Source organism: Salminus brasiliensis, chromosome 15, assembly GCF_030463535.1.
Source record: "Salminus brasiliensis chromosome 15, fSalBra1.hap2, whole genome shotgun sequence".
Lineage (NCBI taxonomy): Eukaryota > Metazoa > Chordata > Actinopteri > Characiformes > Bryconidae > Salminus > Salminus brasiliensis.
The window spans coordinates 9,187,494-9,329,782 of record NC_132892.1 but is presented as its reverse complement, the minus strand read 5'-3'; the positions used below and the strand labels follow the sequence as shown (position 1 = coordinate 9,329,782).

Genomic DNA, 142,289 nt, shown 5'->3' with positions numbered 1-142,289 from the left:
GATAGAGACGCTATTCTCCTTATTACAGGTCAATGGGGCATTACCATGATTCTGAATCTGTTATTCTTAGCTAAAAATGTTACATAATGTTGCTTTAAATACTGAAGCTATTTATAATATGCTCATAAAACCATATTCTCATCATAAAAAAGCAATATTTCAGTATAATGCATCCTTAAAAATATGATTTTGTCTAAAAATATTCCAGATTATTTAACAACACCATGCAGTTTGAGGCTTGCAGTTTTCACAATGCTAAATGGTGGAGTTTAAACATTTTGCTGGCTACATTAGCCTCGCAAGTCCAGCGCAAACCTAAAGACTGAAGTCTTGTGTCGATTGATACACTATATTAGGTACGGTATACATACAGGAAAGCAGCATACACCTAAAGCTGCTGTGTCGAGTGAGGAGAAACAGCTCTGAGCTCCGAGAGCGGATCAGGGTAACGGTGACATCAGGCCATCAGAGGACCTAGAACCCTCTCTATCATTTCCTGTCCGCCCTCCCCACAGACACATATAATCACACAGATCCTGATTGGATTATACCTTTCAGGCCGGCCTGGGGACCGTGGCATCATGGGATTACCAGAGTGTAGGTTGTGTGTGTGTGTGTGTGTGTGTGTGTGTGTGTGTGTGTGTGTGTAAGAAATCTGCAGTACACTCACCAGTGATGACACACACTATGATCCATTCAGTCACAAAGCATGTGGTTGCATGCCCACTCACACAAACACACACACACACACACACACACACACACATACACACATACATACACACACATACACACAGACATACACACACTATTCTGAGCAAACTCAGAGGCCAGACGCTTTAAGTCATCACGCCACAGGAAAACACCACAACAGGAAGCGGAACCCTCTGTGCCCTCCTATCTGTTTCCCTTCTCTTTCCAAACAGAGAGGGTAGGGTGGGTGGGGTGGGGGGGTTGTGCAGAGCAGTCTGAAAGTGCGTCCTGTTTGCAGGTCATATTGTGTCGGGGTGTGTGTGTGTGTGATCCTACTGTGCGTGTTTTTGTAAGGTTGCTTTCTCAGTGGGAATTCAGTCACTATCAACACTGCCTTTCAGTGTTTGGCCCCCTATAATCTACACCATAATAAAAGCTTACCGAGGCCTTTAGATTCAGCTAGTGTAAAAACTAGCCCTGCTGAACGGAGGCTCCACTGCAGCCTGGTGTTCGAGTTTCTCCATGTTAGACTGAGCCCTATTTCCATCTAAAGGATATCCACATTTTAATCACGTTAATTCAATAGATCACCTTTCTATGCATGTATGGAGAGCTTTGTGGGCACCAAACAGCAATAGCATCATGGACAACGAACAGTTCTCAAGAACTTGAGGGTGTTCGGCCACGCCCCTTCAGGACAAATTAGACAAAATATGTGTTTTTAAGTTACTGAGGAGAAGTTAAAGGAGTAGTTTGGTGAAAAATCAATTTACCATGATTTATCAGGCACCCAGAATGCAATCAATCAGTCGAAACATGGTTGGTATCTGACGCTTGCTTCTTTAGTTTAGATCAGGTGATGCTAGGCTAACATGCTAACAAACACTGAACTTAGACTGTCACCAATCTCATCTTTGTAAACACATGTCCAAATCTTAATTTATTTAGTTCATAAACTATCTAGAATCTATTAAAAAGCTAAATGAAAAGTAAAAAACAATGGATATGCCTTGTTTAAACATTTTAGCTCAAACAGGCTTAAGCATCGATCGACTACATCGATCAACTCAGTATTAGTAAAACTTCAGCTTAAATATACGTTGTGTTCGGAGATACCCCTTCTAATGACACACAGCTTGTCTAGTCCTTGTAAAGCTGTGGGGCAGTGGGATTGTGTTCTCAGGAATGATGGACGGTGCTCCATCCAAAAACATTTGGGATGAGGTGGGGTGGTGGGGATGAGGTGGGGATGAGTTGGGGAGGTGGGGATGAGGTGGGGTGGTGGTCATCCAACATCCTGACCTCACTAACACTCTTGTCACTGAATGCCATTAATCAAATCCTCACAGCAATGCTCCAAAATCTAGTAGACGGTCTTCTTCCTCAGACAGCAGAGACAGTTACTCCAAGAAAAGCAGGATGGACACCTTTTATCATAATACTCTTGATCTTGGGGGAAAAGTATGAATGAGCAGGTGTCCCATTACTTTTGTCCATATAGTGTATGTGAGCTGTTCTCTCACTGCCATGGCGAAACACACACTTCAGTGGCCAAAATGAGAGCGTGTGTGTGTGTGTGTGTGTGTGTGTGTGTGTGTGTGTGTGTGTGTGTGTGTTCACTACACGAAAAAAATGCTTCCTCTGCAATCTGTCATCTGTCCTTATAAAACCAACTTCTAATCTCTTTCATCCTCTTTCATTCCCTCTCTCACCCTCACATCACTTCACATCTGACTCAATTCCTGCACCCCTCTCTCTCTCTCTCTCTCTCTCTCTCTCTACCATAGGTCTTTCACTTTTTTTTCCAACCTCTGCAGCTGTTGTCTGTCTTTCACTCTTTCAATTGCACTCTTTCTGTCCTTTCCCCCTGAGGACCGGTCTGACTCATTCAAACCTCCCTTCATCAAATCAGGAGAGAAAAAAAAAGTATAAAAAGAGCTTTCATCATGATTAAGTCCCTTTTCAGGAAATTACATGTTGCGGTTAGTGAGGTTGTGTAAAACAAGAGTCTGCTACACGTAACAGTTGGTATAGAGTACTGGCTTACACTACTGCCCTGTATGTAGCAGACAGGGGGCTCGATTCCTCACACAGGCCCGGCTACCATCGTGAATGGTTGGTGTGGCGCAACAGATAACACCACTACCTGCCACTGAGTTACAACACCATGTGGAAGTTTTTTCAATATTGATCAATAATGGCACTCGGGCCGAAGCTCTTCAAGTGCTGACCATTATCAGACACACACACACACACACACGTATGCTCTCAGTTTGGCCAATAAAGCTGTACTTGCAGTGTGTGTTTTGCCATGGCAGTGAGAGAACAGCTCACATACACTAAATGGACAAAAGTAATGGGACACCTGCTCATTCATACTTTTCCCCCAAGATCAAGAGTATTATGATAAAAGGTGTCCATCCTGCTTTTCTTGGAGTAACTGTCTCTGCTGTCTGAGGAAGAAGACCGTCTACTAGATTTTGGAGCATTGCTGTGAGGATTTGATTAATGGCATTCAGTGACAAGAGCGTTAGTGAGGTCAGGATGTTGGATGACCACCACCCCACCTCATCCCCACCTCATCCCCACCTCCCCAACTCATCCCAAACATTTTTCTTAAAGTGCTGACCATTATCACACCACTTCTGCGTTCATTAATAGCAGTTAAGCGGCTTCCGGTCGAGTTGTAATCAGTGGCTGAGGACGCCGCTCCTTCATAAATACACCAAACACACAGTTTATACTCCATCAAGGCAGTCAGGTACAAATTCTTGCATAATGCTGCTTTAAAAGATTTCTACCAAAGGATTGGTAGCAACCCTTTTTTTAAAACAGCGTTTAAGTAGACAAAACAGGGCAGCCAATCAGAGCAGAGTTTAAACGTCACTGTGGAACGAATATCAGAATCATACTCTTGTTTTCAGTCACACACTGTCTGCCATACTGTTATCTGCCCGACTGATGTTAGATAACGTGTGTCATACAGTGTCAGAAACCACACATGCAAGCCTGCCTGAGATCACTTAACTACTGGCTCTCGTTCGCAGCCTGCGTGGTGATACTCTGTGTAGCCTTCAAGCTAACTGCAGCCTGATTTTCTGCAGGTGGTGCCATAACATTAGCACCACCTGCCTAATATTAAAGTAGACCCCCTTGTGCCACCTCAACAGATCTGGCCATTCAGTGCATGCGCTCAACTCCACAAGACCCGTCAGAGGTGCTAATGTTATGGCTGATTGGTGTACCTGTAAAACATCATATCACACGGATTTCCTATGACCATGCAAGCGCATTACGGTATGAAAACTAGCTGGAAAATAGCAACGATTTGCATGGCGGCACACGCAGTCGCACGTGAGCGTAAACACACAGTCACAGCCACTGTACACACATATATGAGCACACACACACACACACACACGTGCCTGCGTAGGTGGTAAAAAGTAATTACAGTCGGAGGAAATTGGGGCAAGAGGACTCTAGAGAGACAGAGAGAGAGAGAGAGAGAGAAAAGAGAGAGAGTGAAAGTGAGATGCTGTGTGGAAATGTCAGTGACAGACAAAAAAGGAAGTGTCAACAAGATGCAAGGGAAAGGTGTAGCGAGAGAGAGAGAGAGAGAGAGAGAGAGAGAGACGTGAAAAGCTCTAGACAATCGAAGGCAAAAAGCAATCCTAAGGGGGGGGGAGGTGGATTTTGGTGGGCGGGTGTACAGGTATGCAATACCGTATGAATCAAACATCACAATCAGAAATGTCATGATACCACTTTTCCATGTTTCTCGAGTATCATCCTGTATCATCTTTAAAATAAGCCCTTTCTAATTAAAGCTTTAGGCCAGGGGTGGCCCATCTTCTCTGCAAAGGGCCGGCGTGGCTGCAGGTTTTCCTTCCAGCCAAGCAGGAGCACATGTGATCAGCTGTTAGAAGACTCACCATATTGATTAAACAAGGGGAATCAGGTGTGCTGCAGCTTGTTTAGAATGAGCGCACCCGCAGCCACACGCCGGCCCTTTGCGGGTCAGATTAGACACCCCTGCTTTAGGCTGTAGGACAGTTAGCAACATGCCATGCTGAGCTTAGCTAAAGCTGACTGGTGTCTGGCTATGGCGAGTGCAAAAGACAGTTTCGTTCAAATCAGCAAGAGTGTTTTCCTGCCTTTTCTGTGGAAGGATTGAACTTAAGCTCTGATGTTTCATTTTTCAATGTTTCAATAAGGCCTTCCGTTTGGTAGCCAGTTGTGACCTACTGCCTCATCAGCCCATTTACATAAATGTGAAAAAGTGTGTGCGTTCACTGTTAACATTTTACTGCTTAACACAAAATGCTAGACCCCTGAGGAAAGGTGGTCTCGGCCTGGTCCCAAATAAACTCAGAAGTGGTTCGTTTGTGGTAGGAATGTGATCTGACCTCGATCTGACCCAAATATCAGCGGCCCTCCACACGTTTGAGCTAAACAGCTTCCATAGCCAGGTCTTAGCCAGGTATACTGTCCAGATCATTACTAATGCCAACTCTGCCGTTACTCCATGATAAACTGCACAGCAATCAGAACACAGGACCTTCTTCCTGTGTTTACTTTCCTGCTCCCGCCCTAGACAGGTCTGACCAATAATGGTTTGTTGTGATGCATTTTGGTGCGAGTAGATTTTCCCCTATGTGTAGCGAAACCGAACCAGGGGGAAACACTCCATTCCCCTTCATTAATTTTGAACAGACAGTAGTGCGAGTTGGTTTGCTCGGGTCCGAATCGAAGCGAAGCCTAGCCTCTGGGGTCTTTGTTGCCATTTTGTGAACCAAACCATGACCCCTTCAGCGATAAAATGATGGTACTGCCCACCTCTACACACAAGATGGACAGCACAGCAGCGCTAGCAAGCGGATAAGTGAGAGAAAAAAGGGAAGACGATGTTCTCATGCTAAATAAAGAAATGAATGGGTAAAAAACCAGGGAGTCTTGTTTCCCTGCAGAGTTATGGCTTGGCCTGGAGTGTGTGTGTTACATTACTTGGGGGGGTTTGTGCACACACAGAACTCGCTGCCCTAATTTTACTAACAAAAACACTGACGTGGATATGGAAGCATATACTTCCCTAATGGCCCTCATGCTCTCGAGCTAACTGTATCTATAAACACACAAGGAAATGCATGGGTACCGTGCACCACATGTTTCCTTTTTGTAGTTTTCCTTTAATAGTTTCTGGACCACCACGCTTTTCAGTCAAGTAGTACCACCCACCCACCCCCCCCTACCCCTTCAACCCTACACTAAAGCTGGGAAATCCCAAAGCCAACTGCAACCACCTCAGAAGAAGAAGGGCGGAGAAGGGAGGGGGGGGGAGATTGGGTTGGGATGGGATGGTTGGGCAGAAAGACAGTTGAGGGGTGGAGGAATGATAGAGAAGGAGGGGGGACATGAGAGCAGGCCCAAGAAAACTGCAAAGAGAGAGAGAGGGAGCGAGAGAGAGAGAGAGAGAGAGAGCTGTAGCAGGAAATGAGATAGTACAAAAGGAATTTCGGGCAGCATCCAAGATGTAGTTTAAAAGGCACTGAACAGCAAAGTTACTGGACTGAAGAGGAGGAGGGCTTTCACATGGAAAAGCCAAAGCAGCCCAAAGCCAACTGCGCCAAGTCGTCCCAGCAGCAACTCAGGTCAAATAGCAGAGGTCATACATAGCTAACGTGAAGGGAACAGCGCCTCAAGACACCTAATGTACACCTAACGTCCCTTTAATCCCCAGTAAAGCGAAGAAGCGAAGCACTTAAGCTACAAGGCTAATAAGTGTGTTGCACCATTAAGCATTGTGCAAACGGCATGGCTAAATCTTGCTCCTGCCTCAAACCGCAGAGTGGTAATAATAGCTGCGCTCCTGTGGTTTCTGTATGACGCTGTTACGTAAAAATGCACAACAACAAACAAAACTGAGCGCTCCAGATGGCCGCTCTATTATTCTTACGCGACTTTTGTCTGAACCAGGGTTCTCCTAGAAAGTTCAGCGCACTCCACAATAGCAACGTTAAGTGCAGCCTGATTAACCATTAAAATTCGGACTAATTGGAATCTTAATCTGAATAGAATGCATCCGTGTATACACTTTAGTCGGAACTGACTAGTCTGATTGAGGCCATTTCAAGTCCAATTTTCATCTGACTGAACGAGGTGGGTAATGCTTTATATAATGCATTTAAAAAAAGAATACATAACAGTGTATCCAGTGTAAACGGCTGTATCCGATTCCATCCCCAGTCGGTTCGTGTCCACTGCACATTTCGCAGTGGACACTGGAAGTGGAGAGTGGACACGTACCGTTACAGTCTGTTCTAATCTTTCATCAAGATGCATTAATCGTGATTCGTGAATCATGAATCATGACCCTGATTCTTTTCCACCAGTCTTTTCTGCGTACTGCTTGAATGGTTCGGGGATTCGTATCAACTGCGGTGGGACTGGCATCCAGCTCATTCTCCTCGAGATGCTGCAGGGCATGACAACTTCCTCTCGCCCCTTCTGTAATAAGTGAAGTACATTTCTGTGAGCCCACCATCATTGTGAAGCAATAGAAAATAAATACATAAACACACCAACTGAAAACATGGTTACATGTACACTAAATGGTACACGTGCCACACATGAGCACTATTTTGAATCAGATTCCTTGTAATGTGCATGTAAACAGAGGTTTATCAGATCGTTGAGTAGAGAGTACATATAAACACCTCAGTCCGAATCTAAAATCAGAATGAATTCAATCAGATTGGAGGAAATATCTGCCCGTAAACACGGCAGCTGATTTCCCTGCTTAAATATGGCGACAAACTGGATAAGAAATTAAGCGTCCTGGTCTGAGCAATGACTTTTAAGGTGTGCTCAGACTTGGCAGGCTTGGTCTGCTGACAGCGAACCATGGTGCACCTATTGCGTTAGCATGGCTTGTTAGAGCAAGTGCCAACCTTGCTGTGCAAGTACTGGTGCGCACCCAATAAGCGAACCGAGACCACCTGAGTAGGTTGGTCTTGGTCTGTTTCCAAGTACACTGTGACACAGTACGATGTTTATTGTCTGCAGGCCTGCTTTAGTATGTTCCGAAGACGAGTCTACTGGTTTAGGACCCTGTATGAGGCCTGAATCGCTATATATACAGCGAAAACCAGGGCCGGAGCAAATCCATTAGTCAAATAGGCAGCATATACGTATATATGACCACATTTATCAATTATACTGTGATACTGTGTATTAAAGCACCAAGTTTCAACCATTATATAACAGTAAGACACTTGAGGCAGTGTTTTGCCAATGATTTCAACCTGTTCAGCACCGTGGGAAATAGTAAATAAACTTCTCCTCTGAGCTAAATGGTGGGATTTAGGATCATTTTGAGTAGCTTGTAGCTACAAATAAATAAAGATCAAGGCATAAATTTACTATACATAAATGTGACTGATCGACTGCATCTGGGGTCAGTACGTGAGTAAGTGAAATCCTCTATAACACATTAATAACACCGTAAAATTCCCATTGCACAAGATTCAGCTGTTTGCAAAAGCTAACCAATATACTTGTGTTTTAAGTTAGTAAGGAGGGAGCATGTGGAATCTCAATCAGGAGCCTGTTCAGACACTGAGAGAGCTTGGTCACCAGGAAACTCTCGGAAGGAGCTGGTCAGCAGAGCCTGAGGCTATTTCTTGAATGTGTAAGTAACTGAGAAAGTTCAGCTATATAAGCAGGAGGCAGCCCATTTAGTGCTTTAAACCCCCACAATAAACCTTTACACTGAATTCTGGAGTGAACTGGTGTGATGTGATCGTACCTTTTCGGACCAGTGACTGGTCGAGCTGCTGCACTGGTCAGTGATCACTGGAAATGATGTTTTATTGCATTAGATCTAAACGAGTAGAGTGCAAACCCTTAAGGTTTCATTCAGCTACTTCTCTAACATGACGTAGTACGTAAGCAGCTCGGGACCGTAAATACCATGCATGTAAATCTCCCAGGTTATGAATGACAGCACCTATGATGACCATGACCATGTTTGCCAACTGTCCCTTTACTGTTACCTCTATAACCAACTGCTGTGAGTGCCACAGACCACAAGACTATTAGGGAAGGACACTCGACACACATGGGTGCTTTGTTCTACTCTGTTGCCCGGGGGGGCGGTTGTTGGGGAGGAGGAGCATCCATCATTGCGACAGCTCGGTTCATGGGCACTGTCCCCTGGTGCTCTTTAATCTGCTTGATAATAACCACTCTCATCTCTGGCTAAAGACCTCATGGACCACGGAGATGACTTGTGGCTATGTGTCCTCAGCTCCGAAGGGAGTTGCGGCAGCTGGTCAGCAGAGACTCGCTCGTTCCGACTTATCCGTTCTCTTCACTGACTTGTGAGACAGCAAGGACAGGAAAATGTGTAAGACATCCTGTCAGGCTGATTATATGACTCCATGCAGAAGAGCTAAGAGCAGGGACACGATGCCCAAATATAGCCAGAGTAACACGTTTCAGCTACTGCAGCTCGATCGAGCTCACAGGCACCACTGATAGCCAAACAAATACTGCAGTGAACTTCGGTTGTGCTTGTATGGCTGCTACAACAAATCTTCAGCCAGAAGCATCTGCTCTTCAAGGAGGGGATTGCACCTTTTTTTATGTCTGCATTATTAGTTAGAAAAAATCACAGTGTGGGGTGATGGGACGAACCAGATGCCCAAAAAGTAAATATATATATTGTTATAGAATAAGTTTTGGCCTAAAACCTCAGTAAAAATCAGTATTTTGTAGATGTGGCCTAATAACTTTTTATTTTGGACAATATATTATCCCAGAGATGACTGTAATAAACAATATTACTGAGATTTTAAGACAATTTTATGCCACTGATATTATGATACTATAATAGCATTGGAGTACAATTACAACAGAAATGTCAAAATATCATACTTTGGTAGTCTGTACAAATAACCTTTTTTCTGTTATTTGACTTTTAGGACCCTTGGGCAATTATGCTGGATGTTTTGAATTTTTGGACATACCTTTAATAATATAAAAATTACTAAAGTAAACTACTTGTTTACTTGTTTGTGTAAAGACATAAAGAAGTCACCAATGCCAGATGTTGTTTTCAAGAAATCCTAGGCTCTTTAAATATGTCCATATTAACAGAATTGAGATCTCTGCATGAATTGGACCATGTTTTGATCAAAGGTTTTTAGTTTTATTCACGTCTCTTGTTGGAATTTGATAAACTAGAGTAGTTCTGAGCAGAAAATGCAGTCATTTTAATTAAAAGGTTATTTGTAATGAGTGAACTGACAAGGATATTGAAATATAAACAATATTTAAAAATACTGAATAAATAAAACATAAATAAAATAAAACCACTGCTTTTGAACAAAGCCAATATACCAGCTCATTAACGGTAATGGGCTCCCCTCGCTATGTAAAAACGAAGGGCAAAATGATTGAGGTCATGTCCACACATTGTATGATACGCCGATAATGTTATTTTTGGATTTACCACTATTTTATCACTGTCCCTTACCGTTACATATGATAACTGTCACGCAAAACCCTTGTACCTCAAAAATGGCAGCTTTACAAAACTGAAGTCAATGTAAAAAGATTGTATTCCAAGTCATTTTGGAGCATTTTTTTTGGTCCAGTCTTTATGAGATTCTGACACAATATTAAGAACAATTGTCAGATTCACAGATTCATTTAGGTTCAATTGATTCATTTTGGATGGTAAATACAAAAGTTAATTCGTTTTATACACATCACACCCCTGCTTTCTACCACCACTACAAGGGAATCCACATCTCGGTTTCTCAACAAATCCCCATTTCTCACCACACCACTCTAAATGACTTTGCATACGTCTGAACGATTACACTAACAACAGTGCTTTTTACAGTGCTCTGAGCTTTAGGATGCATGGCTGATCTCTCAGGGTCAGCGGGGCCAGCTAATGCTATGTTTCTGCTATCCACAAAGTTCATGAGTCACTGTATCTGTACACAGCAATCCGATGCTGGCTCAACCTCCGAGGGTCAACCTCCTGGCTTTAACAGGGAGGAAGGCCATGTGTTAAAAAGACCCAAGGAAGCTTTCATGCCAGCCCAGTCCGCCACCAACAACTCGGAGGATCAAAACAGGAAGTGGGTCTCATGTGTCAGATAGCATTTCTTTACAGAGCTGAGATGGTGAAACCTAATGACGGGGTGCTGGGGAGATGGGGGAGGTAATATGCTCTGCTAGCAGAGCTGTATGTCTGAAATGGATACAGAGGCAGAGAGGGAGAGAGGAAGGGAGACCGAGAGAGAGACTCTGTCCAGATGCCCTCTTCATTCATAAAGTTCCTTGCACTGGTAGAACCATCAAGGAAAGGAGGTACTTCACAGAGAAGGTGCGAAGGTAGTTTCAGTTTCATCAGGGCTGAAGACTGAAACTAGGGCAATTTCACTGCAGCTTAGAGCGGAGTGGTGATTGTTTCCAGTCTCGAGAGCATTCGGAAACATGTGCAGGTCTTTAAAGCGTTTACTTCTCCGGTGCCATTTATACCCTACACCAGGAACTTGAAGTTCTGAACCACTTAACAACACAAATCAAATGTCAGTTCATAGCAAAGGTCTAGAATTTTGTTCTGTGCTGGTTCTCAAGACTAAAAGGAATCCTGCTTGAGTCTAGAAGAGCCATTCAGTAGAGCTAATATTCAAAGCTACACTTTAAATACCTGCATTCACATTCTCACTTTCACCATTACATTAAAACCACTTACTGATGAAGAGAATAACATCATCTCTTTATCCACTGCGGCATCTGTCAAAGGGTCAGAGCATGTCCAACACATCTCCAGGCCTTGTGGGGTGTTTCCGGTATGTAATGGTCAGTAATTACCAAAAGTGCTCTGAGGAAGAACAAATAGTAAACTGGGCACCCAATGCTCATTGCCACAATCCATGGTGGGCTCCACCTTGCAGTGTACAGGACTTAAGGGACTGTCTTGGTGCTAGATACCACAGGACACCTTCAGAGGTCTTGCAGAGGGGGCCCTACACAATCTTAGGCAGGAGGTTTTAGTGTTATAGCTGTATTGTCTTATTTGCAATAGCTGTGTTTATGTTCTACAGTCAGGTTATGATTCAGAACTGAAGCATATTTGAAATCTGGGGACTGCACACTGCAAAAGTTTCTGCTTGGCCTGTGAGGGCAGAAATAGCTCACCAAACCACAGCCTGTGTGCGCACTGGTGCTGGCCCTCCTCTTATCTGACTTTCCCTTTCAGTTAGCTGCATGCCCTACAGTCATTTCACACTTCTGGATGTCGTCTTGCTAAATGCTGAGCAACACCTATAACCTGTTGTGCAATGCCGCTGTCCACTGCACATGAGCATTAAGCTCAGGGTGTCAGCATTACGGGACATCCGCTTGGCCTCTGCCTGGCTCCGGCTCGCTTACTGCAGTCTTAGCACCCTAACCCATGTCAGTATGACGCCGCTTTAATGAGCCTGCGAAGCTATATCCGAAAGGCTCAACAGACTTTGCGAGGATGAAAGGTCTGTTTGCTACTAAGGCCCTTATTCGTCCCTATTTATAGAGGGTGTTTCATTGAGAACCCATTATTCTTGCTCGAGTGAAGGTTCAAGGTGGGACATGGAGTGCAGACTGATAGGAGTGCAAGGCCTGATAAGAACTAGGCGATTCCACCTGGACCAGGTCATTAATTGGTGGACAGGACTGACTACACTCTTCTTTCAAGGTGAGTGAGTACCACTGAGTGAGTCCCTGGATGGACATTTTTACTGGATGGACATGTTTGTAAACTGTTTGCAGTAAGCAATTTCAGTACCGCATGAACCGAAATGTAAAAGCAGACACACTGTATATCCAAATGTTTGTGGACACCCCTTTTAACGAATGCATTCAGTTACTTTAGGCTGCACCCATTCCTGACACAGATATGCTACTGCACACACACAGCTTTTCTATTCCTGGTAGGATAGTACTCCCAATAGAGTAGGACTCTCTGGAGGAGATAACTATGAATCTATTGGCCAGGCATGGCCTAGAGGGGTATAAAGCCCCCCAGCATTGAGCTGTGGAACAGTGGAAGAACTGTGTTGTCTGGAATGATAGACGATGCTCCACTGAATACTTTTGGGATCATCCAACATCCTGACCTCACTAACGCTCTTGTCGCTGAATGCAATCAATTCCTCACAGCAATGCTCCTAAACTTAGTGGGAAGCCTACCCTGGACAGTAGAGACAGTTACTCCAAACAAAAGCAGGATAAAGTCTTTCTTAGAAATCTTGATTGCGGAAGAAACAATGAGTAGGTGTCCCAATACTTTTGTCCATGTAGTGTATCTTCTGCACATATTCAATTTGTGTGTTTATTTGAAACTTGTGTTGTACTGAGCTTTGTTTTTCATGGAGACACGGAGAAAGCACGGACTTCTGGGAATAAAACCAGCTTTTCTGACGACGTCTGATGAGCAACACTACAGTTATGAACTTTTCCAAAAGGGGGGCATTGTTGTCATTTCCCCAGTGAGATGGCATCAGCATTACCAATCTTATGGGAAACGACACTTCTCTTTGAGGGTCGGGTCACGCCCCTCCTCCTCGCCCCCCCCTCAACAACAGCCACTGGAGGTTTTGGGGAAACTCTGTTGGCCAGCTGCCAGGGGAGGCCTTGTGGAAGCTGAGAACACTTCCGCCACTTGAAATGCCTCGCTTCTCCTCCTGAAGTGGTGGGGTGAGTGACTTCATTCTGGCACCCTGCAGTTCGAGCCTCCCCCTTGTCTCTTCTGCCCGGCTCCTCATGTTCCTAACACTTCCTGTGCTCCTCCACAAACCTCGTGCCCCACTGCTTGGTTCCTCTCTGCTGTCTGCAGAGATATTTAGGACTTTTAGGATCTTGGGAGCCGAGTGAAACGTGGAAACAGTGGCAGAGCGTCTGGACTGTGTTTGAAAGGCAAGCTGCACTTCCATCTGGTTTGCGTTAGTCCAGTACTTCCCAGGAACACAGAAAACAAGGAGCACCGAGCGGCTTTGTAGTCCATTCAGCCAATCAGGAAGTGATCTGAAGCACTTTCCTGTTTCCTCCCCGCCAGAAGCTCCTGAACCCGAGGAGCTTCCTCCAGACATGGGCGCCCTCAGGAAACAAGGCAGAGAACTCCGTATACGTAGCAAAACAATCCACCACCCTCCTCTTCCTGGTGGAAGAGTAAGCAGACAGCGTGAGCCGGCCCTGAGATTTTCTTGTGTGCGGCCAGAACCGGATGGAAACACACCGTAGGCCTACATGTACTGTATTTCGCTGTTTTCGCTTAACAGGGTGGTGTGCAGACATAGGCAGGAATAATAAATTTGTAATTACTGTTATGATAAAAACACCAATATTAGAATCAATCCAAATTACATACATTTCAATGTGTTTCAATGTTTGTTTAGCCAAACTTAGCACAAGAAGTAAGGAAATTCGTGTTGGGTAGATCATTTCTTCATGGGTAGATCATGTTGTAACAATGCTTCTTGGCAATAAATCTTATACCGTAGGAAAGCCTTTTAATTTCCCCTTTAAAAGGTGCCACATTTGTAAGGAACATGCATTTGCGGGATGAGCAGCAGAGCTGAGTATGTGGGTTGCACCCATGAACAATATGCCAAATCTTCTCTGCCAGGTGCTGCCAGTAAGGTGCCTGATTGAAGGACAAGGTCACATATAATAGGGATGTCAAAGACAGGCCGTGAAGTGGGCGAAGATACACACCCCAAGACGTTTCCTCAGCCTGTCAGCACCTGGGTACCATAGGCTATCTTCTACAGATGTGCAGTCAAAGTTTGCAGGACGATATGGCCGACGCCTCTCTGCCCAGGCTGTCCGGAACAGGCTGCACGCAGCCCATCTCCGGTCTCATCGGGCTGCCAGGAGGCCCGTTTGCTCTGGTGGCAACCAATGGCAATCCCATATCTCCACAGTCTGGGACCGGACTCTATCCTCCAAGATGACGACGCTCGCCCCCACAGAGTGTGGTTTATCAGGGACTACCTCCAGAATTTGGGAGTGGAAAGGATGGAATGGCCTGCCAGCAGTCCTGACCTCAACCCCAGTGAACAGCTGTAAGATCAGCTTGTGCATGCTGTTCGTGCCAGAGTGACCAACACAACCACGTTGTCTGACTTGCAACAAATGCTGGCTGAAGAATGGGATGCAATCCCACAGCAGTGTGTGACCAGGCTGGTGACCAGCTTGAGAAGAAGCTCCTGTTTGTTACTTGTTAAATTGCCAATATGTCACCATGTCCACCAAACACCAAACGGGTCAATGGCAGAATAAGCTGTTTTGCATTGGCAGAGAGGATTTGTGATGCCTGGCTGTGAGAAAATGAATCATGGAGGACGACAGCGTGTAAAATCATGCACGACGGCATGGAAAACAGCCCATTTCAAGACAGTAACCATCTTTAGCTCAGCCCAGGAAGAGGCTGATCGGATAAACATCTGGTTGCTGCATAAAGAGAGGATTTGCATATTCCTTCCCACTCAGCAATCAGATTTCAGTCTAACTGAAGTGTGAATGCATGTGGATACAATCTCATAAAGATACAATCCAGACACTATGTTCACATGAAGTGGCCGGGTGTAGACGAGGCAAAAGAGAAATCTGGAGCAAAGCCTGTGTTTTGTTCCTATCAAACTACTTATTTGATTATTCTGACTGTATTTATGTTTATTCATATTTATTCTAATGTCATATAATGCCAAGATAGCTCATTTAAAACAACTGACTGAGGTGCCTATGGCTTTAGAGGTGACACAGTGCCCCACCTACAAAGTTTCCTTAGCAAACACTGCACTTGTCATGTCCTGGGACTCCATGTGCTGCAAATAATCACCCTACAGTCTAGTTATCTGGTCTAAGCAAGCAAATACACAAATATCAGTTACTTCATGCAAATCACGATCAGGCGATCCTTAAAGCCAGCCGGCTGCAGACTGGCATGGGCATGGGAACAGACGTGCACATCAAGTTCTGTAAGTGAAGAGTTTCCCCTGAAAAGGGTGTGCCTCACAAATGTGCAATAACATTAACCACAAGCAACGAGATTTCAGCCGCACATGCTGTTTACTTCCTGTCTTGGTCAGCATGCTAATGCAAATGATGCTGTTTAACATGACATCTATGATTCTGCAACACCTGGGGAAGCCAGAACAAATGAGACACAAGTGATCTAGTAATACACCTGAGAGATCATTCGCATCTCATCATAACACTGGTATTACCATCTTGCACCATCAATGTCATATTCTGCACACTGTATACTTGGGGGGGGGGGGTTAATTGTTTCGATACTCAATAGATCAATATATTTCAATCAGAATGTGAAGAAAGAAGTTGAAGGCTGTGTCCAGTTGTTGCATAATATACCAATAAAACCCTGAGGGGGGAGTCGGGGGGAGTGCTGCAGACCGCATGAACGCTGCTGGAGTGGTTCAGGTTGTATGTAACTGGTGCTGGTTGTTTAAAACCTTTGATGTTTAAACGATGCGCTGATTTAGATCAATTACTACGATGCTAATTCTCTGGGGTTCCATTGTGACATCACAATGGTGTGAAGATTGTCACACCCCTACCACAAGCAATGTCTCACATTTGTAATTTCACAGCATCTCTCCAATACAATAAGACTAGTAGGCATCTCGATGCTAAATACACCACAGTATATAATGGATCGGGTTTAGGTATTGTCTAAGTACGTACTGAAAGTCCCCTTTTCTACCACAGGACAGAGCGTTTCTTCCAAGCATCGTTCAGTTCGGCACGGAGCGCTTACAAACCAGGCCGAGCATTTTTTGTAAGAAGCTAACCAGACTTGGGGGCTACAGAACCGTTTGGTGGGAGGGCTTAATAACTAAGGGATCCGCCGACTGGCTCCACATTTAAGTCACCTTTGTGCCGCAAGATCTGGGGTTTAGTTAGTATGCTTGCATGTTGGCATGTTAGCAAACTCTGGTAATCTAACTCTAGTAGCTATCTAAGCTTTGGCCCTGACATCAAGAGGTTGCGAGATCAATCCCCGGCAAAGCCATACATCCATTCATGGAGAGGGTGGCCCCCCCTGTGCCACATCACTCAGCGCAATGCTAGCCAGAGCAGATGTCTGTTAGAAATGGAGGGAGCACATTATCAAGACAGTCCACAACTTCTCAACACAGATAGCTTCGCGAGATAGCAACAGACCACAGTATTGAGTGCTAGATGATTATATTTGACATATTTATAATTTAATGGCCAACTTGGACCATGGCAGTCTTTTGCCTATAGTGAAATTAGGTTGAAACTAGAAGTATTTTTAGATATTTAATCAGAAAATCACTGAAAGCATTCTGTTTCCAAATACGCTGGATTAGTAACTTGGAGAAACCTGCAGTATTGATGCATCGCTGCTGGTGTTATCCACCTGGAAGTCCGTTTTCTTTGTTATTGGAATGTAACAACGATTTGTCTTACGACTCCATGATAACTCAACCCTGCCAGTATGCACTGTTCCAACATCATTACTGACTAATAACCCATAGGTCATGATAACTGTCAGAGCTTAAGAGGCTAAAGCTAAGACACCATTTACCGCCGAATACAAATCACAGTCCAAGTGTCCATGGGACGTTCCCTGCCAGTGACACTTCCACCTACTTGAAGATCTCCTGCATCTAGAAGCCGCCAGAGCGAAGAAAGACACGCAGTGTTTTGACGCCTCGTGTCATGCACAGGACGAAACACGTGGCTTTGCAATGTGTGGTCTTGCGGTACACTCATCCAGCACAAGCCTGTACTGGAGCATTCACCACAACAGTGTACCCCACCTGCACAGCAAGATTAGATAGACCCTGTGGGTGGCTTGTGCAGTGTGCTGTCGCCTTTGCACGCCTGCAATGTGAGGACACTTTGGGAATGGAACCGAGGAATTTTTCTATAAAATTCAAGCATGCCTACGTGTCAGCGGTCTGAGTGGGTGGCACAGCTGGGTCTCAGGCTGATGAAGCAAAAGGAGCCCCTCCGATCATCTGGAATCCAGATTGGGGTGGACATCATCCTGACCTTTCAGCTCAGGAGTCTGGGTGCCAAAGCAGGAACTGCTGCATTGGTGCCCTTTTCTGTTATGATCCCAGAGCATAATCCACTCCTCTGATGTACTGGTGTGTGGCAAACTAAGCAAGTCTATCGAGGCTGCAGTCCATGTGGGCAAGAACCAGGAGAAAGAGCATTAGGAGGAGTATGAACGAGCACGGTTCACAGGCAACACGGGACTGGAGGAACATACAGAGGAAAGTGGTGCCAACATCTGGACGCGCAGCACCCAACAGACCCATGCTGTTAGCCATCAACCCCCCATGTAAGGATTTAGCCGCTTTACATAGTCCAGCCTGCGAGACCACGTTCAGGCTTTCTGTGCCGTAAACATAATCCACATGTGGAAACACAATGGTGCTGAACGCGCCCGGGACGGAACAGCATCAATTCGAATGCGAAACGGGCTTCACATGAAAGCATTTGGACCTTAATTCGAATCAGAATGTGGAAAAATACGCTTGCGCGCCAACGCTCGAGACGAGCCATTGGAGGCATATTCACCCCTCGAGCGCTTACCTATTTTTATTTTGACGCTCTGGAAAACTCGAAGACCTTCCTCTTCGACCGCCATGCTTGCAGCCACCGAAGGTCTTGTTCCCTTTTAGGCTCCTTCGCCGTCTCTCGGACTCTGCGCGGCGTAACGTCCCCGTCTGTTCCAGGCAGTCTTCTCCGCTCGCTACTCCCGAAGCCACAGCGAAAAAGCCCACTGCTTACACTCGAGCAGCGGCGCTGTCCGACTCGCGAACGAATCGAATCTTTTACAGCGGTTCCTCTCAGTTAATCATTCGAGCCGAGTCACAAACGGCTGCCCTCCCAAGTGAATCTATTGTTGTGGAACTTCTGCGCAACGTTTATAAGCTTGTTAGAAACGCTTTCAACAACAATAAAAAAAAAACGACCATCTTTAACATAAATAATTATAATAATACATATGTTAATGACTTGGTGGTTGTTTTAATAAGACGTGGTCATAATAACATGTATTTAATAATTACGTTAGCTAGCTAATTCTAGTGGACACAAAATATGACAATATCTGATTAGGTCCCAGTACCCAGTAGAGGTAAAATCATCCAACTTACAGCCTGCACCGAATTTCATTGTACATTGGTACATTAATAAAGTGATGTGCGAAAAGCTTAACCTGACTCGGGAATCGGAGAATCGTTTGATTGAATTTTCCATTCAAAGAAGACGCTTTTAAAAGAATCGATACTCTGAACTGGATCCAAACGAACATTCACTAGGCTGGAGGGGCGGGGCTCCCAAAGCTTTCCTCGCGCTTTTGGTGATTGAACGGCAACGAGCCGACGTCACGCAGTAGGCAGTCGCCCATTGGCGTTGCTGAGACGCTGGTTCGTCTGTATGCAAATTACGCACTTGTGATTGGACAAAGTCGATTCCAAGCCGTTTTTATTGGTTCCTTAAATGAACCGTTTCCAGTGTTCATAAAAAAAACTAAACAAACAGCCGCTCACGTTTCATTGCTGTAAGCCTGTGATCTCGTGTAGTGATGAGCAGATATGCTGACCTGTTAACATCCCTGTAATTTACCTACTTATTCTTATGTTCTATAAACATAAATGAAAGAAAACGTGTGTGTGTGTGTTTGAAGGTCATGATTTAAGAAAGAAAGCAGGGACAGATTGTAATTTTGAGAGACACCTCGGTAATATTGCAAAATAAGAAATAAAGGCCCTGAAAAGTGAGATTAAACCATATTTAGACACAGTGAAGTTGACCACACATGCCTGGGAAGCAAGGAGGGTGAAGAGCCTTGCTCAAGGGCCCAACAGTGGCAGCTTGCCCAGCCCAGGTAGTGAACCCACAATCTTGTGATCAATAGCCCAGTTCTCTAACAGCAGAGCCAGCACTGCCCGTGGTGTTTATATGTGGTTTAGGGAAATGTGCTCATTTTTGGTTGTGAAAATAAAACAATTTAAAGAATGAAACTAAAATCATGTCAAGTCACACCTAAACCATAATGCAAAACCTGCAATGAATCTGCAGTGGACTGCCCCGGGTTTTTGAGCCCCCCTGGGCTCTCAGTGGTCCCAGGTAGTCGAAGGCCCCTGGGCATCAGCCCCACAGGCCAGTCAGTAATCCAGCCCTGCCCAACAGGACAAGGAAATACAGAGTAGCATAGGATGGGACAGCATACGTCAGGACAAGATAATGTACTACAGAGAGGGGCCTATTAATGTCTTGTAGCATTTTGCTATGTGACTTATGTATGTGTATGGTGACTCCAAGAGCTACTCTTAAAGGGCCCATACCATAAAAAACTGAATCTGGAGGAGGATCATAAAAGTCCTATGAACTATGTTTCAAACCACACCGTTCCCTCCTCAGTATATCCAGTCCACATTGTGGAAACCAAGCAAGCGCAAAGCATTTTGAGTTCTTTTATGTTATGATGCCACAAATGCATTTCCATATAGAAGTTGTGCTTTAGCGCAGAATTATTTTTAAAGAGGCTTGATTTAAAAAGTTTATATTCATCTTGTCTTGTATTGTTGTATTACCTGAGGTCTACTTAGAACTTAAACAGATGCAGGTAACCATTCTTTAGCTCTTACAAGCAATCAGGCTGCTTTTGCTACTGTGCCTTTAAGAGGAATACATGTAAATGGTCTCTTTTCTGATTGGCAGCTCTTCAAAAAGCAGTCTGGGCTGAAACACTCCTTATATCGTCAGTAGAAGTGGGCGGGGCTACACTGCTATAGGCTGAATAGGCGGCTCTAAGTAAATGTGTTGGTTTTTGTGACATCACATGATGTCAAAACAGGCTGTTTATGTAGCGTAGTGTGCATAAATGGGCTGTATGGAATGGAAGATGAATGGCTTTAGCATATTGTTGATCTCCAATATGATGACTTTGCAGGAGAAGGCAAAAATTTCAATAAGTTTCAATGGAAGTCAATGTAGAATAACAGTTTATTAAGTCATTTAGAGCATTTTGATTGGTCAATTCATCTAGAACTATTTTCATGATTTGCATAATATGGGCCTTTTAACTCTAATCATAAATAGAGGTTGGAAAATGGTAATGCAATAAAGAATTGGTATAGAAAGGGTATATATATCACACCAAATATTGAATAAAGAAACATTAGGAATATGGGCCACTTTTTAAATGTGCCACTTTGTTTTACTTGTTAATTGTTTAGATGGATGAGCTCTATTGCAGAAAGGGAAGTGAGTAAATACTAGGTTCTGTTGTTCCTTAACCTGAGCTCATTCTGGCCTTTGACACTGTGTGAGTATCGCATGACAGAACAGGCCTTTGAGAACTTGATTGTTCCACTTTAAGCTTGCTTTAAGCTCCTCAATTTGCCCCGGCACCCAACCTGTCGGTGCCAGCGGGCGGCAAAAGGAAGTGCTGATGGTTGACCGTGGCACTCGAGCTGCTCCTATTATCCACAGCAGCGGGGATTAGCACTTGACTCCTTTAAAATAGTGCCCAAGCTAATTATATAGCTCCAGCCTTGCGCGTCAGCACACTGCTCTCTAACCATGGCTGCCTTCGAAAAGACTTCCAAAAAGCCTCCTCAGGTACAAGGCCCTCATTCATGTGATTTATAACTTCCTAGTTGGGGTCATCTGCTGTACATAGTCAAAGTTCTGATGACGTCAACGCTTTGATGAGCTCAGAGGTGCTAGAAGCAGTGGCCACATGCAAATGTAGAGGAAAGCTTTCAAGCTGAGGTAGATGGTACTGAATTTTACAGGATTATGCAGGCCCCACTTATAACGGGGCCAAGGCAGTCATGTCTTTCATGCTGTTATTTTAGTCAAAGCGGTGGAGGATACGCCCTGTGGTACACCACCACGGGTGTGTATCTGCTGAAGCGTGTGTTCGTTTTCCTACTCACTGCAGAAAGTCTTTAATGTGCTACCAAGTAAGTGTGGGCTTCAAACTACCCTACTATATGTCCAGACGAATCCAGACAGCCCTTCTAATTAGTGAATTCAGTGCACCATTGCTAACACAGCTTGTATAATATCCATAGAAAAAACAGTGCCAGTAGATGAGGGTGCTCTTGAGCAGAAGCATATGAGCCTAAGCTCCCCACGCCCAATGTCAAACGTGGACTAAGTCGTGATTGTGATCCAGCATTCAGCAATCATCCAGCATCAGTACCTCACTTACGGTCATTCGGATGAATGCAGTCAGTCAAATACTGTGAGTAGAGGCTGTTACTGCAGCCTTGATTTCAAATGACACATTGGATAAGCATGTGTCTACAGACATTTGGACATAGTATAGATCAGGGGTGCCAAGGACCCCTTTTACACCTGGTTATTTTATGTGACTAATATCTGCATTGTATCCCAAAAAGATTTTAGCCGCATGCATTTACACTTGGTAGTTAAATGCATCTCTAGTTAATCCGACTGAAATCTGATTGCTGTGTGGGACGGAATATGCAAATTTGCTCAATGCACAGCAATTATTACTGGGAGGGGTTTTGGCAGTAAAATGCGTCTTGGAGAGACGGATGTGTTTACACTGCTTTGATATGTGGCTTTGATATGCATCTCTGATCACATGGTGAAGTGGTCTGAGTGATGGGATTTGTATCTATTTTAGATGCATCTTGGGTGTATTTACACTTGTCTGCTTTTGTGTCGTGGCCTTGGCCTCCAGATATTATTCTAATACTCAAGATGCATGAAGTGACCAGCTGTTAACAGGGTAAAACATAAAGCCCATAGACTGCCAGGAAAGTTAGAATTCAGCCCATCAAATTAATTCACCAACACTGATGATCACGCACTTCCATTATGGCCCGGGAGTTGAAAGTTTGAATCCTGAGCCATGCTCCGTGCCGCTTAGCCATCAGTTGCCAGAGTCCGAGAGAGCACAACTGGCCGTGCTCTCCCACCTCTCCCCTTATTACTCTTACAGCGATGTTGGCTAGCAAAGGCGTCTGTTAGCTGTTGTGGCGGAGCTGGGGAGTCTGAGTGTAGGAGGAGTTATAAACAGGGTGAGTTAACTGGCAGTACCAAGTTGGGACAGAAAAAAGGGAAAGAAAAATAATGATTAAAAACACTACTAACCAGACGGTCAACGGCAGAACGGATCTCAAATCTCAATTTCTGCTGAGAAGCAGGACAACTGACTTTCAAATTCAGCAGCAGAACCAATCAGAATGTAGGCCTTTTCCTTTTATTATTATTCTGTGACTCTGACACATGTTTTACTGTGATGCACAAAAAAGTAATACAGCACTTGGTCACTGTTTTTGTTCCCACACTATATGAAATTTAATAAACCTCAGTTGCAGCATTTTTGCTGCTGCACTTATTAAAATAGGACTTGACATCCCCCAGAGATGTGAGCTAGAAGAGACAGCTATCTAAACTAACCAGGGTCAAAACAACAACACGGACACTGTTCATGAAATCCCTAGGGATATTTTATGAAATTAAGGAAGGAGGCTGGATGTGGCTAGTTTCAGTCGGTGGTGGCCAAGTTTTCTTTCATCACAGAAAGAAAATTGTTATTTGTCAGGCAGCCCTGCTCTCGCAGCACGCTTTCATGAAAATTTGCTGATAGCTAATGCTTTATTAGAATGTGAAAAACAAAATCTTTGAAAATAGAAAAGCTCCAGACATTAGACGGCATGGAACGTGGCCTGTTATCTCAATGGGCTTGACACCCCTGATGTGGATCATGTATTGTGCTCTGCTTGCTGCTTAAGACTGGCCTCATTGTGTGTTTTTGTGTGTGTCTGTCATAGGGCACTCTATTGGAAGAGAGCGGGGGGCAGATGTTCACCCTCAAAGCTGATTAATGGTGGGATGCTCCTACTGTTTTAAGTCAAAGAGCGAGAGAAGCAGGGAGGCGGGGGATGAGGGCTTAAAAATAGCCTCCCATCAATGAAAAATCCCTCGTTTTCAAAAAGCCCTCGTTTTCATACCCTCACTCACCCACCCACGTACCTACACAACAGCACTGTCAATAGCACGGACAGTTTACAAATATTGGGATTCATGATGATCAGATAGGTCTGAATAAATTCAATGAATAAAGGGAGCATGTGAAACAGCTGATCTTTCTATTTTAAGCGAGATGTCAGCAGGAAAGCCCCAGTAACGTCTATATTCATTATTAATAAGGATTTCCTTGTATCGTGTTGAGAGCATTTCATTGAAACTGGTTAAAAACATGAGATGTCGCTAAAACATCACAGAGCCAACGTACATGCAATCAGAGCGTCATGCATGCAATAGGTCAAATAAATGGCATCTCCGACCTCTCTACTACCTCTCTGAAATAAATACCAACTATTAAAGAAAAGAAAAGGTTGATGTTTGAGGTCAGAAACCACTAGGCCTTCTTACAGCTGCATGCGCTGGCCAGCAAGCTAATCAGTTCCTCAGATGAAGTCTGTGTGGGCTTCTGTACCAATACGTACTGCAGAATTCATCTTTATATGACTTGTATTAGTTCAAATTGTACAATGAAATGAATAGATTGGCAAAAAGAGAAGCGAATTAGCATGATTTATCACTTTCCCCAGATGCAGTCGACCAACCAGGCCATGTTTGCGAAGTTTGCTCCTTTAGTTTACAACAGAAGATGCTAGCTAGCTAAATGCTAGATGCTAAATTCTCATATCTGTAAACACGCAACATACCTAAAGCACATCCAGGATTTTTTTTAATCTATAAAAATCTTCGCAACTGAACATTTTTTGGATTTTCACCAGCAAAAAAAGAAAGTCCAGCGTTTATTAGCAACATTAGCCTAGCATCTTCCATTTGAACTAAAGAAGCAAACTTCAGATAACAAGCATTTTTCAGTTTGGTTTTAGTTACTGATATGATTGACTGATATATGTAAATATCCTCTGCTGTGATTGGCTGTTCTAAACGGTGCCTCTTTCAGAAAGCAGTCAGGGCTGAAACACAGGGCTGTTTATTAGCTTAGCAATGAATGGACGGGGCTAATCTGCTGTAGCCTGGTTGTAAACGTGTTGGTCTTTTGCATTTGGTTTTAGTGATGCTGCTCGACCAGCTTGGTCATGTTGGGCATGCCGGTCGACCAGCATCACCCAAACCAAATGCATACACTATGCTGTTCCAGAGCTGGTTAACGGTATGTTTTGCCCTGGATGACCAGCTTTTCCACCATCTAGACCATCAAAGACCAGCTCAGATCATCCGAAACCAGCTACCAGCTAAATCTGGTCCTGATCTGGATTTTTCAGCAGGTTGTGACATTACAAAAACAACGATGAGCCATTCTTTCAGCTTAGTTCCCACATCTGCTCTGTACAGACTCGAGAGCGACTGCTCAGCTTTGAAACTTTACCAATGTCCATACAGCTGTTGTTTAAAAAAGGGTTAGGATATGGGCCCTTTGAGCAGATTCAAGCCCATATAGGTTTCTAGTCAGATTTGCTCACCAATAAATCCAACTCCACAGTACACAACACTACCATTCAAGACTCAAGACTGTTATTAAGACTGTTAATTCTTATAAAGAGATCTTTATAATAATGTGGATAAAAGGCTGCAAATTAACCCGGGTTTAGTGTTTGCTACAGTCAGTCAGCTACAAATCACCTTTCAGAATGTATCACAATAAATATATATATATATATATATATACATATATACATACATATTGTGTATCACAATAACAACATTTATCATGATACTATAAAATAAAAAAATATCTAAAACAATATTGTCATATATCGTCATGGTGTCCACCTTTCAATACGTCTTTATTCTGCACAAGTCTATTGAAGACTTAAAGAACTGAAGAAGTCACATCTGGATGCTTTTCCAAAAGCATTCCTTCTCTACAGCAGCTCCATGTCATGTAAATATACAAGTACCCTCAAGTTTGAGTTCCTCTCAAACATCAGGAGCCAGTGTATTTTAAAGATTCTATTTATCTATTTATTTTCTCTGAGGCCTACTTGTGACCCATATGTGTATCTACTAATAACAGTGATAGTAAATGACTATTTACTAAATTTAACTTCAACGTTTTCACCCATCTACAATAAAAGAGGCTATTTTTGTTATTGTGCTTTTGATACTGACATATGTACATTATCACTATTCTGATTGGCTACCCTGCATTGTGCCTCCTTCAAAAAGGTTTATTTGCATACAAAAAAAACATCAGATAACTACAGAAAATCAGATTTGGACAACAATTCATTCAACACATCTACAAATACTGTAGTGATTTGATTATAGGTAAACTTAGAGTCTACATGAGTACCTCAGTAATCAGATTTCTTTCTGAATATACACTGGGCACATTTACTGTTCCTTAACAGTTCACCAGTGAACTAGGCAATATGCTGCACAAAAAACATCTGTATGTAAAAATATGGAAATTTCACTATATGGTCCTTTAAACTCAGACCCCTAATTAGTGGCCATTTGCACAGATGCTTTCTAATCCTGGACCTAGAGAGAAATAATGGATGCATGAATAGGACATCATATACTCCAATATGTGATGACCATTAAAAACAAAAACAAAACAAAAATCCAATCTTTGCTAAAAATCTACAGACATTTGAATCTCTTGAATACTCAGATTTTCCTCCTCACTGCGATTCATCTTTTCACCCTGCCAGAGCAGCACTTTCTCATAGCTGGTGTTATTGCGCCCTCTGCCGGTCCCTAATATCGGTCCAACAACACTGCCAAGTCGACTGTAACAGTGGTTTTCTGCGCTCAATCACTGTTGATTGAACACATCGTTTTATTTGTCAGGTTACAGAACATAAACGTCGAGAATGCAATTTAGGACCGCAAAATTGACTCGGTTCTTCGAGTGACTCACAAGGTCAACTGAATCAATAAATTAAGTTATTATTATTATTATTATTATTATTATTATCAATATAATAACAACAATAATAACACAATTCAAATTTTAGGAATAACATGATATTTTATCTGACTATTGCCGGCTCTCTCTTTCTGCTGCGTTTTGCCTTTGCAAACAACATACAAGAAGTAGCAGTGATATCATTCTCGCTCACTCGCCTTTTTTTATGTAAGCAGGTAATAAACAAAAGGGCAATTAAATAAAAATATATGTTTAAAAATGTGATCGGATGAATCGACGAATCAGATGTGAAGGAATCAGTTTACTACATGAGAATCAAACGCTCCTGATTCTAGCGATGGGCGAATTAAAGCTTTATTCAACACTTACTTAGTTACTGTAATACTCATTATCTTAAAGCCATACAAATGAGTTTGAAAATGACACATTTGTGATTTTGCTGCCCGGCTATTAGTTTTCATCGAACTGACTTTTTCAATTTAAAAAAAAGCTATGATCGATGACCAATGTTATTTAGTATCGGAGCCCAGCACGCTGTCCTACCCACGGTTATAATATATATATATATATATATATATATATATATATATATATATATATATATTATATATATATATATATAATTATTATATATATATAGAGATTATTATTATTTATTTTATTATTATTTTTTTTTTTTGCAAAATCGGAATGTCCCACCTACAGTTTCAATTAAGCTGCTGTACGATATGACAGGGCTCTATGAGAAGGAAGCACTCATCGATAGAAGCCCTGTTGACATTATCAAGAGGCAGTTCTCCTCACTGGGAACCATCAGTGAAGCACGACTGAACTTTGAGACACCTGCATTTGAATCTCGACACAGAATCGACACGTCAGTATCGAGCGATTCATCAGTACCCGACACTGAAATGAATCGGCGCATTTTCTTTAGGCAAACACACGGCTTCAAAAGTGTCAGATGACTGTTATCCTACCATTGTTGTTTGTACATAAAACATTAAAATCCCGACGCGAGCTCAAGCCGGCTGCTGCTCCTTTAAGACTCCAGCTCGATTCCGGGGTGTCCGCGCCGGTCTTTCCGCAGCTCCACCCTGCCGCCGCCGCCGCCGCTGCCGCCGCTTATTGTTTTCATCCTTCACCCCGGTTCGGGTCATGGCTACTCATTCCGCTGACGAGTCCTTCCCTCTGCACGGGCTGCTCCCTAAGAAAGAGACTGGCGCCGCTTCTTTCCTGACCCGCTTTCCAGAATACGATGGACGGGGTGTTCTCATCGCCGTCCTGGACACGGGAGTGGACCCGGGGGCGCCCGGCATGCAGGTTAATCCGAGAGCGCTGCTGGGGGAGCGAGCAGGCCGCGTGATTGATTTCAGTAGCCCCGCTTTTTAGCACACACACACACACACACACACACACACACAGCGCCGTTTAGGCTTAAATGGCCCAAAACGACTCTAGCTCGCCATGTGCTCACTCTCCTCAACAGCGTTTCCCATACAGCCGCCTGAACGGCATGACAACAAGCTGTGTCATCCTTAACGGACAAGTGATGCTAACCGGCTAGCTGGTTAGCTTCGGCGCTGCTGACTGAGGAGTGTAGGGTTAGCTGTGAGACTATCAGCAGTGATTTTAAGCGGTGTTAGAGTCACGTAGAGACATAGCAGCCTCTCCCTCTTGTTATTTGGTTATATCTAATGTGTGTATTTGTGTGTTTGGGGGTGTATTTGTTTTACGGCTAGTCGCCAACTGTCTTGTGGCACAAAGCGGTATAGCTACAACCTCAGTGAAGCTAGCTAGCTACGTTAGCCGGCAGTTGGCTGTTTTTCCTTTGTAGATATCTCCCTGAGAAGAGACCCGGTTAGACCTGAATAGTAACACATTTCCTAACCTCTCTAACATGGCACCACAAATATAGCATAGCTAGCTAACACTAAACCGATCTGGTGCCGTTAAGAGAGGAGAGTATTGTGGCGAGGGCCCTGAAAGCGGCCGGGCTTTGGCACACACCGCAGAAAGAGGATCAAGCACCTGTTGCCAGATTCTCACCCCAACTGTCAGGAGTTCTGCTCACGCTTTTCTTCTTCAGTAAAATGGCCAGACTTCCCTAAAGCTTCCACAGTATCTCTAAACACTACTGTAGACGTGGGCATCCGAGACTTTGAGCCCTTGAAACACTGGTGTGGTTGTTTAGTTAGGAGTGTAACTTAACTTATCACAGAGATCATATATCGATTCAATATGGATCCGGTGGTGTTTTTATTTTATTCAATGCAGCTAAAATCAGGAGTGTCTGTAGATTATGTTTATATCTCAGTTTTCATGTTCTTTGAATGTTCAACCTTGTAAAGTACATATTTCATACTTTAATAGTGTCTCAATTGAATGCTTCAGAAGCAGCTTGCTAGTTATGTTACACTAGTACAGTACGGCCGGCTGTGTGAATAACATGTCGAGCCAAAGGCTCAAATATGGGCCGTTGTTGATCTCCCTGCATTGGTTTTTAACCCCCCCAGCCATCATGCATGTGTGTGTATACTGTATGTGGAGTCATGTGGAGTCCTAGATCACTGACTGACTTGAACTGTCCTGCCTAGACCACAACAGAGGGGAAGCCCAAGATTGTGGACATCATCGATACAACCGGCAGTGGAGATGTCAACATGTCCACGGTGGTGGAGCCCAAGGAGGGAACGGTGGCTGGACTCTCTGGACGCACACTCAAGGTTGGGGGATGAGCATAAGGACTTTTTATAAGTCTGCACGTCCACACACCACATTGTTTCACCGCTCAGCTTCTCACATTGCATCACTCAATGCTGTAACCCAATCACTATCGTATCCTGCCCGTCATGTTTGCACAAGGGCTAACATTGGCTTTGGTTTCATTCATCAAAGCACTGGGTTAGTTTGCTTAGCTTTCAAACATTCCTTCTTTTTTTTTGCAGATCCCTCCAGCCTGGGTGAATCCGTCTGGGAAGTATCACATCGGAGTTAAGAACGGTTATGAGTTTTTCCCTAAAGCTCTTAAAGAGAGAATACAGGTAAGGTGAAATATATTTTCAGTGACTCTGTATGTGGATATTGGAATGAACTGCACAAATGAATGTCATTATGGGATGCTTACATAGTTTTACATAGTGTAGGGGCTTACTTAAAGCTGCTCTGAGAACATCTTGTAAATTGTGCAGACCAAATCAGTGTCATATACAGGGGTGTCGTATGGTGAGGAAGGGAAAGTTAAGATTATTCTTGGGGCCTGTGACTCACAGAACCCCTACAAACTATATTTATAGAGTATATTGGGAGAATTGTTAGTTATGGGGCTCAAAATTCCTGACCACGCCCCTGACAATAACTGCAGAGTAACACCAGTAGCACTGCCTTGTTGTTTGAGTGATTTTTATTATTATTATTATTTTAATAATATTTCCTGAGTTAGAATGTGTCATTAAATATTCATATTCTGCCCAAATAGATGCTTCTCACATCTGTGTTTTTAAAATTCACCTACCTGGTGCATCACTGTCCCTTACTAGGTTCAGCACTATAGCAGCTTGTTTGATTGTAGGAGCTAGAAAACGAAATTCAAGTATATTTGAAGTATGAGGTGCGTTCCTGAAAGTAGTAGTGTCTCCTATTGGTTCTGACAGGTGTATAAACATTTTAGTTTACTCTGTATTTGTTTATATTTATCACTACTTAAAATATGCTGCCCTCCTGCTGGTTGAATGAGGTACCGCCAACCTGTGCGTTTACAGTCATTCTGATTTGGTTTATTGAAAACTGTATTATGTGCTCATACAGCTCTTACGATTTGCCACAGACTTAAATTGCCTTTTTTATTTGTGCCATGTTTGGGGGGGAAAACAAATCTATGATGCCTGATGTTTTCTTTCTAAAAACTACCAACCTTTAAAATCTAGTATTTTAAATTCAGCAAACTACTACAAAAATACAAAATACTTCATATTTCTGCATCACACAGACTAGGCATTCTTTTGGTTATAAAATGTTATGCAGTTGCATTGTTTGGACACCAGAGTCTGCAAACAACTAGCACTCTAGATCATGTAGCAACATGGCTGCAGTTATGCTTTTTCCTAATTCACATTTGTTTTCAAAATATCATAATATTAACTTGCCAAGTGTTGTATCAAATCATAGGTTGATTGTATTGCTCCACCCCACGCTGTACTCTCAGTCCACAGTGTAGTACAATCAAAGGGAGCTGAACAAATAAACAACATATTTTCTACAGGAAATGTTCAATAGATAGGATAGATTCACAGCACTTATACCTTTTGTGTCCTTGTTTTTAAACTAGAAAGAGCGCAAGGAGAAGACGTGGGATCCAGCACACAGAGCTGCGTTGGCAGAGGCCAGCCGCAGGACCGAGGAGTTTGATCTGGCTCACCCCAACCCCTCACAGGTCAGTTTAATCTCACTGAAGCACAGTAAGCACTTCTAACATTGTCTATATAGTCATCACAGACTGGTCGTTTAGCATTATATCGGACATGGCCAGATGCTGCTTGTTCCTTTCTTTGTTGATGCTGTCATGCCAAAATGATCTAATTATGTTTTACAAAGCAGATGTATATCTTGTATGGATGTATAAGGCCCTGTGCCTAGTTGTTCAGCAGCATAATGTGGTGCATGTTGTGGTTGAGATTAGGGTGAAATCTCAATCTTTTGGTATCTGTTTGATGCCAAATAGTTTGAAGCAGTGTGATGTAAACATAAATGGAAGCCTAAATTGCTACCTTTTGTTTTTGCTAGTTCTATGACCAAACCAATTTTACAGCTGAATGAACGTGCCTGGCTCGGATGACGGCGAGAGGCAGAGATTTGACAGGCAGCTACATACACTATATGTTCAAAAGTATCCAGACACATTTTTAATAAGAATTTCCAATAGAACAGGATGCTCTGGAGCTTCCATTCATGCTGTCTGTAAATTCACTATGCCAAATGCCATCCAGTAGATAGAGGGGTATAAAGCCCCACAGGACTGGGCTGTGGAGCAGTGGAACTGGTAATGCTCATGGGATAAGTTTAAGTGACTATCTATAATGAATCATTCATTATCAGTACCTGACCCCACTAATGCTCTTACGGCTGAAGCCATCAAATCCTCCCAGTAATGTTCCAAAATCTAATGTTAGGCCTTTTGCAGAAGAGTGAAGGCTGTTCCTGCAGCAAAGTGTAAACAAAGTCTCTAATATAACACTTGATTTTAAATGCAACTCTGGAGGAGCAGGTGTCTACATACTTTTTGGACATAGTGTAGTTCTTATTCTTGCACTCTACAAATACAGCTCTGTATGGACTGTAATAATGTGATGCTAAAATGCTGTTGCATACATGTTTTGGCTTGTGGTTTGGATGTTAGATGGAGAAACTACAGAAGGAGGAGTTGCAGTGCCACACAGAGCTGCTTGGTGCTATGGAGAAGAAGTACAGCGACCCTGGTCCAGTGTATGACTGCTTAGCCTGGCATGACGGCATCACCTGGAGGTCAGAAACATTTTTGTTGTTGTTGTTGTTGTTTAGGGGGGAGGGCTGCTTGGTTTATGTGGTTAGAATAATAAAAAAAATCTAGGGTTACATTTTCTTCAGTTATTTAATTCTGGTGACTTGCCGATCAGATCTGTAATCATCTCTTGGTACAAACGGCCAATCGCCGGTATTAAACGAGGGCATGGCAGGATGCTACATTAACCCTTAAAGGCAGATTTGGTATTGCATCATCTGGTAGGGCTTCTGTAATGTCCCCTACACTCGAGATGAAATGTACTTTTTGGAATCAACCACATTTAAAATGCTGTCGAACTCTGAGAGTGTGAATTCCCATACAGAACTGCACTGTGGAGCTCAAAGTGGAATCACAACCAAAAAGACCTGCTTATGTAGCGCTATAAACGGCATCGCTTTGGACATTTGAGCAGAACAAATTATATAATGCGGTTCCATGTAAACCAGGAGGTATTTATTAATGTTTTATTCATCACTCTTGGGGTATATGTGTATCTGCAGGGCAGTGGTGGATACGTCCGAGAAAGGAGACCTGGCATCATGTACTGTGTTAAGCTCGTACAGAGAGAGACAGGAGTATGCCACGCTGGGAGACGCTGAGATGCTTAACTACTCCATAAACATCTACGACGAGGGAAATACACTCTGCATTGTTACAAGTGGAGGTGAGAAATCACAAGCAGGGCTGTGTGGCTGAATAAGTGTGAAAAGTCAGAAGCAAATCAGTTCCTGTTTTCAAAAGAGCTTCAACAAACATTAATGATAACTTTTATTTGATTTCTGCCAATAAATTGCTTTCTAAATTGTCTGTAGCATAAATATGATACAGTGCCTATTTTACCAAGTGTTCTTTTATCTTTTTTATTAAAAGCTGTATATTCTGCATGCTGTTTCATTGATTGCTGGTGTGTGTCAAAGGTGCTCATGGGACACACGTTGCTAGCATTGCGGCAGGCTACTTCCCCGAGGAGCCAGAAAGGAACGGCATAGCCCCTGGTGCTCAGATCCTGGCCTTGAAGATAGGAGACACTCGCCTGAGCACCATGGAAACAGGCACTGGTCTCATACGAGCGGTAGGAGCTCACAGATTGAACAGAAAACTGTTTCTGTTTTGCTTTTTGGTTTAGTTTTCTGTGTGTTCGTAAGTTTTGTAGTGCCACGTTCATTCCTGTTACTCCTTTCAGATGATTGAGGTCATCAACTACAAGTGTGACCTTGTGAACTACAGCTACGGGGAGGCAACACATTGGCCAAACTCAGGGTGAGCCATAGAGCAATTGCTTCTACTGCTTTTGAGGACAGCTAATGACTATTTAAAGCTATTACTCTCTTAATCTACCATTCTTAGCTAATTATACCTTCATTATTTCATCCTTTGCATTATCCAAATTGTAGCCATTAAAAAAATCCAACTGAATCACCCACAACGCTTCCTATCTTGTATCTTGTAAAGCATTGACAGTAAAACAGTACATCAGTATACTTTAGACACTTTAGATACTTTAGATACTCTTTAGACAAAAAGCTTTGGGGCACCTACAGAGGCTGTTGGAAATATCATTCCATTCATAATCCATAGGCATTAATATGGAGTTTGCAGCTCTAACAGCAGGTTTGGATCTCTTTTATGCACCTTAGCACTCAGCGTCTCCACTCTGAAACTTTACATTGTCTGCCACATCGTCACTGAGTTGCTGTGGTTCCTAAACTCTTCAATTTCTTAATAAAAGCACTTACAGTTGTTTGTGTAATATGTAGAAGTATAGAAGGAAGAAGGAAGTTTCACAAACTGACTTATTTTATATATATATATATATACTTTTGTGAGCCTCCTCTCACCCTGTTCTTTAATGACCCCACAAAACCACCACAGAGCAAGTATTATTTGGATGGTGGGTCATTCTCCGCATTGCAGTGGTACTGACATGGTTGTGTATGGGTCTGTGTCGGGCTGGTACGAGTGGATCATACACAGCGGTGCTGCTGGAGACTCTAAACACTTCAGCATCACTGCTAAACTGAGAATAGTCAACCAACCAGAAATATCCAGCCAACTGCGTCCCGTGGGCAGCGTCCTGTGAGGATGATGCACAATGCTGCTTTTAAGTATCCAAATTATGATTGTTGTGGCATTTTAAAATGACATCACTTGCTCTGTTGAACTGTGGGTGGAGCCTTTGAGGATGTGACTATGGCTATATGTGAATATGTGTCCAGAACCACATGTTATAATGCTAAGCAATATGTCAAAATAATCTTAGTATATATAACTTATAATAACTTAGTATAGTGGGATGTGGCTTTGGATGCAGCCTTTGGGTTCCTGGCACATAGAATGTTTAATTGTGAAATGACTCTGAAATCATACAGGTGATTGAGAATATTGGTTAAATATGTGTAATTTCCTGAAGGAACTGTGAATGATGTGATATGTTTTTGCTGTTTTGAATGTGTGATCTGTAACTGAAGAAGTCCTTGTATGTTTGTGTGTATGTGTACACCTTCAGGAGGATCTGTGAAGTGATCAGTGAGGCAGTGCAGAAACATAATGTCCTTTTTGTGTCAAGTGCTGGGAACAACGGGCCATGCCTGTCCACTGTGGGCTGCCCTGGAGGAACCACCAGCAGCGTCATAGGTCAGTTATCTTGGTAAATGGGAAGGCAGCCAATTAAATATTTACAAAGCAGTGTGCAGTAGTGACTGCTACTGTATGCTAAGCCCTGAGCTTCCAGTTCAGATGTCTATAGTGCAGCAAAGAAAATGGGTCAGCCAAGGCATCTATAATTTGTCTTATTTTATTTTGTTTATTTATTTTTTGGTACTTTTGGAAGTAATGGAAGCTTGCCACGAACCACACTAAAGTATGTCAGCCAGCTAAACATAATAGCAGTGGCCACCTTTGATGCCTGATTTCTTATCAAACAGTTTTTTTGTGTTTTTTTTTTTTTTGTTGTGTATATATATAAAATTCACCACCTCTTGATCTGTCTTCAGGTGTTGGAGCATATGTCACCCCTGACATGATGATAGCTGAGTATTCGCTGAGGGAGAAGCTGCCCCCAAATCAGTACACCTGGTCCTCGAGAGGCCCTAGTACAGACGGCGCTCTGGGGGTCAGCATCAGTGCCCCAGGTGGTGCTATCGCCTCTGTGCCCAACTGGACGCTTCGCGGTACTCAGTTGATGAACGGCACATCAATGTCCTCTCCTAACGCCTGCGGAGGCATCGCTCTCATACTCTCAGGTACAGAGATGGAACTTGGACTTGTGTTGACTTATTCCTAATCCAAAATGTTTCCTCCTGTGAATGTCCTCTGTGCACGGCTATGATGTGTGATGCACTGTTTTGTGTGTTGTTTCTGTATTTTAGAATTGACTAAGTGGTATTAGTAACATGTGGGCACACACAAGCTCTTGTTTGTTTGCCCCAAATGTTTGAATGATTGAGAACTGATTGCTGTTCCTCCAAAAAATTGTGATCTGGACTCCTTTTAAAGTGGGCCATGGTGCATCCCAGAGCATATGTCGAAGCTGGGTTCAGATTATAGATTTGTTTTTGTGCTTGCTGTTTTAGACTTGAATAGCTCTCGTAAACGTCTTGGATTCTTAGATTGACTGAACTGGTGGTGATGTGTGAATGTTTGTTTATCAGGTCTGAAGCAGAATGAGGTGCGGCCCACAGTTGCAGCTGTGAGACGTGCTTTGGAAAATACGGCCCTGAAAGTGGACGACATTGAAGTATTTGCGCAGGGTCATGGCATTATTCAGGTACTTCAGCACAAGGGCTGTTATAAATAAATCAAAATGAATGATTGAATTAATAGATATATCGATAAACATTATTATTGTGTTATGATTCAATACTGTATTAATTCTCAAACACAGCTTTTTTTTTCTTCTTCTTTAAATGAAAAGTTCACATGCAAAGATTGGTTGCAGTCTTTGGTTAATTTTGTGATGGTGTTTTTATGACAGTTTTCCTTAAATTGTAAATATCTTCTTACAGTATTGCAATAAATCATCATATATTGAATCGTATCCACTGTAGCGTGATTCGTATTGTATCGTCATGTTCTTGTCAATACACAGCCCTACTCAGCATTGTGCATTTGTGCGTACCCTTACTTTTCTGTCTCTTGTAGGTGGACAGGGCATTTGACTACCTCATGCAGCATGCCTCTTCCCCCACTGGTAGCCTGGGCTTTGCGGTTACTGTCGGAAATCATCGAGGCATCTACCTCAGGGACCCCATCCAAGTGTCCGGCCCCAGTGATCACGGAGTGGGCGTTGAGCCGTTTTTTCCTGAAAACACTGGTTAGATTTGCTACTACTGTGTCTTAACTGGAGGATTTAAATATATAATATTAAACATGGTAGCAGCTAGAGAAACATAGAACTAAGCAAAAATCCTCTATTTTCTAAATCTTATCTGGGTTTGTGGAGTTGGCGTTGTACATTGCTGTGTGTGATGAGCTTCTGCTATAGAGCCTAGAGCTATGCAAGAGCACATTCTATTGACCTGCTGTTTAGTTGCATCTCGTTTCCCTTGCGTTCAAGTTTCCACCAATACCTTGTTCATGGGATTACCATAGTGTAGTGCATTTAAAGCAAATTTGAGGACAACTGTCATAGTATAAAAACAATCATATGCATAAAAGCTGAAACTTTATCCAACCAGAACAGTGAAGAGTTCAACAACTTTGCATTATTTATTTATTTGTAAGCAATGTTTATTTACTGATTATACCCCACTCACCTTTTCATTATTTAAAAAAATCTTTATGGTACCAGACACAGTTATCTATATCCCAAGGTCCTATTAAAGCTGTTGTCATGTCATTAGTCTGTCTTAAGGTAAAAGGTTAAGTCATTGTTCTTGATTTCTCCTGCTTGTCTCACCATGTTTCACATCAGTTCTTGCCTATCTGTGGCTGACTGCTCTTGTCTGCTCATGTTTTGTAGAAAACTCCTTGCGGATCTCTCTGCAGCTGCACCTGGCACTCACCTGCGCCGCTCCCTGGGTGCAGTGTCCCTCACATCTGGAGCTCATGAACCAATGTCGTCACGTTAACGTCCGCATTGACCCACAGGGTCTTCGAGAGGGTCTGCATTACACTGAGGTTAAACTACTATATACTACTGTACACATTTATTTGAAATATTGGACAGATCCCAGATGTCCAAGGGTAGTGTTGTGTGGTGGTCATCTGGGATAACGTGATCTTTGTCATGCCGACCTAAACATTGTGTTTGCTCATCAGGTGTGTGCATATGATACATCAGCTTCCACTGCTGGTCCTCTGTTCAGAGTGCCCATAACAGTTATAATCCCGACAAAGTACGTATAAACAGGCCTGTGTTCTCCCCTCTTTGTTTGTCTGTCCTGTCTTTTGGTGACGTTTCTTTTTAAACTGTGTGTGACTGGTGTGTGTTTCTTGTGTAGGGTTACAGAGAGTCGAAATCAGGAGATCTCCTTCACAGACGTACATTTTAAACCAGGCCAGATACGACGCCACTTCATCAGTGTCCCTCAAGGGGCCTCCTGGGCAGGTAGGCAAGTGTGTGCTTGAGTTTGTGTTTGTGTACATGGGACAGAAAGATGGAAGGAGAGAAGATATATCTAATGCTGAAATCGAGTAGACAAAGGTTCATATGCATTTTTCATCATTTCATTCTGTCCTGTCCATCTCTCTGTCTTTCGTTCTCAGAGATCACGTTAACCTCTCACTCCAGTGATGTGTCCTCCAAGTTCGTCCTCCATGCGGTGCACCTGGTGAAGCAAAGGGCTTACAGAGCGAATGAGTTCTACAAGTTCTCTTCCCTGTTGGAGAAGGGCTCTCTCACAGAGGCTTTCCCTGTTCTGGTACAGAATACTGCTGATTTGTTCATTTTGAGAATTGATTGATTTAATTAAATGATTATTGTTTAACAGTATATCTTATAGTGTCAGAAACTACATAAACAGAACAAAGGTTTTAGGCAAGTGTGTGCTAGGCTTATATATGCTTGGACCATGCTAATTGCAGGTTTCCATTGTGTATTTACATTAATATGTATTAACCCAATGCAAAATTGGGCAAGCCAACTTTGGACACCATTGCACCAGGTACATGTGGCGCAAAAAAAAAGGGGCAATATTTTAAATTTAGCTTGACTGACTGTTGCTTTAATAACATATTAAAGGGCCAAATTTATTTTCTCAAGACAAAATTGTATGTTGTCAGTGTATGTAAACACTGTTCAAGTTTTAAAATGCACTGTTTACTTTAAAGTCCATACAATCCATGTATGGAAACTAAGGTGCAAAAAAAGAAGCTTGGTTTGAATTCACCGTTTCTGTAATGTCACAAGGATCAACTTGTTTACATATTGTGCAGTTACACATTTTTTAAAAAAATGTGAAAAATGGTCACGTAAAATGTTATAACATTATAATTGGAGCGCTAATAACCCTATAACATGCAAGAAAAATGAAGAATATGGGCTCTTTAAGCCAGCCCTTTATTGAATGTTGTGTATGCCTTTTGTATCTCTCTCTTAGCCTGGTCGGACAGTAGAGATGTGTGTCGCTCGCTGGTGGGCTAGTCTTGGTGACGTCACTATAGACTATACCATTTCTTTCCATGGGCTGCAAACGTCTCCCTGTCCCCTCCATATCGTAAGTATCAGCAGTTCAAATTGCAGCAGAGCTTATAACCAAGTTCTGCATATTGTGTTGTTGATCAGCTGGTAGTGTTATGTACAGTAGCTTGCCTATAGATTTTGACCTAGTAATTTTTGGTATAAATATAAAAATAATAATACATTAAAAATATCTTTAATTGGGTTGTTTTGTTTTTTCTTTTTTCCCCCTGCCAGCATGCTTCCGAGGGCATATCCAGTTTTGAAGTGTCATCTCCAGTTAGGTATGAGGAAGTCTCCCCCACAATCACCCTGAAAAACTGGGTGCAACCGCTCAGGTGACTTCACCTTATATTTGATTGTGAAACCTGGTGTGACGTAAGTTTATTTGAACACACAAAGAACACTTTAGAGAAGCAGTGGCTGAAAATACCACCGTGTGAAGGATTCAGATGTTAAACACTTGCAGATGAAGTGCTCTCTCACTAGACACGTTTGAAAATAACAGTCTCTCAGTAAGAAAAGAAAAAGGCTCTCTCTAGAGAGAGAGAGCACTTAATGGCTGTTCTCAACTGCTTGATCTGTCTTCATTAAATATTTATTGGTCATTTCCTGTGTGTGGCCTTATTTTCCCCCCCTCCACAGGCCAGTAAGTTCTAAAGTGAAAGCCCTAGGCCTCAGAGACGTCCTGCCCAATAGCCGTCAGCTTTATGAAGTGGTCCTTACGTATAACTTTCATCAGGTATGCAGACAGCACTCCATGTTTATACACTACGAATGCATGTTTCAGTGTATAAGATAATTATTCCTTGTTTTGCAGCCTAAAAGTGGAGAAGTGACCCCTAGCTGTCCACTATTGTGTGAACTGCTGTATGAGTCGGAGTTTGACAGTCAGCTCTGGCTTCTCTTCGACCAGAATAAGAGACTCATGGGCTCTGGAGATGCGTATCCTCACCAGGTATATTGGCGTTTATTGGCGCTCTGCATTTAACCCAACATTCTCCTCTGCGCTCTGCATTTAACCCAACATTATCTGTTGCGCCACACCAACCACATAGAATGAACTTCTACATAGAATGTAGATTCTATGTAGAAGTTCATTCTATGTGGTTGGTGTGGCGCAACAGATAACACCACTACCTGCCACTGAGCTACCACACCATGTGGGAGACTGGGGTTCGATTCCCGGTCTGGGTGACTATGCTGTGCTACACCAATAAGAGTCCTTGGGCAAGACTCCTAACACTATGTTGGCCCGCCTCTGTAATACAAGTAACCTTGTAAGTCGCTCTGGATAAGAGCGTCTGCTAAATGCCATAAATGTAAATGCAAATGTTGAGTTGACATACATGGCATATTCTGCCATCTCTGCAGTTTGTTTCAGTGAGCTATGCATGAAATGTAGGGATGTGCAAATCCAATACTAGGATCGGATATCGCTTCAGATTCTCAAAATTTGCTGAATAGAGATTACATGCTTTTTCACTAAATATCAGTAAACTCCAGATTTACATCCGCCATCACCATTTTTAAAAGGCCTTTTCAGTGTTGGAGAGACAGAGACGAGACCTGAACTGTTTGATTGGAGGCTTGCGCCTGTAATGGAGGACAGCCGAGAGGGGCAGGGTAATGATGTCACTGCCACAGCTGGTCTTGTATAAGGAGAACCTTATATAAGGTCGTAATAAAATTCCTGAGCCTAGACAACACTGTGCCAAGATCCAGCATCATTAATAGGTTTTGTGACAAACAGCAATTTAGCTCATTTATATCTGTGTCCATTAGATTTGTAAAGTAAAGTAATGTGTAAGTCAATCCTGATGCCTTTAAGTCTCTCCCACATGGTGCGGTATATGGTTTATTAATTCAACAATGATATAAGATTGGTATCAGGTATATAAGCTTGTACATCGGTATTGGAAGAGAAAAAGTCGGATTGGTGCATCCCTAGTGAAAATTTCATATTTAATTCCGTTGTGGTTCGAGGATGTATCTGCCAGTGCATAAACTATATTTTCTGTTTTGCTTATTATGCTTACTTTATCTTCATCCCCCAACAGTACTCTCTGAAGCTGGAGAAAGGGGACTACACCATCCGCCTGCAGGTTCGCCATGAGCAGCAGAGTGAGCTGGAGCGGCTGAAGGACCTGCCTTTCGTGGTGTCCCACCGTCTCTCCAACACACTGAGCTTGGACATCTACGAGACGCACAGAGCCGCTATGCTGGCTAAGAAGAAGGCTAACTCTCTCACCCTTGCCCCAGGAACCTCCCAACCATTCTATGTTACCTCCTTACCGGATGACAAGTGAGTTTTTTTTTTTGTTTTTGTTTTTTTTTATATATATATTTTTTTTTTATTTTTTTTTTTACCTTTTTTTAAATGTATTTATTTTCGGGGGGGTTGTTTACGTTTTTAATTTTTAAATTTAAGCACTTCATGTCTGGTGAAATAACATAAAATGGTCCAAAGCCCAGGGTCCTCACATGGTACAAAAGTAAACAGTAAACTGCCAGAGCCAAAACTGAAATATGCAAAAAAAGGCCTTTTTAGAGAACACTTCTTAGGTTAACTACGTACAGCTAGTCTGCAGAAATGGAGGCAAATATAAAACTTCAATACTTGTCTTTTCTGCGCTGTGTGGGGAACTAGCTGAAGAGATTATATCTTAGCACAGTAACTCTCTCACTTTCAAAGACTTGGCTTCCTTGCATGGTGCTTTTGAGTTAAAGCTGAAAGGTTAATCGAAATCTCAATTTTAATTGACCCAATTTTCCAGCCCCAGGATCTGCAGTTTCAATTAGCAATAACCTGCAGGTTTTACAAGAGGATGATTGAAAAATGATTGTGTGATCTTCCTGTTGATGACCAACCAAAAGCCTCCAATAATGCAAATGCAGAGTGGGACAAGGAAGCACAACTGTTAATTAACAAGCAGCTTTGACATTAAATGTCAAGGAAAAAAGATTGCTTAAAAAAAGACTGCAATAAAAACAGCATGTTTGGGAGTATTTTGGTTTTTGCATACTGTACAAAACTTCAAGCATTGGAGCTAACCTTACAGGACAACGCCACAAACCTCTAACATTTAAAGAAGCATCGCAGATGTCTATATGATGGGTGCCTGTCTGAGAGGTCTAGCCACAAACCCCCACCTTCCTCGAAGTTTCCTGGCCAGGCATACCTCGGTGACACAGACCTTTGAAAGCATCACTCTATTATTTGTTTTTCTTGTTATTAATTGCTGGCTTTTAATGTTGAATTTACACTGAATTTCATCAGTGAACCTTGAGATTTGTAGAAAGTTTGTGTTTTGATAGTTTTGATATATTTTGAGCTCTCCTTTTAATGTTTGCGTTAGTCTGAAGCTTGTTGAAAATTTAAATTACTCCAGAATGAGGAATCCATACTGAACTGCCCAGAAAGTAACAAGTTATGCAGTATGTTTTATTCACTAGTTCAATGTATGTCCTTTCATAAAATCTTATTATTTAGAACAACATGATGTAGGATTTTTACCTTACCTTAAGTTGTAACCGCTTTTTAATGCTCCATTGGCTTGTAATGGGGGAAAAATGGTGTCTGTGACAATGCCACTCTCAGATTCTGTAATATTACTGTGCCATGTCAGTCCATATGCTCCTGTCCTTAAAGGTGCTTTTGCTGTGGCGTAAAAGTGAATTACATTTTTCACCTGTTGGGGGAGCCCAACTGCAAAAAATACGATTTCTCGCGTAATGCTGTTTTAAAGGGTTAAAACTGCAGAGATTTCTTTAAGCCTTTTGGTGAACTAAAAAGATCGCCAATCAAGCCTGATGTTTCAATTTGGTGATGATGCTTCTCCCCTTATGTCCTCTTTTATCTTTCAGGGTTCCTAAAGGTACAGGTCCTGGGTGCTACATGACCGGTTCCCTGGTCGTGCCCAAGAACGAATACGGGAAAAAAGCAGTGAGTGGCTCTATTTGCCATCAACTTCTTCTACTCCAGTGGCTTTCACCACTGAGCTTCACCCATCACATATGTGGAGCAATCCGAAGCTTTGACCCTGTCCTTGTTTTGCATGTTGCTTTAAAACTCACTTTGTCCTGGTAGAGATGATGTTCACATGTCTTCAGGGTTTCTGATTGGGGAATATGCTGTGCTGCTTGGGCTTTTGCTTGTCCTTTTTGGTTCTAAGCGTGGATGTGCAATTTTCAGATCTGACGAAGCCATATGAAATTGGGTAGCATCAGTCCATCAATCAGTTTAGAAATGGGATTGTTAATGGGAACAACATAAAGCGCAATGTCTGATCTAGAAATTCTACATCTGTTCAGTGCAATTCACACACCTGCCAGATTTAACCCATTGTTCTCAGGGTTATCTGTTTTGAGATTGTGTCCGCTGTCTGTCCGTCCTGTCTTCTATTATTGCTGTTGCTTCATTGCTGATAGTTGAAAGAGGCTCTGCCGCCAGTGAATGATTTTAGTATGAAAGAGGCACAATTTCCCAGCAGAGAAAATGCTAATTGTTACTAGTTAGACTCAGAGTCTTTTTACATTGCCACCAGATTTAATATTGGGATAGAATGCTCACATTATAAAGAGATTAAATCAGTGCTTGCCACAACAAACAGAAATAAACTATAGACTTAGTTAGGCAAAGGGAAAAGAGAGAGAGTTCCAGAGATGGTGTGTGCCTGTTTTCTCTTCTCTCCCTCATTGTGTGTTATTCTGACCACCAGGGCCAAGCCTCAGCCAAACGACAAGGAAAATTTAAAAAGGTACTGGATGGGCTAGAGTTCTGTAAATACAATACTCAAAGGTACAGAATGATTAAACCTTATATAGGAGTGTGAATATTGCATTTGTTTACAATGGCAGGTGAGTTTATATGCTGCTGTATATCATCAGTAAAAAGCTGAACAACATGATAGCAGAAATGTCCTCACAAGAACTACCATGTCTGTCACATTCGGACATCACATCCTGACCATGTTTTTCATATTTGTCAGTCGTTGTCATTTTGCTGTTAACTCTCCACTGTATGGTCAGATTATTAAAGGTGCCATAGAATGTATTTAGTTAGTACTTCAGCTGTTTACCACGGTATGGTGAAGTATGATAACCAAAATGAGCAAGTGGTACTCAGGTACGGTACAAGGCAAAGTGCAAATGAGGTCCAAAATGAGGAATCTGTATTGCACTGCACTTATTCAGTACTAAAAGTGGTTTTATGCCCTCAATTAAAAACCACGTTATTTTGCCTCTGAATATTTTTATTGTAGGCTTGTGGGGGACTGGTTTACGTCACTGTGACGGCTCACAGGAGCCGCAGAACTGATTGTTGTTTTTTGTTTTTGTGGGAGGATGGGACTTGTGTCCCCGTGCTGTGTGCAGTGAGCTAGCTGAAAAGATAGTAGCTGGTTGACTAGTGTTAACATTTGGCCTAGCACAGGAACCAGCTCTCCTTGCCTGTTGCTTTTGAATTTTTCTTTTAATGTTTTAGCCTGAAGTTGCCCAGTTTGTTTTTAGGGAGCGGACGTTCGAGAAATCAGGAAAGAAAAAGCTTACTGGCTACGGAGCAGGTTTGAGTTGCCTCTTTGGGAAGGTGGCACTGGGAAAGTGGTGGTTGTGAGGCCTGGAAAGAAAAAAGCTTACTGGCTATGGAGCAGGTTTGAGTTGCCTCTTTGGGAAGGTGGCACTGGGAAAGTGGTGGTTGTGAGGCCTGGTTTGTTTGTTTTTTTTCTTTAAACTTTATACCAGAGTCTGTTGGTGATGTGCTGATTGTATCGGGAAACTGAATAAAGGTATCAAAAACATTTATAGTCTGTAGTGGCCAAGGTCATGACAGTTTTTCATTCTAGGGCACCTTTAAGTCTACATCCAACCTATTATGTGAATTATTTGATCAACAGTGTCCACAAATGTTCAAGCAAATCAAACCGTTTTTCTCCACTTATGACCAGGAAGTCGTGGTGGATCTGAGGCTGCTGTAGCTCATGGATAATGTAGTTTCAACAAGGTGGCCCATTAATTTGAATGTGTCCTTTGGTGCCTGTTTTAGGATGTGGTGCCAGTCCTCTATCACCTGATCTCTGCCCCCAACAAAACAAAGAATGGTGGAAAAGAGAAGGAGAAAGATGGAGAGAAGGAGAAGGAGAAGGATGTGAAGGATGAATTTTCAGAAGCCCTTAGAGACTTAAAGATCCAGTGGATGACAAAGTGAGTCCAGAATTTCTTTCGTTTTTTTCCATTTTTACCAGATCTGCTGCTAAACCTTTGCTGTGACTTACTTTTTGCTGTTCCCACACTGTCAGATTGGACAATAGTACCTTGTATGATGAGCTGAAGGAGAGCTTTTCAAATTACCTCCCTCTCCATGTCCAGCGACTGCATCAGCTTGATTCAGAGAAGGTATAACCCTGTCTCTCTCTTTTTTTTGTTAAATATACTCACCCACAACATGCTCTTGCCTAACTGCTTTACATTTTCTCATACAGGAGCGGTTGAAGCGTTTGAGAGACATTGTGGCAGCGGCAGACATTGTAATCTCTCAAATTGACCAGACTGCCCTGGCTGTCTACCTCACCATGAAGACAGACCCTCGTCCAGATGCAGCATCCATAAAAAGGTACACAAATCCTGGGGATGGACGTGTACGATTGTAGCATCATAGTGGCCTAATAAAATACATTTTCCACAGTTTACCAGTACATGGACTACTGTTTAGAAGTAGTTTGGATTATAATATTTCTTATATATTTATTTATTTTTTTTAGTTATGTAGTATGTATGAATATGGGAAATCATATTTTACAATAAACTGCTAAGTTGTAGGGTACTGTTATCAATTCAGTCCAACTTACTTCAGTCATACTCCTCTTTTGCAGTGATATGGAGAAACAGAAGTCATCGCTGCTCGATGCTCTGTGCAGAAAGGGCTCTGCTCTGGCTGACCAACTCATGCAGCCTCCAGCCCAAGAAGGGGCAAGTGCAAATGAGGTGGGCAGCTCAGATGAAGACCCTCAAGATGTGGCTAAGGCCCTGAGTGACACTTTTTGGGAAGTGCAGAAGTGGGCAGAGCTCACTGACTCTAAGGTACAGTATGAGAATCAAATTTGTGACCCCCCCCCCTCTTTTAATGAAGGGAATGTTGGATTTACCAGTGCTATGCACATTAAATATACAAAGTCAGGTTACTGCCACGACTGTCCTTGGTTAGTGTGAACCATGCCTCAATGCAAACAACTTTTAGAAGACCTCAGAAGGTGTTATAGAGATACATGAAAACAATTGTTATAAAAAGGTATAATATACTTAAACATACTTAAAAAGTCTTCCATGTAAATGGCACAAGGTTTCTATCTCATTACAGTTAACGATCATGATGGAATCACATACCTATCTGTGATTTGTGATTTATAAGATGATGCTTTTAGATTACAGGAAACAGTTCCACATGATTACTGTACTGTATATTGTGAAATAACTAAACACTATTAAAGTTCATAACAGGACTTTGAGGAACTGTTTGTATTTGTCTGTAATTGAGTTGGGTAACTGGCAGGCAACATTTTATTAGTGATAAATGCAGAAATCCAGGTAATGTTTTTTAAATAATTTTTTTAGAATTGAAGCTACATACCAATAGATCTTATTCATATTTTTCTCTCTTTGCAGGTTTTGACATTTTCCTACAAACATGCCTTAGCAAATAAAATGTATGGACGAGCCTTGAAATACGCATCCAAAATAGTAGAGGACAAACCCAGTAAAGAAAACTGGAAGAACTGCATCCAGGTATGGCATGATCTATGATTTGTATCATATACATAACCTGCAGAATGTGTCAAAGTAAATCTTAAAACCTTATTTTTTTTATCCCCCCATGTTCCAGCTGATGAAGTTGCTCGGCTGGATGCATTGCACCGCCTACACTGAAAACTGGCTTCCCATCATGTACCCCTCAGACTACACCCCCTTCTAAAAGGAAAGCAGCATTTCCACCCACACCCCCATTTTCCACACAACCCCAGTGCACTCCAACACACCTAACGACGGGACGCGCCTGTAAATGCAGCACCGCGTTTCGAAGCTAGACTTGACTGCCATTTTGGAAGCAGCCTCCTCTCTTCTTCACATGGTCTGACATGGATCCCACGATGCCTTCCTTTGTGCGTTGTCTCTCAGAACTGCACGGCACATCTCTCAACAGCCTGTCCTTATTGAATTACCATACCAGTCCATAACTCTTCAGTTTCAAATTCCTCCCTGTCAACCGTGCTTAATGACACAGTTCCTGACTCATTTGGTTATTCTCTGGTGTGGAAAAGGAACTTGACTGATGATACCAGTTTCCAGCTTTGGATCCTGTAACACACCAATGTTGTAACATGTATTGGGGACAAAGCATCTGCTCATTGGACCCCCCCCCTCCTCCTCAAGCCCTCAGCCATCAAATAGAGAGAGTGCTTGAACTATATATGGTTCCAAAAGGTCTTTTTTGAGGTGTGGAGTGCCATTCGCATTGCTTTGGGTTGACGATGGAGCCGGATTCGAATGTCTGAACCGATGTGTTGAAATGTAGAAACCGGTGTCATAATGCACACAGCTATATCAAAGGCAATATAAATATGTGTAAACCTAATTTTCCCTCATATACAGTATACATACAGTGCATGCATGTTTTTATAACGCTTACAAAATTGGTTGTGACTCAGAGCTCATAGCTTTTAGTCAAGTATATCAAAAGTGAATTGGACTGGGCTTTAGTACTATCAGATATCAGAGCCCATGTCTTGCCTTTTTAACGAGTTGTGAAATCACCTAGTATATCTGTCTTTGTGCTGGTTTGTTCTGTCTGTGTGGTTGTAGAAGTCTGAGTGAGTGAGTTTTTTTTTTTTTTTTTTTTTTTTTTTTTTTCCACCTTCTTCGTTTCATATGCCTACAAAGTCTTTGTCTGGCACACCAGTCCTCTTGCTTTTTATTCTTTTAATTTTTTTCCCCTTACCCCCCCAGTCAGGATGTTCTAATGGTAGGCCTGGTAGGTTCAAGTTATTGACAGAACACATCACACAGATCACTGCTGTAGTGTCATTACCTATAGAGTAGACGCCTGTATTTCCAACCCCTGGAAACTTCTCTGACTGAAGCTTCGGATGCTGAATCTGGATTAGTGAGTCAACAAGGTAATTTTGCTCTAAAAGAAAGCGCTCCATTACGAACTGGTTGGGTAAATGCTTGCGTCTCTCCATGTACTGATCTGTGATGCAGATTTCTTGGCATTCAGTGTCCCGTTTCCTTCGTCACTCTTAAGTTTAAGTCGTAGTTCAAGATGTTCTCTTCACAACTCACCAATCCAGTCTAGTATAGTATCTAAAGCTTATTGGTACACTCTGCAGAAGCGGAGTTTTGGGGCAGCTGTTTAATTTCTGATCAAGACGTTAAGCTAGACTGTTTCTTTTGAAGGAGTTTGGTTAGAGAAGACCGTGTTCACAAGTTCACAAGCCAGCAATACATCCTCTCTCTCTTTTTCATGAAAACTACCTGCAACTGCAAATGAATGGATTTGGAAGAGTTGGAATCTAGATTACGGTCACAATCTTAAGCGAAGACTGTTAAGATCGTTGTAGGCGTCAGCAGTGCTCACCAAAGGAATCTTAAGCTTTTGTTTTTTCTTTTTCTTCAGATGGTTCTTGTTGACTTGTGTGCTGAAGGCATCTTTTCTTCTTGTGTCCCTCTACGTCTGTGTTTGTTGTTTTGGTTTGGAATGACATTCAGGGTTCCGCTGGCACAACTTTTTTGCCAACTGCAGTTTCCTCAATAATGGCCTTAAAACGTCACAATCTGCGAAAACCGTCCGCCTCTGAGCACAGCCAGGGGTCTCATATCACTTGCTTGCTGTGTCAAAGACCTTAGGATATATTTATGGATGTCCTGTATTTATAAAGTTTAAAGCAAAAACTAGGTAATGCCAATATTTTAAAAATGTCATTTTAATTTGAAGCCTATGGTATGTGCTAGTATTATTTTATAACCATTATTCCTCAAGAGATGTATGGAAAGTCATGACAAGATATTTTGTTATCACAGTAAATGTTGGGAGTCATGTGATACGATGGAGATAATTCTGAATAAAACTATTTGAAACTGAAAGTGCCTAAATAATGATGTGACCCAGAATCTGCTGAAATCGAGATTACACAGTACCAAGCCATCCAAATCTTCCAGAGTTTTAAGAAAAAAATTAGGGCTCTGTTCACATGTTAAAATACCCAAATCCATTTTTTTCCACTAGATGATTTTTTTTTGTTTTGTTAGTTTATTTTTTTAATGTGACCTATATCCCAACTTTCGTCTGAACAGTTCTTACTATTAAGGAGTTTCGATGGCTGACAGCTGGGCTTATCACAGAGAATGTGTTTGAGCTCACTGTAAAAACGGCCCGTTATTCAACCACGACCACATTTTTTTGGAATAGCTAGGTCATATCAGTTTTTTTGATTGTCTGGACAACCAAAAACTACATGAAATCTGATTTTTCCAAATCGGATCCAAACTTTTGAAATGTGATTTAAAATCTGATTTGTTCAGATGCGTCTCAGTCTGGACAGTCTGGCTGTTCTGATTTCAAAGTAACAGACAGCAAGCACATTAAATCCAGAGCGACCTTCACAGCACCTGCTTCTGCGTATGAAAGCAGCTTGTTCAAGCCTACGTTGTTCCCACGGCTACCCATGCAGACAGGTTTGTGATGTTCAGACAGAAATCTGATCTGATCACTTGCAAATAAAGTGCAGACTGTCATCTCGACAGATCTGATGTGAGAAGCATATGACTTGCCTGCAGTGTAAACAGTCTATTGATTCAATGTGGGTTTTTTTTGCCATTCACACATCTACACATCTGTGTCTCATATGAGGAAGACCTCAGATTTGGGCCACTTTTACCTGCTGTGTGAACATAGCCTCAAAGTCTACTCTATAAAGTTCTTAAATCAGAACAGCTGAAGTTCTTGTACATTCAATTCAGGAGTGTTTTGTCTGTTGTGGATGTTTTTTTTTGTTTTTTTTAGGGTAAAACTCAGCATTTACTTACATTTTCCTTTTTATTGCAACACCTCAAAGAATCAATGTACATCGTTTAATCTTCACCTCGCCGGTCTCTGCCAGCAGTGTGGTATTGATAGCTCGATTGAAACGTTCAGAGAATGCCATCTCTATCTGAGTCCTCACTCTGTTGGCCCAGATCAAGGTTGGGCTAGGCTGGCAGAAATGGCGCATGGTGGCAAGCAGCTCATCCAGGAGGTTATGCTGATATACCACGTCAGCTGCCAGGACATCATCATAGCGATAAGTTGCCTGTGGGAAAGACCTGAAACAGTGCTTCCACTTGTGGTGCGTACCTGCTGAGTCCTCTTGTGTTCCAAAACGGGTTACTGGACAGGTCACCCAGGCCCCTGCAGGCAAAAACACTTTCATTTATTTATTGTTTTATTTAATTTTCACCTAGCTTAGGAATTCAGTGGTGCTTAAAGTTCTAAAATGTCTTTTAACTTATTTTCGTTACTGATCTGTGCCCATGTAAGAGTCAGTTTGACAGTTCTCATTTGACCAACACCCAGTACACTGTAGGATGTAAAATGACCATGTTGTTTATTTAAAGTGTTTTTATATGTTGGTATAATGTCAACAAAACAGATCTGAACCCTAAATCATTTTTGTTTGTCCAAAAGCAAATATCATTTCTCATTAAAAAAAGGTTTTTAATATCAGATAATTCCTGCTCAAATTCATCTGTTGTAGACAGGAAGTTTTAGACAAGGTAAGAATTCAACAGTGTGTTTTTAAGGAGAAAAATAGTCTATTGTATGTAAAAAATAAATGGTGAAAGAGTATGATCATTTTCCAGATTCAAATGTGATCTTTGTGTTCAATCAACTTATAATAATTGAGTTTAGTCGGCTGTCATTGGTAGATGGATAGTGGTTGGCCCATTAAGGTGTTGGATTGAATAATTTCTCTCATTGATGTTTCCCCAACCAGTCCAGTAACAGAGTCAGCTGTGGTTCAGTAATATACAGTGGGTTTATGTGTGCAACAACTCTTTACTATTGGCTTCTGGTACCACGATTTGCATATTGGGCATGTCCTCCCCCCTCGGTCATAGTGAGTGTGTGGGGAAAATGAGTGTTTTCAGTCTATTCTTGGATGCAATAGTTAATATTGGGTAAGAAAAAGAACAATTTCTGGTCTTTATAATAATCTTTTGACTTTGTTTAAATGTCCTTTTTTGTCTTTGGGTAAAGAAATATTTCAAAATGTAAGATTTCAAATAAATCACAAATATAATTTGAGAAGAGAGGGGTTTTTTATTGGTCCAAATATATCTCAGTTCTCACTTCTAATTGGTAATAATTTAAACAATTGCATTTACAGTTCATTGGGAAGTGTAGCCACTCTACCAACGTCTGGAAGAAGACTCATACGGTCACCACTAAGAGGAAATTTTAATTTAAGCATTTAGCAGATGCTCTTATCCAGAGCGACTTACAAAAGTGCTTTGCTATTTACCCAAGAAAACCTTAGCGAGTTAGAATAGACTAATAATTTAAAGATACCTCTAAGTTTAGATTCTACTAAGCACAAGTCAGTAAGGAGACCATTCTGCTATTCCGCCCAAATACTCTCAGAAGAGGAGGGTCTTCAGTCAGCGTTTGAAGACAGCGAGCGACTCTGCCATTCGGACACCCAGGGGAACTCTTTGGTATCAGGACAGAAAAAAGCCAGTGTCCTACCATCTGAAATAGGTTCAGATGGTTAGGAATTACCCAAGGGACACAATGACCATGTACTGTAAGCTTCTGGGACACCAGTATCTCAGTCTACAATAGAGCAGGTTTTACATCAACATGGGCTAAGTGGCTGCCGTCCAAAAATGAGCAACTTCAAGCTTGACTAAAGAAAAACAATATTTGAGACTATTTATTTTGACTAGAGGTATGTTGGTGGTAACTTCATGGAGTAATGTAATGGAGTACCTACCAGCATAGCCATAACCGTCATCTAGATGACTGCAACTTGGATGCAACTAGGTGTTCCAAAAGTTCTGACATCAGCCCTATTATAAATAAATATGTGGACATTGCTTAAATGACAGTAAACCAACAAATTTATTTGAACTCCACCAATTCTGCCTAGAAAGTGGTCAAATGTCCAAACAGAATTCGGCCAGGAGTTCTTTTTGGATGGCTACAGAAACCGTCTGCACAAGTTGCAGTTTGATAAGGGACAAATATTAGGTGTGCTGTACACTGTTAAAAGGACAAGATCAGTTTGGAGATTCTTCCATTTGAAACTGTGGAGGATCCTTCTAAAGTGCCTTACAGGGCCTTTAAGAAAAGGCTTGTTAAAAGAAGGTTTCTTGAAGGTTCCTTAAGAGGTCTCTCCACAGTTTCAAACTGAAGAGCCTCCAAAATGTTGACAAGATTTACACCAAATTCATCAAATTCTGTTTATTTCCTAGGAAATGATGCATGTTGTCACTCACTCTGCTCCAGAAAAAGAACAATAGCATTACTGAGCGCCCGATACTGCCATGACACTGCTGTCCATGAGGAGTGCATGGAAACTTCAGACCAGAACTGAATATCATCATTTATTGCAACATATTTTGTAAATAAAACACTTGCCTAAGAGACTGGCCATGACAGACACAAAACCAGAAGCTGCCCCAAGTTCCAACACGGCTTTATTTTTAAGATTAATCGGTTGTGGGTTGGTCTCCAGGAACTTGCAGAGAGCTAAAGCCTGAAATCAGACACTTGCATTACGCCATAATCTGAGAACATTATTGCTTTTGTGCCGTGAATGCGTCATTTTCTTTAGTAGATCTAAATATTCAAATATACATTTTCATATTTCTTGTTAAAACTCACTGCTGGCCGAACAGTAGGTTCATAAGACTCAAAGCTGTCAATGATCCTTATTTCATGTCCAACAAAGCAGTGTGTCTCATCGCAAAAGGTCATCCTACCAAGAGGTCAGCCTACCAAGAGGTCAGCCTACCAAGAGGTCAGCCTACCAAGAGGTAGGTTGACCTCTTGGTAGGCTAACCTCTTTGTCACTGAGCTGCCTGACAAGTGCAAAAGACAAAAACAAAGGTTTCCCCCCTGAAACAAGTAATCGTAACCAAGGTTTCCCCCCTGTAACCAAGCAGAAGTGAATGCTTCATCTCTCTCCATCTTTTTCATATATCTTTCATCATCTAATATATCATTGTCTGTCCATATATGATAATCAAGGTTCTCCTCTTCTGAAAGCTCCTCATCAGGAGAAACGTGCGTTTCTTGACTTCTTCATCAGATTCCACAAACTGGTCTTCCCCATTTCTACATTCTTTGATGGTTGCTTTGACGGTCTGGTCTCTGGTCTCTCTGGTGCATTAAGACAAACTGCCATTAGGAAAACCACCCCCATTTGTTTTTAATAGGAAATTGATTCGCTTTCGAACTCAGAAAGTGCAAACACTAACACAGATTATGCTGTATTACAGGGACTGCTGCAGGTCCACTACAGTCTTGAGGTTCACCGTGATGGTCTTCCGCTTCCTCCATCCATCATCACGTCTTTCTGAAAGTTCTCCCGAGCTTTCCCCGGCCTGTCCTCTCCCTCATCCTTTTACTTTAAGACATTACTGTCCTCTGCAGATTTATGTGTGGCCTTGTATATCTTGACCTCCCCCAGCTCTGCTATCAACGTAACATGGAATGTTTTCTCAAAGTTCTCGACGAAGACCAAATCAGATGAGTAGCGTATCTTATTAGCCCAGATAAGAGTTGTGCCAGGCTGACAGAAATGATGCATAGTGTCCAGAAGTTCAGCCAAGAAGCCGTGATGGTAGACCACATCCGCTGCCAATACGTAGTCATAGTGATAAATGGAATGTGGAAAGGTTTCTTCTAACTTGTGACCCCAGGACAGTTCCATCACTCGAGGTTCATGTCTCCGGTGCTGCCTTGTGTTCCGATTCAGGTTGAATCTCAGATTACTCAGGATTTCGGGCAGATCTGTGGCCGTTAATTTGGCACCTAGAGGCAAATTGCACAACTGATTAGAATTAACACTACACAGAATGTTCCAATAACTACCCAGACATACAGTAGTTTGACCTACCAAGCAATGTGGCTGCAATTGACAGCAGACCAGTGCCTGCTCCGATCTCCAGCACTGACTTATCTAGTAGATTAATTTGCTGTTGACCTTCTGGTGTGTCCAGGAATTTGCAAAGAGCCACTGCCTAAAGATATTTTTTGAAGACAGAATTAATACTCGTCAACATCACTAAGGTTACCATGGCAACCTTTAAGTTAAATAGTAGTTCAATAAATGGTTACCTTTCTCATTCAAAACTCACCGCTGGCCATATAACGGCACCATAAGAATCGATGGATTCCTCTATACTGATTTTGTGACCCAAGAAGTAGTGAATCTCTTTACCAGGCATGAAGTACAGGCTGGGTTCCCAAGCCTTCCGATAAGCCAACTGGCCATCTTTTTCTGCATCAGCTAAGAAGGTGAAAGATATTTATATAATGCTGTTCATTTTGTCCCATCATAATGTTATTTTTATACTTTTTATATTTAATCATAGATATTAGATTTTATAGGGAGGTTGTAGTTGTATATAGGTAGTAGTAGGAAAAATTACACAATCATTTGGTACTTCTCTCATGGCTTTGGTGTGCAAGGTATCAATTATGCAATTATCTGGTAGGAAAAGGGGTTTCCTCCCACCCCCTAGATCAAGCAACCACATTGAAGAGTAATTAGGATCAATGACCAGTAACCAGTGTGATTGGTTAGTCAAACTTCCCAGGAGTAGACATCCTCTCAAATGATCTCCAAGCGCAAGACATAAAATCACCCAGGCTGTGACAAAGAACCCATGAACAACGCCTAAAGAATTGCAGGCATCTTAACTCAACCATCAGAGAAACCATTACGATATGAATAGTTATGAATTGTTGTTCCAAGATCAGTAAGAAACATTTAGATGACAACCCTGTTTGTCAAAGTAAGGATCTAATACCAACTGTGAAGCATGGTGGTGGTAGTGTGATGTTTTGGGGATGCTTTGCTGCATCAAGATGCATTACTATTATACTACCTTATAAAAACCTTGTAGCAAAACCTAAAAAAAAGCAGTTATGACTATTTTTAATAAAGGTAAAGTACTCACTAACTACTGTACTGTACTAACCAGACTTCTCCTCCATTTCTGACTGAAGAGAAGACTCCTCATCTTCACTTTCCTTTGATTCAACTTGACAGTTCTTATCAGTACCTCCTGTCCTTTGAGTTTCACTGTTACTCTGTATCATTTGCCCTGGGTCATTTTTGTTTTTCCCAGTCATTAGATTTTCTTCAGCAGATGCATCCATATCTAATTCCTGTTCTTCATACGAGTCTTCATTGGCCTCCTCATTGCACTCCTCTAAACATACACTGCTCTTTGATTTAGTCTCAGCAGGGTTTTGATCCTGTGCCTTTCCGTCGCAAACCTCCCTACGGTTAAACTCTTTGGTATTTCTCTCATCTTCTTCATCCTCTTCCTCCTCATTCTCCCCATCCACTCCCTGTTTAGCATCTTCTACTTCCTTTACCAAGAGGTTCCTTGTCTCTTCAGCCTCTCTTGTGGTGGCTGAGTAAATTTTCACCTCCCCCAGGTCTGCAAGCAATGTGGTATTGAAGGCCTTCTTAAACTTCTCAAAAAATTCCAGATCTGATGTGAAGCGGATCTTATTGGACCAGATTAGGGTCGTGCCTGGTTGGCAGAAATGGCACATGGTAGCTAACAGTTCTGCCAAGTAGTCATGGTGGTAGACCACGTCAGCAGCCAAAACGTAGTCATACCGATAAACCGAACGGGGAAAGGTTTGTGTCAGTCCGTAGCCCCAGGTGAGCTCTGCAACTTGGGGTGTGTATCTGCAGCGACCCCTTGTGTTTCTGGCCAAATTGCTTCTCAGGTTCCCTAGGACTTCGGGAAGGTCACTAGCTGTTACCCAAGCACCTGTGGAGAGCCCATAAATGTATCATCATTGCACTAGTAAACAAGAACCGCTTGATTACACTGATAATGAATGAGAATGGAAGTGACATCACTCACCCAACAGGCTGGCCACAATGGACACTAGGCCAGTACCTGCTCCAATTTCTAACACCGCCTTGTCCAGCAGATTAACTGTGCCTCGGTTCGTGTCCAGATATTGACAGAGAGCCAGTGCCTAAGGGTTGTTTGAAAAGAATTATAATGATGAAGTATTTCTGGCTGGTGGCCAAATGTCTGTCAGTTCTGTTCATCTGCTCTATGTTAGGTCTCTAGTGGGATAGTGAGATAGCACTGTGGTATGTTTCTTATCAGGTATTAAGTGAGGCTATGAAATAACTATAGGAGGAGGAGAAACAAGCCAAAAGCCCCTCCTCCCAAATCGAACATCCTATAAATTCCTTCTCTACCTTGTTTATGTGTATATGCCAAAGTCTTCGCAATCCGCCACCATCCTGTCACCTTCCTTTTAACTCTGTAATTTATCATTTCTGGCTCCACTTTTCAGAGAGGGGGGCAGGGGTCTGGCTTCCCACCACAAAGCAAAAGCCACCTGAACTCTAGCCCAAAATCCTCTGAGTTCCACCCCCCCCCCCCCCCCCCAGAGTCCACAGTCTTCTCCCAAATCATCATAAGCCGAACTAGCAAAATAGGATCATGCGTAGAACAAAGCTGAGTGATTTGATGTCCCCTACATCTCCAAGCATATATATTTCCACCCTTAATGAATTTAAAAAGCTTTGTAGATCAAAGGTGTCCAGCTTCAAACTTAATACTTAACATAACTTAACAATAACTTAACAATAACTTAACATAATTCATAATTCATAATTTATCTTCACAGCTTAACCATCTAAGTATGCACTGACGTTCATCAAAGCCTAAGCTATTCAATGTAAGTGTTTAACTCCATATTTTACATAACATTGAGTGGGAATCCTCACCGCTGGCCATATGGTGGCGCCATAGGAGTCAAGAGACTGCCAAATACTGATTTCATGACCAGCATAGTAGTGAATCTCCTTGTCAACTCTTATGAAGAAACTTGGTTGCCAGGCTTGCTGACGCATCTCTAAAACATTAGGAGAAAAATAAAACATGTATGTTCAGAAGGATATGGATACAAGTTCTTCCACCAGCCATTCTTCCACTGACCAGAAGAGCTCCAAACACACCAACCTTCATGCTTTTGATTGTCCTCTTCTTTTTCATCCTCTGTTTCCATGCTTTCCTCTTTTGCAGTGGAACGCTCTGCCTTCTCAGAGTACTCGTCTTCGCACACGCTCTCCATATAAATATCTTCACACTGATGGAGTTTATTAGGACAGTCTATCAAGAAACTAAACTTGGCTCTTCATGTCATAATGATTGAACAATGGTGTGTAACGGGACTTCAGGTCATTCTAGTAGTAATTTCCAAAAATATTCTAATTTTTTTTAGGCAAAACTGCCCCCCCCTCACATGTGCAATTAAGAGTCATGTAATTACCTGTAAATAATCTGTACATATTATTATTGCTTTTTACTTCTATTATTTATATTGTGTATATATTGGTAAAGTTTTTGCATCTGAGTGTCTTGTGGACATTCTATCTTATCTGTCTTATCTTAATATTTAGACTGAAAGTCATTCATTGTGCATGCAAAAAACATGTATCTGAATAATTAGTAAATGCATCCTAAATATTCATAGCTCTAAGTGATTTTGACTTGAAATCATTGGGCCTTATTTCCCAACCATTCTTAAGAAGAAATTTCTTGGGGATCCATTGGGATCCATTATTATAATAGCTGTAACAATTCTGCATCTCAAGAACAAATATAAGGAAAGATGTGGGTAAACAAGTCCCAAAGCTTATGATGAAGGTTTTAAAATCTAACCTCAAAAGACTCATCAAAAACCACTCCAATGCCTCAAGAACACTGCCTTGCTGATTTTGACCATACTGACAATCCTATCCATCCCCACAGGAAGCATAGCCCATGCCACAGCTGCAAATAGAAGCAACGTACACACCTTGGCTTGGTGGTTCTCCAGAAGTATTCAGGTAACGGTGCCCCAAGTACATCGTCAGGCTTCTCCCAGGCAAGGTTATAGAGGAACAGCATCATGCAAGACACTCCCAGCATCACACGGGCCCGGCTTATATTTAGAAGTGGATACATGAAACAGGCATGCACGTAGGCATCCACACAAATGGAGAGAAAGTGAGAGTGGAGAGATGCGGATGGACAGGAGGGGCCTTCTATTTGAGGAAAGTGTGTCATGATTCTGTTGGCACTCCAACAACGATCATGATCAACATTATCGAGGCTCAGGCAGGATGGCAATAAATCAAAGTGATAGATGGGAAAGATTTGCGGCATGAATTGTGCTGTGATGTGATTTAGATCACATCAGATCTGTTGGAACACTTCTTGTTGGTTTTTTTAGCAATGCTAATGCTGTTCAATGAAAAACTTATATCTCCATTTTGTCTGTTTTTTGTTTTTTTTGTGGTTAAACCCTGTATCTGATCACTGTGTAGGTCTTTTTGGATGAATAGACCAACAGAAATGTCCTAATTACCTAAGAAACGGTCATTCAGAGTTCAGAACAGTTTTGCCTTCTCCTGTAAAGTCACCATTTTTGAGATTTTTTTCATTGGATAGCGGCAATATGCAAAAAGGAGTCTCCTGCTTTGTGCATTAGAACGAAACAATTCGACTTGCGTTCCAAATCATTCTGGATTCACTGACTGACAGAGCTAGGGACACTGCCAGGGATTTTGGGCCCCGCAATTCTAACAATTCTGCCAAAATACTCAATTCATACATTTGTATTAGAGCCCCTGTCAGTCACAGGCTCTTAGAATAATCCTTACTGCCCCCCTCATTACAGCTCCCCTGGAAAGAGCCATGGTAGTTCATACACAGTTAACTCAAAATCAAAAGATTATTACCACTCTTTAAATAGACTAATGAACAGATCTGTTGGAGAGTTGGACAAATATGAAGTGGCACCTGGCACACATAAAGTTGCATGCAAAAGTTTCAATATAATAATATTATTAATAATAATATTGAATAATATAAATAATAAAATACTTATATAAAAAATAAATGAATACAAAAATATATACTAAATAATTACTAAATGAAAATAGGCCAAGAACAATTTTTTAAAACTACATTTTCTGCAAATTGTGGAAGAAAATATTATTTTTTTAATACAAATTTTTAAAAATATAAAAAAAAGCTGTACAAAAAACTGCTTTTCTGATTTCCCATTTGAAGAATAAGTGAAATGGTGATTGAGCTCATATTTATCTTTTGCCATCAGCTGTCAAGAGTAGCTGATGTCACTTGAGTATTCTGTGTTGTATTCCCGTTCTAACTTTAACCTGGCCTGTTGTTTATCTTCCTCACTTGTTCTTTAGTGGTTTTAATGTTGTTTGTTTATTTGTTTTATTATTGAATTGTTGTCCTCTTATCCAGAGTAATTCCAGCTGTTTGAAATGTGCTGCAGAAGTAAATCATATACTTGCCTGCTAATATGACTTCACGCCGTGCGCAATTGTTATAATTTTAATGGTTTCTGCAGAAGGGAAATCCAATCCATGACAGGCTTTGCATCCCCTTGGGCCATTTGAAAATCTTGGGTAACCCTGACCCCTGGCAAGCCTCCTAATTCACTCCCTGCTCTAAATTCCCTCTGCATCATCTGCTGTTTCCCTCATGGTAAACACACCCCACAGAGCTGGCAGGCCTTTTAAATGGCCAGCAAATATAGGGTGGGCGGTATGGTAGCCCGATGACATCATTTCTGGCCTTGCATGTCTCTTTCCTGGCACTTGGTTTTGGCAAGAACAACATTCTGTCTGTGTTTTTTTTTCATAAACACTGATTTGAATGATTTTGGATGGGGATTAGCATCCAATAACTAATAGTTCAAGGAGACTGGTAAGAATTCCTGCGTTACACAGCCTGTGTGTACTGTAAATGCAGCCGAGCATGCTTATGTCTGCATGTATGCGTGCAGTGCAGTGGAATGCAACCAGCAGGATTCAGTTGCCTTAATGAATCTCATGATGTGGATATCACATGTCCTCCTCTCTAAATCACAAGGATCTCTCTGAATGCATCCATTTAGTCTGGCAAGCAATACGCCAGCAAGTGTTTTTAACCTAGTTTGGCTACAAACCAACCATGGTTTGAATTACAGCCTGAACAGAAATCTAGCACTTTAAAATAAACCTTAGTGCCTGAGCGAGTTTTATACCTGAATGTAAGTCAATACAGCCATCATTGCCTTAGCATGCGACACCGCACTGAACCTCCTTGCTGAAAAGCCCAGCCTGCTCATGTGGATAGACCAGGTAAACCATCACACTCAAATGAAAACATGTGCAATGCTGGTGAACAGCTATGCTAACCAGCTTGCTTACCAGGGTAGGGTATGTTTTTGCCTGGATGACCAGCTTAGGCCAGCTGAACTATTACTATTATCATATGTACACTGACAGTCGCTCAGCTGTTTTTTAATGATCAAAAATACACACCAACAAATTAATTGGGGTAAAAGAAAACCCCAGAAAACCAAGAGTGTCTATTAATATTGTATATGCTCTCCTCTGGCCTTGATGACTGTCTGACATAACTGCCAGAATTGACCATTTTCTTAAAACAAGCTACCTGAACTGCTTACCACACATTCATCTGCCCTCAGACCTCCTAAAGTGCTTGGAATTCTTTTCTCCACAACTGTAAATAATATTGTTATTTTTACTTTTATTATTTATAGTGTGTATATACATATTGGTAATTTAGCAACATTACGTATCTTGCTATCCCTTGCTACAGCTGCTGTGACACTGTAAATTTACCCACTGTGGGACTAATAAAGGATTATCTTATCTTATCTTATCCTTCCACCCACAGTCCCACATTGTAATTCTGCTGAAATCTGGCTCCCCCCCAACATATCTCAGCTTTTTGCAGCAAGTAAAATTATCATCATTAGCTCACAAAATAGTCTGATGCTCCAAAAACTCTGAAACACCTTTGAAAACTGCAGATATAGGATTTTCTGGCAAAGACAAAGGTATGTTTTTCTTCTGGTGACTCTTTTCCATAAAGGTCAGATTGACGCAGCTGTTGCTGCACATTAGAACAGTGCACCTCAACATTGCTGTTAATTGCCATTTCTTAATTACAGAATAAACTGAGGAAAACTTCTTATCTTCTTACATCATCCTCCTGCTTTGTGAGTCTCAATAATTCCAGTAATCGTGTATAATAATATTAATAATAATGGCATATGAGATACAAGGCTTACCTCTGGCCAATATCTTTAATCTTCTTATGTGATGCAGAATAACCGAAAGCTTCGCAAGTTGAAAGACAGAGGTAAATACAGCTATCTGGAATAGTCTTTGTGAAGAATATTGGAAATGACACCATCAGTGATCCAAAAACCCGTGATTAGTGCTTGATGTGCATTTTATGGTACAAATAAAAAAAACATGAACAATTAAAATGCAACTTACATGAGGCAACTGGCCTACATGAGGAAAATAGTATGGTTAAGAATAAGAGAATATGACTTTTTTTAAAAAAAATAAATAAATAAACACAGGTAGTGACTGATAAACTCTACAAAGATGGTACTGCTATTTCTTGAATCTTGACTAATGCACCTGTAAGGCCGCTGCCCCCTGAACAGCATCACATTCAGTACACAAAGCACTACATAGCCTCATGTCCAGACAGTACAAAATTAAATAGAATGAAAGCTAACATCATTTAGTTCATTTTCCACATTCAGCTTCACATAACTCCTAATATTTTCCTGATTATCTTAAAAACCTTAGATCAAATGTCTTTCTGGGGTCACATATTTAGCCACATACAATCTGCCGTGCCTGTTTGGGGTCTCAATCTTGATGGAATTTGAAGGCAGTAAAGGTGAAATGCTGAGTGATGAATTACCCTATATTATGGCCTGTATAGTGCCTTGTTTAAAAAGCAGTCCAGGCTGAAACACACTGTATACCTTTAGCATGAATGGGTGGGGCTAAACTGCAGAAGGCAACATAGGCAGCTATTTGTGAACATGTAGGTTTTGTTACATCTCAGAAAACTGCCTGTTTCCATATATAGACTGGAAAATGACTGATTATTTTTAAGTAAACATTATAAAACTACATCCATCTGCTTCTTTTCTAACTGTGTTTTCCTTCCCCTTGGAGACAGTATTCCTACATGGGCAAACACCCACAATAAATTCAGGATGGTTTCCATCCCCAGTTCTATGCCGCAGCCCCAGACTGACTTTGTGAGCGTTTCTTTTGTGCTCTGTACAACTTAATACGCAGGCTGGGCAGGTCATAGAGCTCCTCCAAGTCGAAGCGGGTCTGAAATCTGTCCACAAAGCTGTTCTCGGGGTCCAGCCGGAACCTCATCGCCCACAGGATCACAGTGTCCTCAGAGCACAGGTGTTCAAACGTCTCCATCAGTTCACTGAGGTAGGGATGAGCGTACACGACATCAGCTGCCATGATGTAGTCGTAGTGGCAGGAGGTGCGAGGGAAGCGCTCCTCCAGCTGCTGCCCCCAGCTGAGCTCCGTCACCCAGGGTTCATGACGACAGCGCCCCCTGGTGTTCCGACTGATGTTGTGCCGCAGGTTACCTAGAACGTCGGGCAGGTCTGTGGACGTCACCTTCGCACCTGTAGGTGATACCCTGCACATTGATTCACAGATATGACCCATGGCATTAATGCAGTAAGAAGTCAGAGCAGGTATGATCAAGCATATCAAGATGCGATCATTCTCACCCAGAAGGCTGCATACTATAGTCACAAGGCCTGTTCCAGCACCGATCTCGATGACGTTCTTATCCACAAGGTTGTACTGCTCACGATGAATGTCAAGGAAATGACACATAACCATGGCCTTGTTGAAAATGGAGAGAGAATGAATAAATATTAGGATAATTAGACTGTGAATGAACCAAAATGAATTTGGAACCACTTTTGGTGGCCACTATGCCACTATAGTGGCAGAACCTGGATGGAACCATTTTTGTCAACTATACTTGGTAAAAACTTTATATGATCAATATCTATTTATTTACATTAATGGCATTTAGCTGACGCTCTTATCCAGAGCAACTTACAAGGTTACTTGTATTACAGAGGAGGGTCAATGCAGTGTTAAGAGTCTTGCCCAAGGACTCAGACCAGGAATCGAACCACAGTCTCACTGGCAGGTAGTGGTGTTATCTGTTGCGCCACACCAATCACTATATATATATATACACACACACACACACACACAAGCATGTAGACTGTCACAAGCACCAGTAGTAATACTCATATATCACAGCGTTATGCCTACAGACACTGGGGTGATTTGCCATGATCGGTCATTGACTGGTGACGTCAGAGCAGAGTTCAATTTAAGCATCATTTTGAAGGCATTTCAAATCATTGAAATTCTCATTTGCATCTGATTATTTACTTTTTACTTTCGCTTCCTTTCATATGTGAGGGGGTGTGTTGGTTTTTCTATCTTCAAAAGTACCCAGGCCGGTCAGCAGAAATGGGTTAATCTGGACTTGTTAAAACTGTAAAACATCCTACAGTCCATCTTCTGCTTTACTTTAGGAGTATCAGAGCGTTTGTTTATGATGATGACATTTGTAATATATCTGTAATATCTAGCTTTAATGAGATGAAAATTGAATGCAAGTTTCTTTGCTGTTCTTTTCTTGTTTTTAAGGCTCCCAAATATTACAAAAGTAAGTTAGTTAGTCTGTCATCCAAAGCTCAAGCTCTGCAGGGTTAGGCAACAAGACAATGATCCAAGGTAGGCACAAAAGGAAGTCCATTTCTAAATTGCTCAAAAGGAACCAAACTTAAGTTCTGAATCCAACTCTATTGAGGTTGTGTGGCAAGACCTTTATGGTTAGCTCAACTGGGAACCAGAAAGTTTTGTCCTTGAGGTTCAAGTTGGCCCTACATGTAGAGGCCCACCAGGGTCAGTGATGGGACCAGGACGGGTTATACATGGGCCCCATCTGGGTTGTACACTGCATGTGGGACCTAGGTAGGACCCATGTGAGATTAAGGTGGGGGAATTATAATGATGGGGCCCATTTGGGAAGCCCAACCAGGTCCCAGTAAAAACTTATGTACAAACCCATACACAGACCATGCCCATCTGGAACCCACCTAGCCCACTTTCCACCCATGTAAGCCCCACCTGAGCATGTTGGCTGGTTATACAATTAAATATTTTTAAAATAAATATCTTGCAACACAAAAATGTCTGAATAAGAATGGAAGCCAGGCTTACTGAAGGCCACAGAACAGCCCCATAGCAGTCGGTTGACTCTTTGATTTTAATCTCCAGGTCAGCAAAGGTGTATCCCTCCCATGCCTCTGTCTTGATCAGGGATGGACAGAAATGCCTCTTCATGATGGCTGCAGCCAGCTCAGCGTCTGGAGCAACTTCTGTAGCAAGTGGCAAAAATAATATCACAAAAGTTAAACAGGCTTCCTCAAAAGGTCTTGGTTCATACCACCGTATGAACACTATATAAAAAAGTGTTATTCTTTTAGTCATTTTTGAGCATTTCTATTGTTCCATTTATCATCAAATCTGATGTAAAGAACAAGAACCAGTACCAAATTGTCAAAATGTGAAAAATGCTCAAAATAGAGATACAATGCTTTGTTAGGACAGTGATAATATACTCCATGTTTACAGCCCATCAAACCAATATTTCCTTATTTATTTTAATTTGCAGCCTTTTAAAAATGTACTACTACTGATTCCCAGTCTATATTGAAATGTAGTATCATGAACAGTCATTTGGATTTCATGAAACATGAATTTCAGTCAGGTCCATAAGTATTTGGACAGTGATACAATTTTGACCAAACTAGACAACCACTATGACCAAGAGTGACCATGCTGGTTGACAGGCATGACCACAATCAAATGCAACAACATGAACTATACTGGTCAAAAGCTGGTTAACCAGCTGGTGGGATATGTGTTTGCCTGGGTGTAGCCACCTTGACCATTACAGACCAGCTTAGATCATTTGACACCAGCTACCAGCAAAAGCTGTTCTGTAGCTGGAGGTCTCAGCAGGATAGACTTTTAGCTTTAATTCAAGTGGTTTAACAAAAACATTGTGTTAACAGCCTCAAAATACCTGTCCAAACACTTATGGACCTAAATAAATCTGCCCCATTAAGTGCCTTAAGTGCCTTTATTATGCTGCTCTCTTCTATTCACACTGTAGCACCTTAGGCCACCCATAGACCTCTGTAGTCATGTCACATTCATGACCATTTAAGGAACTCTGGGGTTTTCTATGAGTAAAAAAAAGAAATAATGCTGATTTCAGAAAATGGTGAGTGAAGACATTAAATAAAAAAACAAACAAATAAACAAACAAGTTTACTGATGAATACCTGAATACCTCAGGTCACTCACTGCTCACTGCTATGCTCTATTAATAACAGTGACGGCCAGAGCTTTTTCAGACAATGGACAGTGGCAGTATTACATAAGCGGTAACATGGAGACTCTGTCATACAAGTACTGATATTAGAGCTTCACCCATTTCAACGGGGTGGCAGATGTTAGAGCTTTAATGTACGGTTCTCTGTCATTGACACTTGCTTTTGTGAGGCTCCCACCAACAGTCAGTGTTATAATAGTGCTGTTTTGGTGAAATATAGGAGTATATGTAGATCAAATACAGCATAATACAACACACACACACAGAGCCCTGAGTATTAAGCCTCTTCAGTCAGTCAGAAGAGAGACAAAGAAAGAAATGGATCCATTATCACCCACCCTGAGCTTCAGCCTCCTCTGCCGGTTCCTGTTCCATGGCTTGACGCAAACTATGTTTTGAGATCGGGGTTCAAAAAGGAGTGTCCACTCTCTTCATCCAGACAACTAGGTGGAGTTTCATATGACTAGGGGCTGCCAGAGAAAGGAGGCCCCACTACATACTGAAGGCCAGAAATAGAAGCTATGCTATGTCAAGCATCTCATACACACACACACAGAGAGACATCTGCAATGTTGATTGATTTCCGTAAATAGAAACCTTGGAAACTGACCCTAGATTAGGTTAAGAAAACAATAGCTCCCTGACTGAAATACAGGCCATATTAAATCTGGGAGTGGATAGGGCTTTCTAGCCTTAGATGGTCCTGCTCTGCGCAGGTTTTTAATAGACCTCTCTGAAGTGACAGTGGGGTCAGACAGTGGAGGAGTGGCCTGGCTTGTAGATTAAGCCTGTGTAAACTGGCTTCCTTCAGAGACTGAGGAATGGACTCCACAAGACCTCTGAAGGTGTCCTGTGGTCACCAGCGCCAAAACATTCACAGCAGATCCTTTAAGTGTTCTGTAACTTGAATCACATACTTCACCAGTTGTCCTTCTTTGGACCACTGCATATGCTGTTTTGGAGATGCTTGGACCTCTTGGGTCATCTAGCCATCACAGTTTGGCCCTGGCCAAACTCGCTCAGATGTCAAAATCTTACTTTTTTGACATAGTTTGCAGTTGTCTGGCAGTTGTTCTTTACATTGTGTCAAAATACCATGATGCACCAACTGAAATCCTGCAAAAAGTCAATCTACACTGACTTCCATTGAACGTTAAGTTTTTCCACCTCTTGTAAAGCTGTCATTTGGATATATGAGGTTTTTGAGGCATGACAGCCACAATACACTTGCCAATTGTTCCTGCTTCCAACATGTTAACTCCAAGAACTGACTGTTCACTTGCTGCCTAATATCCCCACCTCACCCCATCAGGTGCCACTATCTCAGAAAATCAGTGTTATTTACTCAGTATAAAACCATCTGTGATTAACCATCAAACTGTTGCTAAAGATTCGCAATGATGAACTCAGCAGGACGAATCACATTCTCAATGCTTGATCTTCCAGTCATAGCAACAACCTGATTGCGACTTTCATGTGGCACAAGAAACACTGATGAGCCACAACAGTAAAAGCTAACATACGTGTGTTTAATTGCTTTCAGTACTGGAATCCTAAAAAAAAAAAAAAAGCCCTTTTAACCAAGAGAATGACTGACTATGACATGACTTTAGACTTTTTATATATACAACAATGTAGGAAAATATACAATTTAAATGATGGAAACAAAACTTACACCACAATTCATCGTTTTCCACAAAATTTCAGTTATACTTTATGTCAAGAGAAAATGTACACAATTTTCTTATTACCCCAAATGTAGCTGCTTCCCTGAGACATGTTGCATCATACAAACCACACAGCTATATCATTACGCACTTTCCTCAAACTGTGTTGTTTAAGTTGGTAAGTAATCTCACATTATGTGGTTTCTGACACTGAGAGACATACTGCTCTCTGAAAGAATGGACTCAAGTATGAGGCATAGCTAAAAACAGCAGTATGAGCTACAGTTGTGGTCAGAAGTTTACATTTACGTACGATGGACATGAATGTCATGCCAATGTTGGGCTTTCAGTGACTTCTTTAAACTGTGGCAGAATGAGTGCATAGTTTTGGGTTCTGAGGCACAACATACAGTTAGTTTTAATTATACACATTGGGTCACAAATATACATAAAGCCTGCCTAATAATTGGTCAAATATCACATTTGGTCCACATCAACAAGCAGTTTGGCCACTCATCCTGGTAAAATTGGTAGAGTTCATATTAAACCTGTTTCCTGGCACACCTGCCTGCTGCAAATCAACATATTTCCCAAACAATTGAGCTCAGGACTTTGGTAGAGCCTTAATGTTGGCTCGCTTTATCTATTCCACAACCACTTTTGATGTGTGTTTGGGGTGTCCACCGCTTCCATACCTAACAGTTGGTACAGTGGGGCTGAATGTTTTTTTTGTTTTTTTTAACCTCACCTTTACTCCCCACTGGGGCCAAACATCTCAAATCTCTGTTTCATTCTGACCATCAAACATCCCTACAGAATAATCCCTACAGGATAGTTGCCATTTAAGTTGTTTGGCTGTAGATAGTGTAGATACTGCCTTGGTGGTTCTTGGGTTGTTTCTGACCACCTGAACCAATTTCCTCTCAGCTGAGGGTGACAGTTTGGGACTTCTTCCAGACCTTGGCAAAGTCCCAATAATGTTTTCTTATGCACAATTGTTTTAACGGATGCTCTTGAAATCTGCAGTTGTTTAGAAATGGCTTAGAAATGGATATTCCTGACTTGTGAAAAACTGCGACCATCCTTCTCAGAGCTGCACCAAGCTCCTTTCCCATTGCATCTCAACATTAGTGTATGAGGGCTGCCAAACAAACCCTACCGCTGAGGCTATTAGCTGTGGCCAATCATGATCACTAACAGGAAGTAAAGAGGCATTGGCAAATTCAGACAATATAATTTTTAGCACCACTAAATTAATAATCTAAGTAGGTGTATGTATAAAAAGGTTTGATCCTCTAGCTGCAATCCTATCCTAGTAATTTCAGAAAACCAAAAACATCAAATTTAACATTTGTTTTTCCCCCCTACTAAAGATGTATGCTGTACAGTCATTCTGCCCCAGAAAGACTACAGTTCAAGGAAATCACTATAAGTTTAATATCGCCATGACATTCATGGCCAAGATGCATGGCCGAGTCATTTGGGGTATAGGTGCAAAGAGAAAGTTTATGTACAATAGATTTTTTTGTCAGTTTACTCAGCTACTTTTCATTTTACATCATGGTCTGTTGCTCTTCTTGGCCTCCTAGAAATAAATATTTTTTTTGTTCCTCTTTAAAATGTTTTCTTGGTCTTTCCCCGTCCACCTCTCCCAGCTCTCCCGCCTCTCCCAGCTCTCCCGCCTCTTCTGCCTCTCCCTCTTGTCTGTCCCTCAAATACAGACCGCGCAGTGATCATTGCAGCTCCATAGCTGTTCTCGCGTTCATCCTCCGAACTGGAGCTGCTGCTGCTTGACTCCGCCTTCGAGGGCTTGCTCTTTGATGCCATAGGCTGTTTTTCCTCCTTAAGCCCGCCCACATTTGCAGGCCACTCCTCCTCTCCAATCTGCTCCTCCAGACTGTTGCCGCAGATATCTGAACCGATGAAACCTCCTCCGAATGATGCTGCAGGCACAACGTCTGTTTCCCCCTCTTTGGCTTTTCCCTTCTTGCCCTTCTTAACTGGAGACATTTCTTCTTCATCTTCGTCGCTTCCCTCTTCATCATCCACTCCTTCACGCTCTTTCCTCTTCATGCAGGTGACGGCTCTGCGCAGGCGCTGGCTGCGGATGGCCTGCTTCTCCTGCTGCTCCAGACGGAAGAAGGAGTCGATGCGCAACTGTGTCTGTACACAAAAACAAAAACAACAGAACAAAAGCGTGTTACCACCTGCTGAGATAAAATGGCTGTATAGGGTTAGGAGAAGGATTATTATTTTAAGTGCTGAATCAAGATCGGCCTTTTTTTGCCTTTATTGATAGCGAGTAGGACTAGATGATATAACCAAAGTCATATATGGGAATGTCTTCCCAGCCATTACATAGATTTGTTCAAATCCACCAGCAGAACAATTGCTTTACCTTAATGAAGCACTGATTAGCCAAACTAGTGCTATTAGATGATACTACAGATAATACTGGGTCTCCTTGAAGCATTATGAAATCTTTTAACCTTCTACTCTAAGCTTGGCATGCTGCTAACTGCACTACGTAACACTGGGGAAGCTGGCAGGTCAATGCTTACTATGAGCAGAAACACTACCATGAATGTGAGTCCCACAACTTAACAATTCAGCCAAAGCACTCAATTAATATATTTTTTATGCATTCCCCCTGAATAAGGTGCCCCTGTTCATGTAAACTGCGGAGAGCTGGGTCACATTTGTGTAAAATCATGTACTAGTACTCTACTGCCTGTGTGCACATGCTTCTGTATCTCTCAACTTGTCAATATGGGTGTCTCTCTGCTGGGAAAGCCTCGGAGCAAACCATACCATTATCACCCAATGTTTGAAAATGCTTAATGGGGACACACTGACACACAAAATTACTACTTCATCATACTGCTTAATTAAATAGTTTTTAAAATATTTTTGAAATAAACTTAAACTTTTGCCCATTACCGTATATATTGTAAGGCATTTACAATTACCATGGAGCACCTTTGAAAAAGTCCTAAAAGATATATTTTGGAATAAAATGGCTGTGGTTAAATGTATGTATGCATGCACCAGTATGCAACAAGTACAGTGAATTTAAAGTCAACATAAACTGACTTGATTTTTTACTTTGCATAATTTTAACACTTGCTGTTGTGAGTGAATGGCTGAGTGAAGTTCTCACTCCCACTTTAACACATCAGAGGTGCACATCATGAGCAAGTGTAGAGAAGAACCAACTGTTCAGGATTTTGCTGCTAAAACTGTATTAAGAGTCGGAAAAGCATCATAAGTGTCTATGCCAGTGTTTATCAACCCTGGTCCTGGAGGCACCCTGCCTCATTCACTACTTTCCCTTCCCCAACGAATCAGTTAATGAACAAGTTCTTACAGAGCTGCAACGATGTGAGTCCACTAATGTGTGTAGGGCAGTGTGCCTCCAGGACCAGGGTTGACAAACACTGGTCTATGCAGTATGATGAGCTGTTATACCTGCTGAGTGTTGAGTTGTTTGAGGACTGGTTGCAGCGTCTCTTCTGTCTTCTTACTGCTCCAACCAAAACGGCTATAACAAAACTTAGGGCTAGTTAAGAAAGACACTTTCTCACTCGACACACAGCTTAATATATACTATACTATATGGCCGAAAGTTTCCAAAATGTCCCCTTTCTGCTGATGTAACTGTTTCCACTCTGGTGGAATGCTTTCCATTAGCTTAGTGAATATTGCTGTGAGGCTTTGATTGGTTTCTGCCACAGGAACATTACTGAGGTCAGGTACAACGGTTGGATGTTTGGTTCTGGATGACAAACAACACTCCACCTCAACCCAAAGGTGGGGTGCATGGGCATGGTGACCTTAGGCTCATGTGAGGCTGCTCCAGAGCATCATGCTCTATTAGCAGCACTGTTTCAGTAGTGGTTGCCTTAATCCATCTGAAATCACTATAGGAAGAAGAGGTGTCCAAAAACGTGTACATAAATTTACATAAATCAATGAGAATCATGACAGTTTGAGGAAAACATGGAATTACTGCCACGTCATTGCCACATGTACCAGCAAGGCCATATTTGAAGGATATTCTTTGATTAGATCTAGCTGCAGACGGCCCCAGCTGAAGGAGCCCTCCGACTGGTCGACAGCAGGTTGTAGATAAGCATGGGAGACAGCAGGGTTAGGGAACCCAGCATGCAGCTTCAGGTTTCTCAGCTTCTTCTTGACTTTGGTGTCCTTAGGATTAGAGACCAGCTTCTTCTTCTCTTGAGCCTCAGTCCACCACTTGCTGTGGCGGCCAGAAGAGAAGAGTGTTATTGCTACTACACAATACCAGCATAATTATTCCAGTCCACGTTAGTATATTATATACATACACCAGGGTTTGTCAACCCTGGTTCTCGAGGCACCCTGCACTCAGCACTAAAATGTGCAGGGCAGGGTGCCTCCAGGACCAGAACTGAGAAGCACTGATATAGATTACCATTTAAAAGTTTGGTTCATCTATTTATAAACTAATCAACAGATGTTTTACTCAATATTAGAAGTATTATAAACAATATAAATCTACAGACAATGTCTTTTAAGCATAACTTATAGTCAACTTATAGATCTTCAGTTATAGATAGATAGATAGATAGATAGATCACTTTATTTATCCCACAGGGAAAGTCAGTTTTTACAGCAGCAAAATCAAACAAGAGAGCAGCATGATAGAGGCATAAAAGCATAAAAGTGTAAAAGTGATTGTAGTGCAGTAATAATTACATTAATATAATGTAATATACAGAATGAATTATGTGTAATGTAACAGTGCAGTAACAGTAACTACATTAATATAATGTAGTGATGTAAGGCATCCTGGGGTATCATTACATTACAGTATAGAGTTTTAAAGTGGCAGTGCAGATGACAGAGCTGTGTGGCAGTACATACTGATGAACAGAATAGTGTCCGATTGAGAAACAGCGGGACTGTTCTATTAGTACACTCAGTGCACAATAATGTCCCGGCACAGTGACGAGGCGTTGTACAGCGAGATCGCTGTTGGGAGAAACGATCTCCTGTACCGTTCCTTACTGCTGCGGAGCTGAAGGAGCCTGTTACTGAAAGTGCTCCGCTGCTTGACCAGTAGATCATGGAGGGGGTGGGAAGTGTTCTCCAGAATGGCAGTGAGTTTGCTCAGAGTCCTCCTTTCTACAACCACCTCAAAGCCTTCCAGAGAGCAGCCCAGGACTGATCCAGCTTCCCTGATCAGTTTGTTGAGCTTTCTGGCATCTCCACTCCTGATGCTGCCTCCCCAGCAGATTGCAGCAAAAAAGACAGCACTAGCAACAACAGACTGGTAGAAGGTCTCCAGCATATTGCTGCACACATTAAAGGACCTGAGCTTCCTCAGAAAGTAGAGTCTGCTCATCCCCTTCCTGTACACAGCCTCTGTGTTGGCCTTCCAGTCCAGTTTGCTGTCCAGGAGGACACCCAGGTATTTATAGGTGTCTACCCGCTCCACATCCTGACCCGTGATGGTAATGGGACCGGTCGTGGTCCTCTTCCTCCTGAAGTCCACCACCATTTCCTTGGTCTTGGCCACATTGAGAATCAGGTGATTCCTCTCACTCCACACGACATACCGATGATCTTATGCAGATGTGTTACGCATATTGAAAATGAATGTAGCCAGTCTAACAATCAACCCATCTTAATCTCAATTATCTGTGAAACAGCCAAACTGCTCTAGGCCTCAAACAGAGATCAGGAGCAGCAACAAAGTGCCCTACCTGAATTGAGTGAGGGGTTCCATTCCAGGTCCAGGGAACTCATTGAGTATCTCCATGCCGGTTACATATCCAACTCCGGGGATGCCCTCAGTGTAATCACTGCCCAGCAGATATGCCAGGTTGATCATCTTGGTCCTGTCTAGTCCTACAGAGGGATGATGGTATACATAAAAATATACATTCCACAATCCAGTGACTTTAAGAGAATACAGACCATGCATCGCACACTTTCCTCAAACTGTGTCCAGGTGCTAACTAATCACAATCACAATGGCTTTTGTGATTTCTGACTTGATACCTCCAAAAATAAGCCAAACCAATCAGCTTTGGCAAGTGTAGTACTTAAAGCAGCATTATGTGAGAACTGGTATTTTTCAGGCAGGACACTGATGAATGGACACTACAGAATGAAGCAGTTGTGTTCGTTCACACAGTGGCTCAAGTTCATTAGTCCAATAGTTCATCCTCACCTAGCTGGTTCTGAATGTCCACGTACTGGTAGTGCTCCACATATTTGTTGTTGCTGAAGAAGTTTTTAAAGACGTGGCGTCCTCCAAACAGCCAGACGTCACTGTCGTCAGTGATGGTGCCATATGTCTGGTCAGTTCGGTCCAGCGCTGCACACTGAGCTTCAGCTTCCATAGGTGCTACCAGAAAGGGCACACCAAACAACCGCAGCAGCTCCTACAGAAAGAAAAAAAAGGTTACAATACAAATACAACAACAACAGTTCTGCCATTTGATTCTTTGTTGTGGTTGTCGGCTCATCATGTGCCGAATTTCGGCATTGGTTACAGCCAAACATTTCAGTGCATGACCATCTAAGTTAATAATCAAGTATACACCACATGGTCCAAAAAATTTGATTCTGGCTATTATATTTCATAGCAGTCTGTTGACTTGGCTGTAAAGGCAATGTGCAATATCAGGCGGTAAGCAGTAAACAAGGTAATAGAACCTGTCTGGAAAGGGTTACAAGGCAATTGCTAAGGGTCTGGGACTCCAGCAAACCACAGTGAGAGCCATTATCCACAAATGGAGACACTTTGGAATGGCGATGGCTCTGGGACTCTCCTGGGAGTGGATGGCCCGCCAAAATTTCACCAAGGGCGCACTGACGACATCCAGGAGGTCACAAAAGAAGCCAGATGAACACATAAAGAACTGTAGGCCTCACTTGCCTGCGTTAAGGTCAATGTACATGAATCCACAATAGGAACGACACTTCTCAACCTTGATTCTTGGTTCTGGTTGTTGGCCCATTATGTTGTGAATTTCTGCTTTGGTTACAGCCAACACTTTTCATTCCAGTGCATAACTGCCACATCTTTTTCAGGCTCTGCACGATCCTTGCCAAAGCATACAGCTTTTATTTCAACTAAATAATCAAGTAAACAACATTTGGTTAAAAAAAAAAGTCCAGGATTCGTCTTCTTTGGTCCTAGCTATTATATTTCACAGCAGTCCGTTATAACATATCTCTCAACTTTAGGCTGTTATGTCAATGTCGGCAGCGTACAACATCAGGCAGTAAGCAGTAAACAAGGCTTTGAGTTTCCATCAGCAGCTTGTTATCAGGCACAAGGAGTTAAAATGGAAGCCAACATTACGACTTTTTAGACTCTTTGTGATAGAGGTTCGCACGCCCTGCCAGCTAGAGCATATTTGAAATACATTAGCACCTGTTGCGGCCATTAACCCCCCCCAATCACCCAGCCACTTGCAACCACGCACACACTAGAGCTAGATATCAATATCAACACCAGGAAAAATAAATAAACCTGACTGAGAGCTATCAAACACCAAATAAGGCATGCAATTAATTAAGGCACACTGAGAGAATGAACCAGAACAACATGAACAAATCTCATGACATACAGTGCTGTGAAAAAGTATTTGCCCCTTCTCGAATTCTTAGATTTTTCGTCACATTTAATCACAAAAGTTTCAAATCATCCAATTTATTTTAATATAAAACAACGACAACATGCGTAAACCCACATGCAGCTTTTAAATTAGCATTTCATTTATTAAAAACAATGATTATTCAAAACCTAGAGCACCCATGTGAAAAGATAATTGCCCCATAAGCCTAATAAGTGGTTGTGCCACTCTTGGCACATGGTTCTAGGTTCTGGTTGTTGCCCCATGCATCATGCGCCGAATTTCGGCTTTGGTTACAGCCAACAATTTTTATTTCTGGCCATCCTTCTCAGGCTCTGTACAATCCTCGCCAAAGCATACAGCTTTACACAAAAGCAACAAGTGCAATGATACATTTGTGCTAACTTGTGATCAGTCTTTTCCATCACTGTGGAGGAATTCTGGCCCACTCTTCTTTGTTGACTGTTCTTCAATAATTGTCAATAATTTGCCTACATTGGAGGATTTTTGAGCAAAACTGCCTGTTTAAGGACTTTCACAGCACTGTACGTACATATGAAGTTTACATTGAAAGTACATGGATTTGTCTAAATGTGACGTGTTTGTGTGAAAGTTGTTTAAACTACGCCTGCCTTAATTTGTAATTATATTACTACAAAATGAGCAGCTTTGTCATGAAAACTGTTTTAACTGCCTTGCCATGGCTGATGTGTTTCCATGCAGAATTAGAACACCACAGGTAACCCTGATCTTGTGAGATTTGCGCAAATCCAGTGTGTTCACTGCCCTCACCTGGCTCTCCTGGCACATCTGTCCTGTAACTGTAGCAGCACTGCGCTGTTGTTGCTGCTGCTGCTCATGTAGACTGCTCTGCTCTGCCTGCAGATCCCTCTCCAGCTGCACCAGCTCCTCCTGCAGGATACACACATAAGTTTGTTAGTTGTGTAGCTGTGTAATCTGACTGAATTAAGGGTAGATCATATATTTTATTAAATATGTTGCCACTGTCATGCAAAAAAACTTTCTTACCTTTCAATGGAAGTTAACATAAAATGATTCCATTCCAAGCCATTTTGGAGTATTAGTATTGGTTCAATTATAATTACATTTTGACACAATGTAAAGAAGACCTGCCAGATTCACAATATATCAAAAATGGAATGATTTTTGCATGACAGTGAGAACGAATGATGCCCTAATTTCTTAGGATGCTACCAGCACTTGGGCAACTTTGCCTTTTTGATTGCAGAAGGCCATCACATCATACTTCAGTCACATGGGCCAACGCAAATGTCACTGCTCAGGGATTCTGATTGGTATAGTGTGCTGTTTTGCTCTGATGGGGAGCAGATTTTCTCTGCACTATAGAAACCACAACAGCTATCTATGCAGTTCATATGCTTTTGCCCATAGTTGGACATCAATAATGCTTTTGCTGAAACAATAAAAGGTACCGTGTCAATATTGTCCCATTCACTGGAAGCAGGGACTGTTGAGGCTTCTTGTGAAAACTCAGTTCCTTGCTGCTCCATGGAAAGGTGGAGACTTCTCTCACTTGAATCTTCCTCTTTGGTCTCCTCGTCCCTTGTCCCCTCTTCCTCGTCCTGCTTATTCACATCTAGCTCCGTAGCCTGACTTGGGGACTGTTCTTCAGTTTTGGTTACTGAGTCATCGAGTTCAGACACCTCCTCATTTTCTGAGACCTCAATGAAATCCTCTGTCAGAAAAAGACACTTCAGTGTGAAATTTAGTAACAGAATACAAACAGACGCTCCCCATTAATAGCCACAGAAACAAAAAGGAATCTAGACTTTAATATTTTATTTGACTCATTAATACACTAAATGTCGAAATGTTTGTGGACACTTCTCTTAATGAATGCATACCGCTACTTTGCGTTGCACACACTGCTGACACAGATGTTCAAATGCACACACAGCTTGTCTAGTCCCTATAGAAAAGTACTGCCAACAGAATAGGACTCTCTGGAACAGATAGACATGGACCTATTGGTACCAGGCCTAACGCCAAGCATGGGCTAGAAGGGTAAAAAGCCACACAGCTTTTGGGATGAGTTGGGGAGTTGTGGATGAGGTGGGGTGGTGATTATCCAACATCCTGCCCTCACTAACCCTCTTGTAGTTGAATGTAAGGACAGTAGAGACAGTTACACCAACAAAAGCAGGCTAAAATATTTTTAAACCCTTTAGTTCAGACAATAAATAAATAAAACAATAAATGAGCAGGTGTCCCAAAACTTTTGTCCATATTGTGTATTCATTAATTGATATTCCATGTGTCAGCTACTATAATGTCTTTAACTCTTAACTTTTCTTGTGTCACTTAGTCCATTTAATATGTGAAAACTGTTCAGGCTTTCATACCTTCAGAGCTGCTGTTCTCCTCCTCACTCTTTATCATGCTTTGCCCATTTCCCTCCACCTTCGCCTCACTTATGTTAACATCTGAAGACACCTTCTCATCTGAAAAGTGAAAATCTGCTCTTCGGGCATCTCCTAGACTACCTTTCTTTTCCTCTTCCCTGCATTCTTCCCCTGGACTCAACACAGCAGATCTGAAAGCCTTGCTTCTCATTCCAACCACTTTCTCTATTTCTTCCCCTTCAGAGCTGGGTGAATGACCCAGCGGCTCCATGTGTTGACTGCTACTTTCACCCAAGGATCTCTGAATGGCCAGCAAGGTTTGTGGAGAAACTCCACCTCCACCTTCTTCCTGGGCCTCAGACAAAATGTTTGCTGTGCTTTGCCCCCCATCCTCATCTTCATCAGAGCTGGTGAGTATGAAACACTTCTTCTGTTGAGTTTTTTCCTTATTAGATCCTGTGTCGCCCTCCTCAATCATGGCTCTTTGAATGGTTTCTAGAGTGCGAGGGGATACCCCCCCATTTTCATCTTGAGAACTTGTTGTTCTGCTTCTCTGGACAGCCTTCTTGGTGACCTCTTCATCTTCGTCAGAGCTGGTGACTATGACATATTTCCTCTGTTGAGTTTTCTCATCTTTAGATCCTGTGTCACCCTCCTCAATCATGGCTCTTTGAATGGCTTCTAGAGTGCGAGGGGACACATCTCCATTGTCATCTTGAGAACTTGTTGTTTTGCTTCTTGAGACAGTTTTCTTGGAGACCCCTTCATCTTCATCAGAGCTAGTGTCCATCATGGCTGCCTGAATGGCTTGAAGGGTTCGTGGTGAAGGGGGAGCTCCATCTGATGGTTCGACAGTGGGTGCTGGTTTTGGATTTGTAGATGAAGAAGATGGAAAAGGAGAGTCATTTGCCTCACGGATGTCATCCGATACTGGCCGCCAAAGGGGCTCAGGCCTTCCCTTGGGCTTCCCTTGTCTTGACCACGGACCACTAGACCATGGATTTGCAGCTGGCTGGTTTTCAGGACCTTTTACAGCCTTTTGGGCCCCTGTAGATGTACAGCAAAGTTAATGAGCTGATTAGTTCATTATTTGCATCAAGTGTGTTGGGAGCAGGCAAAGCACTGCAATGTGGCTTGATGGGTCATAGCTGATGTAGCGGTGCAAGAGGGAGCTACACAATATTAGGCAGGTGGTTTTAATGTTATGGCTGATCAATGTAAGGAGGCATTGGACAGACGTTTATATTTAGCTGATATTTCAAATTGATATTTGATGATGTATTTATTGAGCAGAATGTGTAGTTGATGCTGGGAAATATTACATTTTCTGAAATGCAGTGTTAGGAGTCTTGCCCAAGGACTCTTATTGGTGTAGTGCAGCATACTCACACAGCCTATCCCACATGGTGTGGTAGCACACTGACAGGTATGTGCACACCAACTACTCTCCAGATCACATAAGCTTGACGTAGTTTGATCAATACAGGTCTTGGCTTAATTTTTACATCTTGTGAAAAAATGTCTAGATTTGTTTTTATCCAACAATCCCCAAAAAGTGATGAACAGCAGTGTTCTGACCTTTGATTAGGATATAGTGTGAGGAGTCCTCAGAGACGAGGCGCTGGGTCTCAACGCTGTGTTCTTTGCCCTGACTGTACTGCTCCTCTATGGCTCCACAGCTCCGCTGGCTCATCTCCTTCTCTACTCCCTCCAGACGCTGGTTCAGTTTATTCCGCTGCAGCAGCCCTGCCAGCTGGTATTGAGAGAAGTCCCTTGACTTCTGCAGAGAGAGCAAGGCCAAAGTTAGCATTAGAGCCAGTACTAGGGAGCATGTATGCCATTATTCAGAAGTATGGAATAACCTGAATATCACTACTTGTTATTAAGCTACACTTTGTAGACATATTGTGATTTGGAAACTAGAAGATATTGTTTTGGGATGAGCGATGATATTGAAATAGTCGATATCAGCACATAATCGCTTTAAACAATTACACTAATCAGCCATAATATTAAAATATTATCATATGGTACAATATTTTTATTATATTATTATTTTATTTGACCATATTTTACAATACTAATTATAATGAAGTAAACGAAAATATCTTGCTCAATGTCGAAGGGTGGAAAATATATAGGTATATTAGTTATTGAAGTTGATATGTTAAAAGCTGAAGAAATGGGCAAACATAAGGATATGAGCAACTCTGATAAGAGCCAAAACACCAGGTTCTGTGGGGGTGTTCCTAGTATTAAGTCAGTACCTACCAAAAGTGGCCCAAGGCTAGGCAACTGGTGAACTGGCAACAGGCTTATACAGGGTCATGGGTGCCCATGATGTGTCTCACAACTTACAGGACTCAAAGAATCTGCTGCTTGGCGCCACTCTTGGTGCGTAGTTATTTTAGTGGCACAGGAGAGAGCTATACAATATTAGACCGTAGTTTTAAAGTCATGGCTGAGTGGACAGATGTTTGTCAATATAGTCATATAGTTATGACTATAACTGTGTAATGCTCAATCGGTTGTCATATTTGGATGCCAGCAGTACCTCAGGTGGTTTGTGGTACATAGTGCGTCTTCTCTTGGCAAACTCCTTCATCTCTTTCAGGATCTCATGTTTAATCTCTGGTGATAAGAGGGAAAACTCCTCCGAGTTTATGTCTACGGAATTGGGATCGGCATAGAACTCGTCCTGCAAAGACAATTCATCATATACACAATATTGGACAAGAGAAGGTCATTATTATACTAAACCAGTTTCCAGGACTTTCATCAATCAGACTAGATTTCACTGCTTAGTCTTACCTGAATTTGGAGAAAAGCTTCTGGCACCTCTTCCCTTTCTCGGTCCATTTCATCATCAGAGCTAAGATGAAGTGAGAGTTATAATGCATTAAAGTTAAAGGAGCAGTTTGGTGAAAAAACAAATAAACATGATTTATTACTTTCTATAGATGCAGTCGATTTGCCAGGAAATGTTGGGTACATGTCGTTTGTTTCTTTAGTTTACAACGGGATATGCTAAGCTAACACTATAAACTAAAGTATACTGAATATGTATTTTTATATTATATGCATGGCATTAAGCTGACATGCTTATCTAGAGCAACTTACAAGGTTGCCCCCCACATGGCCAATGTAAAGTTAGGAGTCTTGCCCAAGAACCCCTATTGGTGTAGCACAGCATAGTCACCCAGACCACTGTCAAACCCCAGCCTCCTATGTGGTGTGGTAGCTCACTGGCATATAGTGGTGTTATCCGCTGCGCCACACCAACCACACAAAGTAAGTCATAACGTGGTGTAAACCACATCGGCTCAGGATAGGGCTTTGATAGGCCTGAGAGATTTTTTTTGTGGTATGTATTTACAGAGGTGAGATTGGTGACAGTCCAGTAGTTGTTAGCAATGTTAGCTTAGCATCTTCAAATTCAGGGAAAGAGGGAGCTACACAACGGACCAGTGTTTTCTTACCTACTGCCCTCTTTCTCCTCTACAGGAGGCAGTGCTGGCAAAACATACATGTCATCTTCCTCGTCCCTTCGCACTGAGGATATACTGGGAATTGTCTCCTGACTGCAAAAAAAAAAAAAAAAAGAAGAAGAAAAACACAAAGAGATGCGTAAATTCTCCAGCCAAATATATTAATTATTAATAATTTGGGGTATTTTTCTTTTTTTTGTATTATAGTTTAATATTTCTGTCAACAAGAAATGACAAGAAATGTCTGCATTGAGAATTGATCTACACTTTTGAACAAGGAAGTATTTTACACACTTGTTAGTGCATGAGACAGACATTTGTTCTACATCCTGACCTTTGGTTTCCCAGTGCAGCTTTGATAGCCTGCCTCTTCAGGAATGTCTTCAGGAGTTTCTCATTGGTCTGCTTGGATTCGCGAACCATCTCCTCCTTCCTTTGTCTCCTGATGGCCTGCGGGACAACCACTTAACCAGTAGTAACTAGTGCTTACTTCAGGAGCCGGTTGTATTCAAGTTTAAATGTTGTAAAGATAGAACATATGAGCTTCCCAAGTACTGGCTCTACAAGTACTAGCACTAAACGAACTAGTAGAGCATTACCCAGCACGGTCATTACTGATCATACAGTAGATTGGTATAAACGCCATCAGTGTTTCTGTTGGTGTGACTGGTAAAGACCTACCCTGAAACATGCTGGAATGCCACAACAAAGGCATTTGCCGCAGGAGATGCTGGGCTAACCTTGCTAGCAAACCCTAAAGCTAGATTAGGTCTCAACTCACTCAAAACGTGAGGAGGATTAGAGGTGTACGTAAGGTGGATTAGAACATGCTTCGACTAAACTCAGTCTGCAAAAACAAAAAGAAATGTCGCATTTATTTTTTTTAGCTGAACGATGGAGCAAACATTTTGAGTAACACTTCTAGTGCAGCCTAAATGTTAGGTTTAGCAATGTTATTTTTCTAGATTGTTTTTTTTATGTGTACAAAACTTTTAAACCTTTTTAATCTGAAAGATTTGAAATAAAAAAAATAGGTTAAATTGGTGACAGTCCAAGTTTAGTGTTTGTTAGCAGCATTAGCCTAGCATCTCCGATTGTAAACTAAAGAAGTACAAAGATGCTCTGGAAAAAAAATAAGAGACCACCCTACATGATCAGTTTCTCTGGTTTTACTATTTACAGGCAATGTGTTTAGGGAAATTAACATGTGCGTTGTATTTCATAAACCGGACAACATTTTCCCTAAATTACAAATAAAAATATTACTATTTAGAGCATTTATTTGTATTTATTATGACAACTGCTCAAATAATACAAAGAAGTTATTATAATAATTATAATGCAAAGAAGTTATTTTTTCAATGTGAACTACACAGTACTAATATTTGAACTTTGAGAGTATTCAAAAATCACTGTGGTGAAATAACTTTGACTGCTAATCACAGCTTTCCTATCTTGGCAGGCTCTCCACTAGTCTTTCGGTCACTAGTCTGCACATTTAGGTAACCCAGCTTTGTTTGATGAAATGGCTGGAATAAAATAGCTGCCACACACGTAGAGATGCAAATTTAAGAAAAATAATTAAGTGGTCTCTTCATTTTGTACAGAGCTGTATCTTGGCTAAGTAATAAATTCTGTTCATTTGATTTTTTCGCTGAGCTTTAACACCACTTCAAAACAATCAAAAGCATTTCTGAAGCACTCGTGGCAATAAATCTGTCATTGACACAGCAGTTAAGCTTAATACTGGGCATAATCCTTGTCTAGGAAACCAGCCCATAGTTTAATGTTATATATAGAATAGAAAAATAACCTGTGCCTTCTTTTTTCTAAACTGCCTCGTCTTGTTGGCTCTTAAACCACTACGTTACATTTTAGGTCTCCCAAGCCAAAACGTTTGGACATCATCTACTAAAGTTCTTTCATTTCTAAAAGAGTGGCATGGAAACGCCTTTTTGTGCTTCTAGCCACCTTCATTAGACATACCAGCTCTGGCAGCACTATATATGTTTGCAAGATTCGAGCTATATTCTTTTAGTACTAACTAAATGCCATCTGTTCACATACAGTGGCGGGGCTGTACAGAGCGCGTGCAGGTTTCTGGTAAGGAGTCTGTGTCTGTCTTTACTGTTTTCACTCACCAGGGTTTGTTTCTTAAGCAGTGGTGCATCTCCATCGTACACAAAGATGGGCCTGATGCGGAAGAAGAGCAACTTGCACAGGCGGTGAAACAGTGTGAGAAGGTGGGCATTCTGAACGCTGTTGCCATCCCGATCCCGTACCCCCTTTACTGCCTGGTTGAGCCAGATACTGATATCTGTGAGTTACTAAGTCAAGGATGCCCAATATATATACACATCACTAAAAATCACAGACCACCATTGCCTGGACACATCTGAAACAGACTGTTACTGTTCATTTACACTGGTGTACAGCTAAAAGTATGTCTTTGGTCCTGCATACTTTAACAACTGCGCCTTCCTAATCACAAGTATGTAGAGTAGCCTAAACCCACACTCAAGTACACGTAAAGTTAGTTTGGTGTAATACTGACACAAGTAAAGTACATTCCGTTTAAAAAACTAGTATTACAACCATTATATCAGAATCATATTGGCATCAGCAAGTCCACGCACGCCTATGTTTCCTGGGCCACCATTGGCTGCAAAGCATTTCACACAAGCATCCCTTTGGGATTGGGGAGCAGTCATTCATGTGGGTCCAAATTCATGTGTAGATCCATTTTTTAGTCATTTAGACATGTGGGTAATGTGTCCAGTGTTTCAAAATATGTCACAGATATCACAGTGTGACAGATATTATTTCTTTAGAGCCTGAAAAGCAGTATGGTCGGGAAGTGTAATTCACTTTTGCATGCATTTCTGGACAAGCAATATGCTGTCAGTGATTTCAGCCATCACTGGAAGTGAAAGAAGCAAGCAAACTGCTGCAGTACGGCAATGTTACAGAAATATACACAAATATGGCTTGAGGGACACAGCATTACACAGTTCTCGGGAGCAGGCTCATGCATGCTCCACCAAAGTAACACAGCAGCAGCACAGTTCCAGGTGGGACTGGCAATGACAGAGAGGCAATTCTCCCTTTTCCCTGTCAGTGTACCATCAACATGAATTGAAGCTGTGGTCCTGAAGCGGTGCTACTTAGGACATCCAGTATCTGTCAGTTTGAACTGAAGAAGACTGTTAAACTCTATTCCTCTGTTTTTAATGCACTCATGGTCTAAAGTAACTTGAATTAGTAACTAATTGCTAATGACCAGCATGTCACTGAGCCAAAACCAGGTAGCTATGCTACCTTTCTTTAGACATATAGAAATATACACCTCTTATTCTCATACATCAAGAAGCAGTGAACAAGAGTGAACAGGGGCTGTAGAGAGAAAGGATACCGACTGCTAGGATCTTCCCTTCGAGTGTTTCTGGGTTGATGGGCTTCCCTGTGCTCTCCAGCAACTTCCACAACCCGTGAACTCCCATCGCTGTCCTCTCATCAGTCTGAGACAAACAGAGCCAGACTAAGCAACGTGGAAGAGCTCTCAGCCACAATCTGAAACCCAGAGCTCAAAATCGGCCTCCCTAGCGCACTATTAGGATGTTGAGGCCATCGTTTTGTGCCCTACGTAGTGCACTATTTAGGGAACACGGATCCCTTTGAGATGCAGCCGCAGGAAACAACAATGACCGAGAGACGAGCATAAACAATCACTCCTATGTCTCTCTCTCTCTCTCGGGTTAAGCGCCTTCATTTATTCATACCGTGCAACAAACGACTATGCGCTTTTATCTAATATATATTATCTAATTTTCTCGAACTGCAAGAGTTTAAGGCAGGGCAACACGCTCACCCCAGCTGAGCCCCGTTAGCGTAGCTGTCTGGCGGAAACATTTTCTGTGAACAGTAGTTCCGCTTCGAGTCGGAAAATGGGAAACTCCGGCTGATGGCCGCAAGAGAGGTATCCTACGTGGCAGAGTTGGTTTAAAATGGTGATGTTTGTAGGCACAGGTTGTATTACCTGATATTTCTGAGGCCGCTTAGAATCTTTAAAGTCTCTTTATTATTTTGGTGGGAACATTTAGCTAGCTGGTGTTTCCTTTTGTTTACGGAAAGCCCGTCGAACTGGTCGCTAGCTAGCTTGCTCGGGTTATCTAGCTAATAGGTTAGCTAGCGATAGCCAGCACAATAATAAACAGAGCGCGTTAGCTGAGCAGGCCATAAACAGGGCAATACTAGCTAGCTAATAAAAGTGGAGATTGAGAAACACTGTCGGAGAGTTTGTTAAGGGTTGTATTAAAGGGTGTAGCTGTTGGTTTTATCAGTAGGAGTTGTAGCTAGGCTTACTTTAATAGTAGTGGGGTTGGTTAGCTAGCTAGCGATAGCTCGCTCCAGCTGAACTGATCCCCTCCATAATACTTCAGTGCTTAAGCATAAGTACAGCTGATCTGTCCTAAACTATAGTTTATAGGATAGTTTTCCAGTCTGACACGGGACAGTATGGTATTTAATACATGTAAGGATAAGTATGAAGTTTATAGCTATGTTTACTACCAGTACTAATAGCTACAGGTAGCTGGCAGTCATGTTCCTCAAGGCTGGAGCATGTTGTTGAGTACTTGCAAGATACTGTATTGAACTGAGGTTTCTTTTTTTTTTCTCCATCCTCTGAAGGTTTAAAGTCATTCATACACACTCCTATTGCCTGGGATCTTTGATGCACCACTCGATTCTGCTGCTGTTTTAAGAACCTTCTCCAACCATGTCTGTTGAAGTAGCCATGAAAGGTCAGTAATCTTCCATACTGTCCATCCTTTGTGTTATTTACATACCTGTGAGAAAGTCAAAATAACCCCAACCAGACTAGACGCATTCAGATTTATCAGATGTTGCTGAGTGAGACAATCCTTTCGATCTCAAGGTTTATCTTTTGTACTCTCAGGCTTGGCCGTCGTGTCTGTCCGCGGCCCTGGCGATGGCATGGAGACAGACAAGCCAGTGGTGGCCCCGGAGATCTCAGCGGAGACCCCATCCTTGAAGGTAGCTTCACCGAAGCAGTTCCCCAAGACTGCTCCAGCATCCCCAGGAGTACACTCCCCAGGAGTACTCCATCTAGGAAAAGTCAACAGGGACGCCTGCACTGAGGTGGAGGCTGTGAGGATTGTGGTGCCCCGTGCCGCCATCAGCCGAAGTGGCCGAGTCGGGGCTCACGAAACTAAAGGAGATGAAAGAGGGTCTCCCCATCATGGTGAGGACCAGCCTCCCTCGCCCTCCCCGGAGCAGCAGGACTACAGGACCGCCCTGGAGAAGCTCCAGAACTCTGAGCGCAGGTTGCTGCAGGACAAAGAGGGCCTCTCAAACCAGCTGCGTGTTCAGACAGAGGTGAGTGCTCTCTGTTCCCTTTTAGAGGAGTGCACGGTTCCTGTAGAACAGTTAACGCTACGCAATTTTGAGCTAAGTGATATCTTTTTGTCTGGATTTTGAAGAGAAACAGTTAATTCAGGAGTTCATTGTACCATAGTAACTTCGGCTGTCTGATTGTTGATCAACCCTGTAATATAGAACAAAAAAAGCCATGTTTTCATGTGTTCCTGTATTCCCAGATTCCTTGTAGATAATCTTTGTAGATAAGCATTGAAAGTTTTGATAAAAGCAAGCATGGCATATTATTTATGATATGCTTTCAATTTTCATTGAGCAAAATAGGATCTGTGGGGAAAAAAGTGATGTAAGGTTTGTCATGTGGCAATTTTATTTACACAACTCCAAAGCAATGTGTCAACTCTGCTTAAAATCAAACAAATCAGTTTCGGGTTTGACATTGCTGTTAAAAACCACATATACAAATACGTTTAAGATTACACAACCACTCAAGGCAGTCTGAGGCTAGTGTGTGATTTTTGGCATGCAGTTTGATTGATGTTGATAGTCAAGATATGCAGTAAATGTGATTTCTTGCCAAGCTTTTCCCTTAAAGTGCAAGGGAGCCGACAGTTCTGCATTAGAGACTGTATGTGTGTTAAAGTAGCAGTGTTTGTGTATAGTCTGGTCTTCACATTACAATTTCAATACTTTTGAAATGCCTAGCAGTACTCTGCCATCCTCTGCTGTCGTTGACTGGGATATAACATTGTACTACTTTTGTACAAATCACTACCTCTTCATTATCTTCAGGTAAACCGGGAGCTGAAGAAACTGTTGGTGGCCTCAGTAGGCGATGACTTGCAGTACCACTTTGAGCGACTGGCGAGAGAGAAGAACCAGCTAATACTGGAGAATGAGGCACTGGGTCGCAGTCTCGCCCACACGGCTGAGCAGTTGGAACGAATGAGTATTCAGTGCGATGTCTGGAGGAGCAAGTTTCTTGCCAGCCGGTGAGTGTTGAGTGGCAGAGGAAGGATATACAATAACTTTGATCATTGTTGATCAATTGATCACCACTTTTCTGACCACTAGGTAGACTTACAATCAAATTGTGATTTGTTGTTGATTTGGTGCCACCATTTATGTCTTTAAGAACTACATTTAAAATGATCGAAGCTTGTAAACGGAGACTGCACTCATCAAATTAAGGTTCTAAAAATGTCATTCGAGAGTTAATCTGCAGTGGAAAATGTTTGGAGAATTAATCCTCTGTTAGGTCATTTACCACAGCATGATAAAAGCAAGATAAAACTTCCAGTCCTAATGAAAATCTAAAATGTGAAAAGATGACCGTGAATTAAAGTTTTTAAAAAGTATTAAAATTTACTTGAAAAATTATTCTGCATTATCGAGATAGAAAGAACATAAGTAAAAAGATAAGGGTAAGGGGGTGAGGGCACTCTTGGGTGTCCTCTTCCCTAATCTACACAGATTTAGTCAAAGCCATTATACCTTCATGTAAATAATGTCAGTAAAAAATGATCAAATACATGACTTCTCATTTGAAATATTACATATTCATTTTTAATTGCACATTTTTATTACAAATAATCTACGACTGGCCATAAAAAATGTAATACTAATGATTCATTAAGGCATGTATTTGTCAATGTGACTGTCAGCAGTGTCCAATTAGCATGTTTTTTAAGCTCCGTCCCCACAGCTTAAAGATAAACTTAGTTCTTATCTAATGTCGCAGTATTTTCCTTTAAACACATCAACCAGTCCTTGTGCATTAAATAATCTTATAAGTGTCTTAAAGTCTCTGAAAAGGTCTCCTGAAAATAATAAACAACTCCAAACACCCTCAAAGGTCTTGTGCCCCATCCCCTCTATGACCCTCTAAATTATTAGGTAAAAATATATAAACGGTAATAAAGATGAGTGTAAGGGTGTGGTTGTGTTCAATCACTTCCAAATCCAATTTGTTCTAATTATCATATTGAATTTGAAATCTAGCGTTATGGCAGAGGAACTGACCAACGCCAGAGCTGCTCTTCAGCGTCAGACAAGAGAGGCACAGAGTGCCATTCAGGACCTGCTGCTTGAGAGGGAGGAATTCTCCAGAGATATGATGCACACGCATAGGTAAGTGTCACAAAAACTCCTCCCACTGTTAACTTGCAGAGAAATGTAGCATTCGCTGTTAGATCTTAAATGTGCTTCTGCTGTCTGGATTAAATAGTAACCAGTCACTTTGTGTTGTCTGATTGGCAGGTCACTGGAGCAGCTGTTAGTCTCCCTTCAGTGGGGTAGGCAGCAAACCTACTACCCCAGTGCCCAGCCTCTCAGCACCGGGGAACTAGCTGTAGCCAATCGCAAACTGGCTGATGCCATCAATTCCCACCTGCTGGGAAATGTGGGTGGCAGCACCAGCAGCACAACTTTGAAGAACAGCCAGGCTTCAGAACTCTGTAACACACCAGCTGAGAAGATGGCAGAAAAGGTACAGTAGAAAGACTAGAAAGATTATTATCTACTAATCATTTTTTTCTCCTCTTTTTCCCTTACCTATTGGACTACGGATGTTTTCTTGTAAACACTGGTGCTACTTTTCATGTCTGATTATATGATTAAAGAAATGTAATGCTTTCTTTGTAGAACAAAAACATCATTATGAATATGTAAAATAGATTAAAAAAATTGTATTTGTTCAAAATATTGTGGAATTACAGAATCCATTGACCCAGTGTTGTAAAACTAATTAAATCATGTGTAGAATGTAACGATATTCCTGTCTTTATGCACAGATATCAGAAACATTTATGTTCCTTTAGCTCTTGTAGAAAGTGACCATTTTGGAGCTGTAATATTTCAGGTTATTTTAAAAAATTCTTTTGCTTATTTGTGCCAATTTAGGTACTCAGGAATCTGGACCCTGTATCCTGCGCAGACAACAAAAGTGACCCTGCTGCTCCTGACCCCACCACGTCTCCTTTCCTGCCCAACAAGAAAAGCATCGGACGCTTCCATCCATACACTCGATATGAGAACATCACCTTTAACTGCTGTGAACGCTGCTCTGGAGAGCTCATAGTGCTCTGAGACAAACTAGTATCACATTTCTGCTTAAGTTACTCCTACTTCTTTCCCCTTGTACCTCCTTGATGCTTCTTGGATTGTTGGAGAAGAGAAGGTATTTATTTAGTCTAGATCAGTATTGATCATTTTGAGGAGAAGCCTCTACTATACTGTAATGACAATAGGGCTGAGTTTTTTTTTTTTTTTTTTTTTTTTTTTTTTAACTGTCAGCAGTCTTTACCAATACGTATCAGGACAATTGTAACAATTCTTGATGTAAACTCTTTGTGAATACCAAAGAGAGAGCACACCCAGCAGTTCTGACCAGCACAGAAATGAACTCTTGCTTTTCTTTTTTCTTTGTACTGGATGCTGTTCTGCAACATAAAGCAGTCTTCAGGTTATTAATTTTTTTTTTTTAAAGCCTCTTCATCTGACCTTGAATGTCAGGACTCTTGAGGTAGAGTGAGATTTTGCCTGTCTTTGCACAAGAAATCATGGAGATGCTGAGGGAGAATAATTTCAAACAGGATGAACAGATGGATTCTTACAGGGGATGCTTGACTATGCAGTGTGCAATGCAAGAGTTAGTTCTAAAGAGGCAATGAGTCTGAATTTCACATTTTATATACAATGTCAGTCTTATATGTTGCATTCATTTTATGTATTGTGCGTTAATCATATACATTTTGTATACGATAAATAGTGTGTTAATTTATTCAGTGCAACTGATTCACATCAGTGTGGACAAGCTGGAACTGTTCTAATAGCAACCAGAAAAGAAGTGTTATAATAATTGTTTATCTGCACTGATTTGTGTCAGCTCAGATATGGTTCGGATAGTGTTGCACCTCAGCTTTGAATGTACTGTAAGGTGCAATATGCATTTCTTTTTTAATTCCTACTGAAATGCTTCTCCATGTAAAGATCTGTTGGTAGACATTTCATAAACAAGTTTTCTGTCAAATGCAGTGACCAAAATAAAGTGAGTTATTCATTCTGTTTAACCATTAGAGACAACTACTTGCAGCACAATCATAGTAAAATCACAATATACATTGGTATACATCAATATTTCGCAAGTCTGAAATTGGCCAGTAATTAGGTCAAGTGGCCCTGCAGTGGCCCAACACAGAATGGGCTTGATGCATTTTGAAGGGAACGTCTCTGGTTTTACATTTCCGCATAATTAAAATGTCAAGATGTGAACTAAACTTCACAAACATTTTTAGGGGTGGGGTTGCCTGAAACAATGCCTCAACAAGCTACCTCAGAAATGTTATTAGGCAAATATGGTTAAGAAGTTATGGCCTTATGAATATACGACCAGAGTTTTACAGTAATTCCAGACAATAGTGGTATAAAACACATGCATGGTGGATACATACATCAGGCAAAATTAACGTTGAGACTCCACATCACAAAACATATTTACTAGTCATTCAGCATAGTAAATAAAACTGCTATATTTGTATTGTGTACATTGCATGATCCATATCTCCACAGTACTCCAACTCATCTCAGTCTGCATGACTGTTTACACCTCAATGATTTCATTTTGCAGAACATTTGACAATCCTTGCCGTTTTCTTTTAAAGGTTCGCCTATTTTTGGAAAGCTTTTGCACCAAAAGCAAGTACACATTTCTTGTCAATTTAATTATTAATACACAGAGTAAACAATTGTTTATTTTTTTTATTACAAACAACAGCAAAGCATATCGAAAGGCTGTTCTTTGTCCCACCAGTCCTTCCTACTCATAGCTGTACTACATTCCCCTAGAAGTCCATAATCTGGTTTGTCCGAAGATGTGCTCCGATTTAGAAGCTGGTTCTCTGGTCCTTAATTTTTCTGTCTAGGTTTGCTTACAAACAGTGGGACTCTGTCTTTTTGTGGCCTTTCATATGTTGTTTTGAAGGCTCGACTTTGAACATTCCTCTTTCCAGTTTGCTGGTAGAAGCCCAAGTGCTTTCTCTTGGGCACAAACTCCAGAGCCTTCTCCCAGCTGCCAGTATCCCTGACCTTCATCAGGATCTGGATCATTTGGTTCAAGGTCAGGTTCTTGCCTCCTTTATCCCAGTGCAGGTACTCGTCCAGAGGCAAACGGGCAGTGGCCAGCTTGAGGCGCTTGGCCTTGGCCAGGGAAACTCCAGGCATGACCGAGTGGTCCACAAAGGCACCGATGACGTACACCTTGCTGTGATCAAAGGTGTGGAGAATGTTGGGAGAGTCGGCAGTGAGGTAGACGAGCTGATCGTGGGGGAACACGTCAATGTGCTGCTGGCTGGTGGCAGTGATCAAGAGACGCTCCCAGGACTCCTGGCCGCAGCGCTTGACAAGCTCGGGTAGGTAGGCGCCGTTGGGCTGCAGGTTGCAGAAGTGCAGGTGAAAGGGGTCTTCATCCCGGCGGTTCCAGCCTTCGCTCTCCAGAAGCTGGGAGACTGTGTTCTCCAATCCCTTTCTTGTCATGTGTTGATCGAAGCTCATGTCAAACACCAGCGGCTGGCCGTGCTGCATGGCCTGAGCCGCCCTCCAGCACAGCAGGGTTTCCATTGAGCGATCCCAGAACTTCATCAGATATGTGTTTTTCAGCTGGGGGAGTCCTTCCCTCTCTCCGTCACCCCCATCACAACCTCCATCTGCCTTCTCCTTCAACATAGCCACTCTCTCGGCCATCCTTTTCTCCTTCTTCATTCGATCGGCCTTCTTATAGCCCTCCTTGAGAAACAGGTGCTTGAGGTACTTCTTCTTGGATGACTTGCTGGGACACTCAGACAGTATTTTCAGCTGCTCGTCCGTGATGACTTCAGGAACGGACCTGCCGGCCATGCGCCACGTCTCCACCAGCCTGCGGCTCGCTTCCAGCGGAGAGAGCTCTCCGTCCTCCTCTGGGATGGGTCCTTTATCTTCATCTTCACCCTCATCCTCATGTCTCTCATCTTGCAAAGCTTGCGAGCGCATCACCGACTTCCACGCGTCCAAGTCCAGCTCAGGCCTTGCTTCCACGTCCTTGGACTGAGGGGCATCTTTCCTCAGGGTCCAGCCGGTACTGAGGGATCGGCTGGTTGTAAGCGCTGAGAGGGGGGTGGAAGTGAAGCTGGACGTGGGCAAACCGGAGTAACGAAATTTTACAGCCGCCGAGGCTTCAGGGCAGCGGCGGCAGCACCTCCTCAGCACACCCACAACATGCGACCTGAGAGACATCATGTGCTTCTCAACACACTGGAGCTAGCTAGCTAGCTTGCGTGCTAACATCAAAGAAGATCACTGCTCAGCTGAACACAACAGACGATGAAATGCAAGCTGGTAAACGGATCAGATTCCCAAACGACAGTAAAGTAAGATTTACTCACTTCATCAGCCCATAAAACTAAACCTCACAGCACTTCTCTCAGGCTTGCTCGCTTTGAGGTCACGTTGACAAGCAGCGCATCTTCTATTTCCGCCGTAGTGAAACACAGACGTGTGCGATCAGACAAACGTTCCGCGCACTCTGCACCTGCGGCGTGGACTCCCCACTATTCAGTACATTAGCAAGGATAACACCTTATATGAATACTTACTACTCCTGAAATGACGAACCCGTGATAATCTCGTAATCCGTTGCTGACTAGTCGTTTTATTCTAGTGTGGATTTTAAGCAGACAAATATTTTTTTTGTTGTTTAAACTGGAAAGATCTGCCATTAAATGTTTCATTTGAGCTCTGATGAGTCCCAATGATCGATACGTACCATCTATGATGTGTAATTGCAGTGTTTGTGGTGGTTATTCTCCGAACAAAATGAAATATTGGGGTTAAGGGTGAATTGGCTATGATAGGTTGTGGGGTATGTAGCTAGCTAGTGTTTAACGGGGAAGGGTTAAATGATGTAGGTGTCAGTGATGGTCTGATGAGATCGGTGACCCGCTATACAGTGACTGATGGCTGTGATAACACTGCATTCACACCCCCTGCCCCAGGCCAGACGACTGTAAAAACATTACATTATATATATGGGGGGAACAAAACTTCCACAATATCCACAGTAATAGGAGAAAGAAAACTTTGTAATTGCATTGGAATTAACGATATATATATATATATATATATATATATATATATATATATATATATATATATATATTTATTATTATTATTATTATTATTATTATTATTATTATTATTAATGTTGGTTCATTATAAAAAGAAATGAACCTAATGCAATGGGTAACGAGTTTTTTAATTATGCAAAATGAAAAATATTCAGTATTTTTCTCTCTGTTTATTTGATGCTTTCGCAGATCTCCGCTAAAGCAGTGCTGGTGTGCAGAAAGGGGGCAGCAAAACGCTGCTCGTGCTCCTCAGTCTGCAGCTAAACCCAGAAGAAGAAGAAGAAGAAGAGCTGACAGTGTTGCTGTAGGAAATTCTGCAAATATGAGCTTCTTTCTCCCTAAATTGTCGAGTAAGAAAGATATTGACGAAGCCATCAAAGCCGTGGCTGAGAAAGTCCTGGTGCTGCGGTTTGGGAGAGACGATGATTCTGTCTGCCTGCAGCTGGATGAGATTGTAGGTGTTAATGGGGTTAGCCGCTTCGCTTAGCCTCTGTTCCCTGTACTGTCCCGACTGAGCCTAAGATCACACCAGAGCTGCAAGTCTTTACTCGTACTTGTACAAACTCAAACTCAAAGTTTTTTTTTTCTACTAGAAACTCTTGTTTTAGAGACTATGAAACAATGAAATTAGTAATATGAAATGTTTTGTTATACCTGATGTGCAGATTATTACCAGTGATTTTTATTAAATCTCTTACCTATAAATAAATGAAGTAAAACCCTGTAATTCTGACTAGTAAAACCATACTTTTATATATTAATTATATTATTACTGAATTGTAGATCTCTAAATGTACTATTTTTAATATAAAAAAAAAACCCCAAACAAACCCTTACAAACACCTACAACTTCAAGGTAAAGGATGGAGCAGGCCTTGAGTGGCCGTTATATTTGACTCCGCATCTGTAACTGGAGTTATTCAGAATTACAGTGGAGATATCTGGAATTATCATTTCCGTTAGTAGAAATGGTATGCTTGTATCGCTGGTGTCAGGCTTACCATAAGCACAGGACGTCAAGGTTGTTAGTGCTCCTGTTCTAATTTCTTTTGTTAGATCTTTTTGGTCTGTGTTTGAATTAAGACGACTGAGTTGATGTCTTGCCCTCCTTTTTATGCGGCAGCTTTCAAAAACCTCTCACGACTTGAAGAACATGACTTCAATATATCTTGTGGACGTGGACAAAGTACCGGTTTACACCCGATACTTCGACATCAGTTATATTCCTTCAACTGTCTTCTTCTTCAATGGACAGCACATGAAGGTTGATTATGGGTGAGTGATAAAGGCTTCTAACCATTTAATAAGAGCCTAAGTATGAATTCTGCAGGTCCAGCTATAAAATGGACTGAATGTTGTGCCTGAAGGTTGACTAATATTCTCTTTGTTGGTCATTTTTTTAGATGTATTTTATATACTAAACTAATGGCGCGTCTGTTTCTATGTGCCTTCTGTCACCTCTTTTTGACCTTGTGCTGTGTATTCCTACAGGTCTCCTGACCACACCAAGTTTGTGGGATCTTTTAAAACCAAGCAAGACTTCATTGATCTGATTGAGGTGATCTACCGTGGTGCCATGAGAGGCAAACTAATCGTTCGAAGCCCAATTGATCCAAGAAACATACCTAAATATGATCTCCTTTACCATGATATCTAGATACTGGTGTCACCATAACAGAGCAAAACTGGGCACAAACAAGCATGATGAAATGTAACCTCGCACTCCCACTGCAACATGCTACATTGGACAGCTCCCTGTCTCACACCCTGTTTTTGTATCTCTGAAGTAACTTCCTTGTCATAAGTGCGTTTGATGACATAGTGTATGTTTAGGTCATATAATTCTCTTCTGTATTATAATTATTTCCTGTATGTGCCCAAACCTAGTGCCATTTTAGCCTGTAAATAACTCTAGTCAGGCTCTATGTACAGTCTCCATGCATGCCAGGGTTAGTTTTAACACAGTGTTGCAAAAAGACCTCCTTAATTAAACAGTAAGAGAACTCTATGTCCCCTAATATACACTGTATGTCCAATTGTTTGTGGACACCAATTCTCATGAATGCATTCAGCTACGTTGTGGCACCCACAGCTGATCCAGGGGTGAATGCACAAACACAGCTGGTCTAGTCCCTGCAGAGTGGACTAAAAGTGGACTAAAAGGGTTTAAGGCCCCACCAGACCTGCCTGGTGTTTTGGAGGTGCTCTGACCCAGTGGTCTGGCCATCACAAGCTGGCCCTTGACAGACTGTTCACTTGTTGCCCAGTGTATAATTGAGTGTAAGTCTATAGTTCTGTACAAAGAACTCTTGTGCTCAGTTGTGCCAGGTTGTAATTATACAACCAGTAGATATCAAACCCATTCAGCTTGTTTCCTATGGAAATTGTTAGGCGTTTTCTTTTTTCTGAAAGCAGATAGCAGCATGGTTTACATGTAAATCTAGCTGCAATTATTATATTTCCCCTCCCTTATCATATGGTGCCTTTGTTTCATTTTCTAATAAATGTTTGTAATAATTTTATTGTAGCTGTTTATTTTCTTCACACTATGGCCTTCGGCACACCCAAATGCAATGTCATCTCCAGAAGCCTGTTAATGCCACCTTAAGCACGTAAGGTGACTTCTTGTCTGGGGAGCAGAAAGCTCTGTGTGTACATGCAACAACAGTACATTTCAACGCTGCCATGCAGAAATCTTAAATGTTTGTCAGTTTTTGGTGTTTTTCACTTTGACATAATTGGAATCTGGCAGTTATATGGTCACAATCAGTAGAAATGCTTAAATGACTTGCAAAAAAAATGTGTACCTCCACTTTCCTTAAAAGTTCATAGTTTTTTTTTTTCATCCTGTGAAGTTGGACTGGATTTTGAAAGAGAATTTATGGATGTAAGTCTTGTTGACAGTAACAAACAGCCTGTCAAATTTGAAGCGATAATGAGGTGGGAAAATGCTCCTGTAAAATGAACTGTGGCTGCATTTAGTGCATAAACCCTCATTGGTGGACAAAACAAAGGAATATAGGATAAGTCTTTAAAATAATTATACATTTAAGTAAATGAACAGTAAAGGTTTTGTGCTTGTACACATTTATTCATCTCAAGCCCACCACACAATTTACACCACCTTCCCAGCCCCAACAGTTACAGTGACAGTCCAGGTGTCAGGTTCACATCCTACAGGGCTCACAGCTGACATTGTTGTTGCTGTCGTTTGTGCCACTGGTGACCCCGCTCAGCTTCCTCCCTCTGAAACTCCTGCTCCGGGTAATAATGCCAGAGACAGCAGGTGTAGCTTTAGGCCTCATGAGTTTGGCAAAGAATCGAAACACCGCCTCCATGCAGACTGCAGGTGCCGTCTCATGGCACTGTGTCCCAGCTGACATCACTCGGCACCCTGCCTTAAGGGACCCGAGTTGCCGGTTTGTCGGCTTGCGACTGAGGACCCACATTCTAGAATGAGCCTTCAGCCAATCACGCCCTGATGCTCCCAGGGGCTGGTGCCACAGGCTGTGGGAGGAGTCAATAAAGGCCACCGCCCACACTCTTTGCCGGATTTCTTCTAGTTGATGGCACAGCAGATGGACGAATGCCAAGCCTCCATAGCCATGGGCTACCACCGTGATTCGCTCAGCTGCACTCCTGGACAGAAAGCTTTCCCAGACCAGTCGGACATGCTCCTCTGGTGAAAGGCCTCCTTCGTTGGGGTTCATCAACAAAACCGCACAGGACTCCCCCAAAGCCCAGCGCACATATGGGACCTGACTGCCTCTCTCTATACCTTCATGAGCCACGGCCCTCCAGCTCCACACCCCACACTTTACTGTGCCTTTGTCCGGGATCAAAACCATCAGTGTCTCGCGGTGGCTAAGCGCCCCTGGGCTCATGTACACAAACCCAGGTGAACAGGAATCAGCCTGCATTCCTTTGTCCAGGTACACCTTGATCAGTTCAAGCTGCTCCTCCAGGATGCCACTCAAGTGCTGCGTGATGTAGCAGCAAAGGGCCAGATGTTCTTTCAGAGTTCCGTGGACATCAGTAAGCTTGAAGGAGAACTTGTAAGGTTTCCGAGTGTCTCTGTGGCACAGACGTCCATCCTCAGTGAAGAAATACGGGAAGTCTGATGGAGTCTGTTCAGAATATTCCATTGTCATTTTAGCACCTGAACAACATGTGGATCAAATAGTGAACATCTGGATGTAACTTTTATGGGACAATATGAATACCAACTGTACTTAAAGATCTGAGGTGAACACTGCCAACAAACCCAGGTCTTACACCCCCCCCCCTCAAAAAAGTCTATTAACAAGCTTAAAATGCATCAAACTACAGAAGTCCCAGAAAGTGAGAAGTTATGTAGATGACTTTGCAGTTCCATTTCTATCCTAAAGTTTGAGACTAGAACAAGCTCGTCTCAAGTGCTTTGTTAGCACTGTAAGCTTAGCAGCTATGTTAAAGTACATATCCTATGTTAAAACTGATCAGTCAAAAGTGGCACTGTCATTTAGTCATATTTGATATAATTACATGTGAAGTGACATTTAAAGCCTTTTTAAAGACTGTTTTACTTTTGATCAAGATGAAAATCAGAAACCTAGAATCTCAAATAATAGAATATAAGATCTAACAGAAAGGGATGTACAATACAGAAATGTCCAATATCTGAGCCATATGTTCATTTATACACTAAGTACTCAGTTGGGGTTCCTTTACTAAGAATGACTGCATCAGTGCAACGTGGCATGGATGCAATCAGCTTGTGGCTCTGCTGAGATGTTACTGATGTTGCTAGTGGCAAAGAATTGCTTCAGCCGTCTGTATTGCTGGGTTGGGTCTTTCTCATCTTCCTCCTGACAGGTCAGGGGAGTTGGCCGGCCAATCAAACACAGCAATATCATGGTCAGCAAAACATTTGGTTGTAGTTTTGGCACTGTGGGCAGGGGCTACGTCCTGCTGGATAAGGAAGTTAGCAACTCCATTAAGCATGAAGTGCTCTAAAATCTCCTGGTGGGCGACTGTGTTGACTTTGGAACACAGTGGACCAAGGACCAACAGCAGATGACATGGCACCCCGAACCACCACAGACTGCAGAAACTTCACATTGGACTTCAGAGATCTTGGGTTCTGTGCCTCTCCACTCTTCCTCCAGACTCTAGGACCTTCATTTCCAAATGAAATGCAAAATGTACTTTAATCTGAAAAGAGGACTTTGGAACCACTGAGCAACAGTCCAGTTCTTTTTCTTCTTCTGACAGGGTTCATGGGTGGCCTGATATAAAAAAATGCAGCAGTTGTTGCCCCTTTTCTTGAGACTGACTCCAGCCTCAGTCCAAGTTCTTCAATCAACTTTTCTTGACAATCCTCTCAAAGCTGTGATCATCCCTGTTGCTCTCCACATTTTCTACCACATTTTCCCTTCCAGACAACTTTCCATTAATATGCTTCTATACAGAAATCTGCCAACAACCAAAAGGACTTGGAACTTTACATGTAATTAAAATAACATGACAATTTACCTTTTTGAATTTAATTATGAACAAAAATTAACTTTCACAGTATTCAAATTTTGAGATGCACTAGTGACTACTGACAAAGTATATAACTTTGTATATAAACAGTAATTGTTTTCTCTGCTTAGTGGTGTGGTAACCCATCAGTAGTATTAGTCCTCACAAACAAAACAAAATCAGCGTTCAATCCCATAAATATTTGGTGTTAAGGCAATAATGAATGTTTTAATATCTGCCATTTAGTGTTTAACTTAGTAGCTAAGTCCCATATACCTTATTTTCTTGGTATGGTCAGTGTAATTTGGACTCAATTTCTTTACATTATTATTAATTTAAATAATATTCATTTTAATTATACATTTTAATTAATTACTTTCATTTTAATTATAAAAAATAATCACAAATTTTGAGAATTATTATTTTGAGATACTAAGTCAATAGAACAGTATTTCCTATTAACCTGCAGAAATGGGCCTCAGTACTGCGATATGAAACGTCTCAAAATCAAACATACTGGACATATTTTGCCTGGATATACAATCTCATAATTTAAGTGTAGCGTTTTAGAGCAAGGTTTCGGAAAGCTTTCTCTCAGGCTGTAAAAAATGCAGGAAAGCTAGTGAAGTGACTGTGCTGTGGTCAGAAAGCTCCTCACTCATACCCAGTAGGCAGGAGGCCTAGGTGCTAGATTTCAGACACAGTGAGTAACTTTTAAGTGATTTTGGTCTAAAAATAACTGAGCTGTAGATGTTTCTCACCCTGAAGAGGAGGCTGGCCAAAATCCTGTGGAATGACTGCTCAGAGCTGCCACTTCTCTAATGAGGCCACAGACACACAGCAGCTGTTTGTAGTTGGAATTAGGCTCTACCGGTGTCTCAGCTTGAGGAGATTGTGGCATTGAACTCCTGAAGTCTGTCTGTTCCTCAACCATTTATCCTAATAATTATATTGTATTGCTATCTTTATACAAATCCTTAATTATTTTTTCTTAAGGTTTTTTTTTAAAATATTTTTTTTTATGTAGTTGTTTGTAATATTGCCTTATATATTGCATTTTAAATGCAACAATATCCTTTCAAAATATTTTTTGGTTCAAAATAAAATAAGTCTAAGGCTTAACTGGGCTTAACCACTTTCTGGGAAACCTTTGCAGTCTAAGAAAAGGTGAAGGCCGTCGTAAATGTGTGTGAAAAATGAAAAGTATTATTATTATTTTTTTTTTTTTAAGAATACCAGCTGTTCTTGAAGATAATCCATAACTTTTATTTAGAAAGTGAGAAATAAATAAAATAAAATTAAAAATAAAAAACCCACCTAAGACATTTTTGCGAATCCGGCCACGGAACTTAGTCTTCCCTAGAGCTGGTCTTCAGCGGCGCTGTTTGAACGCTGCGCCGGATGTTGGTCGTTGAGCATGGCTCCGACCTTGCAGCAGGCTTGTTGATGAACCGACAAATTTCACCTTAACCATTAAAGCTGTAGTTTAATCCTGGTTTTAAATAAATAAACCAACTGACTAAATCAGCCATGTTCGTAGTTAGGAGCGTGTTCGCCGGACTGGCGAGCAGATCAGCGGACTGTTCAGGTAGAGCTGAGCTGAGTGTCCATGAACACATTCTCACATGATATTCCAGTGTCTTTATGCTTTATTGTTTACTAATATTGACTAATATTTACTCCCCCAGTGTCTCAGCCCTGCATCTGTGTTTTTTCTGTTCTTCAAGCATCATCATATATGAGCCTGTGCTCTAATTGACTGTGTTTCTGTATGTTTCAGCTCTGCTGCAGCAGCACCTGAAAATCCTTACAGCTGGACTGAAGACCTATGAGCTGCCACAAGACTACAGTGGTAATCCCCATGTTTTAAGTACATGAATGTTTATAATTCTGTAAAATATCAACATGTCTGCACAGTGGCATGCAGATGCCTGGGCACCCCATGTTAAATGTCTGTTCCTGTAAATAGTAAATGAGCTCCAAAAGGCATAAAGGTAAAGATGAGCGTTGAATTGTAAGTGTATCATTTATAATAAAAAAAGAAAGAAGCACAATGGAAATGGGCTCTAAATATTTTTTTACCAAGGTCCCTTAATTACCTTGTCAGGGCTATATTTTAAAGCTTTATAAATACACTGACTCTTCAAAGCTTGTCCCAACAGTCTGCAGCCATGAAAATGACAGTAATTGATGCCCACAAAGCAGGAGAAGGCTATAAGATGATAGCCAAGCATTTTCAGAAGCATTTTTCCTCAGATCATATTGTTGTTAAGAAATGGATGTTGACAGGGACTTCAAGGTGAGCTCTGGAAGACCAAGAAAACGTTGAGAGAGAACTGCTTGTAGGGTTGTTTGAATGCAGAGGATATTCAGAAAGATTTTGCAAACGCTGGCGTGGTGGTCGCCGCTCTGTTCTGCAGAGGCACCTAAACAAATATGACCTTTGTGGAAGACTCATCGGAATGAAGCTGTGTCCTGTTTTGAAGAAACTTGTAAACAAGCTTGATGCATTTTAGAATCAAATCAGTTTGGAGAAAAGGTAAAAGTTGAAGGTGCGTTGCATTTTTATTTATTTATTTATTTATTTATTTATAATAAACAAACCACTTTCTCCCTTACAGGTGTGGTTCTTCCGGAGAAGCCGAAGCTCAAATTCCTCAATAAAGTGCCAAATTTTAAAAAGGCCAAGAAGGAGATGAAGAGGCTACGTGACATACAGGGGCCAGCGAATGGTGCCAACACCTTTACATCTGGACAGTATGCCATTGTGGTCAGTACTGCTTTTTCCGTTCATTTACTTTGCCTGTGTATTGTTCACCTACTTAATATCATGTGTAGCTAAAAACATCACACTAATGTTAATTGTCTTACTATAGCAGTCCTTAACCGCCAAGTGAAATGCTTACTTTATAGATTGTGTGATCAGTGTAGTGGTAGCATTTACAGTACCTTGCAAAAGTATTCACCTCACAACCAGGAATTAAAATGGATTATTTGAGGGTTTGCATCATTGTGTTTACAGAACATGCCTACAGCGTTCAACACTTAAGTTTTTTTTTATTTGTGAAGCAAACAACAAATAGGACAAAATAACAAAAAAAGTCAGTACTTTGTCGAACCACCTTTTGTGGCAATTACAGCTGCAGGTCGTTGTGTATAGCTCTCTATGAGCTAGCCGCATCTTGCCGATAGGATTTTTGACCATTCCTTAAGCCAGAACTGCTCCAGCTCCCTCAGTTTAAACTTAGGTCTGGCCTTTGACTGGGCCATTCCAATACATTCACACGTTTTCCCCTTAAACCTCTTGAGTGTTGTTTTAGCAGTGTGCTTTGGGTCATTGTCCTGTTGGAAGGTGAACCTCCGCCCCAGTCTCAAATGACTGACAGAACTGACAGTTTTTGCTACAGAATATCCCTGTATTTAGCACCATCCATCTTTTCTGGCCACCTTTCCATAAAGCCCAGCTCTGTTGAATTTACGGCTTATTGTGGTCGTATGGACAGATACTCCAGCTCCTTCAGGGTTACATTTGGTCTCTGTGCTGCCTCTCTGATTAATGCCTTCCTTGCCTGGTCTAAGAGTTTTGGTGGGGCAGCGCTCTATTGGCCACTTTGTTGTGGTACCATTTTCTTTCCATTTAATGATAATTTGATGGTGCTCTGGGGAGTTTTAAAAAAACTCAGCCCTGATTTGTACTTTTGTCTCTGACTAGTTTGTATATCGCTTTGGTCTGGTTAGTGATGCCTCTTACTGAATGTTGTTGCAGCCAGGTGGACTTCACTTTACTAATTATGTGACTTCTGAAGTTTTTTTTTAATATATATATATAAATTCTCATTTCACTTCACCATCTGTTTTGTGCAGATGCATTACATACAATTTAGATAAAATACAGGTGGGTGGTGGGGGGTGAATACTTTTGCAAGGCTTCACTGTACATTAAGGACTGTTTAATGTTAGTTAATGCTGTTTTTAACATTTGGTTGCAAATAATTGTGCCACAACATGTAAAAATGATCTGACTTCTCGGTCACAACAGTGGTTCAGATTTGGCATGAATACTAGTTATCTTTGGACTCTTTTACACAGGAGTCACCATCCACATAAATCTATATAATCCAGCTCACCATTATACAGCATTTAGATACTGGATATCCTCATTACTGGAATATGATGTCATGTTGAAATGTTGATGTCATTTTGAGTGTTCTGCTCGGTCTGCCACGCCAAAAATTAGATTGTGATGCAAGCTCAGGCCAGACGAGGGCTTCATAGAGCTTTGATGGGAGAGGATAGCAGGTCCTAGCATGTACTCATGTACTGATGATGCAATGGAATCAGCCCTTTCTTTGAGACAGTGTGTGTGTCTGTGTGTGTGTGTATATATACATATATATAATGTAACACACACTGGGGCAAAAAAGTATATAGTCAGCAACTGATTGTGTAAGTTCTCCTACTTAGAAAGATGAGAGAGGTCTGTAGTTTTCATCATAGGTACACTTCAACTATGAGAGACAAAATTAGAAAAAAAAAGGATTTTTAAAGAATTTATTTGTAAATTATGGTGGGAAGTAAGTATTTGGTCACCCACAAACAAGACAAGGGAACAGCTTTAAGAAGCTCTTCTGTCCTCCACTCTTAGCCTGTATTAATGGCACCTGTTTGACCTCGTTATTTGTATAAAAGAAACCTGCCCACAGCCTCAAACAGTCAGACTCCAAACTTAACCATGGCCAAGACCAAAGAGCTGTCGAAGGACACCGAGAAGAAAACTGTAGACCTGCACCAGGTTGGGAAGAGTGAATCTACAATAGGCAAGCAAGTTGATGTGAATAAATCAACTGTGGGAGAAACTTTAAGAAAATGGAAGACATACAAGACCACTGATAATCTTCTTCGATCAGGGGCCCTCACACAAGATCTCAAAATGATCATGAGAACGGTGGACAAAAATCCCAGAACTACATGGAGGGACCTGATGAATGACCTGCAGAGAGCTGGAACCAAAGTAACAAAGGCTACCATCAGTAACGCACTATGCAGAGAGGGACGCAGAGAGGGACTCAGATCTTGCAGTGCCAGGCGTGTCCCCCTGCTTAAGCCAGTACATGACAATGATCCCAAACACACCACTTGGGCAATGAAGGAGTGGCTCTAAAAAGAATTTCAAGGTCCTGGAGTGGCCTAACCTGTCTCCAGACCTCAACCCCATAGAAAATTTGTGGAGTTGAAAGTCTGTGTTGCCCAGCAACAGCCCCAAGACATCACTGCTCTAGAGGAGATCTGCATGGAGGAATGGGCCTGGTGAAGACTTACAGGAAACGTTTGACCTCTGTCATTGCCAACAAAGGTTATGTTACAAAGTACTGAGTTGAACTTTTGTTATTGACCAAATACTTATTTTCCACCATAATTTACAAACAATTCTTTAAAAATCCTACAATGTGATTTCCTGGATTTTGTCTCTCATAGTTGAAGTGTACCTATGATGAAAATTACAGACCTCGCTCATCTTTCTAAGTAGGAGAAATTACGAAATCAGTGGCTGACTAAATACATTTTTGCCACACTGTGTGTATATATGTATGTGTGTGTAATATATATATATATATATATATATATATATATATATATATATATATATATATATATATATATATATATATATATATAAAATAATCCTTATCAGCTCCAACCAGAAATCCAGTCTGTCCTGAAAGGCGATTTGCTACAGGCCCAGATTATCTAATAGGATTTTTTGGCCAGAGTCACTATGGGGGCCCCTTTGTACAGTTATGACATACTAAATACTAAATATATTGAATTTATTTTTCTTTCTTAGGACCTTGTTTCTTAAACCTGTAGGATAATTGGTAGAAAAAAATCCTCAATGCATTGTAGATCTCATACTTTATGCATTTATTTTTGCATACCACAAACCTCAGATTGTTTTGTTATGTGTTTGTCTGATTCTGTGGTAGGTATGCTATTGTCGTGGTGCTGCCCAGCCCTCATGTAAGCTGCAGTGATGTGATGTGATGTACCTCAAAAAAGGGTAGCCAGATAGGCCCTACCAAAGAATTGTAGCCAGGGACCTGTTACTTGATTATCTGATTACTATATTATAGTAACACCAGGTGATCACCAGAGCCATCAACCCCCCCCCCCCTCCCCTTCTCATGTTTTGTATTCTGTCTCTGCAGGCCATGGGTGGAGGTTATCTAGAGTGGGGTCATATGGAGATGATAAGGCTTACCATTAACCGTCGTTTGGACCAAAATACCACTTTTGCCTCTTGGCGCATCAATGCTCCATATAAGCCCATTACCCGTAAGGGCCTGGGCAAGAGGATGGGTGGAGGCAAAGGTGCCATCGACTACTATGTTACTCCAGTAAAGTGTGGCAGATTCATAGTGGAAGTCGGAGGCTATGTTGAACTCGGTGAAGTGGAAGCAGTGCTTACACAAGTGGCAAAGAAACTGCCCTTCCCAGCAAAGGTTTGCCTTTCCTTTCATTTTGCTGTCAATGTCAGCTTCTATGCTACTGCTTTTTTTTTTGTCTCTACTTCTAGCCATTTATAGTCTGTATTATAGGGAACTTGGCTCTTATCTGTAAAGGGACAGTGTGGCTGCAGGTTTTTAGTTCCAGCTAAGCGAAAGAGCACATGATTAATTGTTTGATATGAAAAGTGGCTGCCAGACATCTGAAGCAGCCAAAACAGAATTATTATTACACAAAATGCAATTTGAGATTTATTGAAAGGTTTTGGACATCATGAACCTGGCAACAGATAGAATTGATAGTAAATTAAAATTGGATAATTTATTTTTGCCATATTTTCATCACAGACATTATTACACCGGGTTCTCATTACCACCACTGTATAAAGTTTGGACACTAAGCTTGTGTAGAATGGCGGATAAGTCATTACACCACCCTGACTGACTTTTTTCTTTTTTTTTTTTTTTTTAAACGTGTTTATGTAAATTGTCAGTTTTGAAAAAAACCTGTGAAATTCCCCTTTAATGTTGAGCACAGTGGGTTGTGTGATAATGCCTAATCCATCAAAGTGATCCATCATGGAAATGGGGTTTCTAGGTCGTTTTGTTTTTTTGTTTTTTTTCTTCAAAAGTTTTTTTTCAATTTCAAAAGTTGCTACATTGACAGTCCTGCTGTGAAAACTTTTATGACTAGTGCATGTCCATTTTCTCTCAGGTCTTGAAGGACCGTGGTTTGGCACAGTTGACGGTTTCCCTGCTTTTGATAACACCAAGTTTACTCAATTTGAATAGTTCAGTCAGAATATCCAGCCAACCGAAACTGACCAGTGATGCACATATGTATTTAAAACAAGATGTACCCACAAGGAAGATGTGTCCTAATGAAAGCAGCCAGCAAGTGGTCACCAAGCAGTAGTGTCACTTGTGACGTACGCATAATGGTTCTTGAACCCTTAAACAGCCTATGGACTGCCGGCGGGCAAAAGGTGTTATTACAAACTTCTATCCCCAACCAATAGCACCACCAGTTTGTACAGTTTCTACTGAGTAATACGCCTTGGTTTAAAACAGATTTCAGATTTGTGTCTTAAAAACTTTTCAGAGTTAGTTACAGGTGACCAAAAGTGACTTGTGGTTGGGTGGCGAAGTGTTGTCAATTCTGTCGCATTGCTAAAGCGATGCTGTAGGTGGACAACTAGGGCTATATTGGTATTAGTCAGGTTCATATTAGTTAAGAACTATAAACATGAACAGAAGACATTAAAGTTGACCTGAAATCCTGAGAATGATGCATCTCTGTAATGCACATTGTCGTATCCTTGTGTTGCGAGATCAGGGTTTAGTCTAGCTAACATCTGTTTCGGTTAGGCTATGGTTTCAACGAACAGTTGAAACATGTCTGTGTTTACATGATTTATAACTTGATAAGGCTAGACGGCCTTTGTTTTGATGTACATTTGGTTTCATACTGCTGTGCCAAGAATGGTTTACCACATGAATAACGTCTGGAGGCCCAAATTGGCGTACCGGACAATTTTTTTGTGTGTGTGGCTGGAATCGATTGTAATATATTGCTCATCTTTTTAAAAATATTTTTTTTAGCTTGAGAAAAAGTTGTTCACTTGCTTGTTACCAAATGAAGTAGTTTTTTGTCTGTACTGTACTTTTGTACAGTAAAGGTTCATGATTTGTAACTAATGAGCTAGTAACTCTAAGTCTGCTCTTCTTGACCTGTAGGTGGTGAGCAGAGAGAGTCTGGCTGCCATGCATCAAGAGCAAGCTGAGAAGGAGGCCAATAACCAGAACCCCTGGACCTTTCAAAGAATAGTCCGGTCCAACATGCTGGGCATCCGCAAGGTCATCAGCCCCTTTGACATCCGCAATCATGGCCGCTACACTGGAAAGTTCTTTAACCCAGACAGGGTCTGACAAAAAGCACCTCTAGCCACAGTATCAAATATATCTTTAGCAAAAATCATCCTTTATAAAGAGGTCTGCAGAGTGTTTGCAGAAGCTTAGTTTCTCATGCTGCCTCACAGGAAGCCACAGCCTGAATGAGAGATGTGGGTTTCAAATGTGTAAGATTGTAATCATACACTGTTGGGCTTAAGTTTCTGGTGTGGGTGGTGGTGGTTGTTTTTTTTTTTGTTTTTTTTCCCCAATTTAGACATTGAATTATTTAAGACTGAGACACGTTTTTGTGTCACATTCTTCCCATGATTCACTGGTCGGTTTGTCTAAAAGGACTGGAATGGAGAAAGGCTTGGTTGTCATGTCGTCATCATGTTTTTAGACTGATACAGTAATAAAACTGCATAAAACTTGCTCATATTTCCAGTAATATTAACAGGTACAGAACATGTGCTCCATGTTACCAGAGGTGAACCAAGCCTCAGGGCAGAGAATGCTCGATTTATCTAAAGCTAAGAATGCTGTGTGGAAAATATTCCCCACATCATTGAACCACCCTTACATGCCTGCACTGTTGACCAAGGCAGGTTGGGTCCATGGATTCATGCTGTTAATGCCAAATTCTGATCTTATCTGTGTGCCTCAGCAGAAGTCAAGATTGGTCACACCAGGGGACATTTTAATAGTCTTCAGCTATGCAGTTTTGGTGAGCCTTTGCCCACTGCAGCTTCAGCTTTCTGGTCCTGGCTGGCAGTAGTGGAACCTAACGTGGTCTTCTGCTGTTCTGGGCCGTTGAGGTAGCTAGAAGCTATTGTGCTGGAAATTTCATGGGATTTTAGAAATACTGATTGGTTCTATGCTAGCCTGTTCAACATGCAGTCAGTGGTCTAAATATTGAGCTGTCTACATTGATCATCGATTTCAGTGACGCCAAATTATGCACATTTGTGCTTTGCTTCATCTAGCACGATATATTAGCTAATGAATAAAGCTCATCATGGGTCGGCTGTGTTAGAGTGGATGTCGTCAGCCTTTCTGTAGAGTTTACATCCAGGGTCACTGCTGGGATTTTGGGCCTCATGAATAGATATTACACTAGGCCCCACAACTCTTAACAGTTATGCCTAATTCTTCGTATAATACATATTTTAGGGCCCCCCATCAGTCACAGGCTCTTAGAATCATCCAAACTTTTCTCTTCCATATGATGTGGCCTGACAGCACTAGTCTTAACACACCTTGTTCCTCGAATCATGCACGCCTGAAGGTGATACTTATATTGGGGTTGGAGCTAAAGTCTACAAGAAGGTCAGCCTGACTGAGCCTGAGGGTTGATGATCACTGGAGTAGAGAGTGCTGGAAAATGTGCAGAGCCAGTGGCTATTTAGGTTTATTAGAGAAGAATAGTCAAATAAAAAGCTTGAGAAGAAAAAATGGATGGAGTGAATGAATGGGCTTTGGCTCTTGGCTGTTAGATTTGGCCGAAATCATTATTAGGACTGAAGGTTTGCACAGACCTGCTTTTGTTGGAGTAACCGTCTACTGTCCAAAGAAGGCTTTCTACTAGTTTACTTTTGCAGCATTGCTGTGAGGATTTGATTGCGTGCAGTGACGAGAACATTAGTGAGGTCAAGATGTTGGATGATCACCAACATTGTGCAGATGGTGAATCAAGCTGCTATTCTGTTCCATATAAATAAATCTGACACACTACAATGTTTAATCTACTGTTTCCCCACTGTTCTCTCAAAGATATGTATACACAGCTAGCTAGAATTGCTCAGTATTCATTATTAATTAATAATTAATATTAATTAATATTAATTAATTAATATTCCAATCAGTTTCACCAGTTCAATAAGAGTTGAATCACTTAGTCTGTCAGGTGGGAGTGCTGGAGTTTTCAGTGGTCTGAGAAACACGTTTCCAGATCTGAATGGACACTGACAGTAGTGGAGGTTTCACCAGTTTGCTGGATGACCTGTATCTTCACCGCCAGAAAAGAACTGGAAGCCAACACCGTTAAACAGGAATGAAGAGGCTGTTGATTTCAGATGGGTGGGGTCTGTTTTTGCTGGTTTAAATAATGATGCCTAAAATACTAAAGGTCTAAAGTGAAAAGACCAAAACAGGCTATTAGAGTAAGCACATGTTCAGTGTATCAGAGCTGGGAATCATATATTACCTATGAAAGGAATGTTTTAATGATGTTAAAACAATGTTAAAATGTCATTAATCAGTGTCATTTTTGTAACATTTGAGAAAGTGTTTAAAATCAAGAAATGAGAAGCTCCTTTTAAAAGCGTCAGTCTGTACGTTTTGGGGATTTAGAGACCGGATGAGTCTGGTTTGATAGTGGGTGAGTGAGCAGATGAAGGTTTTGATATCTCCATGTTTGCAGCAGCTCTCGCAGTATTAGGAAAACTCCTGTGGAAAAACTAGCAGACCACTTTATATTACAATATTTTTGTCCCTCAGAAAGTAAAATCTTAAAAAATAAAAAATCTGCTGCTTTAAAAAATATTTGTACTTCTACTTAAGCATGGGACTTCTTGTGTACTTCTGCTTCCTCTGCACTTACACTGTGAATTGTACTGCACCTGGATTTGAACACGAGTGCAGTAGGTGGGGTGTAGAGGTAATATGACTGAGAAGAGTGATAAATGTCAAAGATCTGATGATCTACTGAGGACACGTACCGGATGTTTAACATTAAAACATCCGAAGTAAGAAGATCCATGTGAGCAGAAGGTATTTTAGAAATAGTAGGTAGATTTAGAAAATAGTTTAGGAGTTCATGCAGAGGTAAGCGACCCATGAAATGGGTAGAACAGTCTTAATCTTTAAGGAAGTAATGACACTCTGTAGGCGTAAATTGGCATCAGCTCAAAAACGACTCAGGTTCTGTAGAACTGCTGTGGTTTTGCTTTGTATAATGCAGTCTGGGTAGTGACCAGGATGAAATTTAACCAAAAAAGGGAACTGGTAACTTTCAGTATGGGCTGATCTGTTGTTTCTTTTCCCTAAGAGTTTTAAGAGGAGCTGTTTTATAAGCTGTTCACACACAAGCTACTCACACAGTATGAGTGTGTGTTATTTTTCCAGAATTCTTGGCTTGGATTTTTGCCCAACACTGACATTCAGTGATGCTGAAGTGCCAGCTCCAGCAAGTGGCTTCAGTGGAAGTAATAAAAAGTTCTTTCCTCACTGATTTGTGTAATACTACTTAAATACTGCTTAAATATTGTGCATACAGTAATGTAAAAAAAAATGAAAACACCCCAAATCAAATCATAAACCTTTGTTGTTAAACATATGGACATTTGATCTTCATTTGAACAATATTAAGAGATGGGTGTAATATAACTAAACACATAAAACTGAAGAAATGTCTTTATAAATCCTTTGTAAAATATAGTTTATATAAATGCAATTTATTTTTTAATGACATCCCCACATTTATTACTACTTAAAATGTCTAAAATTACAATCAGCTGCAGCACATCAGCTAACTAGAACACGGTTGGAGAGGATTTTGGAGGAGCCTGTCTTTGAAACTTCAGACATTAAGACATCGGTCTTATACCAAACGGCTTTCACAGACAAATTTCCAATGTCTGAATAAAATCATGTGAGTCTTGCTAGAGTTGTGGCACGCTCCCGTAATCTCGATCAGTTGGTGTAAGGTGGCCAGGATAGCTGTCTTAACTCTTAACAAAATTCAGAAAAAGTCAACTGAATTTCATCACAAGATTTTGGTCTTGGCTCATGCTAATTGTAACACAGACATTGTGAATAACCGATTTGTGAGCTCTCTCCAGCACCAAACAGACTATGGCACACACAGAAGGCCAGCAATGGCAAAAAACTGCTTCTGTTTCTGCTCTGTTGCTCAACAGTTTCCCCATGATGGGGAAATATTATCTAAGGGAAGCCAGTTGCAGTCCTGTAAATAGTGACCCTGCATGTGAGTAATGACAAATTGTCTTTAGATGTGAGAGAGTGTCAGACTGAACTCTTTTCAAAGCCTTTAGTGGAAGGTTAGCATTAGTGTGGTGCCATCACCATGGTGAGATGCAGGTATTCGGACAGGGATTTTTAAAGGTCTCAAAACAAATTAAACATCAACCATTTCACTGTCTGCAAAATAATGGAACCGTTGCTTAACATCTGGTTAAGATGGTTGCTAACTGCAGACAATACTTTCAGCACCTGCCCACAGACGTCTACCACGAGTAGGTTTTTCAGTCACAGGTTTTCTCTGTTCTTTTCTATATACAGGACTGTACAATATAAACCTGTCAAATATATATAATATAGTAGTATATAGTAGTATAATATGTAGTATTGGGACACTTATTCATTGTTTCGTCTAAAAACAAGGGTATTAAAACGAGATTATCCTGCGACAAGCGTGTTCGTAAGGTCAGGATGTTGGATGATCACCACCCACTTCATCCCAAAAGTACTAGACCATCCATCATTCCAGAGGTCACAGTTCCACTGCTCCACAGCTCATATATAAGGCTCTTTTTTTCGTTTTTATATTGTTCGCAGGTTACGCAGGTTGTCAGCAACTTTGTTAAACCCTATCCTATATCAGTGGTTCCCAAAATCACTACTGTTGCCACCAATGCTCTGGACATTTGTGTTGGTTGTCTCCGCTGACACACCTGGCCTGGCATATAAGTGTCTGAATCAGGTGTGCTTAGGGAAATAAAATGTGCATAGTGTCCATAGTTCCCCTCACCAGAGACTGTGGGACCCTGGCTTCTGATCCACAGGCAACTATTTGATTCCTAACAGCCAAGCTCGTGTCCCATTTTCTAACAGGGATATTAGTACCTACGTTACTGTAGGCCTGTTTTTGTACTTTGTCCCAACTTTCCTGTGGAGCTTGCATAAGAAAATCATACAATCAAAAAGCTTCACCCTGTAAGAAAAGCAGGTGTGGCTGATTATAACAAATTACAGGTTAGTAGTCGCATGCAAAGTGGTCTACACAGGGTATTCGATCATTTTAAGGGTGGTTCCAAACCACAGGAAATGAAATAATTTTGAGTGTTCTGAATAAAGGCTTTTAATCAAACACAGTTCCTTTAACTTACATCACTTTCTCAGTGAATAGAAAGCTTTCACTATGGTCTCAGGCCTTAATTAGCATGGCAGGGCTTTGCCTTGTTCACAATCAATGTTCGGAAATCTGTGAATGTGAATTTTAAAGCTTTAGAAATTCTCCAACTCCTCAAACCTCGTCCCAACAACCAGCAGTCATGGGCTCCTCCAAGCAGCTTAACCTAAAACTTTGAATGGAAGGCATAGTTAATTGATGTTTTTCATTTCTGAAGCTGACTGAATCCTGGTTGGACTACTGCTCACATTCACAGTGTGTGACATATCTGGGACTTTCTTGGCCCAGGCCCAGAGTCACATGTTAATTGATTTGGTAGTTAACATGTTGGGTCTCCAATTTTACAGTAAACTGATGGGAGAGCTTGTCTAAAACAAGGGGAATGCTCATTAAAAACAAACTGACACAAATGTAACCCTTTCATTGCAACCCAAAACTTATTAATGGGAAATGACTAGTTCTGTAATAACAAGAGGTTAAATTACACAGTTCTTCTCTGAATAATGATGGTTTATTTATGTTGCTTTATATAGTAGGCTATATACTCCTCCAGTAGAGTGCTTCTGTTGTTTATGGTAGAAGGAAAAGGAATTAAATGAATCTTAATTAGCTGTTCAGATTCAAACATAGATAACACAGCAGCGGAAGCGTCTGCCATGCCATGTGAAAAAAAGTCACATCCTCAACATAGAACTCACTTCTGCACATTTTAGCGTACAGTTGCTGTGTTCTAGTTTAACACCATGCAAGTAAACCAAGCCATAATGTGGATATATATATATATATATATATATATATATATATATATATATATATATATATATGTATATGTATATATATGTATATTTTACAGGTCTAGTTAAATAATCTATACAACGCCAGTACTGTGTTTCCTCTAGACTGCAATGGTTTAACTTACACTGGCCCTTTTAGATAGATAGATAGATAGATAGATAGATCACTTTATTTATCCCACAGGGAAAGTCTTTTTATAGCAGCAAAATCAAACAAGAGAGCAGCATGATAGAGGCATAAAAGCGTAAAAAGTGATTGTAGTGCAGTAATAATTACATTAATATAATGTAATATACAGAATGAATTATGTGTAATGTAACAGTGCAGTAACTACATTAATATAATGTAGTGATGTAAGGCATCCTGGGGTATCATTACAGTATAGAGTTTTAAAGTGGCAGTGCAGATGACAGAGCTGTGTGGCAGTACATACTGATGAACAGAATAGTGTCCGATTGAGAAACAGCGGGACTGTTCTATTAGTACACTCAGTGCATAATAATGTCCCGGCACAGTGACGAGGCGTTGTACAGCGAGATCGCTGTTGGGAGAAACGATCTCCTGTACCGTTCCTTACTGCTGCGGAGCTGAAGGAGCCTGTTACTGAAAGTGCTCCGCTGCTTGACCAGTAGATCATGGAGGGGGTGGGAAGTGTTCTCCAGAATGGCAGTGAGTTTGCTCAGAGTCCTCCTTTCCACAACCACCTCAAAGCCTTCCAGAGAGCAGCCCAGGACTGATCCAGCTTCCCTGATCAGTTTGTTGAGCTTACTGGCATCTCCACTCCTGATGCTGCCTCCCCAGCAGATTGCAGCAAAAAAGACAGCACTAGCAACAACAGACTGGTAGAAGGTCTCCAGCATATTGCTGCACACATTAAAGGACCTGAGCTTCCTCAGAAAGTAGAGTCTGCTCATCCCCTTCCTGTACACAGCCTCTGTGTTGGCCTTCCAGTCCAGTTTGCTGTCCAGGAGGACACCCAGGTATTTATAGGTGTCTACCCGCTCCACATCCTGACCCGTGATGGTAATGGGACCGGTCGTGGTCCTCTTCCTCCTGAAGTTGCTGGAATTCAAGCATGATGCCAACTACAAACGGGTTAGTCATTTTAGCCATCTGCAGTGAAATAATCAGCCCACAGAAACTGAAATAAGAGAAGGCTAAAAAAAGACTAAATGCAGGTCTACAGCAGGCTATAATCTATGGGCTGATTATTATTTCACTGCGGATGGCTAAAATGACTAACCCGTTTGTAGTTGGCATCATGCTTGAATTCCAGCAATTTCAGGTGTAAAGAGTTTTTTCCTCTATGAGAGAAATCAATTGTGTTAATAAAACATTATTTAATTTAATATTTTTTACATTTTCCAATTTTACAATTTCACTGGATCCTGAAGATTTTCAGCAAACAAATACTCTTGATTTTGAACACAGGATAGGCAGGTTTCCATAGCCTTTAAATAAGTAGTGTATATCTGTTTGGTGTATCATTTTTACCCTGTGTCATTCTTCCTCTGAGGGACTGACTAACTACATCCTTATTTGAAAAAAATGGGCCAGTGACTAATATTAACACTCAGCTCTACATGCAGTCTTTTTCAGAGCTACATGTCCTGCTGTGTGTTTTTTTAATGTACAGTGTCAGGGTTTGCTTTGAGTCTGCGGGATTCACTGGTTTCTGTTCAGACAGATAACTTTGCAGACATCTCTGAAGAACATCAAACGTCATCTAAGCATGCAGTGTCGAAAATGAAATAAGTGCTGCAGAATTTTTAAGCAATCACTGACTTTCTCTAAACTCACACTTATTTCACTGTTTGGAGGAAGTGCTGGGAGGAGGGTGACAATAGGAAGCTATACAGGAAAGTGATACAGTATAATCAACAACCCCACATGACCACCAAGTAAAAGTTTATTTGTCACAGTAATACAAGACACAACTATGACTGAAATGCTTTTAATTGGTCAATGGTCAATATGCTTTTTATTTACATTTACGTATTTACAAGTCAGATTTCTATAACAAAATATATGTATAAATATGTAATGTAAAACAAGTGACTGCATAAATATTGACCCTTTTAAAGTGACTGACCAAATTTAGCAGAGGTCCAGGCAGATGGTGCTAGCAGTCTCACTATGAATAAAATGGAGTGCAGTGAATGTGCCTCAAGTGCATATAGAATAAAGACACCTGTCTGGAAGGTCCAGTCACTGGTTAATCAGCATTCCTGGCTACAACCATAAAGAGACCATGAAGACAAAAGAACACCCCACACTCTCTGAGGAAATGGGAGTGACATCAGAGGATAGATACAAAAACATCACTGACCATCCACTAGAGTTCAGTTAAATCCATCATTAAGAAATGGAAGAAATATGACAAGTGTGTAAATCTGCCTACAGCAGGCCGCCCTCATAAACTGAGTGACCGTGCAAGAAGGAGACTAGTGAGGGAGCCCACCTTGATCTCTAGTTCACTAACTGTGAGAATATTAGAACCAATTGCCTGGTGTTCAGTTAGGTCAGTCACTTTAAAGGGAGTGAATATTTATGCAATCCCTTATTTAACATTATATGTCTTTTTTCTTTAATTGACCATTACATTTGAATTAATTGTTTTTCTTTTTTCGTTTTTTGTAAATTATTAAAAAATAAAAAACAAACAAATGGAAAAACATCCAAGGGGGTGAATTATTTTTAAAGAGAGGGTGAATTATTTTTAAAGAGGGGGTGAATTATTTTTAAAGAGGGGGTGAATTATTTTTAAAGAGAGGGTGAATTATTTTTAAAGAGGGGGTGAATTATTTTTAAAGAGGGGGTGAATTATTTTTAAAGGCACCGTATTATACTTAGCAATTTAGCTAGATGTTGAGTTAGCTACGTGAGCATGATATCTTTTAATAAACTTGTGACCATAACATTTTCACATTTTAGGAATGTTTTGTTTATTATAGCATCTTTCACTGCAGAATTTCACTTAAACCTTATTAATAATAACTTTTATTTAAAGCATAAATGCTATTTTTTTTTTTTTTTTTAGCTCATATCATTTCTTTAATCTAAAAGAACAACATTTAACCCGGCCCTGTATGCAAGTAAATTCTACCGTAAGCCTGCAGGAATATTTCCAATATTGTCAACAAAAAAAAAAAAAAACGTAAGGGACCATTTTGACCTTCACATCATGGCGTCCGTTCCCGCACACTTACGCAGGGCGCATGCGCGTATTTACCGCTTCGAAGCTTTTAGCGCGAAACTCAGGAGGAGCTGGTGAGTCGTTGGCTATTGATACAACCCAAAATACATAAAGGTTGAAGTTAAGATATTTGTTTTGAGTGTATGCGGATTTAGCTCGCTAGTGGCAGCGCTTCTACAAACATGGGGAAGGTTTGAATTAGATGTCGATGCTGTGCTGAATGGGGAGTGTGTTTATATTAGCTCGCGCTAGCGTTGGTACTCTGTCCTCGTAGCTCCATCAGGGGTTGTGTTTACTGAGGTTTATGTAAAAACGTCAGAGCTACAATACCTATATGTCCACATGTCTGTAGACACCTTCTAATAAATGCATACGGGTACTAATTTGCATACACACATACACACACACGCACACACACACACACACACACACAGTACTGCCAATAGAACAGGACTCTCTGCAGTAGATAAACATGAACCTATTGGCAGCAATGTCTAATGCCAGGCGTGGGCTAGATGGGTATAAAGCCCCCCAGCATTGAGCTGTAGAGCAGTGGAAGAACTGTGCTCTCTGGAATGATGTAGCTCCATCCAAATATTTTTGTGGCATGAGGTGGTGTGGTGATCATCCAACATGCTGACCTCCTGACCTCAGTTACGCTCTTGTCGCTGAATGCAACCAAATCCTCACAGCAGTGTTTCAAAATCTACTAGAAAGCTTTCCCTGGACGGTAGAGACAGCTACTCCAGCAACAGTAGCACAGGCTGTTTTTAATACCCATGATTTCAGAAGAAACAATGATTGAGCAGGTGTCCCAGTACTTCTGTCCATATAGAGTAAATCAGAATAATATGACCACCCCTGGTTTGGAATGAACTCTGCCCGTTATATTGGCTCCACTTACCACGTAGGACCACTTAGTAGTTCTGTTATTCCAGACTGTCGTCCATCTGTGTCTCTGCATACTTCATTAGCCTCCTTTCACCCTGTTCTGTTCTCCAGTGGTCAGGACCCCACAGGACCACCACAGAGCAGGTATTATTTGGATGGAGGGTGACTCAGCACTCAGCACGAGTGGATCAGACACAGCAGTGCTGCTGGAGGGTGAAAGGAAGCTAACAAAGAACCCAGAGAAACAGACGAACAACAGTCTGGAATTATAGGATTACACAGTGCTCCTGTATAAAAGGCCAGAGCAGACTCTACCTGCTGAGGAGATTGAGGTCCTTTGGAGTGCAGGGAGCGCTCCTGAGGACATTCTTCGACACAGTGGTGGCATCTGCCATCTTTTATGGAGTGGTCTGCTGGGGCAGTAGCATCTCGACGGCAGATAAGAAGAGACTGGACAAACTCATAAAGAGGGCCGGCTCTGTCCTGGGGTGCTTCTTAGACCCAGTGCAGGTGGTGGGAGACAGGAGGATGACAACCAAGCTGGCATCCATGCTGGAGAACAGCTCCCACCCCATGCATGAGACTCTGGCAGCACTGGGCAGCTCCTTTAGCGACAGGCTGCTTCACCCCAAGTGTGTGAAGGAGCGGTATCGCAGGTCCTTCCTTCCTGCTGCCGTCAGACTACACAACCAACACTGCTCCCAGCGGACCACGTACACACACACACACACTTAACTACACACACATGTTCATGTCAGGGAATACTATGTGCAATATCCCACCCCCATGTGCAATTAAGAGTCTTTTGCTGTAAATAATATTGTTTATTGCTTTTTTAATTCTTATCTATATTGTGTGTATATAGTGTAAATTATTTATTTATCTAAATTTTTGTAACGAAGTGTCTTGCTATCCCTTTCTGCTGTTACACTGTGAATTTCCCCACTGCGGGACTAATAAAGGACTATCTTATCTTATCTTATCTTATCTTATGAGAAGTGGAGCTGAGCTGAGTTCAGTTCAAACCCAGGTTTGTCGTATTATTCTGTCATGGCCGTGTATATGTTAGTCATGATGACTAATTTGTTCCCCACGACAAATATACTATAGTAATAATGGAACTGAAACCCGTCACACATTTAGTTAGGGACATTTATTATCTTCTGAGCTTTGATCTTAAATTGCAGTTTTGCAAAGTAAAATCGTTTGTGTTTCACTGAAGTGTCACTACTACCGGAAATGCCTTAAAGACTTTTAGTGCACCGCAGTGAGTAGTGCTGGATGGTACATCGTGTTTATTAGTATTATACAGTGATATTGACACTTGTAAGCGTATACACTCTCCAACTCTGTTCCTGGAGAGCAGACTTTGCATCTAACCCTAATCCATCCCATCTGATTCAACAGATTGCAGTCTTCAGAAGTTCTTGATTGACTTGGGTTGAGAATGGTGTGTTAAATTGGCGCTGGAGGTGAAACCAGTGAGAAGGTAGCTCTCCAGCAGGAGAGTTGGAGACCACTGATGGAAATAAAGTCATTCAGAGGGGTTTGATGTAAAATGCTCTGGTCACATTGTTCACTGAGGTGGTGAGGGCCACCATAATGCCTCTTAAAGATACATCACAGAAAGCTGTTACATGACATTGCACCGATTAGTTCCCGTGACCACTACTGTAAAGGAATCTGGTGTACAGTACGCACTTTAACATGGTACAGAACAGCCTGCATTAGTGGGAATGGGCTGTTTGTCAGACATGCAAAATAACAAGCCATATATGTGACCGAGTAAGCAGTTTTCAAAATGGGGATGTGGCAAAAAACATGCCTGTGGAATATGAAGTGGTACTCTGTTGGTTGACAGCAATGAGCCCAGTTTTTCTAAGAGAAAGATGTTTCTTAAATTCATAAATGGACCCCATAAGTGTCCCACAAATGCCTGACAAAAGCTTGCAGTGTTTTGATGTTTTCCAGTATGAGCACTAATTATTATGCTTTTGGCTGGGCTTTTATTTGCTCTTTACTCTTTCCATTAAAATTAAGGGGGAAAGTTTTGTTTATTTCCAAATCTATTTCTCAGTTTTTTCCTCTGACCGTCTCAATGAAACCTGCCAGAGGTTCGACTAGACCCTCCACACAGGGTCCTAAAGGTGGAGGTCGAGGAGATAGAAGGTTGCAGCAACAAAGCCAGGTAAGTCTATATTCAGTTCTAATTTGCCAAAATGTACCTTTTAGTTCTGTTAACTTGGGTCCACATATTGTTAGGTTCAACATGAGGCTGTTGAAGTGAAGACTTGGTTTAATTAGATTGTTATCAATTATTTACTTATTTATTTATTGTTGTCATGGTCATCTTTAGACTCATTAGGGTTCATGTGCGTAAATTGTTTGTAAAACACGTTTTCCATTAATACTTGGATTCGTTAAGTTGCACACAATGTATTTATTTATTTTTTGCTCCTGACATTCACATTACGCACTGCACTAAAATTAAATAAATATTAAAGTGTTAAATAATAATACAAAAAAAAAAACCTCAATAAATTTCACTCAACAAAACATTCAGATTTTCTCGAATGCAGCCTGTAATTCAGAGCAAGGCCAATTTTTGTTTGTGGGTTATTTTATTATAAAAGAGTAGGGATGCACCGATCAGATACTAAGATCGGATATTGGTCCCGATACTAACAAAATTATCTGGAACGGGTATCGGATAATTAGTCCAAAGGACTGATCCAACCCGATTCGCGCACCACCAGTATTCTAGGCTTCATAACCCTGGATCAGAGTAACATACAGACATCATACACATATAGCAAACAGCAAGACTCGCCCTATCTAACCAGCATGGTGCACTCGACCTGTCCTCAACTATCAGTGAGTAATCCAGCTTGTCTCCCATATAAGGAGAACTGAGAAGGGAGGAGCTGCTAGCTCCTCTTTAGTCTCACAGACTCTGATTGGTATTGGATATCGGGCAATAAGCAAAGTTCTTGTATCGGTAGCTGTATCAGAACAGAAAAAGATGGATCATTGCTTCCCTTTAAAAGACCTGAGTTTAGTTGTGAAGGCTGCCTGGTTAGACGCTTTGGATTACTGAGATCCACTCTTTTATGTTTGTGCTGCAGTTTTGAGAAGGAAGTCCCACAGATCCTAAGCTATTCCCATACCTGTGTAGGTGCTGTCTGTGCTTGGCTTCTTGGATACTGGAACATTCCAGTGTGAGGTTTTCTCAGGAATTTCTCAGCCTTCAATCGTGACAGCATCATCCCAGGAGTTTTAGGTTGTGTTTATACTTGAGGCATTTCTACTGCAAATATGACTCAATCGTGGTATTTGCACCTCTACTAGGCTGTGTGCACTCTGTGTTTGATTCCGAGTAAACGCGTTTGAGGCTGCTCTTGCAGAGCAGGTACAACTCTCTAGCTGTTTGTATGATCCATCTTTGTAAAGTGCCTCCAAACCCATGGAAAGAAGTTATAGCGTTTACACAGGTTTTAGATGGCCTAATATTCTGCTTACAATTCTTTTTCTTGTTTTCTTTTTATTGTTTGTAGCGATATTAATGGCTCTTTCTTTGATTCCTCAGGAGGTTCCTTACATGGTGGTAATTTGTAAACCATGGGCTTGGTTTATGGTAATTGTGAAGGGCATGTGTGGCCAGTTTGTGGTTCTGGTGGCAAGTTTTGGGGAAGGTCCATTTTACTCGTGTTTGCTTGTTTAATGAAGGAGGCCCATTGCGTTTAGTAAAGAACTATTGAACCAAATGATGATGAACTTTCTAATATGAAACTTTACATGTCCCAGTATTAACTCCTCAAAACTGAAATATTGTAAAAACTTTGATGTTGAATCTGACACTAAGTATTGTGTGTGTGTGTGTGTGTATGTATGTGTATATATATATATATATATATATATATATATATATATATATATATATATATATATATATATATAAATGAAGATGTGTTTTGACACTGTATTGAAATTGCTACATGATTAATATTAACTGAGCTCATTTTAGTTATCTAACTCAAATTAAATTAATGCTCATGGGTTTGTTTTTCTTTGTTTTTGTAAATTTAAAAAAAAAAAACTCACCGAAATGTTCTGTGTTTTAGAAACCATTGCCTAATGATGGGAGTGCGCAGGATAAGTCAAGGAAGAGCAGTGGTGAGTTTGGGGAAACCAGACAAAGCTGCTCATTGTTGTTGAGAATGAGAAAAAAAAATATGATGACATTATTAAACCTTGCAAAACTTTAACCTGGTAATGATTTGCTCTTGACCAGACATGCATGTTTGAAGGTCATTGTTTGGCAGTCAAGCTACAGAACAAAAAAACAGTTGCAGACGTGGTTATATCTCTGATGTAACCATTTACCTCTCATTTCCTCATAAAACAGTGGCTGCAGAGACCCGAAAGGACAGAAAGCGGAAAGGACAGGAGAACTGGAAGCCACTGGACAAATCCTCCATCTCAGCCATTGACAACATGCTGGGTTTGTCAATACTGTGAGCAGTGTGCTGATAATCATGGTCACGTTAATTGAAATGAAAGCCCCTGGGGGCATAAATCTTTCTTTCATAGTTAAGTTAATCTGACTCCTCATGTCCCCCAATATAAATGTCTGTCTTATGAATTGTTTGCTGAATTTTAACAGTGTTGTTTCCTCTCCATGTGGAATGGATGGTCCTGAAAGTGGTCAGCCTCCGCAAGCATACCCCTGAATGATCACATGGCTCCACCCTCTTATTTTAAGTCTGAGCAATATGACAAGCTAAAGCTTGAGCCATGACTGGGGGGCGGGTGGTGGACTCTAAAGATCTGTGAAATCACAACTGCAGCTTAAAGTGAAAAAGAAAAAAAATACAACTCAACTTGTCTCAACTTTGTGGGTGTTGCCATGGTAACATAAACGTTCATTAGAATATTAAGACCACACCCAGACTGTTCTGAGAGGTCTGATGAGTGGATTTTGAGGAGTGTTTTATCCAGTTTCAACTTTGCTGAACTCTTTGCTTGACAATGAAGTTTAGTATTATGCAAAAAAAGTTCAGCATATCAAATTCTGTTCCCAGTGGCTTTAAATTATGGGTTTTCCTCTTTCTCCCCCCCCTCTCAGATCTGTTCTCACAATGAGAAGGAAAGAAAAAGAGGAATCGCAGAAACACCTCAACTTACTGAAAGACCAGTAAGAATCGTTCAAAACTCAGACGTGTGCTAAACTAAACCAAAGAAATACCAGATGTTTATTTTTTTTTCTTAGCCACTGCTAAAATGTAACCAAATCTATGTGGATTATTTGTTTTGTCAGATTCCTGGCAAAATGTGCCCAGCTCCCTGTTCCCCCACGGAAATCTGGAAACATGATGCAAGCATCCCGGCAGTTCCAGGCAGAGAGCCAGAAGATTAAGCATGGCAAAAAGAAAATGGAGGCATACGAGGTAATTGCTGCTATTGTAAAATGCCCTATTTGTCAAATGTGATGCATCAGGCGTGATACTTTAATATGTTGTGAATTGTGCTCTTTTGTGACTAACTGACTGCATGACTTTAATTACAGTGTGATATCACTATGTAACTGTGACTGTGGACTGTAACAAAATAGTCAGTGATTGAATACTTATACACTTTTGTTTTAGGAGAGCAGTAAAGAAGTAGTTAGCAAGCTTGAGCAGCTACAAGGAAAGAGGGACAGTTTGGAGGACAAGTGCAGGATCATGAGGGACAAATTGGAGGATGAAGAGGAAAATGCAAAGGAGGTACCCACTGATAGATGAAGTGCCTCTTTATATCTCCATGGTTACGGAAACTTTGCAGGAAAAGGAAAAAACCTTTCAGTGGATGTTAATGTAAATTTATATATATATATATTAATTGTATTCAATGTTTTATTCAAAGCCTTTCCCTGTCCAACAGAAAAGACCCCCCACAGCATCACAAATGAGCAGATGTATATTGGTGTTATGCTGCCTTTTATGTGCTAGGAATATTCTATTTCCCACATGCCTGTGAAGTCCTAATCACGGACATGTCACATTTGAGTGCTTTGTTGTCAGAGCAGCATGTAAAATGGCAGCTAGTATAACGGTCATAACCTGCACAGCACTAGCAGAGTTGGCAGGAAGCTTTCATGGCTTGATTTCAAAAGCAACTCTGGAAGGGCAGGTTTCTACAAACTTTTGTACATATAGTGTATGTATATCATATCATATATCATATCATGTAGATCGTATCAGTCAGGAGTCCACGTAGGTGCAGATATATACAGGAGAGTTGTCATTTTTGCTTTCAGTCCTTGAACAGCGTTTTATTGGTATGGACTAACGCACCAGCTTCTGTCAGGATGTCTTGATAACCACAGTTTCTGCAACACATTTGCTGCAGTAGTGTATTTCACATGATTCAGAAATGAAGGAGCTGTTGGGTATTCATAATTTAATGGCAATTCTGAACATAAATGTCTGAGTAAAACATCTAAAATACTCAAAGCTCCCTGAAATGTAAAGATATGCTGGTAACATTTCAGTTTCTGGGAATCTAAATTATAATAATAATTTAATAAGTTTTCAAATCCAGTTAAAGATTATTTCTCACATACAGTCATACACTGAGCAGCTAGCAGTGAAATGCTTGGACAGCTGCCCGCTCACATATAAAATATGTAAGATACAGCTCCAGCAAAAATTAAGAGACCACTCTACATGATCACTTTCTCTGGTTTCACTTTTGATAGACAATGTGTTTATGAAATACAACACAAATGTTAATTTCCCTAAACTATGGACAACATTTCCCCTAAATTCCAAATAAAGATATTGCTATTCAGAGCAATTAGTTTGAGCATTTGTTTGCAGAAATGACAACTGCTCAAAAATGACTGCTCAAATAATGCAAAGCAATGATTTTAATAATAATAATTCCAAGAAGTTATTATTTAAATTTTATATTTAACAGTACTAATATTTGCACTTTGAGAGCATTTAAAAATCACTGTGGTGAAATAACCTTGACTGCCAGTTCTCATGTCTTGGCTGGCTCTCCACTAGTCTTTCACATTACTGTTGGGTGACTTTATGGCATTCATAATTAAGTTTAGAAGTAAAGAAGTCAAATCACCAAGCAAAAAAATAATAACATAAAAAGTGAAAGTGCAGAACAGAGAGATCTACTTCCAGCTGCCCATCCGTACCCCACTCTACCAGCACAATGTGTAGCCGACTGCAAAATCGAAGTGGTGCCGTGTGCTAGACAGGAAGGCCAGCGTGGCAAACAAGGGAGATGCTCCCCTAGTCGGGGTTTTGGCTCTCCAGGTTGCTTAATGAGCCATGTTAGCCTTGTGATTGTAAACCTGACCCACTTTTAGGGCTGGTGAGGAGTGTGTGTGTCATGTTTCTTTATTTTAGCTGTCTGTTGTCTGCTAAACACTTAACTTTACACCTAAGTATAGTATTGTACAAAACCCCCCCAAAATATTAAAATGTGTTCCCAGGGGCGTTAACTAGGGTTTAGTCTGAAAAGGGTGTAATATTTGATTCTTTTAACGTTGACTCTTCTGGAAAACAGGAAACTAAGAGCAAAATGTCATCAGTAAAAACTACCCTCTGTCTCTGAAACTCCCCCTTTTGAAGCCCTTATCTGTTTTACTCATGTCGATAAAATACTGTTCAAATGACACACAATTCTCTTACTCATCTGTGTTTGAGAGTGTCTGATATTTTTATATGATTAACATAACTACAAAGCTGCATTTCCTGAAACGATGCAGAATGGTTGCGCAGCTTAAGTGGTGCCCACTTCCTGGCAAATGCTAGGAAAGGGCTGTTTTTGTGTGGGCTCCAGGGTGAAACTGTTTTTGCTAAGTGGTAGCCATTCTGTTTCAGGTGGGTGCTATTAAGGGTGTAGAAAATAATAAATACACCTTGAAGTGTTGGTTGGTTGCTATGCGTAGAGAAACACACTAGTTTCTTTTTGTCTTCAAAGAGTTTTTTTTTTTTTTTTAAACTGGGAAAGTCTGCTTTTAGCTACTTAGCTAATTATTATTTTTAGTTCCTGCCTAACTGCCTATTTATTTATTTATAATCAGTTTTTGCCCTTTGACTATAATTTATGATTATTGTAAATAAGAATTCTAACAATTACAATTTGTGTAATTACAATTATGTATTTATGATTGTGGTTCATTTTTTGTAGTGTTTAAATCCCGACCTCTTCAGATCTCACTGTTCTGATTGCATAAAAAAGTAAACTTTTTATTTGCTCTGCATTTAATGCATATCATGGTGGTTTTCATATACTATGACAGTACAATTTAATTAAAAAAGATATATATGGTCTTGCTTACAGACAATTATGTACTGTATTATATAATGATGTACTGTATTATTATTGCCAGGTTCTTGCCAATATACAAACGTAGTTGCTAGATGGATGCTACTGCATCCTAGGTTGCAGCTATGGTATTCATTGTGGTTGCTAGGGTGTTGCTATGCAGTTGCTATCTTATTTTATAGTCATATAGGTGTTTGACAGTGCTGTTGGAGATTGTTGGGAAATGTTTTAATATATGTGAATTCTGTTTTTATTTAATAAATAATTAATTCTGTGACTCACTCTTGGCACATTCCAAGAACGAATGGCATGTTCTGAAGGACAAGTTCGTACTTTTCCTTTGAAGGTGGAACAAACAGTGCACACTCCATTTATGCACTTCCGTCTAAACTGAAGCAGTTAACTGGGAGATTTTCAGGAACATGGTTTCGGACATGCTCTCTGAAGCTCTTGTGAAAGAGAACATTGATTCCTTTAAGGTGCATTAAAGGTGCTTCGCACTTGGCCAGAAATATTGAACGTAGTCCTGTGTGTGACTAATCCTAACCTTATCTAGGTCACATTGTGGCCCCTTTAATGGGCTAAACAAGCAGAAGGCAAAAAAAAGCAGTACATGGATATTAAAGATTGTTAGATGATCTTAGTGTTAATTTAATTTTATTCTATCATTCATTTTATTTTATTTTTTAATAATAATAAAAATGTTTTTATAAGTTTTTATAAGTTTTAATGTTTTTTAAATGTTTTTAAATAAGTTTTATTAGTTTATTTAAAATAAACACACATGTGAATTAATTAGAGAAAAGAATAAAATGGCTACAAAACTACATAACCTTTTCTAAATAATAATAATGAAAATATTGTCTAAAAATAGTACACTTAATCTATACATATTCTATCTATCAGTTTCATCTGATTTCTTCTAAACTCTACATTACTAATAAAAGTGAAAATATGCAAACCTTCATTTTTGTCAGGAAAGTTGACATGTTGTAAAGGCTTTGTATAAGAGTATATTTCAAGTGTTTTGTAGTGGTAGTAGTATGTCAAGGCAACAGGACTTGAATATCTTTACATGTGCAAACCGTATTAGGTCACATGGGGGTTGTTTGTCTGAAGGTGTGATCTGGTGTGAGGATGTTGTGGTTTAGCTTACCCTTGAATATCAAAGCCTTTGTGGAAGGGTTTTTTATGTGTGCTGAACAGGATGACCGTCCCTAGCTTTCAACCACCAAACATAGTTAAATGAAGATTTCTTGCAACAGATTTTAACAAGAGAGTTTAACAAGTCATTTCTTGCAGTATTTTGAAATGGGTGGTTGTGCCACCAACTTATTGTGTGTATTTGTGTGTGTGTGTATAAAATCATTTTGGAAAGTGACTCAATTATTGTAATTTTGCTTTGAATGCTACCACTATTAATTTCAAATGAATCAGTTAAGATCTAGGTGAAGACTTTCAGTATTAATTCAAGGAGTTTAACAACAGTATTGCATTATGAATGATTGCAGCCTGTTTGTCTCCTTAATTTGTTAAGTAACAAAGAATAGGACACAACCATTATTTGTTACTCTTATTACTTTTGAGCCTTTGAAAATGGAGGGACTGTGTAAAGAATGTTGTGTTACTAAATATGTAATGCACCTTTATATTAAAGTTCAGCTCCAAGCTAATGTGGTTGGTGTACAAAGTGAAAATTCCCATTTGTTTGTCACTGTCCTATATATAAATTATAAATTAATAATTGCGATGGGGTTCATTGAGCAAAATACATTTAATAATAGCCGTAGTATTAAAACATGTTAACTTATAAGTTGATTAGCCTATTACTGAGTAGATCTCCCTTCTGCTGCCACAACAGATTTGGCAATTCAAGGCATGGGCTACATAAAACCTTTCAATGGGTCTTGTGGTCATATCTGGCACCAAGACATTAGCAGCAGGTCCCTTTAAGTCCTATATGTTGTGAGGTCGGACCTCCATGATCACATCAATAAACCTGAGGCGCCTATGACCCTGTTGCTGGTATACCGCTTGTCCTACCTTGGACCACTTTTGGTAGGTACTGACCACTGCACTGCAGACAAAAACCCCACAAGACATGCCTAAAGCTTTGGAGATGCTCAGACCCAGCCATCGAGTCATTCAGATGGTTCAGGTTTTTATGCTCACTGGAATCAATGTTTTTCCACTTTACCTGTCACTGACATAAAAATGTTGTGTTAATGTTGTGGCTGATCAGAGTTAAATTACTGATGTCAACGACTTACGTTACGTTACGACAGGTTACGTAAATTCTCTTAATGCAAGTTTTCTTTTTGTTTGTTTGTGCTAGTTTACTCAGATGTCTGAGCAAGCTGTCCTGCACCTTCCTGCTTTACCAGCATGTCGCGATGATGAGCCCACATTACAGGTACTATGCAATTCATAACATGAATGTTTAACATGATGTTTGGCAGAGGTCATCAGTTCTTGTTCTGCAGAAGTGGATTCCAGCCAGTTGGGTAATTATCTTGCTCAAACACACCTGATTTAACTCCGTTCAGTTGCCAGCTGGGAAACGACCAAACTGTGGCGGACGCTGTCTGACCAGGACCAGAATTGATGACCTCTGATTTGTCATATCAACATTAAAAAAATCTGTGTGCAGTTGTGGCCTAGCTGGATTGTGACCTACCCTTCCATCTTTTCCACTTTTCCAGGTTCTCAAAGTAAGCATAGGATTAAGTGATAAACCAAAGTTAAAAAAAAAGAAGAAAAGATGAAATTATTTGAAATTGTTACAGTAGCCACTGCTAAAGGAGAAATCAAAAAGGAATCTGAAAGTTTTGAAATTTGAAACAAGCAAATAAAAATGTTAGCGTTTTAGGATTTAATTAAATAATTGATTTAAAAGTTTTAAAAACAAAGTGCAAACTGTGTCTTCCGTGCAGTAAAGGAAACATTTCTAAATGTTTCAAGAATTACTTTTAATAGCTGAACTTGCTTGGGCAAGTGTGTTCATGCCTACAAATCATACAGCGAGGAAAGTACTTACTACTGCCTGACCTAACTTGACCGTGAAAACCAATTGTTTGGACTCCTAAGAAGAATGTTTTTTTTTTGTTTGTTTCCTGTTTTTAACGAGGTGCAAGTTCGGAGTGTAAGAACCACTGAGGGATTATTTTTTTCTTCTTTAACATAGCAAAGCACTTTTTACCCTCTTAATGCACATTCATATTGTAATACAAGCTGTTAAATATACAAAGCAAAATTATATTTTCTTGCACTGTATCAAACAAGCATTCGTATAGCATATGGCACCACTGAACATCGGCAGCATTCAGTGCAATTTGTAACTTGTACTTTCGCATAAGTGAATGGTCTTTATGCAACTCTTTCAAGGAATAATGGTTCCTCATTTAGATATTGGCTGCACAGCACAGTGCTGTTGAATCAGCATCTGGGCAACTTCATACAACAGTAACACACCAAAAGAGATTTCTTCATGCAGTTTACAGTTGTGTGAATTCAGCCAGGGACACTTGCATTAACAGCAACCATGCTGACTAGACAAACCTAAAATGGATTAGTTTTTCCTCTCTTTAGTTAAATGGTGCAGCATCTCCAAAAGACGCTCAAGCTGAGTTATGGATGTCCATATGAACATTTGCCTGTTATGTAAGGCAACCCCCCCCCCATGTCTGTTTATTTATTTTGCTCCAAAGTAGAATGAGATGTTTCCCAAACAGATTTGTGTTGCATCATGTCATGTAATAGCCTTTACAATGACACAAGACAGTCTTTTACTAAAAGTTAGTCGCTAGTGTCTTTGATCCTTCATGTCTTACGTTATTTCTTCTTTCTTCTTTGTCTCTGTCTTTTATTAATCACTATTTATGTAAAGCTGCTTTGTGTCGACAACAGTTGTAAAAAGCGCTATACAAATAAATCTGACTTCACTTGACTTGACTAGAACTTAAGGAAGAACCTGGCCGATAGGTTAGCTGATTGGCCTTTATTGAAGTCTGTGACTATTGTCTGAATTCTCTCCACTGACCAATTGCAGCAAACCTCACTAGTACAGCTGTAAGCTTGTTCACCTCAAACTTCAGTATAAAAAAACAATCTGTAAATGTCAATGAATCCAAAATTGAGTTTTCATTCAGTGAGTCTTATTTGCCAATTCATTTGATCAGTAAATAGATGTGTAGTGTTTGTGTTTTGTAGCAAAACTGTTAACTAACATGTAATTGGTCTATTAGGAGCAGATGATGAAAATGGTGCCCAATCCCAAAGCTGTCATGAAGACTCTTCAGAACAGTAAAGTAATGGGGCATGTGAACACCTTCCTGGAGTTGGCACATAAGCAGGCAGATGAGCTGTTGACTCACCCTCTGACTACAGACATTGGGGACATTGTTGTGTAGTTAGCTAATTTTAGTGGTGCAGATGCATGTTTTGTTTATATTGCCATCACAATACCAAGTTCAAAACAGATTTTAAACAAAACAGTAACGTATTTATTTCAAAACCAGGCATATTAATACATGGGTCTGCCAAAGCATAAAATATTAATATTACAGTGATTCACAGTTTTTACCCACATCTTTTTGTGCTTTTCCCCAAATTGTTTTACTTGTAACATTTGTGTAATCCTTTCCTTTTGAAATAAAACATTGTACAGTGTGCCATCATGTAAATTAATGCATTGCATTTTGCCAGTCTTCAATTTTAACTTCCATTCTAAGGTTCAGCCTAAATCCACTGATCCAATAAGATGAAATCCTACACCGTAACATTAGTTCTCTTGCTGTTACAAGTCAGAAAGAGGGCAAGTGAGAGGTAATTTTGTATTCCTCTCCTCTGAGGGGAAAACTTCTCTTTGACTGATTAAGCAGAACTTGCAAAACACATTTAACACTTTGGTTAGAGTGTCAGTTAAGGATGACACTTGCTGGGTTCCAGCCCTCGTGGAGCACAAATTGTTCCTCTTATGAGTTGATTTTTTTTTTTTTCTCGCCAGCAGAATGCACTTGCTTTATGTCTGCTTCAGCCCACCATCTTGCAAAGAATACAAATTGAAATATTTTAATGTGGAAAACTCTGGACTGTCCTATTCCACACAGTATTGTACTATTTTACAAGCTGTTCAAGTTGCTCGTAACTGTATTGTGTACATTGCCTTATAAACATGACACCTAATTTGCAAATTGAGTATAGCATCATCTTTTAAGTAGACAAACTTAAATGAATGCTTTGGCCACATTAAAAGATCTGGTGTGTGCTTACCAGCCCTGTTGGCTCTGGTGCCGTTTCCTGCTTGCGACCTCTAATGCTTGCTGAAAGCAAAAATAAAATATGAGCTGACAGTTCTGGAAAGTGCAACAGCAGATGTGGTTGATGTGGAACAACAGTTCACACCACTACCTGCTGACTGGGTTGCCTTATTATGAGGGAGACTGTGGGTCGATTCCAGCTCTGTGCTGCACTACAAGTGCACTACTAAGTGTCCCTGGGCAAAACTCCTGAGGGTATATTGGCCCGTCTCTGTAATACGAGTAACCATGCAAGTCGCTCTGGATAAGTGCAGCTACTGAATGCCATAAATGTAAATCTACATCTCTTTCTTTTCTTTTAAGCACCGTTTCTGATCTGTTATTTAGCTCTTTTTTTAGGGACACACACACACACACACACACACACATATATATATATATATATATATATATATATATATAATATATAATATATATATATATATATATATATATATAATGTATATGTGTGTGTGTGTATGCGTGTCCCTAAAAAAAATATCATTTTATAATAGATATATAATTTTTCCATTGATCCAACGATTCAATAAACCCTATGAATAATGCATTCTGTGTATCAAAGACTGAAGTAAAATTAATGATATTGGGCAGATATCATCCATATCATGGAAAATGAAAACAGGGTGAATCATCTTTTTGTATCGAGCAGCAAAAAATGTTTCATTAAATAATATGCCCAATATGACTTTAACCATCCTGAGATGTGCATAAATTGGTATGTGCAGCATATAGGTATATGAGATGTAAGCTATTTACACAAACATGTTTACTATAATTTTGGCATCAGAGATACTGTGATCCTTTCCCTTGAAAGGATTGTGTCAATGGGTCTTTGACAATTTGTGTTTAAGCAATGGGTTTGCACCCTTGTTCACCAGTGATGAAATCAAATAGTTTCCTCTGTGAAGAAAGACAATAAGTTTCAAAGAAGGATGACCATTTGTGAGTTGAAATTGTCCGTAGTTTAAATTTGTGGTCTACCTGTCTAGATTGTATACTCCAGGAACTGAAATGTCCTTGGATAGACCTGCTGTCTAGAACCAGTGTCTTTTTTTTCTTCTTTTTTTTTTTTACTGCAGCTTTCTCAAGAGATCCAGTTAAACCAGTAACATTTGAGTACTGTTTACTGTCAGCACTTTATCAGAACTGCGAGTCTCTTCTCCGTAAGGACTTCCGTCGCAGGGACTCCGACACATCCTCGTTGAAGATTCGCTCAATTGTTGAGAACAGCGAGTCGCGGACGGTACGACGTAGTCCACGTGCAGCGAATGCGTACAGGATTGGGTTGAGAGCACTTTTTAAGTACACTAGGAACAGAGCTGCATAGGCGCCCTCTAACGCCCTCTGATGAAGTGCAACCCATTTCTCCTTACCGGAAGATAGCGCCTTCAGAAAGCGACAGATGAAGTAGGGCACCCAACAGGTGAGGAACAGGAGCATGGTGAGGAAAAGAATCCGGTACAGGCGGGTCAGCCTATGTGATGTGTAACCAGATCCGGTAGGGGAAGTGGGTGAGGAGACGGGTGAGGTGGGTGTCACCTGCCCCACCTCTGCCCTTTTTGCACAGAAAATGACCGCCAGGTTGCAGGATACGAAAACCAGCAGTGGAAGCAGGAAACCTATTGCAGTCTCCAACACGACCAGGGTAGTGCCATTTTTTGTGGTCTCCATGCACTGCGTTCGGTTCTTCCAATCAATGAGCCCGGCCGCTGTGATGTAGGGCACGGACAAAGCAGCAGATGCAATCCACAGTACAGCGCAGACTAGAGGAACAACCCAGCGTGGGCGCCTCAGTCGAGCCCATACAGGCCGTAGCAAGCACAGGCACCGTTCCAGTGCTACTGCACTCAACAAAAACGCTCCTGCATACAATCCCAGGCAGCGCAGGAACATGACCAACTGACAAAAAGGCTTTCCAAAGGGCCAGCTGAAGTGATGGGCCAGGTAACCAAGCATAAGTGGCGTGCGCAGCAGAAGCACTAGATCTGCCAGTGCTAAATTCACTACGTACACTCTGAAGCTTCCAGCACCTTGAGTTTCACCCCCCATGGCTCCACGGTGTCGTGCCCTGCGCAGTCCCAGCACCCAAACCACCAGGCCATTCAGAGTTACGCCCACCAAGAAGATCAGTATGGTAGCAACCATCTGGCTCACCCGTGCCGCCTCGCTCGGGTAGGAGAAGGTATTGTTGAACCTCGATTGCTCACCGGCCATTGGATTGCTGTGGGGATTGGAGTCAACATGGCTACAGATCAGTGTCTTTAGTACTTCAGTGCTTTTAAGCTGTACTTTTTTCCTTCAAGTTGTATCCAAATGACATGTTATAATGCAGCGAACACTACAATGCCTGATATACCCTAATGCCAGATCATATTTTAACAGCTGTGTTATAGTGAGAAAGGATGCTTTTCTGAGTGTGCAAAGGTCTATCATGATATATTGTTGTCATATGCCCCCCCCTTAAGTCTAAGTCTTAGAGGGTCTCTGTTCATTAACGGGTTCATTATGTATTCTGCATGATCTGCTGTGCAGCAGGAAGACTGTGGGAGGGCGTTAAAAAGTGGCAGTGGTAAAGAGAAGCAGAACAAGGATGCACATCTGCTCAGCCGCTCAGTAGAGATGTACTGTACTACGCCTAGACCCTTTGGACTTTCCAGTGCACTTAAGTAAAGCCTGTTATAAATATAAGATAGAAATTCTGATGTCCTGATTACCACTATTTTTGAAGATGTCTAAGAAAGCATCTGAAGTACACTGAAGTATTGAATTATTAATTGTGTCCCCCTTTTCTCAATCATATACTTCTACTCCTTTAGTCATGGACACAGTTTGGGTAGGTTGTTTTTCTGTAATGCATTTCTTAAAGCAGAGGTGTCAGGTTATGGAATGCTAATCCTAACAGCCTCAGGCTTTAGCAGTCACCAGCGGAACGGACCTACCGTTCAGAGCCTGCCTACACCCATCTAAGACGCATGCCTAATGTGTGAACACACCTTTGCCACTCTGCCTAGATTCCTTCCCCTAGTTCTCATGTACAAGCTTTTTACAAATTGCTGAGATTTCTTGACAGTTCCTTGACAAAAGTATGACTTGTCACAGGGGGGTCACTGGAAATGCTGCAGTCTTGCTCAAGGCTTACCTGTTGCTGAGGGAATCTACCTGCTGACATTGACGTGCGCCGGAGGCGGGAGAGAAGTCTTCAAGCCCTGTGTGCGAGAGATGGTATTTGAAACCAATAGTGAGGGAGCGTTTCTTCTGGTCCGATCTGTGGATTGAGCAGGGGCGTGTTTAAGAAAGTATGTGCTTGTGTGTATGTTCCTTCCTTCTTTGGAGGAACCTTGCCCCACGTTGATTGCAACATAGACCAACACATGCTGCTTTGCATGAGTGCTTTGCTGGCTCTTTATGCTGGTTTAGAAGACAAGTTTGTACATTAAGGGGACGTGGGTTTACTATTAGTCACTTACAAGCACTGACATGGGTATGAATGCCTTAAGGTGTACATATCTATTCTGTTACCATTTCCTTCTCTAAGCAGCTGAGGTTGCAGTCTGATCTCTCAGTAGCGTAGTAGCATAAACCACTTCTCTACATGCTATCTCAGTGTTTCTCACGTTTGTTATAGCTGCTGACACTCTAGATTTTATCTTGCTCTTAGAAGAAGAAGAAGAAAAAAAAGTTTATTTGTCCCAAAGGAAATTGATGGGTTTTTATTCTGTAAACAAGAGAAAAAAACAAAATGGGTCTAAGTCAACATGACAAATTGAGAGAAGTCACAGATATACATGATTTTTTTGTAGTGTCTATCTTTAGACAAAGAAGTGAGCATCCTGATTCCATCCACTGAGCTGATCTCCACTGGTATGCACAAGCTTTGGTACCCTTTGATTTGAGCTCTCAAATAATCTTTACAAATGTCTCTGTCCTTAATTATCTTGTGAGGAGGTTTTTTTTCATTGTCATCGTTAGGAAAGGTCAGTAACTGATATCCACAAAGCTGTAGAAGCTTGTAATAAGAGGGTAAAGCATTTAATGTAATTTAACAGGAATTTAAAAGGTAAAGGTAAGGATCATCACAAAACTTAGCATTAGATTTAAAAAAAAAAATAAAAAATAAAAAATATATACATATATATATATATATATATATATATATATGTGTGTGTGTGTGTGTGTGTGTGTATATATATATATATATATATATGTGTGTGTGTGTGTGTGTGTGTGTGTATATATATATATATATATATGAATCTACCATAAAATATTAAAGAACGTGTCACTTTTGGAAATCAGATCCTCCTTTACAGAAACTCATTTCCCCCAGTGCCCAGTTATTTGCATACACTGTACACACCTAGGTCATTTAATTCATTGATTTCATGACCTCTAGAATAAATAACAATTTTGCCATGTCCGTAACGAGGTGCCAATGTCTGATAGCTGTGACCAGATGTCGGAAGCTCAACAGCACAGGAAACGGGAGGTCAGAAATGATGTTTACTCTTTTTCAAAGAGATCTGTGCATACAGATATTGTTGAAACTAGTGATGTGGATGCTGTGCAAAGTGCACATCAGCAGTGGTACATATCAGTGTACATTTGATCTCAATCAGTGTTATAGGAAATTCTTTTTTCAGTTAAGTCCATGGGCCTCATTTACCAATGTCCTCCTAAGAATTTTCTTAAGAAATGTCCTAACAAAAAGTCTACGTCAGATTCATGATGTTTTTAACCACAGAATTGTTTACAGCTATGCTCTTATAATGATGGATCCCATTAAGCAAATCCCAAAAAAGAAAACATGTCAGAATCTTTGTATATGATATATATTTTATTACTGCATGTCTAAAGCAAGGCAGTGCTCCCATCACATTTTTTTGAGCAACCCGACATTCAACATTACAAAGCATCTCAACAAGAGAACAACCTAGTGAAGTTGATGTCGAAGGTTACATGACAGCTGATGTGACCCTGTTGTCTTCTTGTTTCTGAAATTCAAAAAAATGATTTTGTCGGAGACAGATTCTGTCAAGTCTTGCAGAATGTGGCTTTAAGTTTCTGCATATTGTGAAACGCACATTGCGGAAGTGTTTGCCCAAGTACTGTGCTTCTCTTTTCCTTTCCGAGGATTGTTGTGGCAATATAGAGGGGTTCCTTATTTTAAGATATTTTTGTAGTTCTGAAAATTCATGTTAAGTTATTTTCTGCACATACATGGCTGATAAACAAGTATTTGTCCTCATCAAAATTAAAATGCATGACGAAGCAAACAAAATATGATCTTAATAAATACCATCGTCAATGGGACTTTTGTACGGAGGGTCCGCAGTTTCCAGTTCCATTGTGTTCACACCACACAGGTGGTGAAGAAGGTGCAACACCCCTTCTACCTCAGACCTCAGACCTCCTTAGAACGTTTTACACCTGCCTTCTGACAGGCTGTGACACCAACTGGTACAGGTACTGCACTGCTTTCGAGCAAAAAAGCCTGCAGAGAGTGATGCAAACAGCCAAGCACATAATTATGGCAGCATTTCACAAAACAAACAAAAAAGTCAAACATGGTGGTGGTAGTGTGATTCTATGGGGATACTTTGCTGGGCAACTTGCTGTAATAGACGGAAACATAATTTTAGCTTTGAACAGAAAATCTTGCAGAATGTGTGGTCCTCAATCTGTGATCTGAAGCTCAACTGTAGTTGGGCAATACACCTAAATGCCTCAGCAAAAACAAAGTGATGGTTTTGGAGAGGGCTAATTAAAGTATGTGGCAATTTAGCAAAAAAGATATCTTCAGTTATTGCTGCTAAAGGTGGCACACCCAGACCTTAAGTATAGATGGTCATTTGAGCACCAGGGTTGACTGTTGGTCTTCTGAAAAAGAGAATATATGGGCCTAAAGCTGGAAGGGCTCTTGGTGCAGATCGGCTTTTGACCATTGCCATGAAGTATGGAGGGCTTGGTCCATTCCTGGCTTTGTAGGCCAGCGTCAGGCAGCAGCTGCAGGAAGCCAGTGAAGAGAATGCAGCAGAAGAGTGACATAGCTCGACTTAGAAACGCTAAAGACGACCCGTGCCGCTGCATTCTGGATAAGAGCAGGAAATGCATCTAAATATGGGTTAATATAAAATATATTAATTGGGGGGTTTTAAGATGGCCTAAGTTAAATGTGTATGTGTGATGGTGGGAATACCTCTCAAACCATGCAACCCCACTGTGCACACACACACACACAAAGCCCCATGCATCCTAACTACGGTGGAGAACCATGTGTTCCCGGGGTTCTCTTTTGTGTAAATAAAAATATGGTCACCACAGCATTTGGGTTCAAATGTTTTTAAGGTGATGATCAGCATACAGTGAGGAAAATAAGTATTTGAACACCCTGTGACTTTGCAAGTTCTCCCACTTAGAAATCATGGAGGGGTCTGAAATTTTCATCTTTTCATTTCAGGTGCATGTCCACTTTGAGAGACATGATCTAAAAAAAAATAAAAAATCCGGAAATCACAATGTATGATTTTTTAATAATTTATTTGTGTGTTACTGCTGCAAATAGATATTTGAACATCTGCCATTCAGCAATAAATCTGGCCCTCAAAGACCTGTTAGTCTGCCTCTAAAAAATCCACGTATTATTCTAAATTAGAAGCACCTGTTTGAGGTCGTTAGCTGCATACAGACACCTGTCCACCCCACACAATCAGTAAGACCTCAACTACTAACATTGCTAAGACCAAAGAGCTGTCCAAAGACACCAGAGACAAAATTGTAGAACTCCACAAGGCTGGAAAGGGCTACGGGGCAATTGCCAAGCAGCTTGGTGAAAAAAGATCAACTATTGGAGCAGCTAAACATTGAGAAGCTAAACATGACTGTCAATCTCCCTCGGACTGGGGCTCCATGCAAGATCTCCGCTCGTGGTGTATCAGTGATCCTAAGAAAGGTGAGGAATCAGCCCAGAACTACATGGGAGGAGCTGGTCAATGACCTGAAGAGAGCTGGCACATACACACACAAGTTTGCCCATGACCATTTGGATGATCCAGATGAGTCATGGGAGAAAATTCTGTGGTCAGATGAGACCAAAATAGAACTTTTTGGTCTTAATTCCACTCTCCGTGTTTGGAGGACGAAGAATGATGAGTACCATCCCAAAAACACCATCCCTACTGTGAAGCATGGGGGTGGAAGCATCATGCTTTGGCGGTGTTTTTCTGCACATGGGACAGGACAGCTGCACTGTATTAAGGAGAGGATGACCGGGGCCATGTATTGCGAGATTTTGGGGAACAACCTCCTTCCCTCAGAGCACTGAAGATGGGATGTGGCTGGGTCTTTCAACATGACAATGACCCAAAGCACACAGCCAGGATAACCATGGAGTGGCTCCGTAAGAAGCATATCAAGGTTCTGGAGTGGCCTAGCCATTCTCCAGACCTAAACCCTATAGAAAATCTTTGGAGGGAGCTCAAACTCCGTGTTTCTCAGCGACAGCCCAGAAACCTGGCTGATCTGGAGAAGATCTGTGTGGAGGAATGGGCCAAAATCCCTGCTGCAGTGTGTGCAAACCTGGTGAAAAACTACAGGAAACGTTTGACCTCTGTAATTGCAAACAAAGGCTACTGTACTGTACATTGGGATTTTTTTTTTTTAGATTATGTCTCTCACAGTGGACATGCACCTAAGATTAAAATTTCAGACCCCTCCATGATTTCTAAGTGGGAGAACTTGCAAAGTCGCAGGGTGTTCAAATACTTATTTTCCTTACTGTACATTTAACCAGGTGTGTCCAAACTGGATGGGGCCACTGCATCATAGTGCTAAGTTGTTGTTTTTTTTTTTTTACTGCTGTACATCACCATACACACACACACACACTGCAATATTATAATTGAATAGATAATGTTTATTGGGGATAAATATGAAAAACAAAGGCTAGTAATATCACACTTGGCTTAAATCTGTCCGTTTGGATGTTTTGCATTATTCTCAGCAGTTAATTCGCAGGGGACCACAAGACAGAGAAAGCCATTGCACATTGTGTATCCTGTCTATGATTTTATCATGCTGTTGAGACATATTTGTCTCTTTCTCATGTTACAGGGCCATGTGGCTGCGCATAGACCAACATCTGTCACGTCAACAGCTGCAGAAAAGAAATTGCTTCATGAATGTCTTAGTTTTTCTAGCCATTCAGTTCCTCTCTCTCTTTCATCATAACCATTTCCAGCATGTACTTTCAGTCTGATGTGCAAACGTTCCTCTAATTTACAGCTGCTGATTTAAAGGGTCTGTAATGTGTGAAGACTGCCACATATTAAGAAAGTCCATATTATGAAACAAAGCTGCAGAAACAGCTATTTTAAACTCACCGTTACAGTTGATGCAATGGATACCAACACATTTACATACATTTGCTTATTAACATTAAAGTTGTTTTAACCTATTAAAACATATGGGCATTTGATCTTTATATCACCTTAATGAAGATAATATAACAAGGGAAGAAATATCTTAAAATCTTTTGTAATCAAATTCAGTTTTTCTGTGAAGAAAATGTTAGGACACCCCCACATTTAATATACTTAAAATGCCAAAAATGAGAACATGTTTAGAGGGGATTCTGGAGGAGAGTTTTCAGATTCAGGAGTCTTATTTAAACCTCAGACATCTAGTTTGGTTAGTGGGGTCACCATGACCAGATCCAACGAGTTGGAAAGGGGTTTAAAAAGATCTCAGAACACTTATCAATCAGCTGTTCCACTGTGCTTCAAATCATCTACAAGTGCAACAACTGCCAACAGGACCAGGTCAGGCCAGCAAGCCAGGTTCTATCAAGTTCAGCCTAAGAACAGACCACAAGATGTTAATGTGCATTAATACATAAACATTTACTCACTTAGCAAGACCAATAAAAAGCATTAAAAGCCTACATGACTAAAGCATCTGCTTTCAGCTCAACGTCAAAACTTATGACTGATACTGTACAGGGCTAGGTTTCCCAAAAGCATCATAGTGTTAAGTTTTTTTTTTACTTGTAGAGGGAGTGTTCGCCACCATACACAAATACAGAAGCTTGTGTCAACCGCCAACATGGCCAGATCAGGCTGTCCTGGCAAATCCAGGCCTAGACCAGACCACAAGATGAGTAAAGACATCTACAGTCCTACAAATGTTGTCACGTGATCTACAGGTAGCTCTTGCCACAGCTAATATCAAAGTACAGTATCTACCATCAGAAAGTGAAAATGAATATCAAATGTCAAAATATGTTTATATATGTTACATAAAGACAAAGGTTTTCATGGGATGTCCTATTTTGTTCACCTGACTATGTAAACCATCTGTATTCTGATTGGCTGTCGTGTATTGTACTTCATTTAAAAGGCAATCTGGGCTGGAACACTCACTTAGATAAGCAAATGTATGTAAATGTGTTGGTATATGACTGTATATGACTGTTTCACTCTAAGAGAAACGGAGGTAAAAATGCATTTTTATAACATAGTGTTTTGGGATACAGTTAGGAGTTTGGGTAATGGTGCAGTGGTGCCTCAGCAGTTAGAGCTCTGGGCTGTTGATAACAAGGTTGTGGGTTCGATACCCGGGCTCGGCAAGCTGCCACTGTTGGGCCCTTGAGCAAGACCCTTCACCCTCTCTGCTCCCCGGGTGCTGGAGTTGGCTGCCCACCGCTCTGTGTGTGTATGTGTGCTCACTGCCCCTAGTTCCCTGGTGTGTGTGTGTGTGTGTGTTCACTACCACAGATGGGTTAAACGCGGCAGACACATTTCGCAGTGACCGATACGTGCACCTTTTCAGCTGCTGCTTTGCAAACATTCAGTAGACTGAAATAGCATGACATGTCATGCGTATGCCAAAATGACCACTGATCTGAAACCCATTTTGGAGGCGTGTATAACTAATGACACACAGAACCACAGGAAATTCTGAATGCATAGACCAGTCAAATGAAGTTTGCTGCATGTGGGAATGTATCAGACTTGCCATCAGTGCACAAGACCACCAGATGGAGGTGCAATTTCAGCCAACAAACAGATCAGAGTTCCATTCATAGTCATTGCTATCCACAACCAACAGATGGCTATGTTTCTCTTTGGATTACGGAGTGCCATGGTCTGTTTCGGTTTTCAGTAGCAGAGCCTAAAAAGCAGTTCCGAATTCTTCATAAAGGCAATTGATCCTGTTTATCTCGCCAAAACATAAAAGTTGAAGTACTTTTGCTTGGGTTACAAATGATCAGTTGTAGAAGAATGCATAAAGGGCAGTGCTGCATTGATTTCTGATGGGACCAATCCATCAGTAGGGGGCGCAATTCTAAAAGCAATATTGGAAGAGAAAGTCTTGCATTCCTAAACAGATGGAACTGGCAGATGGCAGATTCTTGCGGCTGAGAATGACCATAATTCCTAATCTTTTAACAATGAGTTTTTTAGTCTTGTTGATGAAGAAACATGTCTATTATGAAAGTGGATGTGGCTGAAGTGCTCTTCTAAGACAGCAATGAACAACAAGCAATGAAACTTATGAAATGTACTATTCTTGACATGAAGAGGGAGCTAAAGAGCGCATGCAGGAAATGGACAGCACACCTCTATACTGTGCCAAAGGAAATCATGAGTTGTTAAGTTACTATGACAACTTTATGACATTTATTGTAGAAAGCCTTCTGAGAGGTAAATGAATGTCCTGTAGATGTGACAGCAAAACTAAATGTAGGCCAAACATGGCAACAAGGGACTGTGCCACTGGAGATCTCATAAGATCTTGATGGACATGGTTTGAAAAGGAATTTTAAAAAGATATAATCATTATTAGAAAAAAGTGTTTTATCTGTCTGTACAGAAAGCTGTTGGTTCGACAGAGGTTTAGTGTCTTACCGCCCACTTATACTTCACATGGAAGTGCTGACTACAGAGATGTATATGATGTTGACCCAAAATTATCTCATTCCAAATCCATAGGCAATGAACTTTTAATAGAAAACAGGGGATATTTTGACATTTTGTTTTATGCTTTATGTTTTATTATCTTCTTGAGATAGAATTCCACTTGCCCCAGTGGTCAGAACTGAGCATTCATAAATATTATGTAGACCACCCTTACAATATCCCACCTATAGTGTCCTGTGAAAATAGTAGCTTTACTAAGACTATTAATTTTAGATTAAGCCAAAGAATAGACTGCATTTAATCCATGTCTGGTAACCATTCTGTTTAATCACAAAATGACAACTAAATATAACCCAGCCAACAGGCTCAAATGGGGCTCAAGTGGGAGGAACATTGGCAAGTGGGTTCTAGCTGTGCATGGGCTCTGAGTGGGTTTGTACATGCCTTTTTTTATTGGGACCCAGTTGAGCTTCAGAAATGGTCCCCATTATAACAGCCCACGTTAATCTCGCATGGGTCCCATCTAGGCCCCTTCTATGCCTTTACACTCCAGCCACAGTTAAGCTTCATCATCACATCAGCATGATGGAGCAGCGAGCAAAAGCTTTCTTTGTCTGATAGCATGACCAAAACCAGTCCTGTGGTCA

At 41.1% G+C, this 142,289-nt stretch overlaps 12 protein-coding genes across 15 annotated transcripts in view; 5 read left to right on the top strand and 7 right to left on the bottom strand.

The window, feature by feature from the left end:
- The window catches only part of rasa3 (RAS p21 protein activator 3), an 86,286-nt gene extending 67,761 nt beyond the window's left edge, over positions 1 to 18,525 (bottom strand). For both annotated transcript variants that reach the window (XM_072656796.1, XM_072656797.1), the window contains exon 1: positions 18,343 to 18,525. In XM_072656796.1, coding sequence (XP_072512897.1) covers positions 18,343 to 18,397 — 55 coding nt within the window. In that variant the 5' untranslated portion in view covers positions 18,398 to 18,525. The remainder of the gene's footprint in view (positions 1 to 18,342) is intronic.
- A 9,056-nt stretch (positions 18,526 to 27,581) lies between these two features.
- Positions 27,582 to 49,299, top strand: tpp2 (tripeptidyl peptidase 2). 2 transcript variants are annotated; one of them, XM_072656777.1, is made up of 29 exons: positions 27,582 to 27,979; positions 29,254 to 29,382; positions 29,605 to 29,700; positions 30,984 to 31,088; positions 32,052 to 32,176; positions 32,696 to 32,859; positions 33,113 to 33,267; positions 33,379 to 33,455; positions 34,702 to 34,829; positions 35,189 to 35,437; positions 35,846 to 35,961; positions 36,336 to 36,507; positions 37,156 to 37,313; positions 37,455 to 37,531; positions 37,637 to 37,743; positions 37,902 to 38,056; positions 38,735 to 38,851; positions 39,052 to 39,152; positions 39,460 to 39,556; positions 39,635 to 39,772; positions 40,875 to 41,119; positions 42,682 to 42,760; positions 43,536 to 43,574; positions 44,858 to 45,015; positions 45,111 to 45,207; positions 45,294 to 45,424; positions 45,684 to 45,891; positions 46,474 to 46,593; positions 46,691 to 49,299. In XM_072656777.1, exons 1-29 carry the CDS (start codon positions 27,815 to 27,817, stop codon positions 46,778 to 46,780), a joined length of 3,798 nt encoding a protein of 1,265 aa, XP_072512878.1. In that variant the 5' UTR covers positions 27,582 to 27,814; the 3' UTR covers positions 46,781 to 49,299. The 2 variants fall into 2 exon arrangements, with proteins under 2 accessions (XP_072512878.1, XP_072512879.1); XM_072656778.1 differs by lacking the exon at positions 43,536 to 43,574 and having other exon boundaries at positions 27,583 to 27,979.
- Positions 49,300 to 53,471: 4,172 nt separating this feature from the next.
- On the bottom strand, positions 53,472 to 57,190 carry mettl21ca (methyltransferase 21C, AARS1 lysine a). The gene is made up of 7 exons (XM_072657992.1): positions 57,079 to 57,190; positions 56,844 to 56,971; positions 55,960 to 56,077; positions 55,054 to 55,863; positions 54,208 to 54,359; positions 53,967 to 54,090; positions 53,472 to 53,881 (listed from the first exon to the last, which is right to left on the bottom strand). The coding sequence occupies exons 1-7, from the start codon at positions 57,188 to 57,190 to the stop codon at positions 53,472 to 53,474; spliced, it is 1,854 nt and encodes a 617-aa protein (XP_072514093.1).
- Positions 57,191 to 61,699: 4,509 nt separating this feature from the next.
- mettl21e (methyltransferase like 21e) lies at positions 61,700 to 65,955 on the bottom strand. The gene is given in 6 exon segments (XM_072657582.1): positions 61,700 to 62,608; positions 62,717 to 62,834; positions 64,239 to 64,396; positions 65,757 to 65,811; positions 65,813 to 65,871; positions 65,874 to 65,955. Coding segments are annotated over 6 exon segments (891 nt in total). The 3' UTR covers positions 61,700 to 62,189.
- Positions 65,956 to 67,022: 1,067 nt separating this feature from the next.
- On the bottom strand, positions 67,023 to 84,466 carry ercc5 (excision repair cross-complementation group 5). Its single transcript, XM_072657731.1, has 15 exons — positions 84,001 to 84,466; positions 82,730 to 82,905; positions 80,923 to 81,038; positions 80,580 to 80,681; positions 79,912 to 79,972; positions 79,655 to 79,798; positions 78,679 to 78,880; positions 77,101 to 78,147; positions 76,171 to 76,433; positions 75,509 to 75,628; positions 73,303 to 73,516; positions 72,833 to 72,977; positions 71,118 to 71,343; positions 70,554 to 70,637; positions 67,023 to 69,248 (listed from the first exon to the last, which is right to left on the bottom strand). The coding sequence occupies exons 1-15, from the start codon at positions 84,086 to 84,088 to the stop codon at positions 68,700 to 68,702; spliced, it is 3,537 nt and encodes a 1,178-aa protein (XP_072513832.1). The 5' UTR covers positions 84,089 to 84,466; the 3' UTR covers positions 67,023 to 68,699.
- On the top strand, positions 84,460 to 90,049 carry blzf1 (basic leucine zipper nuclear factor 1). The gene is made up of 7 exons (XM_072657729.1): positions 84,460 to 84,564; positions 85,278 to 85,390; positions 85,546 to 85,985; positions 86,778 to 86,977; positions 87,987 to 88,115; positions 88,245 to 88,473; positions 88,887 to 90,049. Exons 2-7 carry the CDS (start codon positions 85,366 to 85,368, stop codon positions 89,070 to 89,072), a joined length of 1,209 nt encoding a protein of 402 aa, XP_072513830.1. The 5' UTR covers positions 84,460 to 84,564; positions 85,278 to 85,365; the 3' UTR covers positions 89,073 to 90,049.
- On the bottom strand, positions 90,043 to 92,481 carry trmt10c (tRNA methyltransferase 10C, mitochondrial RNase P subunit). Its single transcript, XM_072657728.1, has one exon. The coding sequence runs from the start codon at positions 92,253 to 92,255 to the stop codon at positions 90,891 to 90,893; it is 1,365 nt and encodes a 454-aa protein (XP_072513829.1). The 5' UTR covers positions 92,256 to 92,481; the 3' UTR covers positions 90,043 to 90,890.
- On the top strand, positions 92,309 to 95,659 carry txnl4b (thioredoxin-like 4B). Its single transcript, XM_072657730.1, has 4 exons — positions 92,309 to 92,386; positions 93,332 to 93,596; positions 94,266 to 94,417; positions 94,634 to 95,659. Exons 1-4 carry the CDS (start codon positions 92,340 to 92,342, stop codon positions 94,797 to 94,799), a joined length of 630 nt encoding a protein of 209 aa, XP_072513831.1. The 5' UTR covers positions 92,309 to 92,339; the 3' UTR covers positions 94,800 to 95,659.
- Positions 95,660 to 96,309: 650 nt separating this feature from the next.
- Positions 96,310 to 97,293, bottom strand: LOC140536273 (cotranscriptional regulator ARB2A homolog). The gene has a single exon (XM_072657991.1). It carries the CDS (start codon positions 97,291 to 97,293, stop codon positions 96,310 to 96,312), a length of 984 nt encoding a protein of 327 aa, XP_072514092.1.
- Positions 97,294 to 100,051: 2,758 nt separating this feature from the next.
- On the top strand, positions 100,052 to 108,495 carry mrpl16 (mitochondrial ribosomal protein L16). Of its 2 annotated transcripts, none has more exons than XM_072656844.1 (5): positions 100,052 to 100,235; positions 100,428 to 100,499; positions 101,269 to 101,417; positions 104,854 to 105,147; positions 106,888 to 108,495. In XM_072656844.1, exons 1-5 carry the CDS (start codon positions 100,178 to 100,180, stop codon positions 107,077 to 107,079), a joined length of 765 nt encoding a protein of 254 aa, XP_072512945.1. In that variant the 5' UTR covers positions 100,052 to 100,177; the 3' UTR covers positions 107,080 to 108,495. The 2 variants fall into 2 exon arrangements, with proteins under 2 accessions (XP_072512945.1, XP_072512946.1); XM_072656845.1 differs by lacking the exon at positions 100,052 to 100,235 and adding an exon at positions 101,068 to 101,186 and having other exon boundaries at positions 100,423 to 100,499.
- A 10,677-nt stretch (positions 108,496 to 119,172) lies between these two features.
- Positions 119,173 to 130,581, top strand: cenpq (centromere protein Q). The gene is made up of 8 exons (XM_072657077.1): positions 119,173 to 119,262; positions 121,196 to 121,247; positions 121,480 to 121,588; positions 122,200 to 122,268; positions 122,392 to 122,521; positions 122,720 to 122,839; positions 127,744 to 127,821; positions 129,653 to 130,581. The coding sequence occupies exons 1-8, from the start codon at positions 119,173 to 119,175 to the stop codon at positions 129,815 to 129,817; spliced, it is 813 nt and encodes a 270-aa protein (XP_072513178.1). The 3' UTR covers positions 129,818 to 130,581.
- A 598-nt stretch (positions 130,582 to 131,179) lies between these two features.
- Positions 131,180 to 133,978, bottom strand: LOC140535657 (C3a anaphylatoxin chemotactic receptor). Its single transcript, XM_072657076.1, has 2 exons — positions 133,866 to 133,978; positions 131,180 to 132,947 (listed from the first exon to the last, which is right to left on the bottom strand). Exon 2 carries the CDS (start codon positions 132,938 to 132,940, stop codon positions 131,867 to 131,869), a length of 1,074 nt encoding a protein of 357 aa, XP_072513177.1. The 5' UTR covers positions 132,941 to 132,947; positions 133,866 to 133,978; the 3' UTR covers positions 131,180 to 131,866.
- Between the last annotated feature and the right edge of the window lie 8,311 nt (positions 133,979 to 142,289).

Bases quoted from the DNA above. Each gene is read 5' to 3' on its own strand.
- ercc5 (XM_072657731.1), bottom strand. From the start codon at position 84,088: ATGGGAGTTCACGGGTTGTGGAAGTTGCTGGAGAGCACAGGGAAGCCC. The intron at 79,799-79,911 runs GTAAGACTAAGC...TTGTCTTTGCAG, and splicing joins AAGCTTTTCTCCAAATTCAG to GACGAGTTCTATGCCGATCC. The intron at 75,629-76,170 runs GTACCTTTTATT...TGTATCCTGCAG, and splicing joins AATGGGACAATATTGACACG to GAGGAGCTGGTGCAGCTGGA.
- LOC140536273 (XM_072657991.1), bottom strand. From the start codon at position 97,293: ATGACAATGGAATATTCTGAACAGACTCCATCAGACTTCCCGTATTTC.
- mrpl16 (XM_072656844.1), top strand. From the start codon at position 100,178: ATGTTCGTAGTTAGGAGCGTGTTCGCCGGACTGGCGAGCAGATCAGCG. The intron at 100,236-100,427 runs GTAGAGCTGAGC...TGTATGTTTCAG, and splicing joins CAGATCAGCGGACTGTTCAG to CTCTGCTGCAGCAGCACCTG. The intron at 105,148-106,887 runs GTTTGCCTTTCC...CTTGACCTGTAG, and splicing joins AACTGCCCTTCCCAGCAAAG to GTGGTGAGCAGAGAGAGTCT.
- LOC140535657 (XM_072657076.1), bottom strand. From the start codon at position 132,940: ATGGCCGGTGAGCAATCGAGGTTCAACAATACCTTCTCCTACCCGAGC.
- blzf1 (XM_072657729.1), top strand. From the start codon at position 85,366: ATGTCTGTTGAAGTAGCCATGAAAG. The intron at 86,978-87,986 runs GTGAGTGTTGAG...TTTGAAATCTAG, and splicing joins AGCAAGTTTCTTGCCAGCCG to CGTTATGGCAGAGGAACTGA. The intron at 88,474-88,886 runs GTACAGTAGAAA...GTGCCAATTTAG, and splicing joins CTGAGAAGATGGCAGAAAAG to GTACTCAGGAATCTGGACCC.
- tpp2 (XM_072656777.1), top strand. From the start codon at position 27,815: ATGGCTACTCATTCCGCTGACGAGTCCTTCCCTCTGCACGGGCTGCTC. The intron at 33,268-33,378 runs GTAGGAGCTCAC...TACTCCTTTCAG, and splicing joins GCACTGGTCTCATACGAGCG to ATGATTGAGGTCATCAACTA. The intron at 45,208-45,293 runs GTATAACCCTGT...TTTCTCATACAG, and splicing joins ATCAGCTTGATTCAGAGAAG to GAGCGGTTGAAGCGTTTGAG.
- txnl4b (XM_072657730.1), top strand. From the start codon at position 92,340: ATGAAATGCAAGCTGGTAAACGGATCAGATTCCCAAACGACAGTAAA. The intron at 93,597-94,265 runs GTAGGTGTTAAT...TTTATGCGGCAG, and splicing joins GCCTGCAGCTGGATGAGATT to CTTTCAAAAACCTCTCACGA. The intron at 94,418-94,633 runs GTGAGTGATAAA...GTATTCCTACAG, and splicing joins CACATGAAGGTTGATTATGG to GTCTCCTGACCACACCAAGT.
- mettl21ca (XM_072657992.1), bottom strand. From the start codon at position 57,190: ATGGAGAGCGTGTGCGAAGACGAGTACTCTGAGAAGGCAGAGCGTTCC. The intron at 56,078-56,843 runs GTGAGGATTCCC...AACAACCCTTAG, and splicing joins GCGCCACCATATGGCCAGCG to GCACTGGCTCTCTGTCAATA. The intron at 55,864-55,959 runs GTGAGTGATGTC...GGCTCTCCACAG, and splicing joins CATTGTGGCCAGCCTGTTGG to GTGCTTGGGTAACAGCTAGT.
- trmt10c (XM_072657728.1), bottom strand. From the start codon at position 92,255: ATGATGTCTCTCAGGTCGCATGTTGTGGGTGTGCTGAGGAGGTGCTGC.
- cenpq (XM_072657077.1), top strand. From the start codon at position 119,173: ATGAAACCTGCCAGAGGTTCGACTAGACCCTCCACACAGGGTCCTAAA. The intron at 121,248-121,479 runs GTGAGTTTGGGG...CTCATAAAACAG, and splicing joins TAAGTCAAGGAAGAGCAGTG to TGGCTGCAGAGACCCGAAAG. The intron at 122,522-122,719 runs GTAATTGCTGCT...CTTTTGTTTTAG, and splicing joins AGAAAATGGAGGCATACGAG to GAGAGCAGTAAAGAAGTAGT.